General features: G+C 59.6%; 9 protein-coding genes, 1 non-coding gene and 2 pseudogenes across 19 annotated transcripts in view; 4 read left to right on the top strand and 8 right to left on the bottom strand.

Moving 5' to 3' along the window:
• Positions 1-6,429: 6,429 nt before the first annotated feature.
• KISS1R (KISS1 receptor) lies at positions 6,430-10,088 on the bottom strand. Its single transcript, XM_012503416.2, has 5 exons — positions 9,680-10,088; positions 8,765-8,889; positions 7,811-7,946; positions 7,320-7,552; positions 6,430-7,137 (listed from the first exon to the last, which is right to left on the bottom strand). Exons 1-5 carry the CDS (start codon positions 9,921-9,923, stop codon positions 6,694-6,696), a joined length of 1,182 nt encoding a protein of 393 aa, XP_012358870.2. The 5' UTR covers positions 9,924-10,088; the 3' UTR covers positions 6,430-6,693.
• A 3,243-nt stretch (positions 10,089-13,331) lies between these two features.
• On the top strand, positions 13,332-30,372 carry R3HDM4 (R3H domain containing 4). Its single transcript, XM_030798101.1, has 8 exons — positions 13,332-13,458; positions 24,717-24,871; positions 25,300-25,424; positions 25,907-26,030; positions 26,678-26,763; positions 27,135-27,220; positions 27,376-27,431; positions 29,330-30,372. Exons 1-8 carry the CDS (start codon positions 13,388-13,390, stop codon positions 29,431-29,433), a joined length of 807 nt encoding a protein of 268 aa, XP_030653961.1. The 5' UTR covers positions 13,332-13,387; the 3' UTR covers positions 29,434-30,372.
• A 3,050-nt stretch (positions 30,373-33,422) lies between these two features.
• LOC115831406 lies at positions 33,423-33,529 on the bottom strand. Its single transcript, XR_004026905.1, has one exon. It is a non-coding gene; the product is annotated as a U6 spliceosomal RNA (small nuclear RNA).
• Positions 33,530-33,777: 248 nt separating this feature from the next.
• Positions 33,778-57,910, top strand: MED16 (mediator complex subunit 16). 5 transcript variants are annotated; one of them, XM_030798107.1, is made up of 16 exons: positions 33,778-33,927; positions 35,663-35,849; positions 36,583-36,690; positions 37,015-37,184; positions 42,282-42,713; positions 43,492-43,597; positions 46,606-46,761; positions 47,922-48,133; positions 48,760-48,966; positions 50,379-50,589; positions 52,259-52,392; positions 53,492-53,684; positions 54,469-54,685; positions 56,964-57,047; positions 57,359-57,442; positions 57,619-57,910. In XM_030798107.1, the coding sequence occupies exons 2-16, from the start codon at positions 35,681-35,683 to the stop codon at positions 57,767-57,769; spliced, it is 2,634 nt and encodes an 877-aa protein (XP_030653967.1). In that variant the 5' UTR covers positions 33,778-33,927; positions 35,663-35,680; the 3' UTR covers positions 57,770-57,910. The 5 variants fall into 5 exon arrangements, with proteins under 5 accessions (XP_030653967.1, XP_030653963.1, XP_030653965.1 ...); XM_030798103.1 differs by having other exon boundaries at positions 53,489-53,684; positions 57,359-57,910; XM_030798105.1 differs by having other exon boundaries at positions 33,803-33,927; positions 57,359-57,909.
• Positions 41,055-41,679, bottom strand: LOC101178632 (annotated as a pseudogene).
• A 5,808-nt stretch (positions 57,911-63,718) lies between the features above and the next one.
• CFD (complement factor D) lies at positions 63,719-67,487 on the bottom strand. Its single transcript, XM_030798108.1, has 6 exons — positions 67,360-67,487; positions 67,117-67,195; positions 66,115-66,271; positions 65,883-66,027; positions 65,200-65,457; positions 63,719-64,080 (listed from the first exon to the last, which is right to left on the bottom strand). Exons 2-6 carry the CDS (start codon positions 67,169-67,171, stop codon positions 63,934-63,936), a joined length of 762 nt encoding a protein of 253 aa, XP_030653968.1. The 5' UTR covers positions 67,172-67,195; positions 67,360-67,487; the 3' UTR covers positions 63,719-63,933.
• A 3,404-nt stretch (positions 67,488-70,891) lies between these two features.
• Positions 70,892-73,113, top strand: LOC100596259 (annotated as a pseudogene). The gene is made up of 2 exons (XR_004026787.1): positions 70,892-72,533; positions 73,093-73,113. The product of XR_004026787.1 is annotated as a pyruvate kinase PKM pseudogene (transcript).
• Positions 73,114-74,904: 1,791 nt separating this feature from the next.
• On the bottom strand, positions 74,905-78,895 carry ELANE (elastase, neutrophil expressed). Its single transcript, XM_030798109.1, has 5 exons — positions 78,797-78,895; positions 78,134-78,290; positions 77,784-77,925; positions 75,355-75,585; positions 74,905-75,191 (listed from the first exon to the last, which is right to left on the bottom strand). The coding sequence occupies exons 1-5, from the start codon at positions 78,861-78,863 to the stop codon at positions 74,985-74,987; spliced, it is 804 nt and encodes a 267-aa protein (XP_030653969.1). The 5' UTR covers positions 78,864-78,895; the 3' UTR covers positions 74,905-74,984.
• A 4,504-nt stretch (positions 78,896-83,399) lies between these two features.
• On the bottom strand, positions 83,400-91,583 carry PRTN3 (proteinase 3). Its single transcript, XM_030798110.1, has 5 exons — positions 91,480-91,583; positions 89,088-89,253; positions 88,680-88,821; positions 85,272-85,502; positions 83,400-83,781 (listed from the first exon to the last, which is right to left on the bottom strand). Exons 1-5 carry the CDS (start codon positions 91,538-91,540, stop codon positions 83,611-83,613), a joined length of 771 nt encoding a protein of 256 aa, XP_030653970.1. The 5' UTR covers positions 91,541-91,583; the 3' UTR covers positions 83,400-83,610.
• Positions 91,584-100,329: 8,746 nt separating this feature from the next.
• AZU1 (azurocidin 1) lies at positions 100,330-106,877 on the bottom strand. Of its 3 annotated transcripts, none has more exons than XM_030798112.1 (5): positions 104,788-105,276; positions 104,306-104,462; positions 102,725-102,869; positions 101,410-101,643; positions 100,330-100,631 (listed from the first exon to the last, which is right to left on the bottom strand). In XM_030798112.1, the coding sequence occupies exons 1-5, from the start codon at positions 104,843-104,845 to the stop codon at positions 100,470-100,472; spliced, it is 756 nt and encodes a 251-aa protein (XP_030653972.1). In that variant the 5' UTR covers positions 104,846-105,276; the 3' UTR covers positions 100,330-100,469. The 3 variants fall into 3 exon arrangements, with proteins under 3 accessions (XP_030653972.1, XP_030653973.1, XP_030653971.1); XM_030798113.1 differs by lacking the exon at positions 104,788-105,276 and adding an exon at positions 106,698-106,877 and having other exon boundaries at positions 100,332-100,631; XM_030798111.1 differs by having other exon boundaries at positions 100,332-100,631; positions 104,306-104,870.
• Positions 106,878-109,758: 2,881 nt separating this feature from the next.
• PLPPR3 (phospholipid phosphatase related 3) lies at positions 109,759-120,800 on the top strand. Of its 2 annotated transcripts, none has more exons than XM_030798115.1 (8): positions 109,759-110,350; positions 110,695-110,795; positions 117,484-117,669; positions 117,941-118,046; positions 118,151-118,346; positions 118,482-118,539; positions 118,625-118,798; positions 119,393-120,800. In XM_030798115.1, the coding sequence occupies exons 2-8, from the start codon at positions 110,721-110,723 to the stop codon at positions 120,716-120,718; spliced, it is 2,121 nt and encodes a 706-aa protein (XP_030653975.1). In that variant the 5' UTR covers positions 109,759-110,350; positions 110,695-110,720; the 3' UTR covers positions 120,719-120,800. The 2 variants fall into 2 exon arrangements, with proteins under 2 accessions (XP_030653975.1, XP_030653974.1); XM_030798114.1 differs by having other exon boundaries at positions 109,760-110,350; positions 117,905-118,046.
• A 171-nt stretch (positions 120,801-120,971) lies between these two features.
• PTBP1 (polypyrimidine tract binding protein 1) overlaps positions 120,972-133,627 on the bottom strand; it is a 14,644-nt gene continuing 1,988 nt past the window's right edge. The window contains exons 2-15 of one of the 2 annotated variants that reach the window (XM_030798116.1): positions 133,554-133,584; positions 129,325-129,400; positions 128,770-128,942; positions 128,540-128,686; positions 128,276-128,446; positions 128,028-128,138; positions 127,780-127,954; positions 127,398-127,475; positions 126,419-126,567; positions 125,054-125,087; positions 124,504-124,596; positions 124,199-124,415; positions 122,664-122,741; positions 120,972-122,590 (exon numbers count right to left, since the gene is read on the bottom strand). In XM_030798116.1, the coding sequence (XP_030653976.1) occupies positions 122,458-122,590; positions 122,664-122,741; positions 124,199-124,415; positions 124,504-124,596; positions 125,054-125,087; positions 126,419-126,567; positions 127,398-127,475; positions 127,780-127,954; positions 128,028-128,138; positions 128,276-128,446; positions 128,540-128,686; positions 128,770-128,942; positions 129,325-129,400; positions 133,554-133,584 (1,666 nt within the window). In that variant the 3' untranslated portion in view covers positions 120,972-122,457. The remainder of the gene's footprint in view (positions 122,591-122,663; positions 122,742-124,198; positions 124,416-124,503; positions 124,597-125,053; positions 125,088-126,418; positions 126,568-127,397; positions 127,476-127,779; positions 127,955-128,027; positions 128,139-128,275; positions 128,447-128,539; positions 128,687-128,769; positions 128,943-129,324; positions 129,401-133,553; positions 133,585-133,627) is intronic. The other variant, XM_030798117.1, reaches the window with a different exon arrangement.

The raw sequence follows: 133,627 nt of genomic DNA on the forward strand, positions 1-133,627 counted from the left end.
AGGCCTCCGGGGAGAGGTCACCCGCTCGGCCCGGGCCTTGCAAAACATGGTTATTTAAAGAGTTGTGCAAGGCCCTGGGCCCGCGGGTGGCGAAAGGGGCCCCTCACTCCACGAAGGGAAGAGGAGGGGGAGGGGCGGGGCAGAAAGCTGGGGAGGGGGCTAAGAAAGTCCTGGGTTGGGGGGGCCTGGAGGAAGTGAGAAAAAAACTCAAGAAGGAGAAGAAACAAGAAGACAGAAACCCTGGTCCGGATTTCAAAGGCTTCTTGGAAAGCGGCCGATTTGCATGGGGGGGGAACCCCTCCAGCCTGAGCGCCTAAAAACGGAAGATAATTGAACCCGCCGCCTGGGGTCGACGCCGAACGTTGGAGTTGACAAACGCGCGCTCCCAGCGCTTCCTGCGCCCGCTTTTGTGTCTGGGGGGCCCTGAAACGGGTCAGGGGGCTCTTCCTAGGTATACCCGCCGAGGAACCGGGCGCCCGGGCCCAACCCACCCCGGCGCGCGGGGGCCGCGGTGTCTCCCCCGGGGGCCCCTCTCTGCGCTGGAGCGGACACTTTATAAATAAACCAGCCCGGCTGGGGAGGCTCGCCGGGAACTACCCTCCCTCCTCTCTGGGCTCCCGAATAAACCCCTGATTTCGGGGAGAAAGAATAAAAAATGAAATAAAATATCGGGGTGTAGCCCCCCGCGCGCGCGGAGACCATTTCCTTCCGCTGGGGACGGGGGGGCGAGCACTCGCGACCCCCGATCGCCCCTGCTCGCCCCTGAGCGATTGATCCAGTGGGGAGTGAAGTCTCCAAGCGGGGCGCAGAGAAAACTCCCCGAACCCCGGCCCGCCAGAGCCGCCTTCCCAGCCCGGGACCCCCACCAACATCTCCGCCCAACTTTGGGGATCCCCTTGTTTGGCTTCCAGGACGCACTGCGCCCACCCCGGCACCGGAACCCGCGCTGGGAACGGCCAGCGCGCCCCCCAGCCTTACCACGCAGGGCGGCTCGTAGGGGGGCGCGCGCCCCGCGCCTGGGGTCGGCCTGCCCGGGCCCGCCTGGCCTCCAGCCGCCGGTGCGCGCCGCTGGCTCCCGGCCCCCGACCCACGGGGTTGTGCCGCGCGCCGACTCACCGAGCCGCCAGCCGCGTCCGCGTCTACACCCCTCCGCCCGATTGGTAAGAGGCGCCCCGCGCGCGGCCGGCCCCCGCCCCGCCCCTCCCCCACCCCCAGACAAATCACCAGGGGACGAGTCGCTCTCGGATGCAAATACCTGGCCGGTGATTCAGCGCCGCGGCCCGGGCGCGGGAGGGGCTCGCCAGGGCTCCCCACTTTTCCCCGGACGCCCCCTCGCCCCCCTCCCGCGGTCTGACGACGCGCCACCAACCCGGGGGCGCTGGGGAGCCGGGCAGAGTGAACGGAAATTTTCAGGTCGCGGCCCCTTTAAAGGATAATAAATAATAAACGGGAAGGGGAACAGCGCCGCGGGAGGCCCCGCCCCCGGCCTAGGGACGGTGGGCAAAGTGCGTGACGCAGCCCCAGGCGCAGAGGGTGCCGAGGGGCAGGGGCTGGGGCGGGAGCGCCCCGGGGGAGGAAGAGGGGACTGACTGTGGCTCCGCCCGGACAGGCTGCGGGGGACATCGGAGCCGGAGCCGGGACCAAGACTCTTCCCTTCTTACGGAGCACCTAGGAAGGGCCTCGTGGACTCGGAGTTTCACCTTCGCCCCTTAGATGGAGCGACCCTGAGAGTGACTTCACTCTCCGGAGCCGCCGTTTCCAAGTCTGTGAAATGGGCTTGAAAGACCCGGTGCAGAGCTCGGCGGGCGGCGTCGGAGGGAGGGAGCCAGGGTCCCGCCGGCCTCCCTCTTGGAAGGGACGGGCTGCAGGTGGGGAGGTGCGCGCAAGGACCCGGAGCCCCTTTGTGAAACCAGGACGACCCTGCCCGGCCCGGCTGTCACCAGCGTCGGGAGCTCGGCTGCCCCCCCGCCCCCGTGAAGGTGGTGATGACTTCCACGGTCTGAACGTTCGCTTGCCCAACCACGTGCCCCGCGCCTCCCTCCAGGGAGGTCCCTGCACGTCCCCAGCCCTCACTCCTCTCTGTAGTGGGCAACCTTCTTGTCGCCACTGCGCAGAGCAGGAAACTGAGGCACCGAGCGGGGTGCAAGGAAGGCGGTCGGGAGGGGGACGCGTGCTCTGCAGGGAGCTGTGTGCGCGGGAAGCGACCCCAGGGGGCTAAGCGCAGAGGCCCGGGCTCCAGCCCGGATGTGAGCCCCGGGGGAGCCTGGAGGGGGGGCAGGGGCCACCCGGGGGGACCCTCACTTGTGGAGGGTCTCTGGCGGGCTCGGGTCCCCGGTCCTGAGTGTTGGGGGCGGGGTCGTAGGCGTCTCCCTCCCCTTCCCCTAAACTAGCACACGGCATTGCAACTTTCTGTGCTTCCCCTTAGTTGCACCTCCTGCGTCCACGAAACTGCAACTGGGGCCGGCGCGGTGGCTCACGCCTGTAATCTTAACACTTTGGGAGGTGGAGGCGGGCGGATCATCAGAGGTCAGGAGTTCGAGACCAGCCTGGCCAACAAGGTGAAACCCCATCTGTACTAAAAATACAGAAATCAGCCGGGCATGGTGGTGCGTGCCTGTAGTCCCAGCTACTTGGGAGGCTGAGGCAGGAGAATCGCTTGAATCCGGGAGGTGGAAGTCGCAGTGAGCCGAGATCACGCCACTGCACTCCAGCCTGGGCGACACAGTGAGACTCCATCTCAAAAACAAAACAAAACAAAAAACTGCCGGCAGGAGAGCTGCCCCCGACTCCAACGCCTGAATCCAGCCTTACAGCCCAAGGGCCACGTGTAGCCTAATGGCAGCAGGTGTCTGAAAGGCCTCCACCATAAGGCTATTAAACACCCAAACCCAGCTGCCACCTCTCTCTCCGATGGAGACACCTGCCCCAGGTCGGGGGTGCTTTGGAGAGACGCTCCCTGCACCGGGATGAAGGGGTGTGAGAGTACGCCCTTCTAGGGCCAGGACCCAGCTCAGGTCTGAAGGTGCAGGAAGTCCTTCCCACCTAAGGTGGAGCACCTGGAGGCCAGCAGACCCGAAAGGCACCTGGAGGGCAGGTGCGTGGGCCTGTCTGTGCCTCAGTTTACCCCTCTGTAAAATGGGCCAATGTTAATTCAACCCTTTCACCATCCTGTTCTGGATTAGGCTGCCCTTTGTTCAAAGGGAAGGGCACAGGGTGGGGGCATAATTACCCCCAGGGCAGGAAGGGTAGAGCCCCTACCCGTTTCCCAGGAGGAAGCTGTGATCCGGGTAGCTGGCTGCAGCTTCCCCTGAAGGGGCCGCGCGCAGGGGGGTGAGGGGATGCAGGACGGCAGCTGCCTGCAGTGAGGGGGCTCCTATTTTTAGCCCAGAGAGGGAGCCGGGAATGTCTACGCAGACTAGCTGGCTCCACCATATTCCAGATGCCCTCATGCCCCGCGGGGGTAGGCAGCAGTGTGGATTTAGATCAGTGCACACCTCTCCCAGTCTCTTTCTCAAGCTGTGCATTGGGCACAGAGCCCCAGCTTTAAACATTTCCTAACCAGACCATCTACCGGAGGCACAGCAGCCCCAGCTCTGAAGGTTTCCCAGCCAGACCATCTCCTGGGGGCGCAGCAGCCCCAGCTCTGAAGGTTTCCCAGCCAGACCATCTCCTGGGGGCGCAGCAGCCCCAGCTCTGAAGGTTTCCCAGCCAGACCATCTCCTGGGGGCGCAGCAGCCCCAGCTCTGAAGGTTTCCCAGCCAGACCATCTCCTGGGGGCGCAGCAGCCCCAGCTCTGAAGGTTTCCCAGCCAGACCATCTCCTGGGGGCGCAGCAGCCCCAGCTCTGAAGGTTTCCCAGCCAGACCATCTCCTGGGGGCGCAGCAGCCCCAGCTCTGAAGGTTTCCCAGCCAGACCATCTCCTGGGGGCGCAGCAGCCCCAGCTCTGAAGGTTTCCCAGCCAGACCATCTCCTGGGGGCGCAGCAGCCCCAGCTGTGTAGGTTTCCCAGCCAGACCATCTCCTGGAGGCGCCTGGGGCTTTGGGAACCTCCCCGACACAAAAACAGCCTGTTCCTTCCCCAACCCCTGCTGGTCACTGGACTGGTTCTCTACTCTGCAGGTGGGGGACATCCTCATAAAACCCCCCAGATCCGCTGCCACAGCTCTGCAGGTTAAAAAGCCCAAACTAGGGCTGGGCCTGGTGGCTCACACGTGTAATCCCAGCACTTTGGGAGGCCAAGGCAGGCGGATCACTTGAGGTCAGGAGTTCAAAACCAGCCTGGCCAACATGATGAAACCCTGTCTCTATTAAAAATACAAAAAAATTAGCCGGACGTGGTGGCAGGCATCTGTAATCCCAGCTACTCGGGAGGCTGAGGCAGGAGAATCGCTTGAACCTGGGAGGTGGAGGTTGCAATGAGCCAAGATCACAGCACTGCACACCAGCCTGGGAGACAGAAGGAGACTCTGTCTCAAAAAAAAAAAAAAAAAGAGAGAGCTCAGCACAGTGGCTCATGCCTGTAATCCCAGACTTTGGGAGGCTTAGGCGGAGGATGGCCTAAGGCTAGGTATTCAAGACGAGCCTGGACAACACAGACCCTGTCTCCACAAAAAATTCATAAAATAAAAAAATTAAGGCTGAGCACCGTGGCTCAAGACTGCAATCTTAGCACTTTGGGAAGCTGAGGAAGGAGGATCGCTTGAGCGCAGGAGTTTGAGACCAGCCTGGGTAACATAACAAGACGCCATCTCTACAAAAAATACAAAAATTAGCCGATTGTGGTGGCACACACCTGTAGTCCCAGCTACTCAGGAGGCTGAGGCAAGAGGATTGCTTGAGCCCAGGAGGTCGAGGCTGCAGTGAGCCATGATCACACCACTGCACTCTAGTCTGGGCCACAGAGCAAGACTGCCTCAAAAAGTAAAATACAGTGGCTCACATCTGTAATCCCAACACTTTGGGAGGTGGAGGCCGGTAGATCACTTGAGGCTGGGAGTTTTGAGATCAGCCTGGCCAACGAGGCAAAACCCTGTCTCTAGTAAAAATACAAAAATCAGCCCGGTGTGGTGGCACAGGCTTGTAATCCTAGCTACTCAGGAGGCTGAGGCAGGAGAATCCCTTGAACCTGGGAAGTGGAGGTTGCAGTGAGCCAAGATCGTGCCACTGCACTCCAGCCTGGGCAACAAGAGCAAAACTCCATCTCAAAAAAAAAATCATATATAATGAATCCATCCTGTTATATCTATCTTTATACTGATGCAGATATAAAATATCATTTTTACCCCTCTTCCAGGATATGAAGCAGAAGAAAATATCTTTTTTTCTTTGACGGTGAGTATTGTAGAATAAATTACCATTTTGAATAATGTTTTCATACAAGGGGCCCTCAAAAGCAAAGTGCCTAAGACCTGGATAATTCATAATGTGCCTCCGATTTCCCCACTTCACAGCGGGGACACCTCCAACCAGGGGTCCAGGTTGGAGCCGAATGAGCGACACCGCCCCTGGGCACCGGGCACCTCTGGGACTTCTCGAGGCGAGAAAAGAAGGCGCGAAACCTCCGCGGGCCGCGCGTGCCATCTGCCGGGCACCTGCGGGACTGCGGTCGGGGGACGGGCTCTTAGGGGCGGGGCCAGTGCCGGCGGCCGCTAGGTGGCGCCGTCTCACCTGAAAATGAGTTTTGTTCACGCTTGTAATCCCAGCACTTTGGGAGGCCGAGGCGGGCGGATCACGAGGTCAGGAGATCGAGACCATCCTGGCTAACACGGTGAAATCCCGTCTCTACTAAATGTACAAAAAAGTAGCCGGGCGTGATGGCGGGCGCCTGTAGTCCCAGCTACTCGGGAGGCTGAGAACATAGAATGTTTGGTTTCCCATTCCAGTTTCTTCACTTAGAGTAGTGGTCTCCAACTCCATCCAGGTTGTGCGAATGCCATTTCATTCCTCTTTATGGCTGAGTAGTAGTCTTCTGTGTGTGTGTGTGTGTGTGTGTGTGTGCCCGCGCACGCGCGCCACATTTTCTTTATCTGTTCGTTGATTGATGGGCATTTGCGCTGTCTGTTTTCACATTTTAGTATCTCTAAAAGTGGGATGAGACCCCGGGCGCGGTGGCTCACGCCTGTAATCCCAGCACTTTGGGAGACAGAGGCATGGGGATCACTTAAGGTCAGGAAAATCGAGACCAGCCTGGCCAACATGGAGAAACCCCGTCTGTATTAAAATACAAAAATTAGCCGGGCGTGGTGGCGGGCGCCTGTAATCCCAGCTACTCGGGAGGCTGAGGCAGGAGAATCACTTGAACCCGGGAGGCAGAGGTTGCAGTGAGCGGAGATCGCGTCACTGCACTCCAGCCTGGGTGACAGAATGAGACCCTGTCTCAAAAAAAAAAAAAAAAAAAAAGTGGAATGAATCGTACACAGTGACAGTCAACTACAAGACAATGAGAAAACGTCTGACACTTTCTGGAATGATCCAGAAAGTCCTGTGTTTACACATGTTTAATTTCAGGAAACACAGAAATCGTAATTTCAATATCAATAGCAAACTTCACAATGAAACTGCACCGAACGTCACAACAGACCAAAATATTTGCACGGTTGATATCGGACAGTAAGAAAAATATCAATAACAGAATAGCCGCTGTTCCAGCAGTCCCCGCTCCAGAGGGAGCCGCTCGGATTCCCACCGGGTCCGCTCAGAAAGGGGCGGCGTCCTCCCCCAGGACGCACAGCGCACTGCTCCCTGGCTTCTGCGCCCTGGTAGGGGCCAGGTGGGACCCCAGGCGGTGCAGCTCCGTGTGCGGGGCTGCGGGGTCCGAGGGTCCGGGCCGGCGGGGGCGGCGGGGGCGGCGCGGCGCGCAGGGACAGACGCGGCGGAAGGCCTGTCGGAAGTGCGAGCCCAGGAAGGCGTAGAGCAGCGGGTTCAGCGCGGAGTTGCTGTAGGACATGCAGTGAGCCCAGGTCTTAAGCGCGTAGGCGGCGTAGCTGCGCGGGTGCCAGGAGCCCGCGGGGCCCAGCGCCTGCAGCACCAGGAACAGCTGGATGGGGCCCCAGCAGGCGGCGAAGAGCAGGACCACGGCCGCCACCAGCCGCGAGACCTTGGCCCGCACGGCGCCCGCGCGCTCAGCCAGCACCTGCCCCTGGGGGGTGCGATGAAGGTGGTTAGACGAAAGGCTGGGGCCCGGCTGGGCTCATCCCCTCGCACCGCCCCTCCTGGACCCCTTGGGCTGTCCCTGCCCGCGCAGATGCCCCCACGGGCGCCTCCCACCACGGTGCCTCCCAGCCCGCCCAGCCTTGCTGTCCTCCCACCCACGCCGTGCACCTGCAGGGCGCTATCGGCGGGCGCGGGGCGCACGGCGACCCGGCCCAGGTGGCGCAGCATGGCCCCATAGCAGGCGCAGGTGGCGAGCAGCGGCAGCAGGTACAGCGCCAGCAGGTTGTACAGTGCGAAGGCGCGCTCCAGGGCGCGGCTGGGGAAGGCCTCACTACAGTAGACGCGCGGCCCCGGTGACAGGCGGTGCAGGGCGAGCACCGGCGCAGACACCGCCGCAGAGCCTGCGCCACAAGCCGGGATGAAGACCCCGCTCGGGGAACCAGCGGCCCCCCAGCGGTCCCCCACGTGCCTCCCCGGGAGGCGTTCACCCAGCCACCCTGCAAAGGCCCGGGCGCCCCGTCTGCAGCCTCGCTGGCCCTAGGCAGGCAGAGCTATTGCGCCCATTTTCCAGATGCTGGACCGAGGCGGCAGGTGGCTCCGGGCGCCCAGGGCACTAGGACGTGTCCGCCTTCTCCCGTGAGGCCCCGAGCTGTACTCACCTACCCAGATGCTGAGGCTGACAGCCAGCGCGAGGCGGGGCGTGCGGCGGTGCAGGGCGCGCAACGGGTACACCGTCACGTACCAGCGGTCCACGCTCATAGCGGTCAGAGTGGCGCACGTGGCCTGCACCGAGACCTGCGGGAGCCGCCAGCCGGGCGTGTGGCCACCTGCGCGGATGGGAGCCTGCCCTGTTCGCCCGCCCTGCCGATCCCCCTACGTGTGCGAACACTCAGGCACATACACGGGATGTGTCCTGGGAGGAGTGTCCAGTGCGGGTTGAGGGGACAGAAGGTGGGGAGACTGGGAGAGGAGGGCAGGAGGATTGGGGAAGTGAGGGAGCCCTTGGGGGGCGGCTGATACCCCGAGTCTGAGACAGGGGGCTGCGTGGGACGGAGCGACAGGCGGGGCAAGAAGCCTCAGGGCCTCGGTCGCCCTTCCTTACCAGTGACCCGGGTCCCCGTCTGCATCCCTCCCCCATTCCCGCTCCCCACTCCAGGTCTAGGCTGCACCACCGCCCAGCCCTGTCCCACAAGCTGGGCCCCCAGCCCCTGGTTCTCCTATGCGTTGACTCGCGCACCGCCCAAGGTCCGCCCCCCCTTCCCACGTGGGCTCCCGCTCCCCACATGCGACCCCCGCCCCGCTCCGGAGCGCATCCCCTCTCCTCGTCCCCACGTGCGCCTCCTCCCCTCCGGCTCCAGAGTGCACCCCTCCCCAGCCCCACCATGCGCCCCCTCCCCTCCTGCTTCGGAGAGCATCTCCCTCCGTCCCCACGTGCGCCCACTCCCCTCCTCTCCGCAGCACACCCCCCTTCCCGTCCCCACGTACGATCCCCTCCCCTCCCACTGCGGAGCGCACTCCCGCCTGTCCCCAAGTGCGCCTCCTCCCCTCCCACTGCGGAGCGCATCCCCGCCCGTCCCCAAGTGCGCCCTCTCCCCTCCTGCTCCGGAGCGCACCTGCTGGATGTAGTTGACGAACTTGCACATGAAGTCGCCCAGCACCCAGGCGGGCAGCGGGTACAGCAGGGCCGTGAAGGGGACGCAGCACAGGAGGAAGGTTACGTCCGTGGCCGCCAGGTTGGCTGCGGTGGGGACGCGCGGGCGCTGGGCGTGGGCGCCACTGGCTGCGGGAACCGCCCAGCGCTCCTGGCCCTGCCCCCTGGCCCCCACCTTGGTCCAAGTGACCAGCAGGATGGCTCAGGGAGGCCCCCCCAGCGCCCCCGGCCTCCTCGGGCAGAGAAGTTGGGTCGCCTCCTAGTAATTCCCCCTTACATCTCAAACATTACGCCTCCAGCTCGGGTTTCCTGGCCATTCCGGCAGAAATCGGTTCTGCTGGGCCCTGTCCGGGCTGGGGGAGCCTGAGCAGGCCCCTGACCCTCTAAGCCTCAGTTTCCACAACTGCGAACTGGAGACAATGGTGCCGGCCCAGCAGCCACCGATTGGGCTCACAGCTGTGTGGGGTAGGAGACCCCAGGACACAAATGCATAAACAGGCTCAGTGAGCCACCGGAGCAGGGGTCGCAAACTAAGGCCCGCGGGCCAAGCCAGCCCCTCCCCCAGCTCTTTGTTCAGCTGACACCGAGCCATTGGCCCGCGCCGCACCGGAGCGAGCCCCGCGAGTGGCCAGGTCGAGGTTTCCATGTGCCACACTCCCCACCCTCCGGCCCGCCCGGGCCCGCCCGCGCTGGAGTTTGCGACCTCCAGCCTCAGGTGCAGGGACCACAGGGAAAAGATTCCAGGTGGGGGGGACCCCTGCGGGGGACAGAGCCAGGTCTGAGAGGGCCCCGATGCGCCGCGAGAGGGCGCCCCAGTCCGCTCGGCCCTCGGAGCCCCCCCGGACGGCAGCAGGTGCGGCGCAGCGCCCGCACTCACCGATGTAGAAGTTGGTCACGGTCCGCATAGGCTTGTGGCGGCAGATGACGTAGATGACCAGCGAGTTCCCCACCAGGCCCAGCAGCATCAGCGCCGCAAAGAAGAGCGGCACGAGCCAGGCGTCCACGGCCCACGGCGCAGGGACTGGGCCGTCCGACACGTTGGCGCCGCAGCCCGGGCAGCCCGAGGCGTTGGCCGGCGCCCCCCAGGACGCGTTGGGCCCGGACGTGGCCACAGTGTGCATGGCCGCGCGCCTCTCCTCCTCCCGGCCGCCCTCCAGGATTGCGCCCTGGCACCGCCCCGGGGACCCCTCCGCCCGACCGTCCCGGGGGCTGCGCCTGTGGAACTGAGGAAGGGGCTGGGCTGGAGTCCGCAGGGTCCAGAGGGCAGCTGTGCTGGGCTCGGCGGCTCCTCTGCCGGCGCCGCTGCAGCCCAGCGTTTATAGCCCGTGCGCACCCCCCCGCTTGTCCTTGCCTTCCCGCCTCTCCAGCAGCCGCTCGCCACTCCCTCCCCTGCCCACGCGCCCTCTATTCACCCAGCGGCAACCCCCCTATTCCCTCCTCCCGGTGCAAGGTCGGAGTGAGAGCGCGGGAGGGGGCTGAGGGGGGCGGAGCAGGCAGGGGGTGGGCCGCGTGGAGGCTGCTGTGGACCTGGAAGGGCGGACCCTAACTAGCGGGTAGACGCGCAGCCCGGACTAGGAGCCCAGCCAAGGCGCGAACTGTAAGGCCTGTGAATATGGGAAGGACTTTGACCCTCCTAGGGGCTGGGGCTCCAGTGGGTGGGCCCAGCCTGGCCGGGAGGCCAGCCCTCAGCGGAGACCCTGAGTGAGGATAGCTTGGGTTTGTCCCCAGGGCCCTGGAGAGCCATGGAAAGTTCAGGGCAGGTGAGGGACGTCCCTGATCTGGCGGTTTGGGACTGAATGTGTCCCATATGACTGACAAGGGGTGTCTGATACCCACAGGGACACTAGCAGCGGGAACCAGGTGGAGGGCACCTTGCGAAGGCCACAGCCTTATTATTATTATTATTACTGATTTATGTATTTATTTATTTTTTGAGAGAGTTTCACTCAGGTTGCCCAGGCTGGAATGCAGTGGCTCCATCTTGGCTCACTGCAAGCTCCGCCTCCCGGATTCACGCCATTCTCCTGCCTCAGCCTCCCCAGTAGCTGGGACTACAGGCGCCCGTCACCTCACCTGGCTAATTTTTTGTACTTTTAGTAGAGTTGGGGTTTCACTGTGTTAGCCAGGATGGTCTCGATCTCCTGACCTCGTGATCCACCCGCCTCGGCCTCCCAAAGTGGTGGGATTACAGGCGTGAGCCACTGCGCCCGGCCTTTTATTATCATTATTGAGACAGGGTGTCACTCAGTTGCCAGGCTGGAGTGCACGATCTCGGCTCAAAGCAACCTCTGCCTCCCAGGTTCAAGCAATTCTCCTGCCTCAACCTCCCAAGTAGCTGGGATTACAGGTGCCTGCCACCATGCCCGGATAATTTTTGTATTTTTAGTAGAGACCAGGTTTCACCACATTGGCGAGGCTGGTCTCGAACTCCTGACCTCAGGTGATCCACCCGCCTCGGCCTCCCATGCTGGGATTACAGGCGTGAGCCACCGCTCCTGGCCTGGCTAATTTATTTTTAAATTTTTTTGTAGAGACGACATCTCACCAGGTTGCCCAGGCTTGTCTTGAACTCCTGAGCTCAAGCAGTCCTCCTGCCTCAGCCTCCCAAAGTGCTGGGATGACAAGCATGAGCCACCCAGCTCGGTCAGCACAACCATGACCCCATAATCCCACAGCTGGATGTGTACCCCAGGATGACATCCAGGAGGTTCCCCCGAAGTCCATCCTGCAACAGAGTTCCAAGATGTTTGGTCATCATGGAGTAATATGCAGCGAAGAAAAAGGTGCTGCCATTTGCATAAAAAAGACAAAAAAGAGAGGGAAAAAAAATGAATAGGCCGGGCACAGTGGCTCATGCCTGTAATCCCAGCACATTGGGAGGCCGAGGCAGGTGGATCACTTGAAGTCAGGAGTTTCAGACCAGCCTGGCCAACGTGGTGAAACCTGGTCTCTACTAAAAACACAAAAAATTAGCCAGGCCTGGTGGAGGGCGCCTGTAATCCCAGCTACTTGGGAGGCTGAGGCAGGAGAATCACCTGAGCCCAGGAGGTGGAGGTTGCAGTGACCTGAGATTGCATCACTGCAGGCTGGGTGACAGAGCGAGACTCTCTCCAAAAAAAAAGAAGAAGAAGAAAAAGAAGGTACAGACAGGACAGGCCCATGGAGGGAACTCCTGGAACCCAGAATGGGAGGAAGGCCCAGGAAGGTCTCTGGAGTTGCCTCCCTCTCTCACGAATAAATGTTCAGGTCCATTCTTTGAGCATCTACCCTTACCCTGTGCCTGATGGTTGGGGAAACCACTCATTCCCGATGCCCAGCTCCTCTGCCAGTCACTCCTGTTACATCTCCCTGTTGTCCTTTTTCACCTCTTTGTATATTTATCTACAGGAATCTCACAGTGCGCCCTTTTTTGAGTCCATCCACAGTTTCTCATCATTTTCTTTTTCCTCCTTACTCTTTTTTGTTTTTTTGAGACGGAGTCTCGCTCTGTCGCCCAGGCTGGAGTGCAGTGGCGGGATCTCGGCTCACTGCAAGCTCCGCCTCCCGGGTTCACGCCTTTCTCCTGCCTCAGCCTCCCGATTAGCTGGGACTACAGGCGCCCGCCACCATGCCCGGCTAATTTTTTGTATTTTTGGTACAGACGGGGTTTCACCGTGCTAACCAGGATGGTTTCGATCTCCTGACCTCGTGATCCGCCCGCCTCGGCCTCTTAAAGTGCTGGGATTACAGGTGTGAGCCACCACGCCCAGCCCTTATTTTTTATTTTAGAGATGGGTTTTCATCATGTTGCCCAAGCTGGTCTCAGACACCTGGACTCAAGTGATCCACTGGCCTTGGCCTCCCAAAGTGCTGGGATTACAGGCATGAGCCGCCACGTTGGCCACCAGGCCTAATTTTAGAGAAGAGGAAACTGAGGCTAAGCAGGGGAAGGGGTTGCCTAGCCGAGGCTCCAGGGCTGGGAGGGGCAGGTGGAAGGAAGGCTCGGGCAGTTTTAATTTCCGCCATCCTCTGCCTCCAAAAAGGACGTCCCCTCCCTCGCCGATACCCAGGCCTCAGTTTCCCTGTCCGTGTCTCCTCGCCTCCCTGGGCTGGATTCCTGGCTCAGTCCGCAGCCCGGATCGGGACGCAGGGTTGTGGTTGAGTTTTCGACCCCTCGCCTAGGTGCCCCTCCTTCCCGGAGCTAGATTTCTGGGTTTAGGGATCGTGGCCCGGCCCCGCCTCCCGCCTCAGTCTCCCCGTTCGTCCCCCCAGGTGCTGGATCCCGGCCCCGCCTGCCTCGGTTTCCCCGTTCGTTCCCTGTTGGCTGGATCCCCGCCCCGCGCGCCTCGGTTTCCCCGTTCGTCCCCCCCAGGGGCTGAATTCCCGCCCCTCCTGCCTCGGTTTCCCCGTTCGTCCCCCCAGGAGCTGGATCTCCTCCCCGCGCTCCTGGGTTTCCGCGTTCGTTCCCGGCAGCCGGGAGGTGGGTGCCCCCGCCCCGCCGAGCAGCCCCAGGCCCCGCCCCTGCCCGCCTCCGGGCGCCCGTCACTTCCTGCCCGGCCCGGTGAAGGCCCTGCCGGGCGGCGGCGGCGGCGACGGCGTACGTGCCATGGTCGCGCTGGAGAACCCTGAGTGCGGCCCGGAGGCGGTGGAGGGCAGCCCGGGCGGGCGGCGGCTGCTGTGAGCGCGGGCGGGCGGGGCGCGGCGGGCGCCGTGGGGCTGGGCTCCCTCCCCTGAGATCCTCTCCCCGCCTCCCCTCCCCTCCTTTCCCTTCCCTCCCCTCGTTCCCTTCCTTCCCCTCGCTCCCCTTGCTCCTCTTCCGGGGCTTCAGCCTGTCCCACCTTCCCTTCTCGCCCGCTGTGGACCCCCAGGCTGGGTGGGGGGTCCTCATTGTTACTCAGCGGGGACACCCTCCTGGCGCTCCGGGAGCTCGCTGGGGGAGGGTACCCGGGTCCGCGTTCCCACTTACCTGTTCCGACCCCCACTCCCCGGTCCGCACCCTAATCTCCGGTCCGCCCCCCACTCTCCGGTTCGCCCCCCACTCCCGGGTCCGCCCCCCACTCCCCTGGTTCGCCCCCCAACTGCCCTGGTCCGCGCCTCCAGTCCCGGGTCCGCCCCCCAACTCCTCGGTCCGTGCCCCCACTCCCCGGTCCGCGCCCCCACTTCCCGGGTCCGCCTCCTCCCACTCCCCGGTCCACCCCCCCCCCACTGCCCTGATCCACGCCCCCACTCCTGTGTCCGTCCCCCCACTCCCCGGTCCGCCCCCCCACTCCCGGGTCCGCGCCCCCACTTCCCGGGTCCGCCTCCTCCCACTCCCCGGTCCACCCCCCCCCACTGCCCTGATCCACGCCCCCACTCCTGTGTCCGTCCCCCCACTCCCCGGTCCGCCCCCCCACTCCCCGCGTCCGTCCCCCCACTCCCCTGGTCCGCGCCCGCATTCTCGGGTCCGCCCCCCAACTCCCTGGTCCATGCCCCCACTCCCTGGTTTTCGCCTCCACTCCCCGGGTCCGCCTCCCCTACTCCCCGGGTCTGCGCCCCCACTCCCGGGTCCGACCCCCCAACTCCTCGGTCCGTCCCCCCACTGCCCTGGACCACGCCCCCACTCCCGGGTCCGCGCCCCCACTCCCGGGTCCGCGCCCCCACTCCCAGGTCCGCCCCCCCACTCCCCGGGCCCCGAGGTGCCAGCCATGGAGCCTCCCGCCAGAGGGTCCTGGGCCCCTGTCCGCGGGTCGGGGTTCACCCACGCGGCCATGCGCTCCAGCCTGGTCCCTGCCACACGCCCGGCCCCACTCGCCCTCTGGGCTTGTCTGCGCCCCCGCCTTTCCGGGCAGACCCGGCCCCTTACTCTCCGTCGGGTAAATCCCCACAACCGTTGTGGGTTAAAACCCGGCAAGCAGGAGCCCGCGCATCCTTCCCGGGGGACCCGGAAGCGGGGCGGTCTGTGTGGGGGTCACCCATGTGTCACCCCTGCCCGCACAGGGACCCGGGGACCCAGGGTGCGCCCCTGGGGTCCGTGTTGGTGGTGGGCGAGGAGGTGGCGCGTGTTCCGTTCCTGCCTCCTCCGCGTGTGGACGGCGCCACCTGGGCAGGTTGTTTCATGCTCCCATACCTCAGTTTCCCCTTCTGTAAAATGGGATAGTAAGTGTGGCCTCTTCTCCCAGTGATGGGGGTTACCGAGCCAGCACTGGGGCGGGCCTAGCAAACGGGAGTGTCCATTGTGTCATTACTAATTATCGTTAATGTTTTATTGGTTATTTTAGTAGTAGTAATATTTTGAGACAGAGTCTCTCTCTGTCGCCCAGGCTGGAGTGCAGTGGTGCAATCTTGGTTCACTGCAACCTCCACCTCCCGGGTTCAAGTGATTCTCGTGCGGCAGCCTCCCCAGTAGCTGGGATTACGGGCCCCGGCCACCACACTCAGCTAATTGTTATATTTTTAGTAGAGATGGGGTTTCAAGATGTTGGCCAGGATGGTCTTGATTTCCTGACCTCATGATCTGCCTGCCTCGGCCTCCCAAAGTGCTGGGATTAGAGGCGTGAGCCACCGCACCCGGCCTTTAGTATTATTTGTATTTATTTATTTATTTGTTTATTTTTTCGAGACGGAGTCTCACTCTGTCGCCCAGGCTGGAGTGCAGTGGTGCGATCTAGGCTCACTGCAAGCTCCGCCTCCTGGGTTCACACAATTCTCCTGCCTCAGCCTCCCGAGTAGCTGGGACTACAGGCGCCTGCCACCGCGCCCGGCTAATTTTTTGTATTTTTAGTAGAGATGGGGTTTCATCGTGTTAGCCAGGATGGTCTTGATCTCTTGACCTTGTGATCCTCCCACCTTGGCCTCCCAAAGTGCTGAGAATACAGGTGTGAGCCACGGTGCCTGCTAGTATTATTTTTAAATGATGATTTATTACTATCATCATTATTATGTGTATTATATCATCACTATTATCTCCACCCAGAGGCCATACCCATCTCTACAGAGGTGATCTATATCTGAAGGAGAAAGGGTGCCTCTTTGATTGGTTGATTGGCTAATTGATTGGAGACAGAGTCTCGGACTATTGGCCAGGCTGGAGCAGAGGAAGCCTTTTTTTTTTTTTTTTTTTCATATTAGAGACGGGGTCTTGCTAACTTGTCCAAGCTGGTCTCAAACTTCTGGGGCCATCCTCCCTCCTCTGCTTCCCAAAGTGTTGGGATTACAGGTGTGAGCCACCGCACCCCGCCTAGTAGTAGTGTTTTTTTTGTTCTGTTTTTTGTTTTTTTTTTGAGACGGAGTCTCACTGTGTCGCCCAGGCTGGAGTGCAGTGTTGCGATCTCAGCTCGCTGCAAGCTCCACCTCCCGGGCTCACGCCATTCTGCTGCCTCAGGCTCCGGAGTAGCTGGGACTACAGGCGCCCACCACCACGCCCGGAGAATTTTTGGTATTTTTAGTAGAGACGGGGTTTCACCGTGTTAGCCAGGATGGTCTCGATCTCCTGACCTGGTGATCCACCCACCTCGGCCTTCCAAAGTGTTGGGATTACAGGCGTGAGCCACTGCGCCTGGCCGTAGTATTGTTATTAATACAGGGTCTCACTCTATCACCCAGGTTGGAGTGCAGTGGTTTGATCGCAGCTCACTGCATCCTCCACCTGCGGGCTCAGGTGATCCTCCTGCCCCAGCCTCCCGAGTAGCTAGGACCACAGGTGTGCACCACGCCTGGCTAATTTTTTTTTTTTTTTTTTTTTTTTTTGGATGGAGTTTTGCTCCTGTTGCCCAGGCTGGAGTGCAATAGTGCGATTTTGGCTCACTGCAACCTCCGCCTCCCAGGTTCAAGTGATTCTCCTCCCTCAGCCTCCTGAGTAGCTGGGATTACAGGCATGTGCCACCACACCCAGCTAATTTTGTATTTTTAGTAGAGACGGAGTTTCTCCATGTTGGTCAGGCTGGTCTCGAACTCCCAACCTCAGGTGATCCGCCCACCTCGGCCTCCCAAAGTGCTGGGATTACAGGCATGAGCCACTGTGCCCGGCCTGGCTAATTTTTTAATTTGTTGTAGAGACGAGGGTCTTACTATGTTGCCTAGGCTGGTCTCGAACTCCTGGACTCAAGGGATCCACCTGCCTTGGGCTCACAAAGTGCCGGGATTACAGGCGTGAGCCAGTGCACCCACGTAACGTCTCCTCTAAGGGGGGCCTTCAACCACCTGGAGTGGGCATTTACCCTCAAAATGGGCTCTTCTTCCTGGGTCTTCTGTTTTGTTGTTTTTTTTTTTTTTTTTGATGGGGGTTGGGGGGACGGGGTCTTGCTCTGTCACCCAGGCTGGAGTGCAGTGGCGTGATCTCAGCTCACGGTAACCTTCGCCTCCCAGGTTCAAGTGATTCTCCTGCCTCAGCCTCCTGAGTAGCTGGGATTACAGGCACGTGCCACCACGCCTGGCTAATTTTTGTAATTTTAGTAGAGACAAGGTTTCACCATGTTGGCCAGGCTGGTCTCGAACTCGTGACCTCAGGTGATCCACCTGCCTCGGCCTCCCAAAGTGCTGGGATTGCAGGAGTGAACCACCACGCCTGCCACCCTGGGTCTTCTTGAAGCCCAGGTGTAGTGACTCCTGTGTAACTATGTAAATACACTCATGTTTCCGCTTTCAGCCCTCAGTCGCTGGGTGTTTACCTGGCAGCTATGTCCTGGCGGGGGGGTTGGGGACTGCTGGGAGCCGCCGCAGTCTGCCCCACCCCAGGCTGAGTCACCTCTGCCCTGAGCCCTGGCTTCCTGATGCACAAGTGGGTTCCTCTCTTGCTGTCTCTTGTGGGTTACTGGGGGTGGGGCCAGTGCTGGGAAAGGTGTGGTTTTGCTCAAGGGACTGAGGGTTCACAGTTCCCCTCTCAAAATCTGCAAGGAGTAGAATTGGGAGTGGCCAGGAGGCCTGTTCCCCCAAACCCCAGCAGCTCCCCAGCTTGGGCTGCCCCCCGCTCTGTGGACACACGTCCTTGAGCCTTCAGGGTCCAGGAAGCCTCAGATACCCCCGCTGGGTCCTCAGTTTCCTGGTCTGTAAAGTGGTCTTGTTGAGTGGTGTGGAAAACAGATGAACCAGCCCTTAGGAAGTGTGTCAACAGAAGTTTAGTTATTCATTCAACAGGCAGTGAGCGCCACTGTGGGCTGGTCACAGGCTGGGACCGGGGGTGGTGGTGGGCGGGGGGTGGACCCTGTCTTGTTGTGTGGGCCTAGTGAGCTAGTGATTAAGGAGCAAAGAAGTAAACAGGCTGGCTGGGGCCGGTTGGTTTCCAGAGCTTCCTGGTAAGGCTGACTGGGCTAAGTGGGGGGTGGGGCCGTTCATGGGGGAGGTGAACACAGAGCTGGAATGAGCAGGTGCATCAGGCAGAGACCGGGGCTCCCTGAGTTTGGAGCACTGTATGGAGGGGCCTGTGGCTGGGTGTGGGACTTTTTTTTTTTTTTGAGACAGTCTCATTCTGTGACCCAGGCTGGAGTGCAGTGGTGCGATCTCGGCTCACTGCAGACTTCACCTCCCGGGTTCAAGTGATTCTCCTGCCTCAGCCTCCTGAGCAGCTGGGACCACAGGCGCCCACCACTATGCCCGGATAATTTTTTTGTGTTTTTAGTAGAGACGGGGGTTTCACCATGTTGGCCAGGCTGGTCTCGAACTCTTGGCCTCAAGTGATCCACCTGCCTCAGCTTCTCAAAGTGCTGGGGTTAGAAGCGTGAAGCACCGCGCCTGGCTGGGCATGGGGATTTTGATGGGGTCTTCCTGTTCCTTCCATTTCTGGAGAGGAGTGTCGGTGACTCCCAGGCCCTACTGTCTACCCCAGAGGCCAGATGTTTTTTTGTTTTTGTTTTTTTTCGGAGACAGAGTTTCGCTCTGTCGCCCAGGCTGGAGTGCAATGGTGCGACCTCAGCTCACTGCAACCTCCACCTCCCAGGTTCAAGCAATTCTCCTGCCTCAGCCTCCCAAGTAGCTGGGACTACAGGCGTGCGCCACCACTCCTGGCTAATTTTTGTATTTTTGTAGAGACGGGGTTTTACCATGTTGGCCAGGATGGTCTCCATCTCTTGACCTCATGATCCACCCGCCTCGGCCTCCCAAAGTGCTGGGATGACAAGCTTAAAGATGTTTCTTAATTTCCTGCTGGAAACTGGTTGAAGTCAGCCGGGCGCGGTGGCTCACGCTTGTAATCCCAGCACTTTGGGAGGCCGAGGCGGGCGGATCACGAGGTCAGGAGATCGACACCACGGTGAAACCCCGTCTCTACAAAAAATAAAAAAAATCAGCCGGGCGTGGTGGCAGGCGCCTGTAGTCCCAGCTACTCGGAGAGGCTGAGGCAGGAGAATGGCGTGAACCCGGGAGGCGGAGCTTGCAGTGAGCCGAGATTGCGCCACTGCACTCCAGCCTGGGCGACAGAGCGAGACTCCGTCTCAGGTAAAAAAAAAAAAAAAAAAAAAAGAAACTGGTTGAAGTCAGCCAGCTCCATCTGATGGCGGGACTTGATTTCCAGTGCTCAGCTCAGCACTAGAGGCCCAGGGGAGGGTGGCGAGCCCTCAGATACCAACCGAAACAGGCGCAGGCCCTTGTGTTGCGATGCTAGGCCAAGGGGGAGCCAGGCCTGGTCCTGGGATGCTGGGGAGCCATGAGCTGTGCTGGAGCGGGGGAAGGACCAGGCAGGTCCTTGTGGGCCGGGAAGAGAGGCCTGTGGGGCTTTGATATGAGGCACGGTGAGGGAAGCAGGGTAGCTCTGGGGTTCTGGGTCAGACCTAGGTTCATATCCGGCTCCTTTCATTGTCTGGGTGGTGATGGGGGACGGCCCTGCCTCTCCAAGCCTCGGGTCCTTCATCTGTAAAATGGGGTGATACCAGGCCTTTGCTGGGATGGCTTGAGCTGTGTCACCGAGCCCCGCCCCCTCTGACTTCCCTGAGGGCTCCCCTCGGATGTCACTTCTGTTATCGGCCCTGTCCAGCTGCTGGGGTGGAGAAGTAGGCCCTGGGGCCTCGGGGGGGTGGCTGTGGGTGAATCTGGGGCATGGGACGGAGTGCTCCCGCCTCAGGGAGGCAGCTTCAGGCTGATCCAGCTTCAGAGACGCTGGCTTAACATGACCCTGCGTTCCCACTGAGTGCCCGTCGGTTGCTGTGCTCTGTGCTGAAGGCATGGTCCACCACCTCCTTCTCCAGCTGCCCTCTTTGCAGCAATGGGAGCTTGGGCGGTGACTTTGTGCCTTGGTTTACAAATCTGTATAATGGGGGCCGGGCGTGGTGGCGCGTGCCTGTAATCCCAGCTACTCGGGAGACTGAGGCAGAAGAATCACTTGAACCTGGGAGGCAGAGGTTGCGGTGAGCTGAGATCGCACCACTGCACTCCAGCCTGAGCGACAGAGGGAGACTGTCTCAAAAAAAAAAAAAAAAAGGCCGGGCACGCTGGCTCACACCTGTAATCTCAGCACTTTGGGAGGCCGAGGCGGGCAGATCACGAGGTCAGGAGATCGAGACCATCCTGGCTAACACGGTGAAACCTCGTCTCTACTAAAAAAACAAAAAATTAGCCGGGCGTGGTGGCGGGCGCCTGTAGTCCCAGCTACTCGGGAGGCTGAGGCAGGAGAATGGCGTGAACCAGGGAGGTGGAGCTTGCAGTGAGCCGAGATCGAGCCAGTACACTCCAGCCTGGGCAACAGAGCCAGACTCTGTCTCAAAATAAATAAATAAATAAAATTCCCATCTCTACTAAAAATAAATAAATTAGCCAGGCGTGGTGGTGTGCACTTGTAATCCCAGCTACTCGGGAGGCCGAGGCAGGAGAATCACTTCAACCTGGGAGGCAGAGGTTGCAGTGAGCTGAGATCGCACCACTGCGTTCCAGCCTGGGTGACAGAGCGAGACTCTGTCTCAAAAAAAAAAAAAAGCGGGGGCGGGGGGGTTTCAGGGTGAAGCTTCATAGCTGGGGTTCACACCCCGGGCTGAGATTCCAGGACCTGCCCTGCTAACGCCGCGGCCTGGCGAGGAGGCGGTTTGGGAGTTTCCAGGCTTGCCTGGGCCATTGAGTTCCGAGCACCTGGTCCAGGGTCGAAGCTTGACCCGTGCCTCTGCCTGCAGGTCCCTGTTGGTGGGTACTTGTGCACATGTGAGGTTTTTGTTCTGATGACTTTTCACAGATTTTTGCCGCAGTCTGTGGAGACTGTACTGTTTACCTGCCTGTCGTCTCCCCACTTCAGACAGCCCTGGGTCTCCTCAGCTTGCTTCCTGTTTTTTTTTTTTTGAGACAGAGTCTTGCTCTGTCGCCCAGGCTGGAGTGCAGTGGTGCGATCTCGGCTCACTGCAACCTCCACTTCCCAGGTTCAAGTGATTCTCCTGCCTCAGCCTCCTGAGTAGCTGGGATTACAGGTACCTGCCACCACGCCCGGCTAATTTTTTTTTTTTTTTTTGAGACAGAGTTTCACTCTTGTTGCCCAGGCTGGAGTGCAACAGCATGATCTTGGCTCACCGCAGCCTCCGTCTCCTGGGTTCAAGCAATTCTCCTGCCTCAGCCTCTCGAATAGCTGGGATTATAGGCATGTGCCACCGTGCCCGGCTAATTTTTGTATTTTTGGTAGAGATGGGGGTTTCTCCATGTTGGTCAGGATGGTCTCGAACTCCTGACCTCAGGAGATCCGCCCCCCCCACCCCCCCAGCTTCCCAAAGTGTTGGGATTACAGGCATGAGCCACCGCGCCCAGCGTACTTTTATTTTTTTTTTTGAGACCAAGTCTCACTCTGTTCACCAGGCTGGAGTGCAGTGGCACAATCTTGGCTCACTGCAACCGCTGCTTCCCAGGTTCAAGCAATTCTCCTGCCTCAGCCTCCTGTGTAACTGGAATTACAGGTGCATGCCACCACGCCCGGCTCATTTTTTTGTATTTTTAGTAGACATGGGGTTTCACCATGTTGGCCAGGGTGGTCTTGAACTCCTGACCTCAAGTGATCCGCCTACCTCGGCCTCCCAAAGTGCTGGGAACATGGGCGTGAGCCACCACGCCCGGCCAATCAGCTTCTTTACTTTTGATTGAGATGTAACAGCTGGTCTGTAAAATGCACAGACTTAAGGCTTGAGGACTCTTTACATATGTGTGGACCCTGACGAGCACTGCCCTCATTTCTGACCCCCTTGACTGCATTTTTTTTTCTTTTCTAAGACAGAGTCTTGGTCTGTCACCCAGGCTGGAGTGCAGTGGTACGATCTCAGCTCACTGCAGCCTCCACCTTCTGGGCTCAAGTGATCCTCCCGCCTCAGCCTCCTGAGTAGCGGGGACCATGATGTTGCCCAGGCTGGTCTCGAACTCCTGGCCTCAAGCTGTCCTTCCTCCTCAGCTTCCCAAAGCTCTGGGATTACAGGCATGAGCCACTGCGCCTGGCTTCCCTTGACTGAATCTTGTCTCAACTGACCTAGAGTTTCCAAGCGTTTTCCAAAGTCTTTTGGGGGTTGCAGGGGTGGGTGGGTCGCTTTTAATTTTTGTTTTGAGAACTCTGGATGCTATTAGGGATTTTGGACTGTGGGCTCTCTTGGAATTTTTATTGAGGATTGATTTGGTGGTTATTTTTTTGAGTGTCTCCTGTGTACCAGGCATGGCTGTGAGTGCCGGGGGTGGGGGTTACAGCCAGCCAGCAAACCCGGGCCGCCTGTGCAAAGGTCGGAGGCAGGACTGGAAATCGTGACTTGGAAGCAGCAGCAGCCAGGAGGTGCCACTGTGGGGTTGGAGCAGAATGTGTTTCAGGTGGGGTGGAGTTAGGAGATAAGGGTGGAGCCGATCCTGGTACCCCCAGACCCTGGAGTCCATGTCAGCCCTGTGGTGTGGGGGTTTCTGAGCCCAGTGGAGCTCTGCAGCCTATGGTCTGGGGCTGACCAAGCAAGCGTTACGGTTTTTTGTTTGTTTTTTGAGACGGAGTCTCGCTCTGTCACCCAGGCTGGAGTGCAGTGGCGTGATCTCAGAGGTTCACTGCAAGCTCCGCCTCCCGGGTTCACGCCATTCTCCTGCCTCAGCCTCCCGGGTAGCTGGGACTACAGGCGCCCGCCACCACGCCCGGCTAATTTTTTGTATTTTTAGTAGAGACGGGGTTTCACCGTGTTAGCCAGGATGTTCTCGATCTCTTGACCTCGTGATCCACCCGCCTCGGCCTCCCAAAGTGCTGGGATTACAGGCGTGAGCCACCGCGCCCGGCCTGTTTGTTTTGAGGCACGGTCTTGCTCTGTCGTCCAGGCTGGAGTGCGCAGTATTGCAGTCACAGCTAACTGCAGCCTCAAACTCCCCAGGCTCAAGGGATCCACCCACCTTGGGCTCCCAAAGTGCTGGGATTACATGAGCCCCCACGCCCCGCTTGTGTGGCTTTTCTTTGCCAGAAAAGTCCCCATCCAAGGGGCTCCCCCACCAGCCTGCTTCCCGGGTGCCGGGTGGCTGCCATGCGCGCCTACGCATGGCCTACCTCCCCGCAAACGCCGCCTGCTTCCAGGGTGCCTGGTGGCTGCTGTGCGCGCCTATCCCCCCATCTCCCCCGAAACGCCGCCTGTTTCCCGGGTGCCGGGTGGCTGCTGTGCGCGCCTATCCCCCCATCTCCCCCCGAACGCCGCCTGTTTCCCGGGTGCCTGGTGGCTGCTGTGCGCGCTTACCCCCCTCCCACCACCCGCTTCCCGGGTGGCTGCCTATTCCCCTCCACTGAGTGGCTTGGCCCTTGGATTCTCAGTGGGAGGCACAGATGTGACAGCTAATCCATCTCCACAATTAATGCCATTTGCTCCGGCTAGGCCGATTAGCTCTGGGGGGGCTGCTGCAGCCCCACTCTCATCCTGGCCCCGGGGACGGGGGACATTAAGGGCGGCTTGGGGGAGGCTGAGGCATCACCTTGAGCTTCTGCGGCTGTTTTCTGGCTCCTCTGCTGCTGGGGGTGGGGGATGTGGATCAAATCAAGTTTCTTGACTCTCCGTTTCTGAAGGAAGCCATTCACATCCCAAAGACTGTGGGCCTTGCTGGCTTACAGCTAACACCCTGAACACTGGGGTTGGGAGTGGGCGGCAGCTTTTCTCGGTCATTCACCTGCTGTGTGACTTTGGGCAAGTGTGTTCACTTCTCTGAGCCTCAGTTTACTAATCTGACATCACAGTTTTTTGGTTTTTTTTGAGACAGGGTCTCACTCCGTCACCCAGGCTGGAGTGCGGTGGCACAATCTCAGCTCACTGCAGCCTCCGCCTCCAGGGTTCAAGCCATTCTCTCACCTCAGCCTCCTGAGTAAGCTGAGATTACAGGCGCCCGCCACCACGCCTGATTAATTTTTGTAATTTTTTGGTAGAGACAGGGTTTCACCATGTTGGCCAGGCTGGTCTTCAACCCCTGACCTCAAGTGATCCACCCACCTTGGCCTCCCAACGTGCTGGGATTATAGGCATGAACCAATGTGCCTGACCTAATTTATTTATTTATTTTTTTGGACAGAGTCTTGCTCTGTTGCCTAGGTTGGAGTGCAGTGGTGCCATCATGCCAACCTCGACCTCCTGGACTTAAGTGATCCTCCTGCCTCAGGCCCCTGAGTACATGGGACTACAGGCAGGTACAAGCACACCGGTTAATTTTTTAATTATTTTTTTTTTGTAGAGACAGAAAAATATAATAGTCTTATTTTTTTTTTTCATAGTCTTGCTATGTTGCTCAGGCTGGTCTTGAACTGCTGAGCTCAAGTGAACCGCCGGCCTCAGCCTCCCACAGTGCTGGGATCACAGGCATGAGCCACCACACCTGGCCCGTCTTCGCAATTGTCTCTGCTTCCTGGGTGATGTCAGGATGAAACAAAATAGGATTTTAAGGGCCCAGGACTCCACACACCGTAGGGGTGAGCTCTCCATTGCTGGGAGAAACCAAGCAGGCCATGACTGGTAGGGCTCTTCTCGGAGATGCTGGCCAGCCTTGGCCCTGAGGACCACCCCTGCCCCGGCCCACAGGCCCCTTTCCGGCTGCCTGCCTGCCCTAGCCAGCTCCCAGGTGAAGAGACTCTCGGCCTCCAGGCGGAAACAGCACTTCATCAACCAGGCAGTGCGGAACTCAGACCTTGTGCCCAAGGCCAAGGGGCGGAAGAGCCTCCAGCGCCTGGAGAACAGTGAGCAGGGGTTGGGAGGTGCCTCCTGGGGGCTCCTGGGCCTTGTAGAATGGCGTGCATGTTGGTGTTATCTGTTACCCCTCCCATAGCTGTGCCTGGGTGGGGCTGGGGACCCAAAGAGGTGTCAGCTGTAGGCTGGGGGACCATACAAATAGAGCCAGACACAGGCGCCCCCTGGACTCTTGGATCAGGGCTGGGTGGGAGGGCACCCTGGGCATGGGAGCTGGGGCTTTAAAGGATATGTAGGAGTTTGACAAGCCAGAACCTGGAGTCTACGTGGTTTCTGTACCTTCTGGGGAAGACAGCTGGAGCATGGAGGTGGGGAGGCTAAGATGATAAAAAAGGAGGAAGGCTAGTTCTTGGGTCCCCATGGTGCCTGGGGGTCCTCAAATGCCACCCTGGTCCAGAGAGCATCTGTTTCCACCTAGCCCAGTACCTCCTGACCCTGCTGGAGACAGATGGGGGCCCGCCTGGCCTGGAGGACGGAGACTTGGCACCCCATGCATCACCAGGCATCTTTGCCGAGGCCTGCAACAACGCCACCTACGTGGAGGTGCGGCCCCTGACCCCCTCACTCCCTCCACGCGGGGACCCCCAGCAGCCCCTCATCGGTTCTCTTATGGCCAGGCTATCTCCTGTGCCCGTCCCCCCGCCAGGGGCACCCGCCCACTTCTGGTCTCCTAATGAAGGCCCCTCAGTCTCCTTTGGGGTCCCCAGACCAGGCCAGAATCCCCACCCCACCCCTGGAACCTTCGAGCTCCTGGATTCACCTGCCCAATACGTTTGGGAACCCTCCAACGATTGCGAGAGTGTTTCACCTCAATCCCCCCCACCCCAAGACAGCTGTGGGCTCATCCCGGTTCCCCGCGTCCCTGCGCTCAGCTCAGGGCCCGACACAAGCAGCGGCCCCTCAGTGGACAGAGGTGACCGCCGGAGCGCGTCCATGTCCTTGGCGGCCTTCCCTGCCCATTTGCCCGGGGATGTCAGCCCAGCCGGGCGTCTCATGGCAAGCCTGCCTCCCTGCCTCTCTTCCAGGTCTGGAACGATTTCATGAACCGCTCCGGGGAGGAGCAGGAGCGGGTTCTTCGCTACCTGGAAGATGAGGGCAGGAGCAAGGCGCGGAGGAGGGGCCCTGGCCGAGGGGAGGACCGAAGGAGAGGTGCGGGCCGGGCTGGGGTGGGTGTGGGTGGGGCCAGGGCATGGATGGGGGCGGGGCATGGGGTGGGTGGGGCCGGGATGGGGGCAGGATATGGATGGGGTGTGGGCGGGGCCTGGAGTGGGTTGGACCTACTGTGTGGGTGAGGCCAGGGTATGGATGGGACAGGGCAGTGGGGTGTGTGGGACCAGGAAGGGGTGGGTAGGATATGGATGGGGCTGGACATGGAGTGGGTGTGGCCAGGATGTGGGGGCAGGATCTGGATGGCAGTGGGTAGGGGTGGGGCCTGGAGATGGATGGGGCTGGGGCTAGCTGGGTTGTGTGGGCCTGGAGTGGGTGGGGCCTCATGTGTAGCTGGGGCCAACATACAGGTGAGGGTAGGGTCAGCTGGATGGGTTGTGGTCAGAGCCCTGTGTGGGTAGGGTCTGCTGGCTGTCTGGGTGGGGCCACAGCATCGGTGAAGTTGTGGTTTGGTGGGTAGGCGAGGCCAAGGCACAGATGGGCGTGGTTTTCCCCGGGCAGGCGTGGTCTTCCCCGGGCAGGCGTGGTCTTCCCCGAGTGGGCGTGGTCTTCAGGTGGGCGTGGTCTGGCAGGTGGGCAGGGCCAGGACGAGCGCCCCAAGACTGCCCCCTGTTCCCCCACTCATGCAGAGGACCCCGCCTATACACCCCGCGAGTGCTTCCAGCGCATCAGCCGGCGTCTGCGAGCCGTCCTCAAGCGCAGCCGCATCCCCATGGTGAGTGCCCGAGTGCCGGCCTCGCCTTTCTACCCGCCTGGTCTGTTTCGAAGGCCCGTTTCCCAGGCACAGGTTCTCATCCGGTGCAGGTCATGTCAGGAGACACAGGGCAGGATACAGACAGCGGGACCAGGGCCCTGAGTAGGAGGGCGGGGGCAACGAAGGCGGGCACTGCAGGGTGTAGGAGTTCCCTCCGTGGAAGGCACAGGCAGGAGGTGGCATGGTGGCCTCAGAGACAGTTAAGCAGCCTCATGTGGTGGGTCGGACGTCATGTTTGAGCCCAGCGCTGTGGGCTCCTGGGGGCCCTGGACCTCCCTGGCCCCCCACCCGCAAGTCCTGCAGTTCCCTGACCACTGGGCCGCCCTCCCCAGGAAACGCTGGAGACCTGGGAGGAGCGGCTGCTTCGGTTCTTCTCCGTGTCCCCCCAGGCCGTGTACACAGCCATGCTGGACAACAGGTAAGGGGGGGCGGCCAGGTGGGTGGACCCCCCAGTCTGCAGCCAGGTGGGCAGACACTCCCGGCCAGGTGGGCGGACCCTACCAGGCTGTGGCCAGGTGGGCGGACACCTCACGCTGCGGCCCCTGCACGGCGCTCACTGCCCGTTCCCCACAGCTTCGAGAGGCTCCTGCTGCACGCCGTCTGCCAGTACATGGACCTCATCTCGGCCAGTAAGTGCTGGTGGCCGCCAAGACCCCAAGTTGGCCAGCTCAACGTGGGAAAGTGGCCAGGGTCCCAGGGGCCTGGTTCCTCAGAGTGGGGCTTGGTGGGGAGGTGGGGAAGGGGGCTGGAGTGGGGACGCTACGAACTCAGGGGTGGCAGTGGGACCCTGGCTTGAAGTCACCAGAAGCTCCCTGCCTATCCGGCCCCACGCGGGGTGACCACAGACACAACCAGGCTACTGGACACAGACACTCCTCCATCTACATCTTCGGGGCCTGGAGTGGGGGTAATGAAGCCTGGATTTGAGGGACCTCCCAGAGCCAGAGATAAGATGGGGGCACGCAGTGTCTGGAAGGTTCGCATTTAACTCGTAAGGCCTCCTACATACCACACATGGGACCTCAGGCGAGACCCCCTACTGGCCCCTGGGTTCCACTTTTACAACGGGGCGTGGTCTCAGAACTCACCCCCCTAGTGAAGGTCTGTGCAGGCGCCTGCTGGCCCCAGGCATCCCATCTGGTCCTGAGCCTCTCACACCTGTCTCTGCCGCCCGCCTGGAGTTGCCGAGGCGATGGTTTCCATGGCAACCTGACCATGCCTCTCTCTGTTCCCTCTGTGGGAGACGCAGCCCCCATGCCTGCCTCTGCTCAGAACATCGGGCCTTGGCTGGGGGTGCGGGGCTTGGAGCTTGGTGGGTATGGAGCTGTGGTCCTGACGCAGAAGACGAGGGGTCCCAGCAAGATGGGGAGTAGAGGATGGGGGTCCCAGGCAGAGGGGACTGCTGAGGCACGGAGCTCACATGGGACATGGCTAGTTTTTTTTGTTTTGGTTGGTTAGGTTTGGTTTTTTGGAGACAGAGTCTCATTCTGCCGCCCAGGCTGGAGTGCAGTGGTGTAATCTTTGCTCATTGCTCATTGCAACCTCCACCTCCGGGTTCAAGCGATTCTCCTGCCTCAGCCTCCTGAGTAGCTGGGATCACAAGTGCCCGCCACCGCGCCCGGCTAATTTTGTATTTTTAGTAGAGACGGGTTTCTTTTTTTTTTTTTTTGAGACCAAGTCTCGCTCTGTCACCCAGGCTGGGGTGCAGTGGCGCTATCTCGGCTCACTTCAAGCTCCACCTCTCGGGTTCACGCCATTCTCCTGCCTCAGCTTCCCGAGTAGCTGGGACTACAGGCGCCCGCCACCACACCCGGCTTTTTTTTTTTTTTTTTTTTTTTTTTTTTTTAGTAGAGATGAGGTTTCACCGTGTTAGCCAGGATGGTCTCGATCTGACCTCATGATCCGCCCGCCTCGGCCTCCCAAAGTGCTGGGATTACAGGCTTGAGCCACCGCGCCTGGCCCTAGAGACAGGGTTTCACCATGTTGGTCAGGCCGGTCTCGACCTCCTGACCTCAGATGATCCTCCTGCTTTGGCCTCCCAGAGTGCTGGGATTACAGGCGTGAGCCACTGCTCCTGGCCAGGTCATTCATTTTTTTTGCAGTGAGGGGGAGATGGGGAAGGGGAGGCTGGTGGGAGCTGGACCACTCATGGCCTAGGTGCCTCAGAACCACCTCTGCAAGGCAGGGAACCTGAGGGGAGGCCGGACAGTCCGCCAGGCAGGCATGTTGAGTGGCCATGCGGCCTCAGGCTCGGTGCATTTCAGGGTCCCCATCTGCACAGTGGAATGAGTGCCAGTGGGGAGTGAGATGGGCCTGCAGAGAGTGCTCCTGTAGGGAGCCTTAGGTGTTCTTGTGAGCCAGGCTCCCGGACCCGGGAACTTAGGGTCAGCCAGGCCGCCGTGACCAGCACACACCAGCTGGCGGTGACCTCCCTGGGAAGAAGCGAGGGCAGTGCGGGTCTGAGGCACTTCTACCTGCCGCGGCTCCCAGATTCCTCCCATTCTTGCCCCGCTGGTCCCTTCTGCAGGTGCCGACCTGGAGGGGAAGCGGCAGATGAAGGTCAGTAATCGGCACCTGGATTTCCTGCCGCCGGGGCTGCTCCTGTCCGCCTACCTGGAGCAGCACAGCTGATGGCGGCCCCGCGGAGACCCCGCCGCTGCCTCGCCCAGCCGCCAAGCCCTCTGATAACTTCGGCTAAAATATTTTCCATATTTTTAGAATTTGTCCTTGGAAACCTTTTTCGCTTGGGGTGGTCTCTCTCACTCTGCCCCCTCCTCACGCAGCTCTTGACAGTTAACAGACGCTGGCGGCTAGGGCTGCCCATGCCATCCCAGCTCCAAGCTTCCCACTCCGGGACTTGTATTTGGGTGGGGAGACCTGACCTGGGCATGTTCCTGTTTCTTCATCATTGAGCTTTTCTGGCCCGGTCTGAAGCTCAAGTGAGGAGGGGGAGGCCGGGTTTTTATCACTTTTAATGAATTTGATGTGATTTGTTGTAGATTTTTAAATTTCCCTTTTGGAGAGAAAAACCAAAAAAACTCGCCCCGCTGGTAAAGCATGGGTCTTGGTGCCAGCCCCTGCTCAGTCCCTCCCAGTTTTTAGCTTGAACGAGGGTGGGGTCTCTGGGACCCTGCCCCTCATGCCAGAAGCATCTTGTGTTGTGTGTGTGTGTGTGTGTGTGTGTGCCCTGAGACCCAGGACAGAAGCCACGGTCCTAAGAGCTGGTTTTATCCTCGTCATCCTGCGTGTCCTCCCCCACACCACCTGTGTCAGGGCTCAGGGTCGCCTGCTTTATACGAGCCAGCCTCCTTTCCTCCCCTCCTTTATGCTGGGGGTCCAGGACTTCCAGCCAGAAGCCTCTGCCCTTGCACTACCTTGTCTGTCCTCCCTGTCCCGTGTCCCCCTGTCCCCCAGCCTGACTCCTGCCTGATAGCTCCTGTGTCCCCATGCTGGTCCTCCTGGCCCAGGCTGCAGGAGCCAGGCTGGGGGGCCTCCCCACCCCCTCACTGCGTGTGGGTAATTGTGTTTTGGGGGAAAGTGGGGAATTTAATAAATTTCTGGTGCTCTGGCCTCAGGCTGTGTGGGTTTTTCTTTGGGGCAGGGCCGGGGGCATAGTAGGTCCTGGCCACCAAGGGCTGCAGGTGCCCCCCTGGCTCCTCCGCCCTTGGATGCCTGGGTTTAAACCCTGGCTCTGCCACACGCCTGCTGTGTGACCTTGGGTGAGTGGCTTGTATGAGTGCCTTGGGGCCCCTGTAGACCTTGGGTGAGTGGCTTGTACGAGTGCCTTGGTGCCCCTGTAATGGAGGGTCTCTCTGTAATGGAGGGGGCTTGAGACGACAGAAGGCCAGCGCAGTAGCTCACGCCTGTGATCCCAGCACCTTGGGAGGCCAAGGCAGGAGGATCGCTTGAGCCCAGGAGTTTGAAACCAACCAGGGCAACATAGCAAGACCCTGTCTCTAAAAACCATGAGAGAAATTAGCAGGGTTGGCCAGGCATGGTGGCTGCTCACACCTGTAATCCCAGCACTTTGGGGATGCCGAGGCGGGTGGATCATGAGATCAGGAGTTCAAGACTAGCCTGACCAACATGGAGAAACCCCGTCTCTATTAAAAATACAAAATTAACCGGGTGTGGTGGTGCATGCCTGTAATGCCAGCTACTCAGGAGGCTGAGGCAGGAGAATTGCTTGGACCCAGGTGGTAGAGGCTGCAGTGAGCTGAGATCGCACCATTGCACTCCAGCCTGGGCAACAAGAGCAAAACTCTGTCACACAAAAAAAAAAAAAAAAAAAATCAGCAGGGTGTGGTGTGCGCCTGTAGTCCCAGCTACTTGGGAGGCTGAGGTGGGAGGATCACTTGAGCCTGGGAGGCTGAGGCTGCAGTGAGCTGAGACCGTGCCGCTGCACTTCAGCCTGGGTACGGAGGAAGACCCTGTGTCAAAGAGAAGCAAAAAGGAAATCTGTCCTCTCACAATGCTGGAGGTAGAAGTCTGAGGTCAAGCTGTCTGCAGGGCAGTGCTCCCTCCAGCGTCTCTAGGGGAGGAGTTTTCCCGCCTTTCCTGGTTTCTGGGGACTTCGTGTGTCCATGGCTTGTGGCCACATTGCTGTGGTCTCATCACAGGGCAGTTTTCCCTGCGTGTTGTCTTGTCTTGACATTGTCCTCTCCTCACGTGTCTGTGCCCAAATATCCATCTCTATGACGCCTGTCATTGGGTTAGGCCCATGCTAATCACCTCCTTTTAACCTGATTACCTCTGCAAAGACCCTGTTTCCAAATAAGGTCACATTCTGAGGTAGTGGGAGTTAGGAATTCAACCTCTTTTTTTTTTTTTTTTTTTTGAGACGGAGTCTCGCTGTCACCCAGGCTGGAGTTCCGGGGGCCGCGATCTCGGCTCACTGCAAGCTCCGCCTCTCGGGTTCACGCCATTCTCCTGCCTCAGCCTCCTGAGTAGCTGGGACTACAGGAGCCCACCACCATGCCTGGCTAATTTTTTGTATTTTTAGTACAGACGGGGTTTCACTGTATTAGCCAGGATGGTCTCCATCTCCTGACATCGTGATCCTCCCACCTTGGCCTCCCAAAGTGCTGGGATTACAGGCGTGAGCCACTGCGCCTGGCCTTTTTTTTTTTTTTTTTTTAGACAGGGTCTGGCTCTGTTGCCCTGGCTGGAGTGCAGTGGCACAATCTCAGCTCACTGCAACCTCCACCTCCTGGGTTCAAGTGATTCTCCTGCCTCAACCTCCCGAGTAGCTGGGACTACAGGCATGTGTCACCATGCCCAGCTAATATTTTTGTATTTTTAGTAGAGATGTGGTTTCAACATGTTGGCCAGGCTAGTCTTGAACTCTTGTTCTCAGGTGATCTGCCTGCCTCAGCCTCCCAAAGTTCAGGGATTACAGGCCTGAGCCACCTTGCCCAGCGCCCCCCCTCCCCAACCCGGCTAATTTTTAATTTTTTTGGTAGAGACGGGGTCTGGCTATGTTTCCCAGGCTGGTCTCAAACTCAAGCTGTCCTCCAACCTTGGCCTCCCAAAGTGCTGGGATTACAGGTGTGTGCCACCACACCCGGGCCCCTGAGAACGTTAAACCCCTACCTGCTGCCTGGGAATGGGGATTTTCTGTAAGGTCACTGAGTGGCCCTCTTGGAGAACCCAACCCTGATCCAGAAAAAACACTCTGATATTTGGGCCATTGTTAACTTGTAATTTTGGAACAGTTTTATATTTGCAGAATTCTTGCAAAAATCATGCAGTGAGGCCGAGGTGGCTCACGCCTATAATCCCAGCACTTTGGGAGGCCGGGGTGGGAGAAGGGCTTGAGGCCTGGAGTTTTAAATCAGCCTGGGCAACATAGTGAGACTCCATCGCTATTAAAATGTTAAAAAATAGGCTGGGCGCGGTGGCTCACGCCTGTAATCCCAGCACTTTGGGAGGCTGAGGCAGGCAGATCACCAGGTCAAGAGACTGAGACCATTCTGGCCAACGTGGTGAAACTCCATCTCTACCAAAAATACAAGAATTTGTTGGGCGTGGTGGCGGGGGCCTGTAGTCCCAGCTACTCGGGAGGCTGAGGCAGGAGAGTCGCTTGAGCCTGGAAGGCTGGGGTTGCGGTGAGCCGAGGTCGCGCCACTGCACTCCAGCCTGGGCCACAGAGCGAGACCCTGTTTCAAACAAAAATAAAAATAAAAATAGAAGAGCACAACATCCATTGCATTAAACTGGCTTTTGGAGGAGGAGGTGGGAATGGGGTTGGAAGTAGGAATACTCAACAGGGTCCGTGACTTTGCTTACAGTTTCCCCACTGTTGGACATTAGAAAATGGAAGAAAGGCTGGGCGCGGTGGCTCACGCCTATAATCCCAGCACTCTGGGAGGCCGAGGCGGGCGGATCAGGAGGTCAGGAGATCGAGACCACCCTGGCCAACATGGTGAAACCCCGTCTCTACCAAAAATACAAAAATTAGCCGGGCGTGGTGGCACATGCTTATAATCCCAGCTACTTGGGAGGCTGAGGCAGGAGAATCGCTTCAACCCGGGAGGCAGAGGTTGCAAAGGGCTAAGATCGCGCCATTGCATTCCAGCCTGGGCAATAGAGCAAGACTCCGTATGGAAAAAAGAAAAAAAAAAAATATGGAACGCTTCACGAATTTGCGTGTCATCCTTGCGCAGGGGCCATGCTAATCTTCTCTGTATCGTTCCAATTTTAGTATATGTGCTGCCGAAGCGAGCACGAACGTACAACCCCATCACCAGCTATTTAAAGCCCATAGAACGAATTTCTGTACGTATAGGGCGACTTTTCTTAACTGACCTAGAGGTCTAATCTTTATTTATATTAGTCCAATGTGTAATGCAACTAACGTAGTTATTAACTGGAGTTGAGAAAGTGCTCGTTGTTCTACCAAATATAGCTACGGTGGCTGCTGGGAATTACTGGAAATCCTCGTATGCAAATAGCCCCAGAGGCGGGGCGGAGCCTGAGCCCCACCGCCCTCCCAGAAGTCTTTGGGAGGCGGCCCCGCGGCTCAGGCGACTGGTTGGTACCGGGGAAGATGGCGGCGCCGGAGCTGATGCGCTAGGGAAGTTCGCATCGCGGACGCCCGTTGGGCTTGGCGCACGGGCCGGCCAGGTGAGCGCGGGGCTTCGGGGGCCCGGCGAGGGCGGACGGACCTCTGACCGCGGCCGCGGACCCCAGAGAACGCGGAGCGGCTGTGGCGGGGCCTGCGGGGTCAGGGGGCGTGGCCGGGAGCAAAGGCTGCTGGGTAGGCGGCCTGGGGCGCGGGGTCGGGGCTCCGGGTTTGCGGCGGAAACTCGGGGGAGGCCTGAGGCCCGCGGGGCTGGGTTCGGGGCGGGGCCTAAGGAGAGTTTGGGGCGGGGCTGAAGGTGCTTGGTGGGACCTAGGGGGCGGGGCCTGGAGTGGGTTTGGGGTCGCCGGGGTGGAGCCTGGGGACTGGGGGGCTGTAGAGGCAGGGCTTGGAGACTGCGGGGGGTTATCGGTGCGGGGCCTGGAGAGGGAATAGGGTCCCTAGGGTGGAGACTGGGGACTGCGGAGCTATAGGGGTCTGGAGAGGGTATGGGGTCCCTGGGATGGACCCTGGAGATTGGGGGTTATAGGGGCGGGGCCTGGAGAGGCTATGGGGTGCCTGGGATGAAGCCTCGTGTTTGGGGGCGATGGGGGAAGGGCCTGGAGAGGACATGGGGTCCCCGGGGTGGAGTCTGGGGACTGGGGAGTTTTAGAAGTTGGGCCTGCAGAGCTAAGGGCGTTGGAGGCTGGACCTGGAGAGTACATGGGACCCCTACGGTGTAGCCTGAGAATTTAGGGTGAGGCCATGGGCTCAAAGGGTGAAATGAAGTGTGGGAAGCAAAGGGGGCCAGGGGCGGGGCTGAAAGACTTTTAGAGGCTTGTGGTGGAGCCTTGGGGCCCTGGGGCAGGCCCTGAAGAAGTAGGGAGCTGGGGTTAGGGTTTGAGAACCGTGTTGGGGATCATTCCAGGCTCGCTGGGCTTTTGCCTCTGTGAAGCGAAACAGCCCGTCCGGATGCCAGGCGCTTAGAAAGCCTCGAGGAGGCGCTCCCTCTGTTCCCTGTCACACTCAGCCCCGGCTGGGCCACAGGTGTTCCCTGTCACACTCAGCCCCAGCGCGTCTGCCCCGCCTCAGCCACAGGTGTTCCCTGTCACACTCAGCCCCAGCTGGGCCACAGGTGTTCCCTGTCACACTCAGCCCCACCGCGTCTGCCCCGCCTCGGCCACAGGTGTTCCCTGTCACACTCAGCCCCGGCTGGGCCACAGGTGTTCCCTGTCACACTCAGCCCCACCGCGTCTGCCCCGCCTCGGCCACAGGTGTTCCCTGTCACTCTCAGCCCCAGCGCGTCTGCCCCGCCTCGGCCACAGGTGTTCCCTGTCACACTCAGCCCCAGTGCGCCTGCCCCGCCTCGGCCACAGGGAGCCACCCCACCGCTTGCCTGTCTGCGAGCTCTTCTTTTGGGAGAGACCTAGCGTCCACCCGCCGCCCCCATCATTGCCCACCTGGGCCAGCGCAGACCCTCCGCCGCGCCTCCCGGCTGTGCCTTTGGCCCCCATGGTCTGTTCCCCACACAGCCAGAGGGGTCCTGGTGAAACCCAAATAGGTCCCAGCCCTCCCGGGCTCCCACCTTACTGAGAGTAGAAACGCACAGGCCCAGGACTGGCCCTGACCTCTCCATGATCCCCCTCAGCCCCAGCCCCAGACTCTGTCTGGCCTCCGGGCCTTTGTATCAGCCGTTCCCTCCACCTCGGTCCTCCATCGTTTTCCCACTTCTGGCCTGGCACTCCACATGCCCTGGGTGCTCAGCCAACATAGACGACCCGCCACACCTCCCTCCCGCAGGAGCTGGTGACTGCCCTCATGTGTGACTTGCGGCGGCCAGCGGCAGGTGGGATGATGGACTTGGCCTACGTCTGTGAGTGGGAGAAATGGTCCAAGAGCAGCCACTGCCCGTCGGTGCCCCTGGCCTGCGCCTGGTCCTGCCGAAATCTCATCGCCTTCACCATGGACCTGCGCAGTGATGACCAGGGTGCGTCCCCTCTCCCACCTGCTTCCCCTCCCGGCCGCATGGTGTCCCGCCCTGTTCCCCAGGTGCCCGGCACACTGCCTTGCGGGGACTCCGTCTCTCAGGCCACCCCTCACTCTCCCCGGCCCTCCTCTGTAACTTGGGTGAGAGCCTCAGTCTCCTGGGGGTACAGAGGGTGGATTCAGTGCCCCCCAAACCTGGTGCCGGGAGACATGAGATCGCCCCATGTGCGGGATCGAATCGGGCTGGGGCCTTGGTTGACGGAGGTTCGTTGGAGACACGTGCCCCAGATTTCCAGACGGTGTGTGTCACTGTTTGGTTTTTGAAAGGTACGTGGTGGCTGTGCCTGTCTTCTCTCCATTGTTCGAGTAATAGGCACTCATAATACATGATCATTAGAGAAAATTAGAAAACCACAGAAAATTGGAATCAAATCAGGGTAAAAAAAAAAAAAAAAGCCACCTATTACCTGCTGTGGAGAGGCTCCTCCCACTGTTCACATTTTGGAGTCATTTTCTTCTAATCTGGTTTAAAGACATGGTTGTGGCACCTCACGGGCCTGCTGTGTTCGTGTGGGGGGACAGCCTGTTTCCTGAGCTGTCGACTCCGCTGACAGCAGCTCCGTGACCTCCCTGGGGTGGGACACGCACTGGCTTCCCTGGAGCCTGCCCGGGGTCGTCGTCATCACCTCCAGGCCATGGTGCCAGGCGGTGCTGACTATACCCCGTCCCCACAGACCTGACCCGCATGATCCACATCCTGGACACGGAGCACCCCTGGGACCTGCACTCCATCCCCTCAGAGCACCACGAGGCCATCACCTGCCTGGAGTGGGACCAGTCAGGTGAGGCGCTGGGTCCACGTGGCCGGGGGTGGCGACCCCGGAGCGGGGGGCCCCACGTTTCTCTGGTCAGTCTGGAGTCCGGCGCTGGGTCTGGAGCCCCTGGTCTGCAGCTTTGCGCTTGCTGCTCTTTGCACAGTGGCCTGAATCGTTCTTGTTCAGGGTGTCTCAAGGCGTCTCTGGAGCGCGCCTCGTGCCACCTGCTGCTCTGCCCTACCTGGGCCGAGACCACTTCACCGGGCTGGCTCCCCCAGGTGCTGTGCTGTCCTGCAGCGCAGCACCCTGCCCATCCCTGGAAGGTTCGCAATGATGGCTTCTTGCCCTCAGGCTCCCGGCTCCTGTCAGCAGACGCCGACGGGCAGATCAAGTGCTGGAGCATGGCGGACCACCTGGCTAATAGCTGGGAGAGCTCGGTGGGCAGCCTAGTGGAGGGGGACCCCATCGTGGCCCTGTCCTGGCTGCACAACGGTGTGAAGCTGGCCCTGCACGTGGAGAAGGTGAGTGTCCTGCCCGAGTGAGCGGGTGAGGTGGATGAGATGTCACCCCACCCAGCTACCTGCCAGCCCCTCTCCTCCTCTCCATCACCAGCATCCCCTGGTTTTTTGAACCTTGCACTTGGCCCCCACCTGCAGTCCAGCTGTCATTAGCACCTGCGTGTTCAGTGGCCCTTCATTTAACTGAGGGTGGCTGTTCACTTGGCCCCCACCTGCAGTCCGGCTGTCATTGGCACCTGCGTGTTCAGTGGCCCTTCATTTAACTGAGGGTGGATGTTCACTTGGCCCCCACCTGCAGTCCGGCTGTCATTGGCACCTGCGTGTTCAGTGGCCCTTCATTTAACTGAGGGTGGATGTTCACTTGGCCCCCACCTGCAGTCCGGCTGTCATTGGCACCTGCGTGTTCAGTGGCCCCTCATTTAACTGAGGGTGGCTATTCGCTTGGCCCCCACCTGCAGTCCGGCTGTCATTAGCACCTGCATTCTCAGTGGCCCCTCATTTAACTGAGGGTGGCTGTTCACTTGGCCCCACCTGCAGTCCGGCTGTCATTAGCACCTGCATGTTCAGTGGCCCCTCATTTAACTGAGGGTGGCTGTTCACTTGGCCCCTACCTGCAGTCCGGCTGTCATTAGCACCTGCATGTTCAGTGGCCCCTCATTTAACTGAGGGTGGCTGTTCACTTGGCCCCCACCTGCAGTCCGGCTGTCATTGGCACCTGCGTTCTCAGTGGCCCTTCTTTTAACTGAGGGTGGCTGTTCGCTTGGCCCCCACCTGCAGTCCGGCTGTCATTAGCACCTGCATGTTCAGTGGCCCCTCATTTAACTGAGGGTGGCTGTTCGCTTGGCCCCCACCTGCAGTCCGGCTGTCATTGGCACCTGCGTTCTCAGTGGCCCTTCTTTTAACTGAGGGTGGCTGTTCGCTTGGCCCCCACCTGCAGTCCGGCTGTCATTGGCACCTGCATTTTCAGTGGCCCCTCTTTTAACTGAGGGTGGCTGTTCGCTTGGCCCCCACCTGCAGTCCGGCTGTCATTGGCACCTGCGTTTTCAGTGGCCCCTCATTTAACTGAGGGTGGCTGTTCTCAGTGAGTCATCTCTTTCACTGGAGGCTACTGTCCTTAGCTAGCTGCTTGTATAACTGGTGGCTGCTGTCTTCCGAATGTAGGCCACCCTCTGATTTAGTAACATCCCAGAGCCGCTCTCTACGCTCCCTGTGATTCAGCCCCACAGTTAGGAGTAGACGTGGCCAGGGTTGGTGGGGGCACCTGGGTTCAGGCTGTGACTCCACACCTCTGTGTGTCGGTTTCCTCACTGCTGGCGGGGTCTCGGTGATGTTCCCGGCAAAGGCCCCACAGCCACCCCAGCTTTGTGCCTCTGTGCATCTGCATGTGCTGGGGCTCTCGCAGGAACTAGGAGGCCCTCCTGGAGGGGTGCAGCGGACAAGACCTTTTCTCTCGTCCCTTCCTGAGTCACTCCCCAGGGACTGCCATTGTCAGCGCATGGCCGCAGTGCACGCAGCACGGGCTCCACGGTGCACGCAGCCCCGGCTTCATGCCACGCGGGCCCTCTGGTGTGTACTCCCCACCTTGCGGTCCCAGTTTGTCTGTGTTTCCTGTTTTTGGTAACAGTTTTATCGGGATGGAGTTCACAGACCTTAGAACTCTCCCATTGAGAGTGCGCAGCCCACACGGTCTGGAGGTTGCGTGTACACTCGTCATGTTGTGCAGGCACCAGCGCAGCTAACCTCGGACCTTTATCTCTTTTTTTTTTTTGGACACAGTCTCGCTCTATCCCCCAGGCTGGAGTGCAGTGCTGCGATCTTGGCTCACAGCAACCTCTGCCTCCTGGGTTCAAGCGATTCCCCTGCCTCAGCTTCCTGAGTAGCTGGGATTACAGGCACCCAGCAGGCCTGGCTAATTTTTGTACTTTTTTAGTAGAGATGGGGGTTTCACCATGTTGGCCAGGCTGGTCTCGAACTTCTGACCTCAGGTGATCCGTCTGCCTCAGCCTCCCAAAGTGCTGGGATTAGAGCTGTGAGCCTCTTGGCCAGACCTTTATCTTGTTTGTTTGTTTTTTGAGACAGAGTCTTGCTCTGTTGCTCAGGCTGGAGTGTAGTGGTGCGATCTCGGCTCACTGCAGCCTCTCCCTCCCGGGCTCAAGCGATTCTCCTGCCTCAGCCTCCTTAGCTGGGATTACAGGCGCCCGCCACCACGCCTGGCTGCTTTTTTGTATTTTTAGTAGGGACCGGGTTTCTCCATGTTGGTCAGGGTGGTCTCGAACTCCTAACCTCAGGTGATCTGCCTGCCTCGACCTCCCACAGTGCTGGGATGACAGGCGTGAGTCACTGCGCCCAGCTTCAGACCATTCTCATCACCCCAAAAGGAAACCTGGTCCCCATCCTGTGTCACCCCGATCCATCCCCCACCCCGGGACCCAGCTGTCTCTGTGGATCTGCCTGTCCTGGACATTTCATAGAAACAGGATCACACACTGCGTAGCCTTCTGTGTCTGGCATCTCTCACTGGGCGTGACGTCCTCAAGGTGCATCCCAGCTGTGGCCTGAGTCAGAGCCTCGCTTTTTCAAATAACCAAATACATTTTTTTTGAGACAGAGTCTTGTTATGTCACCCAGGCTAGAGTGCAGTGGTGTGATCTCGGCTCACTACAACCCCCACCTCCCAGGTTCAAGTGATTCTTCTACCTCAGCCTCCCGAGTAGGTGGAATTACAGGCACCCACCACCGTGCCTGGCTAATTTTTGTATTTTTAGTACAGACGGGGTTTCACTATCTTGGCCAGGCTGGTCTCGAACTCCTGACCTTGTGATCCACCCGCCTCGGCCTCCCAAAGTGCTGAGATTACAGGCGTGAGCCACCGCGCCGGGCCAGATTTTTGTTTTTAAATTATATTAATAAAAGGCATATGTGCTCCTTTAACATACCCTCAGACATGCCGGCCTGCGACGCACACAGACGTGTGGTATGGACACCAGGTGAGTCGTCGCCATGGCAGCCCCTCACCACCAGGCCTGGCTTGCCGCTGGACTTCTGGACCTGCTTCTTGCTATAAGAAGTGTTTGTTTTTAGCTTGTAACTTAGAATGGAGCCGTACGATACATATGATACACACTTTTCTCTTCCTCGCATTTTTTCACAACATAGAGACGTTTTTCTTGTTTTTGTTTTGTTTTGTTTTTTGTTTTTGAGACAAAGTTTTGCTCTTGTTCCCCAGGCCAGAGTGCAATGGTGGGATCTCGGCTCACTGCAATCTCCACCTCCTGGATTCAAGCAATTCTCCTGACTCAGCCTCCTGAGTAGCTGGGATTATAGGCACCCGCCACCGTGCCCGGCTAATTTTTTTTTTTTTTTTTTTTTTTTGAGACGGAGTCTCGCTGTGTTGCCCAGGCTGGAGTGCAGTGGTGCGATCTCGGGTCACTGCAAGCTCTGCTTCCCGGGTTCACGCCATTCTCCTGCCTCAGCCTCTCTGAGTAGCTGGGACTACAGGTGCCTGCCACCACACCCGGCTAATTTTTTGTATTTTTAGTAGAGACGGGGTTTCACCGTGTTAGCCAGGATGGTCTCAGTCCCCTGACCTCGTGATCCGCCCACCTCGGCCTCCCAAAGTGCTGGGATTACAAGCGTGAGCCACCGTGCCCAGCCTTTTTTTGTATTTTTTATTAGCGACAGGCTTTCACTATGTTGGCTAGCTGGTCTTGAACTCCTGACCTCAGGGGATCCACCTGCCTCAGCCCCCCCAAAGTGCTGGGATTATAGGAGTGAGCCACCGCGCCCAGCCAAGACCCCATCTCTCTTTTTTTTTTTTTTTTTGAGGTTCGTATTTATTGATATTTGACCTAGAGTGGCACAGACCTGGGCCAGACCTGGGCCACGGGTAGGAAAATCAGCATCCTACTCTCTCCTCAATTCCATCTGTTAATCCACCAACCCAAATCCCTCCCACCCCACCTGTAGTCCAAAGAAGATAAAATGATAAAATGATGTGCTGCTCTCTCAACAGTCAGCTGAGTCTCAATTGGAGGGTAGGAAGTATTTGAAGTTCTGTTCATTTAGTTCCAGAGCAAGAAATAAGCAGAGGCAGGAGGTGGAGAGCAAAGATGCTGGCAGCCCTGCATCTTGCTAGGTCTTTATAGCTGTGTCTCTGGATTTGTAGGCCACTCCTCGACTTTTCAGCTCCCGCACGATTCCTTGGGGCAGGCGACCAGTGACTGACACCACATATACACCTGGCTTAAAGTTACTGACTTGCTGCCACTTGGAGACCCAGCTGTCCTCTGGACTCCTCATCACAATGATTCCATCAAAGGAAGAGCTGGTGCAGTCATATACCATCTCTCGGTTACCCTTCATTTGTAGATGTGCATCACAATTGTCACAGCCATCATATTCAAACTGGTCTATAGTACCTTGACCAGCAAACACAGCAAACAGGCCCACAGATGCCGCAGGTCCTTCGGCACCGTCTCCAGGGCCATCTTCGCCGATGGGAAGAGCCGACCCCATCTCTTAAAAGACTCATGTTGAAAGAAGGGTGGATGTTTCTGTATGTAAATAATGACTTGACAAATTTGATTTGAAATCAAATAGTGCCCGCAGCAGCCGCTGGTGCTTACACAGCACTTCCTGAGTGCTGCAGCTCAGGTCTGCACGGTGCGGCCCAGGGCCCGACGGCCCCCGCCTGGGTTTGTGAGTGGGGCTCATTGGTACCAGCCGCCCGGCTGCCTGTGTGCTGCATGGCAGAGCTAGAGCCAAGTCGTTGCAACAGGGACCACCTGGCTCCCAGACCGAGCATGCTGGTGTCTGTCCCTTTACAGAAAGAGGAGGTGACTCCTGTTGCACACACGTTCACCCATTTAATCCTCCCCACTGTCCTCCAAAGCAAAGGTGCCATTCCTTCCACCTTACAGATGAGACGGAGGGTCAGAGGGGACCACATCCCACACGGCTCAGGTGGCCAGGTCAGGATCTGAACCCAAGTGCACACTCTCCTGGCTTCTGCGTGGTTCTGTGTGTTTGTGGGGGTCACAGGGGGGCAGCCCCCGTGAGCCTGAGCGGCCCCTCCCTCCTCCCTCCCTCCCTTCTCCACAGTCAGGCGCCTCCAGCTTCGGGGAGAAGTTCTCCCGGGTCAAGTTCTCACCGTCGCTCACGCTGTTCGGCGGCAAGCCCATGGAGGGCTGGATCGCGGTGACGGTCAGCGGCCTGGTCACCGTGTCCTTGCTGAAGCCCAGCGGGCAAGTGCTGACGTCCACCGAGAGCCTGTGCCGGCTGCGCGGCCGTGTGGCCCTGGCCGACATCGCCTTCACGGGCGGCGGCAACATCGTGGTGGCCACGGCGGACGGCAGCAGCACGTCGCCCGTGCAGTTCTACAAGGTGTGCGTGAGCGTGGTGAGCGAGAAGTGCCGTATCGACACGGAGATCCTGCCCTCCCTGTTCATGCGCTGCACCACCGACCTCAACCGCAAGGACAAGTTCCCCGCCATCACCCACCTCAAGTTCCTGGCCCGGGACATGTCGGAGCAGGTGAGTGGGCGCAGGCGAGCGGGCGCAGGCGAGCGGGCGTGGGCCATCACGTGGGCTTGGAATGAAGCGCTGCTTCTCAGGGTCCTGGGGGTGGAGACCCATGTGGGCCTCCATGGGCTAAACCAAGGTGTGGGCAGGGCCGGTCCCTCCCGGGGGCTCCAGGGGAGAACCTATTTTCTGCCTTTCCCAGCATCTGGAGGCACCCAATCCCTCGGTTCGGGGCCCCTTCCTCCCGCTTCATGGCCACAGCACAGCCTCTTCCTGTCTCTGAATCTCAACCTCCCACATCCTCTCCTGAGGACCGTGTGAGGACACTGGGGCCTCCGGACCCCCAACATGCTCTCCCGTCTCAGTGTCCTGAACCGAATCCCATCCACAGGTCCCTTCTGTGTGAGAGGCGCCCCAGCCACAGGTCCTAGGGCTGAGGATGGGATGTCCTGGGGGCCGCTGTTGAGCCGACCATACCAGGTCGCCTGGATTCCCGTTGTAATTAGGAATCAGTAACGCCCCAAACTCCTCGAAGCCCCTAACTTGGTTCCCTCTGTCCCTTTGCTCTCCCTGTGGGAGGGCGCCATCCGGGGACATTTGCGTTCCTGTGAGTGGATGTTGGGCTCTGGGGACAGGCAGGCCTGGGCTGGAATCCAGGAGGGCCCGAGGGGCAGGCGTGGCCGAGGAGACAGGCCCAGCAGTGCATGGCCCCAGGGTCCCACGGCTCAGGCTCCGGTTGCGTGACCAGCACAGCAGTGCGGGTCTGCCCTCACCCCCACCTCCCCCGCAGGTGCTTTTGTGCGCATCCAGCCAGACCAGCAGCATCGTGGAGTGCTGGTCCCTGCGCAAGGAGGGCCTCCCCGTGAACAACATCTTCCAGCAGATCTCCCCCGTGGGTGAGTCTCCCGCCGGCTGCGGAGGCACTGGGCCTGCCCTCAGGGGCAGCTGGTTTTTATTTTGGAGGCGGGTCTTGCTGTGTCACCCAGGCTGGTCCTGAACCCCGGCCCTGAGCGATCCTCTCGCCTCGACCGCCAGTAGTGCTAGGATCTCGGCCGCGACCCCGCGCCTGCCGCATTCTGAGTGTGTTAGGCTTGTAGACTCCTCCGTCCTTACGCTGCCGCCGCGGCGGCTGCCACCATCCTATGCGAGGCCGAGGGCAGAGAGGTGCCGTTGCTCACCCGAGCTCACCCAGCAGGGACACGGTGAGGGGCTGCAGGCGTGTGGGCGGCTGTGGAGCATGGGTCTGTGGGTGGGGCCGTCGGGCAGCAGGGGACAGGCCAGACCGGGCAAGGGCAGTGCACGGAATCCTCCGGAACCTGGTTCAGGGAGAGGAAGCCAAGGCTCAGCGGGTCAGCTGAGGCTGCTGCAAATAGGCCCCCCACCCCACCCCCACCCCCACCCCCCTCCCCAGCAGCCTCTTCTGGGGCCCCCATTCCCATCTCTATCTGCCTGATGGGCCCCCCGCACCCACGGAGCCAAGCCTGTCACCCCCACCTTCAGCACAAAATCCTGGGGCTGGAGCGAAGCAGGGACCCCCACCTGCCATGACCGGGGCCCAGAACAGCTGCTTGGTTTTCAGAGCCTCGGAGGCTGCGGGCCGGTTTCCAGGCTGGCCTCCGCCCTGGAGAAGGGAGATGTTTTCCCGGCAGATGAGAGCGCAAGCAGGCATTTGCCGATTAGCGCTAATGGACCCTGGAGTGGCCGGACGGGCAGGGCTAATGGACCCTGGAGTGGCCGGATGGGCAGGTGGGGCAGGTGGGGCAGGCGCTCCTCAGAAGCCACCAATGAGCACGTCAAGAGGCTCCGAAGGCTCCTGGGGCCTGCAGGTGGTTACGTCAACTGCCCATTGTGGCCTCTGAGGCAGTAAAGGTGAAGAGGGCCGCTGCATTCCTTCCCCGGGGGGCTTGTAGTGAGTCACCAGGCAGGTGAAGAGGGCCGCTGCCATTCCTTCCCCCCTCCAATCCCCCATACCCCCCCCACACCCCGCCCCGGGCTCGTTCCTTCCCCTCTGGGCTCATGGTGAGTCACAGGCAGTTTGGGCTGCGCTGGCTCCTGCGGCAGCACCTGGCGCCACCCCTTGTGGCAGGTGGGGCTACACGGACCTGCAGCTTCACTGGCCGGTACCCCCGCCAGGCACGTCTGTGTCCACCATCCGCCCACAGCCAGGCCACTGGACACTCCTGGGCTCCGACGCTCCTCCTCATCTCCTGCAGCCATCCTCACCTGCTGGCCCAGCTGTTACTCGGCCCTGAGAGCCACGTCTCACATGTACGCCACAGCCTTTCTCGGGTCTCACATCCCCAGCAGCTGGGCGTCACTTTGACACAGTCCCCGCTGCACCCATCTCTCCCCCCACCTCCCCATGTGCCCACTATGCCAGGCTTCGGTCCCCGCCATGCCCAGCTCTTCACCCACTGCCCCACGTCCCCACTTAGCAGCTTAGCCTCTCCCTGCCTCGAGTCCCCCATCATTTAGGAATGCTGACCGCAGCCGTCGGTTGGATGGAGGGGATGTAAATCGGGCTGTGAGGGCGCCCTGGGCACCAGCTGGGGGGGTGGTTGTCACGGCAGCTGCTTCACCTGGCACTGGGGTGCTGAGTTTCCTGTCTTTCCTATGAGAGGCTCAATTCCACGAGGGCCAACCACCCCTGACCACTGTGTGCCCTCCGGGCGTCTCAGCCACTCTCTGGGCCTCAGTTTCCCCCCCGGGGAATGCTGCTCACGGGACCCCTATAGAGGTTTGCAGGAGGTCAAGGCTCTGTGACCATGATGGCCCGTCCAGGGCAGAGACCTCATGCTGCGGGTAGCACAGAGCAGCTGTGTGGCAGTCAGCTTCAGCTGAGTAACAAGCCAGCCCCAAACTGAGCGGCTCAGACCAGCAGCCCTGCGCTGTTTGTTTCTTTGGCTGCCTCAGCTGTGCTCTCCTGGTTCCCATGTGTCTGTGGTTAGCAGCCGAGGTGGCGTGGCCTGTCCACTGGCTGCACATGCTCCAGCAGGCCGGCTGTGGCTGCCCTCCGTGTCCCACGTGCAGCAAGAGCAGGTCCCCTCACACACACTCTCTGGGCCTCCGTTTTTTTTTTGTTTGTTTTTTGTTTTTGAGCTAGATTCTTGCTGTGTTGCCCAGGCTGGAGTGCAGTGGTGTGACCTTGGCTCACCACAGCCTCATCTTCCTGGGCTCGAGCAGTCCTCCTACCTCAGCCTCCTGAGTAGCTGGGACTACAGGCGTGTGCAGGCTTGCACCACCACACCTAGCTAATGTTTATTGTGTTTTTTGTAGAGATGGGGTCTTGCTGTGTTGTTCAGGTCAGTGTTGAACTCCTGGGCTCAAGCCATCCTCTGGCGTTGGCTTCCCAAAGTCCTGAGATGGCAGGCGTGAGCTGCTGTGCCTGGCCGTGTCACATTTGCTAACACTTGGCCCAAGATTCCCAGAAGTCTCTGCCCTGTTGGGAGGAGCTGCGTCTTCACATAGGGGCTGCCAGGCAGCAGATCTGTGGGTGCAACCGTCCCGCATGGCTTTATTGGAATTGTAGATGAGGAGGGATAGAAATCCCGGCTCAGCTGGCTAAGGCCGAGCAAGTGTTAGGGTTTGCATGGCTGCAGGTCTGAGGTGGCGCCGTCTCCCCACTGTCCGCTCCATCAAGGGGGCGAGATGGCGCCGCCCCACAGGTTTCCGTGAAATCCCAGGGCCCACCTTGGGTCACGTGCCCGTCCTGGAACCAATGAGTGGCCGAGGCACAGAGTGCTCGGATTGGCCAGGCCTGGTCCTCCGGGCATGGGAGCAGGGCGGCATGAGACCTGGAAAGGGCACTGGGCGGGTTACACGCCAGGCCATGCTGGGCTCCTGCGGCTGTCTGAGCCTGTCTTCACTCCACTGCCTTCCTGTTTTCCTGTCCCTCATTTTTCAGTTGGCGACAAACAGCCCACGATTCTCAAATGGCGGATCCTGTCGGCCACCAACGATCTGGACCGTGTGTCGGCCGTGGCACTGCCCAAGCTGCCCATCTCGCTCACCAACACCGACCTCAAGGTGGCCAGCGACACACAGTTCTACCCTGGCCTCGGTACGGTGGAGCCAGTGACAGCCACCCGGGGTCTCAGCTCACACCAAGGGAGGTGGGCCCTGAGCATAGGCCACGGGGCCGTGGGAGCTCACACCAGGGGAGGTGGACCCTGAGCACAGGCCCCGGGGCCATGGGAGCTCACACCAGGGGACGTGGACCCTGAGCACAGGCCCTGGGGCCATGGGAGCTCACACCAGGGGAGGTGGATCCTGAGCACAGGCCATGGGGCCATGGGAGCTCAGCCTCCTGGGTTCTGATGGGTTCCCAATTAGGAGGCAGATCCCATCTTTCAGGATCTGTGAAGCTGGCAGACAGATCCAGTGCTCTTTAATATGTAAAGAGTCCTTGTAAATCAACAAGGTAGCATGGGGGAACTTGGCAGAACTCCTCTCTGGGTAGGCAGCACCTCTCCTTTCTGTGCTGCAGCAGCTGTAATGTGGGTCCTGAGATCAAACCATGGCATCAGTGCCCCTGAGTGAGTCTGTGCACTCTGTGGTGCTGACCTTGTTTGCTCAGCTGTAAAGTGGGGACAAGTCCACCCTAGCTCAGGCCCTTCCTTCCCCCAGCTCCCGTTCTTCCCTGGTTCCCTGGAAAGAGCATTTATCAAAACCCGCTCAGGGCTCAGGGCTGTTCCTCGGAGCCTGCAGAGAGGTTGAGGGGATGCGGTTCCCTTCTCCAAAACCCCAGGTTTATGCTCCATTTTCCAGTCTCTCTACTGCAGGGACTCCTTTCATATCCTCTTTTCCATGAGCTTTGGGCTCTGGACCCCACCTCCCCCCGGCCTTCGTACAGAGGCAGACCCCAGTGTGACTGACAGCCCCAGCCCACCACCCTAAGATGCTTCTCTTTGGGATGCCAGGAGCCCCAACCCTTGGTCCCCCACCTGTAGCGCCCTCCTCCCCTGTGCTCCTTGAGGGGTGCGTCAGCCAGGACATGGCCCCAGCTGGGAGCAGTGTGGCCAAGGCTGCTGGCTCCTGCTCCCCTGGGGCTCAGGGACTTTGTAACTAACGGCTGGGGGCACGGGCACTGGAGGCCGGTTGGCAGGGGCTGACCCCTAGATGGGCAGCCTCGGCTCTCCACACCCTGCAGAGCAGGCGGCCCCTCCCTGGTGGGCGTGTCCTGGGCCCTGCCCGTGTGTAAGCAGTGCCCGTGCCCCGCAGGGCTGGCCTTGGCCTTCCATGACGGCAGCGTCCACATCGTGCACCGGCTCTCACTGCAGACCATGGCCGTCTTCTACAGCTCCGCGGCCCCGAGGCCCGTGGACGAGCCGGCCGTCAAGCGCCTCCGCAGCGCGGGCCCCGCCGTCCACTTTAAGGCCATGCAGCTCTCCTGGACCTCCCTGGCTCTGGTGGGCATTGACAGCCAGGGGAAGGTGAGCTGCTGGGGCACGTGGGGCTGGGGCTGGTGGGTGCCAGAGGGAGGTGTCCCCCTGCGGAAGGCACCGCAGGCGCAAGCCCCTCGCCAGCCCCTGCCTGCGCTGCCTCGTCTGTGTGATGGCTTCGTCTCGTTGAGCGAGGTCCCTGGGGTGGCCCACAGCACATGTTAGGAGCTTCGTAACTAGGAGCTGCTGGGAGGACCGCCTTTCACGGGGTAGACTCCTCAGGTAAAGGAGACGAGTGTAAGCCCGGCTCGGCATCCAGTGTAGTCGGGGCTCAGGGAGGGTTCCTTCCCTGTTCGCAGACGCATTGTCCAGGACCCTGACAGAAAGGTACAGGCACAGGCACACAAACACAGACCCACACTTGGGCCTGCACCCACAGGCCTGCACACCCACAGTCATGGGCCGCTTGCTGGCCCACGGGTCGGTCTGGAGCCTCTGGAGTAGACTCGGTAAAGAACTACCCCTCCCTCATGGCCTGGGCCCAGAGCCACCCTGGAGAGAAGCCGCCGGGTAGGTCCCTTCTCTACCCCCAACGACATGCGCCTCAGCCCCAGGGCCTCATGCCCCTCCCGGCTGAGGTCGCAGCCCCACGTCTCATCTGGCTCTCCCTCTGGCAGCTGAGCATGCTCCGCCTCTCACCCTCCATGGGCCACCCGCTGGAGGTAGGGCTGGCGCTGCGGCACCTGCTCTTCCTGCTGGAGTACTGCATGGTGACTGGTTACGATTGGTGGGACATCCTGCTGCACGTGCAGCCCAGCATGGTGCAGAGCCTGGTGGAGAAGCTGCACGAGGAGTACACGCGCCAGACCGCCGCCCTGCAGCAGGTGGGGGCCCGTGGCAGGTGGGGTCCTGCGGCAGGCAGGGGCCCCGTAGTGAGGGGCCAGCAGCAGGGAGGGGGGTCCGTTGGAGGGTGGGGGAGGTCTCTGCAGCAGTTGTAGAGGTCCCCATGGCAGATGTGGGGGTTGTGGTAGCAGCTGGGGGGGTTTCCCTGTGGCAGGTCGGGGGCTCTATGGCAGGCGGAGGGCAGGAGAGGCAGGTAGCCTGCGGCAGGTGAGGCTGCACATGGGGTGTACTCCCAGAGGCCCGTCCAGTAAAGCTGCACCTCATAGAAGCATTTTCTTTCCCTCCTTACCCGGGAAGTTTTCTCTGTAACACATTAAGCCCCACAGGTAAGGCCTGTTCCCCCCGGACAGCTCCCCTCTTCAGTGTTCCCAGTCTGGAGGTATCTTTCTAAGCCATTCTCTCAGAATGTGACGGGTTCCAGGGTGCACACCCAGTGGCCCTGTGGTGTGAGGCCTCAGGCAACACGGTCAGAAGATGAACACATAGAGGCCTGCCTGTCAGGAGGAGAGGAGAGAGCAGATACGGAGGCCCGCGCGCCAGAAGGGTCCCTTGCAGTGATGTGGTCATGTGTCTGCAATCCCAGAGTGTCTGCGAAGGACCTCAGATCTAATGAGCTCAGCTGGCAGCTGCCTGTGGGACCAGCCCTCTAAACTTCAGTTGTTTTCCTCTGTGCCACCAAGAACCAATATGAAGATAAAATGGGAAAAAAATCCCATTCACGGCACAGCCTGCCAAGAAACACGTGAGACCCAGGCAGGGGCTGCGACGCTAAAGCCCCGCGTGGCTGGGATCTGTAGCCGGTGACAGTGCTAGTGATGGCGAGACCTCGCCCTCTCCCTCCTTGGGCCGTCCCTGTGTGCCAAGCGTTTCATTTTTGTTTTTAGTTATTTATATTTTTGGTAGAGATGGGGTGTCCTATGTCACACAGGCTCTCCAACTCCCAGCCTCCAGGAATCCTCCAACCTCAGCCTCCCAAAATGCTTCAGCTCATTCATTCTTTCTCTCTAGACCAGGGTCTCTCCCCGCAGGCACCGCGGACATCGGGGGCTGGAGCAGCCTCTGGGATGGGGGTGTCCTGTTGAGCAGCCTCCACCTGTTGCTTGGCAGGGGCACCCCCAGTGGTGACAACTAAAAATGTCTCCAGACATCACCAGCCCCCGCCGCCCCCGCCACGGAGGCAGAGCCGCTCCCAGCTGAGAACCCAGCACCTGGTCCTTTGCGCCTGGTCTTCCACACCTATTTCGCCATGAGGTTGCTGAGGTGCAGAGGTGAAGCAGCTTGCCCAGCTGACCGAGTGCCTGGTGTCAGAGTCGAGCTGCTCTTCTCCCCGGCTGGAGCCTTGGCGGGCGCCTCTGCTCTGACCCCTTGGGGTGACCCGGCTTCCTGCCCCCAGGTCCTCTCCACCCGGATCCTGGCCATGAAGGCCTCGCTCTGCAAGCTGTCACCTTGCACGGTCACCCGCGTGTGCGACTACCACACCAAGCTCTTCCTCATCGCCATCAGCTCCACCCTGAAGTCGCTGCTGCGCCCGCACTTCCTCAACACGCCCGACAAGAGCCCCGGCGACCGGCTGACCGAGATCTGCGCCAAGATCACCGACGTCGGTGGGTCCCGTTCCGCGCCTGGGGCCTCGAGGCTGCTTTCATTGATTTATTTTTATTTATTCTTTTTACTCTTTTGAGATAGGGTCTTACTCTCTCCCCCAGGCTGGAGTGCAGTGGTGCGATCTCAGCTCACTGCAGCCTCTGCGTCTCTGGTTCAAGCGATTCTCCTGCCTCAGCCTCCCAAGTAGCTGGGACTACAGGCACGAGCCACCATGCCCGGCTGATTTTTGTATTTTTAGTAGAGACGGGGTTTCACCATGTTGGCCAGGCTGGTCTCGAACTCCTGACCTCAAATGATGCGCCCGCCTTGGCCTCCTACAGTGCTGGCATACAGCCTAAAGGCTGGGATTACACTACACCCAGCCTTTTAGAGACAGGGTCTCACTGTGTCATCCAGGTTGCAGCGCGGTGGCGCAATCCCAGCTCAGCGCAGCCTCTGCCTTCTGGGCTCAAGCAATCTTGCCTCAGCCTCTGGAGTAGCTGGGATTACAGGCATGCACCACCACACCCGGTTTTTAATTTTTTGTGGCAACAGGGTCTCACTGTTGCCCAGGCTGGTCTTGACTTCCTGCGCTCAAGCGATCTTTCCACCTCTCTCTACCCCTGGGGGCTGAGATGCTGCTCCCAGGCCGAGACCCGGCACCCAGGTCCTGTGCGACAGGTCCACTCCTTCTTCCATTTTGCCATAAGGAGACTGAGGCAGAGAGGCTAAGCAGCTTGCCCAGGCTCACCCAACACATGGTGTCCCACTCGCCTCGGCCTCCCAAAGCACTGGGATTACAGGCGTGAGCCGCTGTGCCTGGCAGGATGTTTCTTTTAAAAATTAGGGTTGCTGGGCATGGTGGCTCACGCTTGTAATCCCAGCACTTTGGGAGGCCGAGGCGGGAGGATCACGAGGTCAGGAGATCGAGACCATCCTGGCTAACACGGTGAAACCCCACTCTACTAAAAATACAAAAATCAGCCGGGCATATTGGCAGGTGCCTGTAGTCCCAGCTACTCGGGAGGCTGAGGCAGGAGAATGGCGTGAACCCGGGAGGCGGAGGTTGCAATGAGCTGAGATTGTGCCACTGCACTCCAGCCTGGGGGACAGAGCGAGACTCTATCTCAAAAAAAAAAAAAAAAAAGAAAAATTAGGGTTATCGTTTGTCTGGAGTACCCAGTTCACTGTGGGCACGTGGCACTCCTGGTAGCTGGGAGCCACGTGCACAGTCGTGGTTATCTCTGTGGGACCACCCTAGTGGCCATCCGAGAGGCATCTGTTGGGTGTGTAACCGGCGCCAGCTGCCGGGCGGTGGTGGCTGCAGCTGCACAGTGTGGACACGCCCCTGTGTTCACAGAGTTCACCTCGGAGCAGGGGGCAGATGTGCACCAGCGGGCCAGGCCTGAGCACTGGTGGCCCTGGCATGGGGACCTGCCCGCGCCAAGGCCTGCAGGCCAAGAGAAGCTGGTTGGTGCTGAGCACAGCGGCCCCCGGGTGGGCAGGCAGTGGGCTCCCGGTTCCTCTCTGTCCGGCAACGCCATCGCCCCCTTCTCGTTCCCGGTGTGGGTCCCCTTGTGTCCTGGCACTGGGTGGGCACTCGGTGCAGGTCGAAGGACTGAGGGGTGCAGTTAGATCACCCTGTGTGTACAAGAGGCCCAAGCTGACCCAACCCACGTCTCCTTGCAGACATTGACAAGGTCATGATCAACCTCAAGACGGAGGAATTTGTCCTGGACATGAACACACTGCAGGCGCTGCAGCAACTCTTGCAGTGGGTGGGCGACTTCGTGCTGTACCTGCTGGCCAGCCTACCCAACCAGGTGCGCTGCGCTCTCCCCTGAGGTCCCGCCCCTCGCCTGGGTCCCGCCCCTCATCCGGGCCCTGCCTCCTTGGCTCTGCACCAGCCCATCCGCGGGCCCCGCCCGGCCCCGCCTCCCCGGCCCCAGCCCCGCCCCTCGTCAGGGCCCTGCCTCCCAGGCCCCGCCCCTCAAAACCACTTCGGCCCCGCCCCTACTTGGAGCCCCACCTCTACTTGGAGCCGCATCTCTTGACTCTGTCTCTTTTCAAAGCCCCACTTCCTAGCCCACCCTTCTCGAAGCCCTGCCCCACCTCGGAGCCCCTCTTCTCCACGAAGCTCCTCCCCTCCATGAAGCTGCTTCTGCAAGAAACCCTTCCTTGGCCACACCCTTCCTGCCCATTCTCAAAGCCCCGCCTCCCAGGCCCTGCTCCTTCTCAACCCCACCCCTACACGAAGCCCGGTTCGCCCTGCTCCTGCTGCCGCCCCCACCCCTTACCCTCCCCAGCTCTCTGCGCCTGGGGTGGGCGGCTTTGAAATCAAGTTTCCATCCACACCCCCACCTTCAGGTCTACAGCCTGTGTGCCCCTGACCAGGGCTCCAACCTCTCCCCCCCACCCCCTGCCCCCACACTTGTCCTGCCCCAGCTGTGATTTCTTTTCCCCAGCTTCATCCTGCTGGGGAAGCACAGATGGTTTGAAGTCCCTCTGTGCTTTCTGTGGGGTATTAGGCTGCCAGGGGCCACCCCCGGGGCCTCCCTTCCCTGGTCCTCTCGTGTCCCAGTACAGCCCCCAGGGGCACTCACCTGTGGGAGGGGGTGGCTGCTCCACATGCAGGTGGGGACGTTGGCCTCAGCCAGAGCCTTGTCTGAGTCTTGTTAGTCTTGAAGACTCTCAGGGATGGGACGACTCTCCAAATGGGGCTGTCCTGGATCCTGCAGGGTGCTGAGCAGCATCCCCGGCATCCACCCACTCCGTGCCAGGAGCACCCCAGTCCTGACCACCACAAACATCCCAGACCCTGCCCGTCGCCCCCAGGTCGGGGTTCCACCGACCCCGAGAGACTTCATCCCATCACCGTCCGCCCTCCACTGCCCCAGCCACACCGATGCCTCTTTCCAGCAGGGCTCCCTGCTGAGGCCGGGCCACAGCTTCCTGCGGGACGGCACCTCGCTGGGCATGCTTCGGGAATTGATGGTGGTCATCCGCATCTGGGGCCTTCTGAAGCCCAGCTGCCTGCCCGTGTACACGGCCACCTCAGATACCCAGGACAGCATGTCCCTGCTCTTCCGCCTGCTCACCAAGCTCTGGATCTGCTGTGAGGCCCCCCTCCCTACCAAAACACAAGCCCTGCCTGAGTCCCCCGCCAGAACATAAGCTCCTGCAGGTGGCAATGGCTCTGCCTTGATCTCTGCCATTTCCCCAGTTCCCAGCACAGGTCCATGCTCGGTGTGGGTGCTTTTGGGATGGCAGCCACTCTAGGCACCCGTTTGCTGTCTCTCCTTGTTGGGTTGTGTGTATGTGAGGAGGGCGGGGGTGGGCTGCGTCATTCTTACATCCCAGTGTCTGGAAAAGGCACAGTACTTTTTATTTATTTTTTTTGAGACAGTCTCCCTCTGTCTCCCAGGCTGGAGTGCAGTGGCGTGATCTCGGCTCACTGCAAGCTCCGCCTCCTGAGTAGCTGGGACTACAGGTGCCCGCCACCACGCCTGGCTAATTTTTTGTATTTTTGGTAGAGATGGGGTTTCACCGTGTTAGCCAGGATGGTCTTGATCTCCTGACCTCATGATCCTCCCGCCTCGGCCTCCCAAAGTGCTGGATTACAGGCGTGAGCCACGACGCCCGGCAAGGCACAGTACTTATTAAGTGAATGAGGGAATCTCTTGACTGAGGCCAGAAAGGGGGAGAGAACCCCGGGGTCACCCAGGTAGGCAGGCAGAGCTGGGGCCCCGACCTGGTGAGAGAACCCTGGGGTTACCCAGGCAGGCAGAGCCGGGGCCCTGACCTGGTGCTCTTGAGCTGGAGGGGCTCCCAGCATGTCCTGGGTGGCTGGGCGGTGCCCCAGGCAGGGGTGCTGAGACCTCGGCCACCCGTCTCTGCAGGTCGCGATGAGGGCCCAGCGAGCGAGCCAGACGAGGCGCTGGTGGACGAGTGCTGCCTGCTGCCCAGCCAGCTGCTTATCCCCAGCCTGGACTGGCTGCCCGCCAGCGACGGCCTGGTCAGCCGCCTGCAGCCCAAGCAGCCCCTTCGTCTGCAATTCGGCCGGGCGCCCACACTGCCTGGCAGTGCTGCCACCCTGCAGCTCGACGGCCTCGCCAGGTGCGTTTGTCCCTGCATTAGTCCCCAAACACACAGGGCTCCTTCCTCTGTGTCCTGCCCCAAGACCCCCCGAATCCACACGGCTCCCTCCCTCCCTGTCCTGCCCCAGGACCCCCCGAATCCACACGGCTCCCTCCCTCCCTGTCCTGCCCCAGGGCCCCCCGAATCCGCACGGCTCCCTCCCTCCCTGTCCTGCCCCAGGGCCCCCCGAATCCACACGGCTCCCTCCCTCCCTGTCCTGCCCCAGGGCCCCCCGAATCCACACGGCTCCCTCCCTCCCTGTCCTGCCCCAGGGCCCCCCGAATCCACACGGCTCCCTCCCTCCCTGTCCTGCCCCAGGGCCCCCCGAATCCACACAGCTCCCTCCATGTCCTGCCCCAGGTTCCCCCAAATCCACATGGCTCCCTCCCTCCATGTCCTGCCCCAGATTCCCCCAAATCCACACGGCTCCCTCCCTCCATGTCCTGCCCCAGGACCCCCCCAAATCCACACAGCTCCCTCCATGTCCTGCCCCAGGCCTCCAGAATCCACACCGCTCCCTCCCTCCATGTTCTGCCCTGGGGCCCCCCGAATCCACACGGCTCCCTCCATGTCCTGCCCCAGAGCCCCCCAAATCCACACTGCTCCCTCCCTCCATGTCCTACCTCAGGCCTCCAGAATCCACACGGCCATGACTGCTGCTTCCTTCCAGGTGCCCCTAACTCCATCCCCTAGTGGTGTCCTCTGCTGTGTCATGAACCACCCCCAACAAGGGCACCTGGCCCCTTCCATTCACCCTCTCGCCTTTTTTTTTTTTTTTTTTTCTCTCCCCGACCTGGTCTCACTCTGTTGCCCAGGCTGGAGTGCAGTAGTGCCATCTTGGCTCACCGCAACCTCTGCCTCCCAGGTTCAAATGATTCTCCTACCTCAGCTTGCCCAGTAGCTGGGATTACAGGCCTCAGCCACCACACCGAGGTATTTTTTGTATTTTTGGTACAGATGGGGTTTTGCCATGTTGGCCAGGCTGGTCTTGAACTCCTGACCTCAGGCGATCCACCCGCCTTGGCCTCCCAAAGTGATGGGATTACAGGTGTGAGCCACCGCGCCGGCCTTGCTGTACAGGGCGCCCTGCCTTAGTCTCTGGCCCCTCTTGATGTCAGGCCTCGCCATAAATCCCTCTATTGATGGAGTGACGCTGTAGCATGGCCTGGGGCCCCGCTGAGCACAGACACCTCCTCTGGAGGATCTCCCCGGGGTAAGAGGTCACCTGCAGGGCCCGGGGCTGGCCTTTCTCTGGAATATGCAGGGTTTGGGCAACCCAAGCCTGCTGAGCTGACCGGACCCTGGCCACCCAGCAGCCCTGTGAGGTGGGACCTTGTCACCCCATTTCACGGTGAGGAAACCCAGCCAGGGAAGGGCGGGACCTTGTCACCACCACTCGTCTCGGGTCACGTGGTCAGGAAGTGGCCGAGTCAGGATTTGAACCCAGGCCCGTCAGACCTCCAGCCTGTTTGAGACACACGTTTGACAAGGAGCACATGCAAACCCTCTGGGCCGCCGATCGCTCATAGCTGGAATTTTAGAAAACACAGATGAGCAGAAGGAAGAAAATGAAGTGAACCTCCAGCAGCCCTGCCCTCAGGGAAGGCCCCGGCTTGGCTCCGGGACCTCCGGGGAAGGCGCCCTGGCTTGGCTGTGGGACCTCCGGGGAAGGCGCCCTGGCTTGGCTGTGGGACCGCTAGCATTTTCTTGCTCGTGTTCACCATGGGAGTCACGCACGAGGGTTTGGGTTTCAGGAAAAGACTTGATGGAAAGAGAGGACGGTTACATCAGAGGCTTGTAAACTGGGAAAATTTCAAATATTTAAGGAGAGCAGAATAAGCCCGCCCACCCCCACCCAGAGCCAGGTCCCCCACCCGCCACCGAGGGCAGCTTTTGCCACCAGAATCTTGTTGTACAGAGGTCCCAGCGCCTCCAGGCCAGGTGTCTGGGCAGAGGTGGTGTGGAAGTCCCCACGTCCCCGCTTCTGTCCAGCCTCAATGGGAGCGTCGCAGGCACCTTCTCTGCACCTCAGGCGCCCCGGGCACCTGGGAGACCAACCCTCCTCCTGTGTGGGGGGTCCCGCCCCCTTTACTGGGCCCTTCTCGGTCCCGCACCTCCCACCTCACTGTTCACAGACACCTGGGCCCACCTGGCAGATGGTGTGAGGCCGGCCATCCCCGCCTGTGGACAGACGCTCCTGCCGGAACCTGGCCTCATGGTGCCCAGGCCTCCCTCACGCTCTCCCGTCTCCCGCCAGGGCCCCAGGCCAGCCCAAGATCGACCACCTGCGGAGGCTGCACCTTGGCGCCTGCCCCACGGAGGAATGCAAGGCCTGCACCAGGTGAGGGGCCCCCGGAACCGCTGACTCCCAGAGCTGTGCTGCTGAGGATGGCCCAGCTGATTCCAGCCCCCAGCTAACGCTCCAGACAGTCAAGGGTGGTGGAGGGAGTGTGTCCCAGAGGGAGTGTGGGAGCCGGGATCCCAGGATGTGGAGCAGTTAACCTGGTGTGGCGGGGCTAGTCCAGGGAGCAGCATTCCTGGTGGGCAGAGGCCCTGTGGCAGGTGGGGACGTGGGAAGCAGGCGTGAGGGATGGCGGGCAGAGGGAGGCCTGCCCAGAAGTGGGAGCCCGCTCAGTGCCTGCCTCCCCACAGGTGCGGCTGTGTCACCATGCTCAAGTCGCCCAACAGGACCACGGCGGTGAAGCAGTGGGAGCAGCGCTGGATCAAGAACTGCCTGTGCGGTGGGCTCTGGTGGCGGGTGCCCCTCAGCTACCCTTGAGCCCCCCGTGAGCCCCCCTGAGCCCGGCTGCTGCGCTGGATCAACCCTCAGCCGCCCCTGAGCCCGGCTGCCGCGAGAGCCACTGCTTGCCCTGGACGCTCCTCGGCACGGTTAACCTCAGCCCGCCCTGCAGGGCTGTTGAAGGCCGTGGGCCGGACGCCTGCATGACCAACAGAGCTGCTGAAGAAGTCCCTGCCTTTGTCCAGCTGGGCCCGCGGTCCACACACCGCCCTCCCACGACCCCCAGATCCCTGGACCATCCGCATCCAGAGGACCGTCCATGACGGCCGGGGGTCCAGGCGGACCTTGCAGTGACCCGGCTCGGGCGTCTGCCTCGGTTTCCTTGCCTCACCCGTAGAAAGCGCTGAACCTGGACAAGCTGTGGCTGGGAAGGGCAGGTCCAATAAACGCCCTCTGCGCCCAGGCCTGTGTCCTTGCCATCAGTGCCCCCCGACCCCACCCACAACCTTGATGTGGTGCCCGGGAGCCTCTGTCCTCTTGGCCTGTCTTTAAATCATTCAGCATTTATGGGACACCTAGTGGATGCCAGGTCCAGGGGCGTCCAAAGTGAGCAGTGCGGACAGGACATAGCAGGTCGGGGGTGGGACGGGGCGGCCATCCTCAGGGTGGCTTCTGTGCAGGCATCTGCCTCTCAGTGTGGTGTCTGCCTGTGTATATACTGTCTCTACGTGTCTCTGGATGTCTCTGTCATCTCTGTCTCAGTGTGGTGTCTCTGCATGTCTATATACTGTCTCTACCATCTGTGTCAGTGTGGCGTCTCTGTGTAGCTCTGTACTGTCTGCGTGTCTGTATCTCTGTACTGTCTCTGTGTGTCTCTGTGTATCTCTGTACTGTCTCTGCGTGCTGTCCTTGTCTCTGCATGTCTCTCGTATCTCTGCACTTCTGTGTATGGTCTGTGTGCCTCTGCATGCTGTTTGTGTCTCTGCCTGGCTCTGTCCCTGTCGTGTTTCTCCAACCGCTCTCTGCTGGAGGCTGCTTAGCCCCTGGGCCAAGTTTCTGCCATTTCTGCTGCTGACCCCAGGGGTCCTGCCTGCCTCCTCCAGCAAGTGCTTCTTCCAATTAGGCTGCGTCCCCGTGGCAGGAGGCCTTCCCAGCACAGTGGCGCCCCTGCTGTGTGCCCATGGACTCTTCCTTTCTGCAGCTCTGGGGAGGGCAGCGAGGGTGGGGTGAGTGCCCAGTGCTAGCTCAAGCGGCAGGAGCTCAGGCACCCTGGCACCTCCACTTTAAGGCCCTCCCGCCCACGGCTGCAGACTCCCCACTTTAAGGCCCTCCCGCCCACGGCTGCAGACTCCCCACTTTAAGGCCCTCCTGCCCACGGTCGCAGACTCCGCACTTTAAGGCCCTCCTGCCCACGGTCGCAGACTCCGCACTTTAAGGCCCGCCTGCCCACGGTCGCAGACTCCCCACTTTAAGGCCCGCCTGCCCACAAACGCAGACTCCCCACTTTAAGGCCCCCTGCCCACGGCCGCAGACTCCCCACTTTAAGGCCCTCCTGCCCACGGTCGCAGACTCCCCACTTTAAGGCCCGCCTGCCCACGGCCGCAGACTCCCCACTTTAAGGCCCGCCTGCCCACGGCCGCAGACTCCCACTTTAAGGCCCGCCTGCCCAGAACACAGACTCCCCACTTTAAGGCCCTCCTGCCCACGGTCACAGACTCCCCACTTTAAGGCCCTCCTGCCCACAGTCACAGACTCCCCACTTTAAGGCCCGCCTGCCCACGGCCGCAGACTCCCCACTTTAAGGCCCGCCTGCCCACGACGCAGACTCCCCACTTTAAGCCCCCGCCCACGGTCACAGACTCCCCACTTTAAGGCCCGCCTGCCCACGGTCACAGACTCCCCACTTTAAGGCCCGCCTGCCCACGGCCACAGACTCCCCACTTTAAGGCCCGCCTGCCCACGGCCGCAGACTCCCCACTTTAAGGCCCGCCTGCCCATGAACAGACTCCCCACTTTAAGGCCCGCCTGCCCACGGCCGCAGACTCCCCACTTTAAGGCCCGCCTGCCCATGAACACAGACTTCCCCACTTTAAGGCCCTCCTGCCCACGTCACAGACTCCCCACTTTAAGGCCCTCCTGCCCACCGTCACAGACTCCCCACTTTAAGGCCCTCCTGCCCACGGTCACAGACTCCCCACTTTAAGGCCCGCCCGCCCACGACCGCAGACTCCCCACTTTAAGGCCCGCCCGCCCACGAACGCAGACTCCCCACTTTAAGGCCCGCCCGCCCACGAACGCAGACTCCCCACTTTAAGGCCGCCCGCCCACGGTCACAGACTCCCCACTTTAAGGCCCGCCCGCCCACGGTCACAGACTCCCCACTTTAAGGCCCGCCCGCCCACGGCCGCAGACTCCCCACTTTAAGGCCCCCCGCCCACGGCCGCAGACTCCCCACTTTAAGGCCCTCCGCCCACGGCCGCAGACTCCCCACTTTAAGGCCCTCCGCCCACGGCCGCAGACTCCCCACTTTAAGGCCCTCCCGCCCACGGCCGCAGACTCCCCACTTTAAGGCCCTCCCGCCCACGGCCGCAGACTCCCCACTTTAAGGCCCTCCGCCCACGGCCGCAGACTCCCCACTTTAAGGCCCTCCGCCCACGGCCGCAGACTCCCCACTTTAAGGCCCTCCGCCCACGGCCGCAGACTCCCCAGTTTAAGGCCCTCCTGCCCACGGCCGCAGACTCCCCACTTTAAGGCCCCCGCCCACCGCCCAGACTCCCCACTTTAAGGCCCCGCCCACGCCGCAGACTCCCCACTTTAAGGCCCCCCCCACGCGCAGACTCCCCACTTTAAGGCCCCCCGCCCACGCGCAGACTCCCCACTTTAAGGCCCCCGCCCACGCGCAGACTCCCCACTTTAAGGCCCTCCTGCCCACGGCCGCAGACTCCCCACTTTAAGGCCCTCCTGCCCACGGCCGCAGACTCCCCACTTTAAGGCCCTCCTGCCCACGGTCGCAGACTCCCCACTTTAAGGCCCGCCTGCCCATGGCCGCAGACTCCAAGCTCTGCTGGGACACAGAGCCCCGTGTCACCGCCCCCTGGCCACCCTCTGAGGAAAATGGCAGACCCTAGGGCAGCCCCAGCCCCACTCCTGCAACCTCCTCTCGTGCTCGGGAGGGGTCCTCGTGGGCCTCCATCTCCTCGAGTCCCTCAGCATGTAGGGGGCGCCTAGTGGATGCCAGGGGTGTCCAAAGCGAGTGACGGACAGAACACAGTGGGCCCTGGCAGGTGGTTGGGGGCCCGGCCACACGGGGGTGGCTTTTGTCCGGGTGTCTGTGCTGTTTCCATGTGGCTCTGCAGAGACCGGAGTGCAGGAGTGCTGGCAAGGGGTGCGGGCCTGCGGCGGGTGGGTGGGGAGGAAACGGGAGCGCTGGCGAGGGGGGCGGGCCTGCGGCCGGTGGAGGGAGAGGAAACCAGAGTGCTGGCGAGAGGGTACCCACAGATTTTGGGACGCAGGCTCGCGGGCAGCTTCAGGAGCCAGGAGATCAGAGTCACCCAGCACCCGATTACGAGGGAAGATGCCTCTAGGTGACTCCAGCCCCCCATGGTTCTGGTGACCCAGCTGAGGCCTGGACACGTGGAGTGGGGGCAGCCCGCCTGTTGGTCCCATCAGTTCCTGACCATGTGAGCCGGGGTGGGCTTTGCGTCACTAGGTTTGGGGGGGTCTATCCCTCAGACCACTGTCACAAGCTGGCTGTCACGAGCTCCTACCTCACGCAGGTATAGTGGGGTGGGCAAGGCAGGTAGGGCATGGGGGTGCTGAGAGGAGACCTGTGGCCCTGAAGCTCTGCTGTCCCCGCCCCCGGCTTCCCAAGGTCCTCGTCGCCACGCAGTTCCCCCAGGGGTCCTCAAAATCTCCCTAAGAGCCAGGGACTTTGGGGCCCCAAGATACAGATGAGGAAACGGAGGCCACATGGCAGCGCGGAGACTGGACCTCATCTCAACTCAGAGGACTACGTGGTGCCCAGATGTTCCCGGCCTGCGTCCTCCCCACCACTCCTCCTCCAGAACTCTCTGTAGCTCCTGCTGACCAAAGGATGCAAAGATGCCCAGGCAGGTCAGACGCAGCAGCTCACGTCCCAGCACCATGGGAGACCCAGGCAGGAGGATCACTTGAGCCCAGGAGTTCAAGACCAGCCTGGGCAACATAGAGAAACACCGTTTCTACTAAAAATACAAAATTAGCCAGGTGTGGTGGCACATGCCTGTAATCCCAGCTACTCGGGAGGCTGAGGCACGAGAATCGCTTGAACCTGGGAGGCGGAGTATGCAGTGAGCCGAGATCGTGCCATTGCACTCCAGCCTGAGCAACAAGAGCGAAACTCCGTCTCAAAAAAAAAAAAAAAAAAAAAATTCTGGGCGTGGTGGCTCATACCTGTGGTCCCACCTACTCAGGAGGCTGAAGCAGGAGGATCACTTGAGCCCAAGAGGTTGAAACTTCAGTGAGCCGTGATGGCACCACTGCACCCGAGCCTGGGGCAACAGAGTGAAACTGTGTCTCAAAAAAAAAAAAAAAGCATTTGTTGTTTATTTGAAATTCCTGTTTTTAATTTCTTTGTTTGAGATGGAGTCTCACTCTGTCGCCCAGGCTGGAGGGCAGTGGCGCAATCGGCTCACTGCAGGCTCCGCCTCCTGGGTTCACGCCATTCTCCTGCCTCAGCCTCCCGAGTAGCTGGGACTACAGGTGCCCACCACCACGCCTGGCTAATTTTTTTGTAATTTTAGTAGAGATGGAGTTTCACCGTGTTAACCAGGATGGTCTCAATCTCCTGACCTTGTAATCTGCCCGCCTTGGCCTCCCAAAGTGCTGGGATTACAGGCATGAGGCACCACGCCCGGCCCATCAGTCTTTTTTTTTTTTTTTTGAGACGGAGTCTGGTTCTGTCACCCAGGTTGGAGTGTAGTGGTACTATCTCGGCTCACTGCAAGCTTCACCTCCTGGATTCAAGCTATTCTCCTTCCTCAGCCTCCTGAGTAGCTGGGACTACAGGCATCCGCTACCACGCCCAGCTAATTTTTTTGTATTTTTAGTAGAGACGGGGTTTCACCGTATTAGCGAGGATGGTCTCGATCTCCTGACCTCGTGATCCACCCGCCTCGGCCTCCCAAAGTGCTGGGATTACAGGCGTGAGCCACCGCGCCTGGCCCATCAGTCTCTTTTTCTACGATAGCGCCTGGCTGGCCCCTCCTCCAGGTGGGAGAAAGGGCACAGGGCCTCAGGTGCCGCTCATCGTCCTGGTGTGGGTCTGGCTGCACCCAGGGTGGTTTCTGAAGGCAGGCTCCATGGCTCTGGGCTTGAGTCCAGGCTGTGTCCTGGAGCTTCTGTGTGACGTCAGGGGAGTCGCACAGCCCCTGTGAGCCTCAGTTTCCCCTTATGGCACATGGATCATAGGAGCACGGCCTCGCAGGGTCTCTGTGCACCCGAGTCTCAATCCACAGCCTTGCACACAATAGACACTCACGTTCCCCTTGGTAAGCAAAGGGAAATGATATGAGCCAGACCAGGAGGGGACACCCATGCCTGGTGGGCCTTCCCGCGTGTGTGTGTGTGTGTGTGTGTGTGTGTGTGTGTTTGGGGGTGGGGGTGACCCTTTTCCGACTTCCAGGGAAGAGCAAGGGCGCTGCTGTGTGGCCGCGTCAGCCCCGCGGAAGCGCCGGATCCCCGAACTTCGCTGTATTTTCAGTTCTCGCGCTTTTATCTGTAGCTTTCCGCCTTCCTCTCTTTAATGTTTCTGTTTTTGTTTTTGTTTTGAGACAGAGTCTCGCTCTGTCACCCAGGTCGGAGTGCAGTGGTGCGATCTCAGCTCACTGCAACCTCCACCTCTCAGGTTCAAGCGATTCTCCTGCCTCAGCCTCCCGAGTAGCTGGGATTACAGGTGCCCACCACCACACCCGGTTAATTTTTGTATTTTTAGTAGAGACGGGGTTTCACCATGTTGGTCAGGCTGGTCAGGAACTCCTGACCTCAAATGATCCGCCTGCGTCGGCCTCCCAAAGTGCTGGGATTACAGGCGTGAGCCACCACGCAGAATTTTTTTTTTTTTTTTTTTTTTGGAGAGAGAGAGAGAGAGACCAGGTTTCGCTCTGTTGCCCAGGCTGGAGGGCAGTGGTGCAATCACAACTCACTGCAGCCTCAACCTCTGGGGTTCAAGTCATCCTCCCACCTCAGCTTTCTGAGTAGCTGGAACCACAAGCGCCCACCTCCATGCCCGCCAATTGCCCAGCTAATTTTTTAATTTTTTGTAGAGATGGAGTCACGCTATGTGGCTCAGGCTGATCTCGAACTCCTGAGATCCAGTGATCCTCCCACCTCGGCCTCCCCCTCTGCATACAGTAGGTGCTCAATAAAGACCAACCAGATGCAGGAGTGGATGACTCTATTGCTCGGGAGTTTGTTGCTTGGGTGACCCCGACCTTCGGGCCCTGGCACCCTAGGCCAGGACGCTGTCGATCCAGGCCGCATAGCTCGCCACGCGCGTGTATATCCCAGGCTTCTTGCGGTTGCCGCAAACGCGCGAGCCCGAGGTGACCACGCCCTCGAGCACGCCCCCGCACACCAGCGGGCCCCCGGAGTCGCCCTGCGGGAACAGGACGGGGCCGTGAGAGGCGGCCCCCGTCCACCCCGGCCGCACATGTCCGACCCCCTCACCGGGCTGCAGCTCCCGCCCCACAATTCTCGCTCCTCCCTCCCGTCTTAATCTCGTCTTCACTGGTCAATATCCCCGCGCCACGCCTATCGCCGAGGCCAAAACCACAAGCCACGCCCCTCTAGGCCCGCCCCCAGCACCTGGCCACACCCCCTCTGGCCTCAATCTCACCACGTGTTCCCCCAACCCCACCCCACCCCAGACCCTTTCCAGCATGGGGTCGCACACCTCTTCCCTGCTCTTCCAAGCTTTGACTTGCCCTAGATCCCACTTCTGCCCTAACCCGTCTCAGCGGCCACCTGCTCTGCTCAATCCCCACTCACCTCAGGCCACGCCCCTCCCTTAGAGCCCCACCCAATCTTGGCCCTGGCTACCACGCAAGCCTCGACGGTCCTAGACCTCGGCCTTGTTCAGGACCCCTCCTCGTCCCCGCCACAGCAGGGATCCCACTCCGCACCAGCCCTGCCCCTTCAGAGATTCCCGCCCCTTCCACCTGCCGCGCCCTGTCCTCGTGCCCCACCCCTTCCACCTGCCCCGCCCCTTCCTCCACATGCCCACCCCCTATACTTCCCACCCTTTCTCTGCGACCTGCCCTTTTGCCCGCCCTGACCCTTCTTCAGCCCCACCCTCCCCACCGGTACCGCCCTTTCCTCCAGACCCTGCCCCTCATGCCCCACCCCCTTCCTAGCCTCGTCCCCTTGCAGTCCCGCTGTTACTGGACTCCGCCCCCTCCTCGAGCCCCGCCCCCATCCCCACCCTAACCCACAGGTCCTTTCACATCCCACCCGTTCCTGCCCTTTTTGCCCGCCCTGACCCTTCTTCAGCCCCACCCTCCCCAGAGGCCCCGCCCCTTCTCCAGGCCCCGCCCCCATGGCCCCACCCTACCCACAGGCCCCGCCCATGGGCCACCATCATGCTCCGCCCCATTCCAGGTCCCGCCCCCTATGCGCCCCGCCCCTTCCCGGGGACCTGTTCCTGTTTGCCGCCCCCTCCCCCGCCGCGTGCCGCCGCTTCCCGCCCCCTCTGGAGGCCCCGCGTCTCCTCGCTCACCTTGCAGCTATCCCGGCGGTTGCTTTCCGCGCACATCATGCGCTCGGTGATGGCGCCGTCGTGGTGCGTGCGCCGGTTGCAGGTGGCGCGGTCCAGCACTGGCAAGAGCACGTGCTGCAGGCGGTCCGGGCGGCTGCCCGCGTGGTTGACTGTGCCCCAGCCGGCCACGTCGCAGAGAGTTCCCGGCGCCACGTCGCGGTCCACGCGCTGCCAGGGCAGGGGGCGCACAGCAGGGCCCAGCGTGGCCTTCTCCGACAGCTGGGGGTGGAGGCGGACGTCAGGGTTGGGGTGCGAGGGTGCGAGGCTGGGGAGAATGCCGCTAGGCTCGGGGAGACGGGACGGGGGAAGTGGGCATCAGGGCAGGGGCGGGGGTCTCAGTGCAGCCGCAGAGGTCGAGGCTAGACCCGGGGTGAGGGTGCGGGGGTTGTAGGGTGGGGTCCCCATGCAGCAGGAGAGGTCGAGGCTGGACCCGGGGTGAGGGTGCAGGGGGTGGGGGGGGGAATCCCAGCGCAGCAAGAGAGGTCGAGGCTAGACCCAGGGTGAGGGTGTGGGGGTTGTGGGGCGGGGTCCACATGCAGCAGGAGAGGTCGAGGCTGGACCCAGGGCGCGGTGCAGGCGTGGTGGAGTGAGGGTGGGCCGAGGATCCCAGCGCCGCAGGAGGGACTGCGCTGCAAGGGGCCGACCTGTAGCAGCAGGAGGTCGTGGTCGATGGTGTCCGGCTGGCTGTCCGGATGGTGCACTGCGCGGAGCACGTCGTACAGGCGCTTGGAGGACTCCGGCTGCGACAGGGAGTGCGCGCCCAGGAGAACCTGCACCTTCCCGTCGGCCCTGGGGACGGGGCGGAGTCCGCGGTCGGTGCTAGCCGAGTCCCCCCACCCCACTCGGGCTCTTCCCCCGCGCGGCGCGGGCACTCACGCGTTCTCCAGGCAGTGCGCCGCGCTCAGCACCCACTGCTCTGCCACCAGGACGCCGCCGCACAGGTGCGCGCCGTTCACCTGCACCGACGCCATGTAGGGCCGCGCGTGCGCCTCGGCCTCTCTGCCGCCCAGGATCCGACCACGGGGCTGCGCAGCTGTGGGTGGGCGGGTGCGTGAGGGCCGCGGGGTGGACTCCTCCCCTGGGCGAGGGGGAGGGATCCCAGCTCTCACCCTGCAGGCCGCTCCCCGCAAGAATCCCATCTCGGCGCGGTGGCTCACGCCTGTAATCCCAGCACTTTGGGAAGCCGCGCGGGGGCAGATCACGAGGTCAGGAGTTCGAGACCAGCCTGGCCAATATGGTGAAACCCCGTCTCTACATAAAAAAAAACAAAAAAATACAAAATTTAGCCGGCGTGGCCTATAATCTCAGCTACTCAGGAGGCTGAGGCAGGAGAATCGCTTGAACCCGGGAGTCAGAGTTTGCAGTGAGCCGAGATTGCACCACTGCACTCCAGCCTGGGTGACAGATGAGACTCCCTATCAAAAAAAAAAAAGAAAAAATATAATCCCATTTCCGTCTTGGGGCCCCTCAGCGTTGCAAACTCGATACCCTCGGGCCGGAATGCCCCAGAATACAGAACCCACAGTGGGCTGGGGACCAGGGGCAGATCCCAGCGCCCCACCCTGGGCGCAGTGCCTTCCAGTTGGACATAAGAGAGATGGGTCTGAGCCAACCAATGCCTGAGCCAGCCCAGTCAGCCACGCAGAAGAAGTTTTCCACGCAGACATTCAGACTCTGTCTGCAAGAAAAGCTGACTCCAGAAAGTGCAATCTGAATTTTCTAGAATTTCTCAGCGTTCAGAGCCTTCCATTGGTGAGGAGAGACACCCCCTTCCTGCCCACCTGGAGGGGCTGGAGGACCGTCCGTGTGACCGAGGGGAGCACCTGACCCACGCCCCTACAGAGCCCTGCCCCTCACCCCAGGCCCGGGCCCCCTCACCGCAGGCGGCCGCTCCTAGGAGGACCAGAACTGCCAGGCGCTCCCAGCTGTGCATGGTGAAGCCGCTGTGGCTGAGACACTGACCCAGGCAGGGCCCTGGGGGTGCTTTTATGAGGGTGGAGGGGGCGGGAGGCTCCCAGGGGCGCTGTCCGCTGGGTGGGCAGCGGCCCAGCTGGGGAAAGGGGAACGTGCCCTCCCGGCCTCCGCCCTCCCCGGGACTGGGTTATCTCCTGCCAGACTCACACCAGAGTCGCTGGGAGACCCTCGGGCTTCTGTGAGCCTGACGGCCTGCTGGCCCCGCTGGGGGGCTGTCCCTCAGATGGGCAGGAGGCAGACAGGGGGGCTGCACCCACCCCAGCCCCCACCCCGGCCCCAACTTCACCAGACCCAGAGTCCCCAGGCGTGTTTCGCAATCCGAGCTGGAGGCCACAGCGTGTAAACAACCCACTTCCTTGTCCTGCTCCCGCCCTTTTTCTTCTCCGCCTCTAAATTAGAGAGAAGGTCTGATGGGGGTAGGAGGGTCGCTTGACACCCTTGTCTCTGTCCCTGTGGCCGCTGGGGCTTGACGCCCTGACGAATAGAATGTTGGAAAGGCCAAGGCAGAGGCAGCTAGGAAGACTGGCTACAAGGTACAGGAAAACCAAGGCGAACTGGGTGGAACCTGAATCATGAAAGTTATATGGAAAGTTCGGGGATGGACGCTTTCAGGTGTGGCTTGATCCAGGTGCCTGAACAATGTCGAGTGTCTGCCTCTGACTTCTCTTTTCTTCTCTGATGGCTTCTCTCCTCACCAACCTCCCCTGGTGTGTTTCCAGGGACCCCACACTCAACCCAGTGGCTCAGTGGGCCCCTCCTAAAATTCTTCATCACTCCAGCCAAGTCTCAAGGTTGCCTTGGGTTGGTGGAGCCTGGATCACACGCCCCCTCCCAAACTGTTCACTGTGGGCAGGTTCTGATGAACAGAGTCAGGGCTGGCCAGGCACAGTGGCTCCCACTTACCATCCTGGCACATTGGGAGACCCAGATAGGAGGATCTCTTGAGCCCAGGAATTCGAGGCCAGCTTGGGGAACGTGGCAAGACCCCATCTCTACAAAAAAATTAAAATAAAATACTTCTCAGAATCTGGGCCATAGGGCCTTCTGTGAGGTGGGGATTTGTGTGTGTTGTTTTTGTTTTATTACAGAGAGGGTCTTGCTCTTTCATCCAGGTTCGAGTGCAGTGGTGCAATCGTAGCTCACTGCAGCCTCCTTGACCTCCTGGGCTCAAGGGATCCTCCCACCTCGGCCTCCAGAAGTGCTGGGACTGCAGGCCTGCTCATGGTGTAGCTCCATTTTTCACATCTGCCTCGCAGGTGCCAGTGGGATTCACGTTGCATTAATCCATGGTGCGGGGGCCAGAAGGATGGGGGCACCTTGTGGGGAGGACCTCGGACATCGTCCCCAGGGGGAGCAGCACACGGGATTCCCCTGGCTTTTCTCTTCACCATGGGTCGTTTCTTTCTTTTCTTTCCTTTTTTTTTTTTGAGACGGAGTCTCACTCTGTCGCCCACGCTGGAATGCAGTGGCGCAATCTCGGCTCACTGCAAGCTCCGCCTCCCGGGTTCACGCCATTCTCCTGCGTCAGCCTCCCCAGTAGCTGGGACTACAGGCGCCCGCCACCACGCCCGGCTAATTTTTTGTATTTTTAGTGGAGACGGGGTTTCACCATGTTAGCCAGGATGGTCTCGATCTCCTGAGCTCGTGATCCACCGGCCTCAGCCTCCTAAAGTTATGGGATTACAGGCGTGAGCCACTGCGCCTGGCTTCATTTCCTTCCTTCCTTCCTTCCTTCCTCTCTCTCTTTCTTTCTTTCTGTCTCTCTCTTTCTCTTTCCTTTTTTTTTCTTTCTTTCTTTGGTTTTTTTTTTTTTTTTTTTTTTTTTGAAACGGAGTCTTGCTCTGTCACCCAGGCTGGAATGCAGTAGCGCAATCTTGGTGGCTCACTGCGACCTCCGCCTCCAGGGATCAAGCGATTCTCCTGCCTCAACTTCCTGAGTAGCTGGGATTACACGCATGCGCAACCACACTGGGCTAAGTTTTTGTATTTTTAGTAGAGACAGGGTTTCGCCATGTTGGCCAGGCTGGTCTCGAACTCCTGACCTCAGGTGATCTGCCCGCCTCAGCCTCCCAAAGTGCTGGGATTACAGGCGTGAGCCACCACGCCTGGCCCCCTGTAGGTTATTTCATACGCACAGAGAATAGAAAATATTCTATAGATATAACAACAAGGCCAGGCGCGGTGGCTGCCGCCTGTAATCCCAGCACTTTGGGAGGCCGAGGTGGGCGGATCACGAGGTCAGGAGATCGAGACCACGGTGAAACCCCGTCTCTACTAAAAATACAAAAAAAAAATTAGCCGGGCGCGGTGGCGGGTGCCTGTAGTCCCAGCTACTCGGGAGGCTGAGGCAGGAGAAATGGGTGAACCCGGGAGGCGGAGCTTCCAGTGAGGCGAGATCGCGCCACTGCACTCCAGCCTGGGCAACAGAGCGAGACTCTGTCAAGAAAGAAAGAAAGAGAGAGAGAGAAAGAAAGAAAATGATGTAACAAACACGATTGATGAGACCCTAATGTGTCTCCTTGAGAAAGAAATTCTGAACAATGCCTGGAGGACAGAGTCCAGAATGCTGGAATTGCAACAGCAAGATGTGACCACAGGCCAGGGCCCAGCACGAAGGGATGGTTCAGTGAATAATGTGAACTCTCCAGATGCTGACGTGGAAAGCTCTCTGAGTGTGTTGTTGAGAGGAAAATAAAATCACAAGGCAGAGGGTCACCACGGTGAGCAGCTGGCACCCGGAGGGGAGATGGGAAAAATGGAGCTAAACCATGGCCAGGTCTGCAGTCCCCCCACTTCCGGAGGCCGAGGTGGGAGGATCCCTTGAGCCCGGGAGGTCAAGGAGGCTGCAGTGAGCTATGATTGCACCACTGCACTCCAGCCTGGATGAAGGAGAAAGACCCTGTCTGTAATAAAACAAAAACAAAGGGACCGGGCACGGTGGCTCACGCCTGTAATCCCAGCACTTTGGGAGGCCGAGGCGGGCGGATCACCTGAGGTCAGGGGTTCGAGACCAGCCTGGCCAACATGGCGAAACCCCGTCTCTACTAAAAATACAAAAATTAGCTGGGCGTGGTGGCGCGTGCCTGTAATCTTAGCTACTCCAGAGTCTGAGACAGGAGAATTGCTTGAAACTGGGAGGTAGAGGTTGCAATGAGCGGAGATCGCGCCACTGCACTCCAGCCTGGGCGACAGAGTGAGACTCTGTCTCAAAAAAAAAAAAAAGAAAGAAAAGAAAGAAAGGCATGGGCGCGGTGGCTCATGCCTGTAATCCCAGCAGTTTGGGAGGCTGAGGCGGGTGGATCACTTGAGCCCTGGAGTTCAAGACCAGCCTGTGCAACATGTCAAAACCCGTCTCTACTAAAAATACAAAAAAACTAGCTGGGCGTGGTGTGCATGCGTGTAGTCCCAGCTACTCGGGAGGCTGAGGTGGGAGGATGGCTTGAGCCCAGGAGGGGAAGGTTGCAGTGAGCCGAGATTGTGCCACCTCACTCCAGCCTGGGCAATACAGCGAGACCCTGTCTCAAAAAACAAAACCAAAATAAGCCAGGCACGGTAGCTCACGCCTGTAATCTCAGCACTTTGGGAGGCCGAGGCGGGTGGATCACGAGGTCAGGAGATCGAGACCATCCTGGCTAACACGGTGAAACCCCGTCTCTACTAAAAATACAAAAAGGCACAGCAGCTGCACGCCCCGTGGCTCCAGATCTCTTCGTCTTTGCAGCATATCCCGAGTCGCTCAGCGCCGAAGGACCTCAGCAGCCATGTCGAAGCCCGATAGTGAAGCCGGGACTGCCTTCATTCAGACCCAGCAGCTGCACGCAGCCATGGCTGACGCATTCCTGGAGCACCTGTACCGCCTGGACGTTGATTCACCGCCCATCACAGCCCGGAACACTGGCATCCTCTGTACCATTGGCCCAGCTTCCCGATCAGTGGAGACGTTGAAGGAGATGATTAAGTCTGGAATGAATGTGGCTCGTCTGAACTTCTCTCATGGAACTCACGAGTACCACGCGGAGACCATCAGGAATGTGCGCACAGCCACGGAAAGCTTTGCTTCTGACCAGCCCGTTGCTGTGGCTGTAGACACTAAAGGACCTGAGATCCGAACTGGGCTCATCAAGGGTGGCGGCACTGCAGAGGTGGAGCCGAAGAAGGGAGCCACTCTCAAAATCACGCTGATAACGCCTACGTGGAAACGTGTGACGAGAACACCCTGTGGCTGGACTACAAGAACATCTGCAAGGTGGCGGAAGTGGGCAGCAAGATCTACGTGGGTGACGGGCTTATTTCTCTCCAGGTGAAGCAGAAAGGTGCCGACTTCCTGGTGACGGAGGTGGAAAATGGTGGCTCCTTGGGCAGCAAGAAGGGCGTGAACCTTCCTGGGGCTGCTGCGGACTTGCCTGCTGTGTCGGAGAAGGACATCCAGGATCTGTAAGTTTGGGGTCGAGCAGGATGTTGACACGGTGTTTGCGTCGTTCATCCGCAAGGCATCTGATGTCCGTGAAGTGAGGAAGGTCCTGGGAGAGAAGGGAAAGAACATCAAGATAATCGGCAAAATCGAGAATCGTGAGCGGGTTCGGAGGTTTCGTGAAATCCTGGAGGCCAGTGATGGGATCACGGTGGCTCGTGGTGATCTAGGCATTGAGACTCCTGCAGAGAAGGTCTTCCTTGCTCAGAAGATGGTGATTGGACGGCGCAACCGAGCTGGGAAGCCTGTCATCTGTGCTCCTCAGATGCTGGAGAGCGTGATCAAGAAGGCCCGCCCCACTCGGGCTGAAGGCAGTGATGTGGCCAGTGCAGTCCTGGATGGAGCCGACTGCATCATGCTGTCTGGAGAAACAGCCAAAGGGGAAGGTCCTCTGGAGGCTGTCCGCATGCAGCACGTGACTGCCCGGGAGGCAGAGGCCGCCATCTACCGCTTGCATCATCTGAGGAACTCCGCCGCCTGGCGCCCATTACCAGCGACCCCACAGAAGCCACCGCCGTGGATGCCTCCTTCGAGTGCTGCAGTGGGGCCATAATCGTCCTCACCAAGTCTGGCAGGTCTGCTCACCAGGTGGCCAGATACCGCCCACGTGCCCCCGTCATGGCCGTGACCCGGAATCCCCAGACAGCTCGTCAGGCCCACCTGTACCGTGTCATCTTCCCTGTGCTGTGCAAGGACCCAGTCTAGGAGGCCTGAGGCTGTGGACCTCGGGGTGAACTTTGCCATGAATGTTGGCAACGCCGGAGGCTTCTGCAAGAAGGGAGACGTGGTCATTGTGCTGACCGGATGGCGCCCTGGCTCCGGCTTCGCCAACACCACGCGTGTCATTCCTGTGCCGTGCTGGACCCCAGAGCCCCTCCTCCAGCCCCTTCCCCCACCCCCTTCCCCCAACCCATCCATTAGGCCAGCAACGCTTGTAGAACTCACTCTGGGCTGTAATGTGGCACTGGCGGGCTGGGACACCAGGGAAGAAGATCGGCGCCTCACTGAAACATGGCTGTGTTTGCAGCCTGCTCTAGTGGGACAGCCCAGAGCCTGGCTGCCCATCATGTGGCCCCACCCAATCAAGGGAAGGAGGAGGAATGCTGGACTGGAGGCTCCTGGAGCCAGATGGCTAGAGGGTGACAGCTTCCTTTCCTGTGTGTGCTCTGTCCGGTTCCTTTAGAAAAAAATGGATGCCCAGAGGACTCCCAACCCTGGCCTGGGGTCAAGAAACAGCCAGCGAGAGTTAGGGGACTTAGGGCACCGGGCTGTTGTTCCATTGAAGCCGACCCTGGCCCTGGCCCTTACTTGCTTCTCCAACTCCGATTCGCACCTGTCCCCGCCCTCCACTCAGCTGTCCTGCAGCAAACACTCCACCCTCCACCTTCCGTTTTCCCCCACTACTGCAGCACCTCCAGGCCTGTTGCTAAAGAGCCCACCTGTATGTCAATAAACAACAGCTGAAGCAAAAAAAAAAAAAAAAATTAGCGGGGCGTGGTGGCGGGCGCCTGTAATCCGAGCGCTTTGGGAGGCTGAGGCAGGCAGATCCCGAGGTCAGGAGATCGAGACCATCCTGGCTAATACAGTGAAACCCCGTCTCTACTAAAAATACAAAAAATTAGCCGGGCGTGGTGGCGGGCGCCTGTAGTCCCAGCTACTCGGGAGGCTGAGGCAGGAGAATGGTGAGAACCCGGGAGGCGGAGCTTGCAGTGAGCCGAGATTGCGCCACTGCACTCCAGCCTGGGCGACAGAGCAAGACTCCGTCTCAAAAAACAAAACGGAAACACTGAACTTGCACTGAGGGCTGGAGAGGGGGCCAGAGGAGTAAACGCTCGCAAAGACTGCGGACGCTGCCTGCACCAGGAAGTGCTCAGGAATCACCTATGCGCCGCTGAGCGCCGTCGCGCCTGCCACATTAACTTAATTATGTGAAACTAGGTTTTACAGGCCAGAAACCAGAAAGGACATGTGGGATCCCTTTGTAGAAAGTGGGGAAGGGGGCTGGGCGCGGTGGCTCACGCCTGTCATCCCAGCACTTTGGGAGGCCGAGGTGGGCGGATCACCTGAGGTCAGGAGTTCAAGACCAGCCTGGCCAATATGGTAAAACCCCATCTCTACTAAAAATACAAAAATTAGCCGGGCGTGGTGGTGCATGCCTGTAATGCCAGCTACTTGGGAGGCTGAGGCGGTAGAATCACTTGAACCCGGGAGGCGGAGGTTGCAGTGAGCCGATATCCCGCCACTGCACTCCAGCCTGGCAACAGAGCAAGGCTCCATCTGAAAACAAAAAAGAAAAAAAATGCAATGTGGGGAAGTCACTTCTCCTCCATTGCCCTGGCTCTGCTGCCCCCTGGTGGTGGCTTACTCCAGAGATGCCCGAGAGACTCTATGGACCATTCTAGTTTATTATTATTATTATTTATTTATTCATTTATTTCTTTTTGAGATGGAGTTTCGCTCTTGTTGCCCAGGCTGGAGTGCAATGGAGTGATCTTGGCTCACTGCAACCTCCGCCTCCCAGAATTCAGGCGATTCTCCTGCCTCAGCCTCCCGAGTAGCTGGGATTACAGGCGCCCGCCATCACACCTGGCTAATTTTGTATTTTTAGTATAGACGGGGTTTCTCCATGTTGGTCAGGCTGGTCTCAAACTTTAGACCTCAGATGATCCGCCTGCCTTGGCCTCCCAAAGTGCTGGGATTACAGGCGCGAGCCACCGCACCGGCATATTTTTTTTTTTTTTGAGACAGAGTCTCGCTCTGTTGCCCAGGATGGAGTGCAGTGGCGTGATCTCGGCTCACTACAGCCTCCGCCTCCCAGGTTCAAGCGATTCTCCTGCCTCAGCCTCCCACGCGCCATGACGCCAAGCTAATTTTTTTTGCATTTATAGTAGAGATGGGGTTTCACCACATTGCCAGAGTAGTCTTGAACTCCCGACCTCAGGTGATCTGCCGGCCTCGGCCTCCCAAAGTGCTGGGATTACAGGCGTAAGCCACCGTGCCAAGCTTGGACCATTCTATTCTATTTTATTTTATTTATTATTATTTTTTAATAGGGGGGGGGTCTTGCTATGTTGCCCAGGCTGGTCTTGAACTCCTGAGCTCAAGTGATCCGCCTGCCTCAACCTCCCAAAGTGCTGAGATTACAGGTGTGAGCCACCACGCCCGACCTACTGACCATTTTCGACACCCAATCACACAGCCAAGGAACATCAAACACATTCTAAAAAATAGAGGAATGTTTATTGTGCCAGATGCTGGAGAATGTGGCTTTGGGCAGCTGAGGTGACCCGGGCAGCCCTTCTCAGTGGGTCCTGCTGGCCGGGTCCGGGTCCCGGGGGTGGGGATAGGGGTGGTCCTCAGAGCGTTGGATGATGGAGTTGATCCAGTTTACAAACTGTGCCACCGGGGCAAAGGCGTCGGGGTAGAGCCCTGAGGCACATCCTCCCCGGACGAAGGAGGCGATTCCGTGGATTAGCCCATTGCAGACCAAGGGGCTGCCGGAGTCTCCCTGTGGAGGCAGACGAGGTGGGGAAGCTGGACTGGGAGGCCCTGCCCACCTGCCCGCCGCCTGTCAGGGTTGGGAAGTCCCTCCTAGGGTCTAGCCACAGTGCCTGTTGCTGCAATCCGGGCTGGGAGCAGGTGGGGAGCAGAGGGACACCCAGGGCACGTACAAAGCAGACGCCGGCCCGCCGGCCCCTCACGAGAGTGCAGACATTGCTGCGGCGGCAGAGGGACGTCACCACCGTCACGTTGAGCTCCTGCAGGACGCTGGCGATCCCACGGTCCCTGCCCAGAAGGCCCCAGCCCATCGCCAGGCACTGCACCCCGTTGCCCACGCGGCGGCCCTGGGCCGGCAGCTGGGCCACCTGCACGTTGGTGTTGATGGTGGCTGACCCGTTGAGCTGTGGCGGTGGGGACAGATCATCAGCGTGTCACACGGGGCAGTGATGATGACCCTCCCCTCTCCGGGCCTCAGTTTCGCCATCTCAGGTTCCACTGTGGTTCTGGGATCTTGCAGAGCAGGACACCCACCCCGCACTCTGCTTCCCAAGGCGAGCCTCAGTTTCCCCATCTGTAGAGTGGGAGCCATCACCAAGGCTCAGGGCGCTGGAGGTTGTCCCTGGATGTGGCTTGAGTGCAGGAAGCAGTAGGTGCTCAATTAACAAAAAAAACTACAGCTGGGTGCGGTGGCTCACACTTGTAAGCCCAGCATTTTGGGAGGGCGAGGCAGGAGGATCACTTGAGGCCAGGTGTTCAAGACCAGCCTGGGCAACGTGGCAAAGCCCCACGTCTACAAAAATTAAAAAAAAAAATTGCCAGGTGCCGTGGCTCTCGCCTATAATCCCAGCATTTTGGGAGGCTGAGGTGGGCCAATCAATAGGTCAGGAGATCAAGACCATCCTGGCTAACATGGTTAAACCCTGTCTCTACTAAAAATACCAAAAATTAGCCAGGTGTGGTGGCGCACGCCTGTAATCCCAGCTACCTGGGAGGCTGAGGCAGGAGAATCACTTGAACCTGGGAGATGGAGGTTGCAGTGAGCCGAGATTGTGCCACTGCACTCCAGCCTGGGCGACAGAGCGAGACTGTCTCAAAAAAAAAAAAAAGAAAAAAAAATTAGCCGAATGTTGCCGGGCACGATGGCTCACACCTGTAATCCCAGCACGTTGGGAGGCTGAGGTGGGCGGATCACCTGAGGTCAAGAGTTCAAGACCAGCCAGGCCAATATGGTGAAACCTTGTCTCTACTAAAAATACCAAAAATTAGCCTGGCATGGTGGCGGGCACCTGTAATCCCAGCTACCTGGAGGCTGAGGCAAGAGAATCACTTGAACCTGGGAGGCAGAAGTTGCAGTGAGCTGAGATCATACTGCTGTACTCCAGCCAGGATGACAGAGCGAGACTCCATCTTAAAAATATATATATATATATGGCCGGGCGTGGTGGCTCATGCCTGTCATCCCAGCACTTTGGGAGGCCAAGGCGGGCGGATCACGAGGTCAAGAGTTTGAGACCAGCCTGACCAACATGGTGAAACCCCTTCTCTACTAAAAATACAAAAATTAGCTGGGCGTGGTGGTGTGTGCCTATAATCCCACCTACTCGGGAGGCTGAGGCAGGAGAATGGCGTGAACCCGGGAGGCGGAGGTTGCAGTGAGCAGAGGTTGCGCCACTGCACTCCAGCCTGGGCAACAGAGCGAGACTCCGTCTCAAACAAATAAACAATTTATATATCAGCCGGACGTGGTAGACGTCGTGGACGTGGTGGTGGCACTTGTGGTTCCAATCAACCCCCATTCCAAGCTGAGAGGATGGCTTGAGCCCAGGAGATGGAGGCAGTAGTGAGCTGTGATCGCGCCACTGCACTGGGTGACAGCTATGAGAAAACTTAGTGACAAGGAAACTCTCCTTCTAACCCTTCCTAGGGAGGAATCTTTTTTTTTTTTTTTTTTTGAGACCCAGGCTGGAGTGCAGTGGTGTGATGTCATCTCACTGCAATCTCTGCCTCCAGGGTTCAAGCAATTCTCATACCTCAGCCTCCTGAGTAGTTGGGATTACAGGCACCTGCCAGTATACTTGGCTAATTTTTTTTTTGTATTTTAGTGGAAACAGGGTTTCACCATGTTGGTCAGGCTGGTCTCGAACACCTGACCTCGTGATCCACCCGCCTCAGCCTCCCAAAGTGCTGGGATGACAGGCGTGAGCCACCGCGCCCAGCGCCCAGGGAGTAACCAGAACTGCAAGCCGCTGACAGGGGTGGAAAGGTGGGGACTTTTGCCCCTTCTCCCAAAGACAGAGGCGGCCCCTGCCCTCGGCCACAGGGCTGGTGAATGGACAGACACAAAGAATCTCAGTAAGTTTGTTGATTGACAGCAGATCGGGGCTTCCCTGCACGATCTCATTTAATCCGTCAACAGCCCAATGGCGGGTATTTTCCCGTTTCACAGAGGTGCAGCCCGAGGCACAGAGCGGGGATCACCCAGCCGGCGATTGCACCCCAGGTCCCCACGAGCGTCCCCGACGCGCCCCTCCGTCGCCGCCTCCACCCTCCCCAGGCCTCTGGCCTCGGCCCCCGCGCCCCCCGCCCCGCCCGGCGGCACCTGGAGAATCACGATGTCGTTGAGGAAGTTGACGGGGTCGTAGCCGTTTTCGAAGATGCGCTGCACCGCGAACACCTGCCGGGTGGGCTCCCGCCGCCGGAGGTTGTGGGCTCCCAGGACCGCCCGCACCGTGCGGAAGTTTCTGCCCGGGAGCGAGAGGCGGAGGTGAGGGGCGGCCTTGGGGTCAGGGCTCGGCCGCGCCTTGTGGTCCCCACCCCGCGACGGGCCCGAGGGGGAGGTGCTTGAGGACCGACCCCCTGGAGCAGCCCCCCGGGCCCGGCCTCCCCCGACCCACCTCGCAGACCTGGACGCGGGGTCCGAGCCGGGCGTGCGCGCTCCTGGCTACTCACACGTTCCCCACGCAGTGCGCGGCCGACATGACGAAGTTGGGCGCAATCAGGGTGGCGCCGCAGAAGTGGCCTCCACGCCGCTGCAGGGACACCATGAAGGGCCACGCGTGGGGCCGCGCTCGCCGGCCCCCCACAATCTCCGAGGCCAGCGCGGTGCCTGGGGACACAACGGTGGCAGGTGCTGAGTGCCTGCCAAGGAGCCTGTCCCTTCCCGGCCACGGGGCCTCTGGATCCCCCACCAGGAACCCACGGGATCCCCCACCAGGAACCCACGGGATCCCCCACCAGGAACCCACGGGATCCCCCACCAGGAACCCACGGGATCGGGGCTGTTCGCACCCCAGCTGTTCAGATGAGGAAACTGAGGCACGGAGAGGCAAAGGGACCTCCCCACAGTGCCCCTCCAAGGCACAGCCAGACCTGGACTTGAATCCAGAGAGCGCCCTGCAACCCCCCCCGCCCCCCGCCGGTTTTCAAACCCCAACTCTGGGCTCCTGGTGGTGGCTTCACCACTCAGAACCTCAGTCTCTTCTGGTCCCCTTGTCCCAGCTGGCACCTCCCCTCTGAGGATGAGGGACCCACACTGGTGGGGCCCACCACGGAGAGGTGGGAACAGAACCCGGGGACAGAAGCAGCAGCGGGAGGATGGACGCAAAAACTCACCCCCCAGCAGCAAGGCCGGCAGGACACAGGCGAGGAAAAGACAGGCGGGTCGTCGGCTGAGGGTCATGGTGGGGCTGGGGCTCCGGGGTCTCTGCCCCTCCGTGCCCGCCCGGCTCCTCTTATAGGCCTGTGCTGGGAGGCCGTTGTATTGCCCCATGGCCGGCCGGTGCCCCCCACTTCCTCTCCCCTGGCACAAGGCGTTGATGAAAAGGGGGAGAAGGGGGACAAGAGGCTGGAGTTGGCTCCAGTGGGGCCTCCAGACAAAATTCAGGATGCACAATCGCATTAGAGTGTCAGATAATCAACGTGGGTTTTTTAATTTATTTTTTTGGAGACAGAGTCTTGCTCTATTGCCCAGGCTGGAGTGCGGTGGCGCCATCCCGGCTCACGGCAACCTCCGCCTCCCAGGTTCAAGTGATTCTCCTGCCTCAGCCTCCTGAATAGCTGAGATTACAGGCATGCACCACCACACCTGGCTAATTTTTGTATTTTTAGTAGAGAAAGGGTTTCACCATGTTGGCCAGGCTGGTCTTGAACTCCTGACCTTAGTTGATCTGCCTGCCTTGGCCTCCCAGAGTGCTGGGATCACAGGCGTGAGCCAGCGCGCCTGGCTAATTTTTTGTATTTTTAGTAGAGACGGGGTTTCACCGTGTTGGCCGGGCTGGTCTCGACGTTTTTTTTTTTTATCTAAGTCTGTTCCAAATGAGGCCCAGGATATACTTACCCGAAATTCAGATTTAACTGAGCATCGCTGTGTTTTTGCCAAACCTGCCAAACCTAGACCTGAGGGGCTTGATGGGGGTGGCCTCGCCTGCCTCAGTTTACCCAGGGCCCTGTGATACCGGCCACATGCAGCGGTGTCACCTGCCTCAGTTTACCCAGGGCCCTGTGATACCGGCCACATGCAGCGGTGTCACCTGCCTCAGTTTACCCAGGGCCCTGTGATACCGGCCACATGCAGCGGTGTCACCTGCCTCAGTTTACCCAGGACCCTGTGATACCGGCCACATGCAGCGGTGTCACCTGCCTCAGTTTACCCAGGGCCCTGTGATACCGGCCACATGCAGCGGTGTCACCTGCCTCAGTTTACCCAGGGCCCTGTGATACCGGCCACATGCAGCGGTGTCACCTGCCTCAGTTTACCCAGGCCCTGTGATACCGGCCACATGCAGCGGTGTCACCTGCCTCAGTTTACCCAGGGCCCTGTGATACCGGCCACATGCAGCGGTGTCACCTGCCTCAGTTTACCCAGGGCCCTGTGATACCGGCCACATGCAGCGGTGTCACCTGCCTCAGTTTACCCAGGGCCCTGTGATACCGGCCACATGCAGCGGTGTCACCTGCCTCAGTTTACCCAGGGCCCTGTGATACCGGCCACATGCAGCTGTGTCACCTGCCTCAGTTTACCCAGGGCCCTGTGATACCGGCCACATGCAGCGGTGTCACCTGCCTCAGTTTACCCAGGGCCCTGTGATACCGGCCACATGCAGCGGTGTCACCTGCCTCAGTTTACCCAGGGCCCTGTGATACCGGCCACATGCAGCGGTGTCGGGCACTCACTGCGCAACAGGCACTTCTCTGGTCCTTCCCAGGGTTCCTGTTTGGGAACTGAGGCACGTCAAGGGCCTCTCCCAGGAGCTGCGAGTGTAACCCAGGCCTCTGGGACCCGCAGCTGGACGGAGATCTGGGGCTGGCTCACTCCAGCCCCTCCCCGAACCTCAGGGCTCATTCTTGGGGCCCGGCCTTCCATCCTCTCCTCGGCTGTTGCCTCCAACGGGGAACTCACTCTCACCCAGGCTCACGGTCAGTCCCTGGACACCAGCTGAGGCTCTGACAATCTCTCCCACCCTACTGCCTTGGTGAGCTTCCCTGCAGCCCTCCCCGCCTGACGCAGGGGCCGGGCGGGCATGTGGCAGGGCTGCTGGAGAGAGAATTCCTGCCCAGGCCAGGAGGCCGGAGTGAGGTTGTCCATTCAAGCCTGAGGGCTTCCGCCTGGAGGAACTGGCAGGGGAGCTGGAGCCCCAGCCGCGGGAATGGGATTCCCAGGACCCAGCCCCGGGCTGCAGGCACCGTTCCTCTTCCCATCTCCCCCACGATGTTCCAGCTGCAACGGCCAGGCCAAGGCTGTCGCAAGAACCAACGTCCTCCTGGCTCCAGGATAAGGGGAGGGGAAGGGAACCAACGGGCCTGTCTCCAGGAACAGGCAGGGCGAGGGCACCCGGGGACACGCAGAGCCTGGGCCGGCCTGGAGTCCTGACGTGACCACATGCAAGTGGACCCCCATGGCTCTCAGGGTAGGGGGGCAATGGCCCTGCCCTCCCAGAGCCTGGCACACAGCAGGTGCTCAGTCCATGTCTGCCCTGTCTTCAGCTTAACCAGACACACACTACCCTGCCTTCTCCCCTCCCCTTTTGGCAGGGTTCCCACTTTGCTGCCTTAACATCACCATAGTGCATTTAGTATGCGCCTGCTGTCTACACAGCCCTGTTTCAAGTCGGGGGTGGGGGGAGTTCGGGGGTGGGGGACGCCATATCTTTGGCGGGGGCTTGGCCTCCAGCACGGAAATCAGACTTGGCTTCAGCTGCATTTATTGAGCACCAGCTGTATACTACATTCGCACGTGCAGTCATTGTTAAGTGTGCCGACGCTGGGTTCATATCCTGGGTCTGGGGTGGCCATTTGGCTACTGTGTGACTTCAGACCCCTGAAATAAACTCTCCGTGACTCAGTTTCCTCCTCTGTAAAATTATAATCATAGGATCCATCACATAAACCTGTCACGAGGATGAAATATGTTCACGTTCGTGAAGTTCTCAGCTAACAAAGTGTTGTCTGGCCGGGCGAGGTGGCTCACGCCTGTCATCGCAGCACTTTCGGAGGCCGAGGTGGGCGGATCACCTGAGGTTGGGAATTCCAGCCTGACCAACATGGACAAACCCCGTCTCTACTAAAAATACAAAATTAGCCGGGCGTGGTGGTACCTGCCTGTAGTCCCGGCTACTCGGGAGACTGAAGCACGAGAATTGCTTGAACCTAGGAGGCGGAGGTTGCAGTGAGCGGAGATCACGCCACTGCACTCCAGCTTGGGCCACAAGAGCGAAACTCCGTCTCAAAGAAAAAAAAAAAAAAAAGAAAAAAGAAAGTGTTGATTTGAGAGCTGGTTCACCATGAACTGTGGCAGGGAAGGTAGGGTTATGGTCACCGCGGGTACAGACTCCAAGGGGGAGGTGGGGTCGTCTGGGAGGCCAGGAAATTGCTAAGACACAGTGACCCACAGGTGTTCACATGTAAAGAGTCACTGAGGACCCACCTGGGCAACACAGCCAGACCCCGTCTCTACAAAAAAAAACAAGAAAATAGCTGGGTGTGGTGGCACCTGTAGTCCCAGCTACTCGGGAGGCTGAGGTGGGAGGATCACTTGAGCCCAGGAGGTTGAGGCTACAGTGAGCCAGGATTGCACCACTGCACTCCAGCCTGGGCGACAGAGTGAGACCCTGTCTCAAAAATAAATAAGTAGGCCGGCTGCAGTGGCTCACACCTGTAATCCCAGCACTTTAGGAGGCTGAGGCGGGTAGACCACCTGAGGTCAGGAGTTCGAGACCAGCCTGGCCCACATGGTGAAACCCCATCTCTACTAAAAATATAAAAATTAGCCGGGCGTGGTGGTCTGTGCCTGTAATCCCAGCTACTCCAGAGGCTGAGGCAGGAGAATCGCTTGAACCCCGGAGGCGGAGGTTGCAATGAGCCAAGATCACACCACTGCACTCTAGCCTGGGTGACAGAGCAAGACTCTGTCTCAAAAAAATATTAAAAAGAAAAAAAAAAAAAAAAACACCAGCCAGGAGCTTCATTTCTTCTCTGCATGTGTCCTGGAGCGGGTCGTCCCCTCTCCGTGGCTAGTGCCTCCTTCTTGTGGTCACTTGCCCGTCTCTGAGCTGGACTGTGAGTCCCACCTCTTCCCCGCCTCGGACCTCCCCTCTGGCCACCCCCCCAGTTCATTCCTCATGCTTCCACCAGGGGACTCCTCCCTTGCCTACCCCTCCTACGAGAAATAGCACTCCAACCCCATCACCCCTCCCCTGCACGCACACCCCTCCCCTGCCTGCCCTCCTCCCCGTCCCCTGGCCTCTAGCCCTCAGGTCTCTGCCCGGACTGTGCCCCCTGCCTGGCAGCCCTTCAGATGTTTCTGTTCACACCTTGGTATGCAGCTCTGGCACTGCCACCTCCTCCAGGAAGCCCCCCAGGGTGCTTCCCCATCCCCATCCCCCTCCTCAAGGAGCCCTGAGCCGGCAGGGACACATCTGGAGCCCTGAGGGCCCACGTGGGCTTCTCGCCAGTTCTAGGAAACGTCTGGGGTGACTCCATTTTCCACATGAGGAAACCGAGGCGCGGAGATGAATAACAACCTGCCCAGGGCCACCCTGATGGGGCCGGGTTAGAACCCACAGCCACGAGCATCCAGGAGAGAGGACCCCCTGCGACCTGGGCCCCCATCCCCCGCTCCGACTCCCCCCATCCTGAGTTTGGGGTTCGGGGACTTGAGCCCAGGGGACCTCTGGGCAGTTCTCCCTCCCCTCCCTATGTGGGAAGGACGGACAGGAGCCAGGGGGAGTTTCAACGTTTATTGAGGTCACGGTGGGGTGAGGTGCAGGGCCGGCCTGTCTCCCGGAGCCCCGTGGGAGGGAGTTTGGGGGGACGGGTGGGGCCGTCCCGGACGCCACAGTGTTTGGGGAAGAGCTGCTTCTGTCCAAAGATCCCCCTCGAGGGTTTGAAGCCGGGCTCGGGGTCCCGGCCAGCGCTGTGGGAGGGGCAGCTCAGGGGCGGCCCTCGGCCTCCACGCGGCGCAACACGGAACGGATCCAGTCCACGTAGAGGGCTACCCGTGCGAAGAAGTCGGGGAAATGGCGGGTGGCACATGCCCCGATCACGAAGGAGTCTACTCCCTGGATGACGCCGTCACAGATCAGGGGGCCACCTGAGTCTCCCTGGAGGACAGGGACGGCCAGTCACCCATCAGGGGCCACCTGAGTCTCCCTGGAGGACGGGGACGGCCAGTCACCCGGGCTGGCCCCAGGCAGCCAGGAAGGGGGCTGGGGTGGCCACAAGCTGTTTCAGAAAAAAATGCTTCCAATCTGGAACTTTCTCTCTTTCTGTCTCTTTTTTTTTTTTCTTTTCTTTCTTTCTTTCTTTTCTTTCTTTCTTTCTTTTCTTTCTTTCTCTCTTTCTCTTTCTTTCTTTCTCTTTCTTCTCTCTCTCTCTCTTTCTTTCTCCTTTTGTTTTGTTTTGGTTTTTGTTTTGTTTGAAACAGAGTCTAGCTCTGTCACCCAGGCTGGCGTGCAGTGTGGTGATCTCGGCTCACTGCAACCTCTGCCTCCCGGGTTCAAGTGATTCTCCTGCCTCGGCCTCCCAGGTTCAAGCGATTCTCCTGCCTCGGCCTCCCAGGTTCAAGCGATTCTCCTGCCTCGGCCTCCTGAGTAGCTGGCTGTCTGTCTCGAGACAGGGTCTCGCTCTGTTCCCCAGGCTGGAGTGCAGTGGTACAATCATAGCTCACTGCAACCTCGAACTGCCCAGGCTCAAGCGATCCTCCTGCCTTAGCCTCCTGAGTAGCTGGGCCTACAGGCTCACATCACCACACCCAGCTAATATTTAAATTATTTGTAGAGATGCCATCCTGCTCTGTTGCCCATAGCAGGACTCCTGGACTCCTGGACTCAAGCGATCCTTCCGCTTCGGCCTCCCAAAGTGCTGAGATTACAGGCGTGAGCCACCATGGCTGGCCTGGAATTTTCTTTAAAATGTGTGAGCACCAGCCAGGCACAGAGGCTCACGTCTGTAATCCCAGCACTTTGGGAGGCCGAGATGGGTGGATCACTTGAGGCCAGGAGTTCAAGACCAGCCTGGTCAACATGGGGAAACCTCATCTCTACTAAATAAATATCAAAAAAATTAGCCAGGCACGGTGGCAGGTACCTGTGCACCCAGTTACTCAGGAAGCTGAGGCAGGAGAATACCCTGAACCTGGGAGGCGGAGGTTGCAGTGAGCTGAGATCTCACACTCCAGCCTGGACAACGGAGTGACACTCCATCTCAAAAACAAACAAACAAAAGGTGTGAGCAGGGAGGGGCTGAGGTCATTCGTAGGAACTGGGCATTTATGGGCCTCCCTTGGATACCTGGATTCCTGGACTCTGGAAGGGACTGCCGGGTGAGGGCGGATGGGTCTCCCACACCTTCCTGTGGTCCTGGAGGGGAGTCGGGGGCAGGGAACCCCCAGACCCACCCAGGCAGCCAGGTACAATGTGAGCACCCCCACCCCCCTGAGCCTGCCCGTTGGGTGTTGGGTGTGCCCGCCTTCCAGGTGGGGGACTGAGGCACAGCATGAAGCCACACAGCTAGGAGGTGGCGTGGAACCCTGACTGCCGCTCTCCTCCCCTCAAGGCAGCCCGGTGCCTGGGGTGGGGACAAGGTTACTTACGAAGCAGATGCCGGCGCCGCGGCGAGGGACGAAAGTGCAAATGTTATGTGACCGGCACAGGAAGGTGACCACGGTGACATTGAGCTCCTGCAGGACCTGGGCTGGGGGGTCATGGGTGCCCACGCGGCCCCAGCCCATGGCCAGGCACTGGGTGCCGTGGGGCACTGGCTGGTCCTGCTGTGGCAGCTGGACTGTGGCGACGGAGGCACTGAGGTTGGCCGGGCTGCTCAGCTGGGGCAGAAGGCAGGCGGCGGCAGTGAGACGCTGCTCCCAGGTCACGGTGGCCACCCGGGCCGCCCTCCCACCACACCCACCACCTCAAAACGCCGCCGCGCATGCCGCTCCCTCCGCCTGGGCCCCAGGACCCCCTTTGTCCCATTTGTCACTATTGTATTCATTCATTTTCTTTCTTTCTTTCTTTTGAGATAGAGTCTTGCTCTGCCACCCACGCTGGAATGCAGTGGTGTGATCTCGGCTCACTGGAACCTCCCAGAGCCTTCCCGTTGGGTGAGGTGGCCAGCCTGGTCTCAAACTCCCGACCTCAAGTGATCTGCCTTCCTCAGCCTCCCAAAGTGCTGGGATTACAAGTGTGAGCCATAGTGCCCGGCCATTCATTCATGTTTTTTTCCTTCCTTCCTTCCTTCCTTCCTTCCTTCCTTCCTTCCTTCCTTCCTTCCTTTTCTTTCTTTCTCTCTCTCTCTCTCTTTTTCTTTCTTTCTTTCTTTCTCTTTCTTTTTCTTTCTTTCTTTCTCTTTCTTTCTCTCTCTCTCTCTCTCTTTCTTTCTTCTTTCTTTCTTATTTTTTTATTTTATTTTTTTAGATGGACTTTCGCTCTTGTTGCCCAGGCTACAGTGCAATGGCTCGATCTCGGCTCATTGCAACCTCTGCCTCCTGGGTTCAAGCAATTCTCCTGCCTCAGCCTCCCAAGTAGCTGGGATTATAGGCACACGCCACCACGCCCAGCTAATTTTTGTATTTTTAGTAGAGACGGGGTTTCCCATATTGATCAGGCTGGTCTCAAACTCCTGACCTCAGGTGATCCGCCCACCTCAGCCTCCCAAAGTGCTGGGATTACAGCCACCGCCCCTGGCCCATTCATCCATCTTCAAAGCACTTTTTTTTTGAGATGGGGTCTTGCTCTGTCGCCTAGGCTGGAGTGTGGTGGCATGATCACAGTTCACTGTAGCCTTAACCTTCTGTGCTCAAGTGATCCTCCCATCTCAGCTCATGAGTAGCTGGGCGTGTGCTACCATGCCTGGTTGATTTTTAAATTTTTCTTTTTTTTTTTTTTTTTTTTTTTTTGAGACGGAGTCTTGCTCTGTCGCCCAGGCTGGAGTGCAGTGGTGCAATATCGGCTCACTGCAAGCTCTGCCTCCCGGGTTCACGCCATTCTCCTGCCTCAGCCTCTCCGAGTAGCTGGGACTACAGGCGCCCGCCACCACGCCCGGCTAATTTTTTTGTATTTTTAGTAGAGACGGGGTTTCACTGTGGTCTCGATCTCCTGACCTCGTGATCCGCCCGCCTCAGCCTCCCAAAGTGCTGGGATTACAAGCGTGAGCCACCGCGCCCGGCCTAAATTTTTCTTTTGTAGGCTGGGTGCGGTGGCTCTCTCCTATAATTCCAGCACTTTGGGAGGCTGAGGAGAGCAGATCACTTGAGGTCAGGAGTTCGAGACCAGCCTGGCCAAAGCGGCAGAACACCGTGTCTAGTAAAAATACAAAAATTAGCCAAGCATGTTGGTGCATGCCTGTAATCCCAGCTACTCAGGAGCCTGAGGCAGGAGAATTACTTGAACCCGGAAGGCAGAGGTGGCAGTGAGCCGAGATTGCACCACTGCACTCCAGCCTGGGTGACTGAGTGAGACTGTCTAAAAAAAAAAAAAAAAAAAGTCTTTTATAGAGATGGGGTCTCACTAGGTTGGTCAGGCTGCTCTCAAACTCCTGGCCTCAAGTGATCCTCCCATTCCAGCCTCCCAAAGTACTGGGATTACAGGCGTGAGCCACAGTGCCCAGCCCCAAGCACTTACTGAGCACCACCTGTATACCCAGTCCCGTTCTAAGCCACATGAGTCCAGTAATGAACAACGCAGACAAAAATCCTCTGCCTGGGGAGCTGATCTTTCGGGGCGGGAGGAGGCCAGGAGGGCCCCATGAATGAGAGGGGCATGCGGTTCAGTGGAGAACAGTGAATCGGGGAGGGCTGTGGCTGTGCTCGCCACTTCCCGTGGGGTCAGAGGAGGCGCCGGAGGAAGCGAGGGCACCTGGCTTTCTGGGGGAACAGCACACCGGGCGGAGGCGCAGGCAGGGGAGAGGCGAGGGCAGGGGAGAGGCGCGGGCAGGGGAGAGGCGCGGCCAGGGGAGAAGGAGCAGGCAGGCGAGAGGCGAGGGCAGGGGAGAGGCGAGGGCAGGGGAGAGGCGCGGGCAGGCGAGAGGTGCGGGCAGGGGAGAGGCGTGGGCAGGGGAGAGGCGTGGCCAGGGGAGGAGCAGGCAGGCGAGAGGTGCGGGCAGGGGAGAGGCGCAGGGCAGGGGAGAGGCGCAGGCGGGGGAGAGGCGCAGGGCAGCGGATAGACGCGGGCGGGGGAGAGGCGCGGGTGGGGGAGAGGCGCGGGCGGGGAGAGGCGGGGCGGGGGGGGCGGGGGGGGAGAGGCGCGGGCGGGGAGAGGCGCGGGGGGGGGAGAGGCAGGCGGAGGGCGGGCGGGGAGAGGCGCGGGCAGGGAGAGGCGCAGGCAGGGGAGAGGCGGGCAGGGGGGGGCAGGGAGAGGCGCGGGCGGGGAGAGGCCAGGGCAGGGGAGAGGCGCAGGGCAGGGGAGAGCGCGGGCAGGGGAGAGGCGCGGGCGGGGAGAGGCGCGGGGGGGGGGGGGGGGGGGAGAGGCGCGGGCAGGGGAGAGGCGCGGCAGGGGAGGAGCAGGCAGGCGAGAGGGGGGCGGGGAGAGGCGCAGGGCAGGGAGAGGCGCAGGCAGGGGAGAGGCGCGGCGGGGGAGCGGGCAGGGAGAGGCGCGGGCGGGGGAGAGGCGCAGGGCAGGGGAGAGGCGCAGGGCAGGGGAGAGACGCGGGCAGGGGAGAGGCGCAGGGCAGGGGAGAGGCGCAGGGCAGGGGAGAGGCGCAGGGCAGGGGAGAGGCGCGGGCGGGGAGAGGCGCAGGGCAGGGAGAGGCGCAGGGCAGGGGAGAGACGCGGGCAGGGGAGAGGCGCGGGCGGGGGAGAGGCGCGGGCGGGGCAGAGGCGGGGAGGAGGAGTGGCCTGGTGTCCAAAGAGCGGTCTCCCCCGGCCAATGTCACCAGACCCAGGCTTCAGCGGCCTCGGTGGTGGCCCGGTATACAGTGGGTGCTCAATGAATGCTTGCTGAAGGAACGGGGGTCCCGGAGCCCGCTGGCCGTGCCCCTCCGAGCCCTCGCGGCCCTGCCCGCCCACCTGGATGAGGAGAACGTCGTTGAGTTTGTTCTCAGCGTCGTAGTTGTTCTGAAACACTTGAGCCACCGAGAAGCGCTGCTGGGTGGGCTCCTGCGTCTGCACGCTGTGTGCTCCGAGCACCACGTTCACCAGGCGGTGGGGTCTGCGGGGGCGGGGTGGTCAGTCCTCGGCGCCCTGGACACTCGCCGCCCCCCACAACAGGCCCTTCCGGAGGCCGGCGGTGCAGCCGCAGACCCCTCCCTCGGCGACCCTGCCCCGGCTCTCCCCCCAGAACTGCCCACACGCGCGGGGCCTGGGGTCGGCAGACGGGGCTTAGCTGGGTCCTCCCCGGGCAGAGGGACAGTGGCCGGGCCAGGGCTGGAGGAAGAGGGCGGGGCGGGTGGACAGGGGTGTGGAGGCGGCGCTCACATATCCTGCAGGCAGTGCGCGGCCGTCAGCACGAAGCTAGGGTGGATCAAGGTGCCTCCGCAGAAGTGGCTGCCCAGGCTCCCCCGCACCTGCAGGGAGGCCATGTAGGGCCGGGAGTGTGGCTGCGCCTCGTGCCCGCCCACGATCTCCGCAGCTCGGGCAGCACCTGCAGCAGGGGAGTCCAGGCGTCAGGGAGCCCCCAGGCTGCAGGGAAAGGGGGGAAGGCAGAGCAGCCCCTGGGCCTCTCTGAGCCTCCGTCTCCCCATCTGCAACCCCGTCAGTGCCTGCCGGCTGGTGGGAAGGATGCAGCAGCGCCCAGGCCGGGGGGTTATAATTATGACGGTTTCCAAAGGCGACCTGGTGGCAGCTTTCAGTCCTGAGGGTCGAGAAGGCTTTTAAAACGCAGAACGGGCGGCCGGGCGCAGTGGCTCACGCCTGTAATCCCAACACTTTGGGATGCAGAGGCAGGAGGATCACTTGAGCTCAGGAGTTCAAGACCAACCTGGGCAAAATGTTGAGGACCCCATCTCTACAAAAAATTTTAAAATTAGCCAGGCATGGTGGTGTGCACCTGTAGTCCCAGCTACTTGGGAGGCTGAGGAGGGAGGATCGCTTGGGCCCAGGAGGTCAAGGCTACAGTGAGCCGAGATCACACCACTGCTCTCCAGGCTGGGCAACAGAGCAAGACTCTGTCTCTAAAACAAAACAAAAAAAATTTTTTTAAAGAAGCAGAAAAATTGGCCAGGCGTGGTGGCCCACGCCTATAATCCCAACACTTTGGGAGGCCGAGGTGGGTGGATCACCTGAGGTCAAGAGGTGGAGACCATCCTGACCAACATGGTGAAACCCCGTCTCTACTAAAAATACAAAAATTAGCTGGGCGTGGTGGCTTGCACCCATAGTCCCAGCTACTGGGGAGGTTGAGGCAGGAGAATTGCTTGAACCCAGGAGGCAGAGGTTGTGGTGAGCCAGGATCACCCCACTGCACTGCCTGGCAACAGAATGACACTCCATCTCAAAAAAAAAAAAAAAAAAATTAGCCAGGTGTGGTGGTTCGCACCTGTAATCTCAGCTGCCTGGGAGGCTGAGGCAGGAGAATCACTTCAACCCAGGAGACAGGGGTTGCAGTGATCCGAGACTGCACCACTGCACTCCAGCCTGGGCAACAGAGTGAGATTCTGTCTCAAAAAAACAAAACAAAGCAAAATTAAAAAAGAAGAAGTAAAAAAAAAAAATCAGCCGACAAAGAGACCCATTTTGCAGATGAACAAACAGGTATTGCAAAAATCCTCCTCAAGTCAGGAGTTCGAGACCAGCCTGACCAACGTGGTGAAACCCCATCTCTACTAAGAATACAAAAACTAGCCAGGGATGGTGGTGTGTGCCTGTAATCCCAGCTGCTCCAGAGGCAGAGGCAGGAGAATCACTTGAGCCCAGGAGGCTGAGACTGCAGTGAGCTGAGATTGCACCACTGCACTCCAGCCTGGGAGACAGAGCAAGATTCCGTCTCAAAAAAGAAAAAAAAGGCCAGATATGGTGGCTCACGCCTGTAATCCCAGCACTTTGGGAGGCTGAGGCGGGCGGATCACGAGGAAAGATCAAGACCATCCTGGCTAACACGGTGAAACCCCGTCTCTACTAAAAATACAAAAAATTAGCCGGGCGTGGTGGCAGGTGCCTGTAGTCCCAGCTACTCGGGAGGCTGAGGCAGGAGAATGGCGTGAACCCGGGAGGCGGAGCTTGCAGTGAGCGGAGATGACGCCACTGGATTCCAGCCTGGGTGACAGAGCGAGATTCCGTCTCGAAAAAAAAAAAAAGAAAGAAAAAGAAAATCGCCCTCAGGATAGGGACCTGAGGGGGCCCATGCTCTCTTCTTCCTCTGATTCCGGCATTACTAACTCCTGGACCCTTTCACTCACTCACTCATTCATTCATTCACTCAGTCATTCATTCACTCATTCACTCACTCACTCGCTCATTCATTCATTCATTCACTCATTCACTCGTTCACTCAGTCATTCATTCATTCGCTCACTCATTCATTCCCTCATTCATTCGTTCGTGCATACTCACTGAGCGTTTGCTGAAGGCTGGGTGCTGTCCAGGAATTCGCCTGTTATAGGTAATTCCCAAAACAGCTCCTTGGGAGGGAAGGACTGGGTTTTGCCCATTTTACAGATGGGCAACTGAGTCAAACGGCCAGGGCTCCCCCTTGCCCTTGTCCTCCCCACCCCTGCAAGCGTTGGCCCCGAGCAGCGAGTGGAGTCTCCCCTGACCCTGCCTCAGTTTCCCCAGCTATGCCAGGAGGGCTTTGGATGGACCTCGTGGTGGATATTTCCCCAGAATCCACCGGGGCCCGGAGGCTGGATGGACAGGCACGTGGCTCACTCACCACTCAGCAGCAAGGCCAGTAGGACGGACGCCAGGGCAGGGCTGGGGGGCCAGTGAGCCATGGTGGGTCCAGGCTGCACCCACGGTCAAGCTCCCCTTATAACCCAATGCCAGAGGCCGTTGAGTTGCCCAATGCCCAGGCTGAGTCCCCACTTCCTCCTTTTGCCTTGAGAGCCTGGGAGTCAGAACGGACTCTGGGGAGGAGGCGGGGACTTTGGGCTCAAGGTCCCGACCTTTGTGGGGGCGGGGAGGCTGGCTCTCACCCACCCAAGTCAGGGGTCCCTGTCCAGGTGGGCAACATGGCCACAGCCCTCAGAGCAACACATGCCCACGTGCCACCCACAAGGAGAGGCCTCCCTGACGAGGTCCTTGTGGCCCCAGCAACGCCGGCCATGGCAGGTGTGTCCCATGGGTGGGTGAGCTGGAAACCGACAGACAGCAGGACGTAGCAGGGAACAGGAGGAGGAGCTGGGGAAGGCAGGGCCCCACCACGAGTGCCCTCAGTGCCTCACCTGAGGCCCCAGTGAACATCCCCCTGCCAGCTTTTGTCTGGGGGTTTTCTTCCCCCTTTAAGGCCGGGATTCTCAATCAAGGGGTGATTCTGCCCCCAGGGGACCCTGGGCGAGGTCTGGGAACACCTGTGATTGTCACGATGTGGGGGTCTCTTGGCATGGAGTGGGTGGAGGCCAAGGATGATGCCTAGCACCCCGCAGTGCCCAGGATGGGCCTGCCCCAGAGAGGGATCCGGCCCCGACGTCCACAGGGCCCCAGAGAAGGATCCGGCCCCGACATCCGCAGGGCCCCAGAGAGGGATCCGGCCCCGACGTCCGCAGGGCCCCAGAGAGGGATCCGGCCCCGAAGTCCGCAGGGCCCCAGAGAGGGATCCGGCCCCGACGTCCGCAGGGCCCCAGAGAGGGATCCGGCCCCGACGTCCGCAGGGGCCCAGAGAGGGATCCGGCCCCGACGTCCACAGGGCCCAGGGGAGAGACCCTGTGTTCATTATTTGGGGAAAAAAAATGGCCAGGCGCGGTGGCGCACACCTGTAATCAGAGCACTTTGGGAGGCCGAGGCGGGTGGATCGCCTGAGGTCAGGAGTTCAAGACCAGCCTGGCCAACATGGCAAAACCCCATCTCTACTAAAAACACAAAAATTAGCCGAGCGTCGTGGCGGGTGCCTGTAGTCCCAGCTACTCGGGAGGCTGAGGCAGGAGAATCACTTGAACCTGGGAGGCGAAGGTTGCAGGGAGCCAAGATCGGGCCACTGCACTCCAGCCTGGGCGACAGAGCAAGACTCGATCTCAAAACATAAATAAATAAAAATAAAAAATGGAGCATGCCCCCTGCTCACACCGGACACCAGAATAAACTCCCGATGGGGCGTACGGCATAAACCCGGGGGACCCCAGCTCCTGGGACTCGCCTCCTCTCTCCCTCCCACTCAGGGCATGGATTTCAGTGTGTGCAGCCTCCTGGTACCTCAGCAGGGCAGAGGATCATGGGACGCGGAGTCTCTTGGGGATCTGTGGAATCCTTGAACCCTGGGGTGATTCTGCCCCCAGGGGTCGCTGGGTGAGGTCTGGAAACATCCGTGGTTGTCACGACCTGGAGGGAGCTCCTGGCAGGGCCCGGCAGTGCCCAGGATGGCCCCGCCACAGAGACAAATCCAGCCCGTGTCTGCAGTGCCGGGAACGGGGGAAAGCCCAGGACAGAGGATAAAATTGTTTATTTATAACTGAACAGTTTAAACCTACAGTGAAATGGAGAGAAGCACTGAATGAACCTGGAGACCAAAAAAAAAAAAAAAAAGCTTTTTAACGTTTCATTTGGAAACGATTTCACGCTTACGGAAGTCCAAAGGGTCCAGACTCCCTCCCCGACCCCCAAACTCCCTCCCCCAGCCTCCCTCCCCCAGCTTCCCTAAATTCTGTCCTCTTGCTCAACCCTCCAGGCCGTGATCGATGCCAGGGCGCGAACGTTGATTCCAAATGGCCCCCTCTGCCCCAGCCCCCTGAGTATCACCAGCCACCCTTCGCCGGGTCCTGGGTATACAAGCCACCCATCTTCAGATGCCAGGGTCTCCTCCAGCGGGCGCAGTCCCTCTGCCCTCCCTCAGCCCTTGGGGCCATTGAGGAGAGCTGGTGGTTGCTCTGCAGAGCGTCCCTCCGTGGGGATGATCCTGGGTTGCCTTAGGGCTCAATGGAGGGAGTCCCGGGCGTGGCGTGTGTCTGTCTCAGGCCCCCACATCGGAGCCCATGGCTTCGGCCTGTCTCGTGCTGACGGTGATAATCTTGACCACGTGGTCAGGGCATCTGCCGGTTCCTGCGCTGTCCAGTTACTATTTTCCCCTTTGGATTTTTTTTTTTTTTCCTGAGGCAGAGTCTCGCTCTGTCACCAGGCTGGAGTGCAATGGCACGATCTCAGCTCACTGCAACCTCTGCCTCCCGGGTTCAAACAATTCTCCCGTCTCAGCCTCCTGTATAGCTGGGATTATAGGCGCCCGCCACCACGCCTGGCTAATTTTTTTTTTTTTTTGTATTTTTAGTAAACACAGGGTTTCACTATATTGGCCAGGCTGGTCTCGAACTCCTGACCTCAGGTGACGCACCCGTAATCCCGCCAAAGTGCTGGGAACACAGGTGTGAGCCACTGCACCTGGCTATAATATTCATGTATATATTATAACATGTATATAACATATATGTATACATAAAATATATAACATGTATATTATTTATATCATATAATATATAATATTTTAAAATATACATATATATTTTTTGACACAGGGTCTGGCTGTGTCACCCAGGCTGGAGTGCAGTGGTGTAATCATGGCTCAAGCAATTCTCCTGCCTCAACCCCCCAAGTAGCTGAGACTGCAGGCACACGGCCACCATATCCAGCTGAAGTTTTTCTTTTTTTTTTTTTTTTGGTCAGCTGTTTAATTTTTCGTAGAAATGGGGTCTTGCTACATTGCCCTGGCTGGTCTTGAACTGCCAGCCTTGAGGGACTCTCCTGCCTCAGCCTCCCCAAATGCTGGGATCACAGGCATGAGCCACCGTGACCAACCTGATGCGTATTAAAGAAGTAGAGCTCTGGCCAGGCGCAGTGGCTCATGCCTGTAATCCCAGCACTTTGGGAGGCTGAGGCAGATGGATCACGAGGTCAAGAGTTCAAGACCAGCCTGGACAACATGGTGAAACCCCGACACTACTAAAAATATAAAAATTAGCCAGATGTGGTGGCAGGCGCCTGTAATCCCAGCTACTTGGGAGGCTGAGGCAGGAGAATTGCTTGAACCCAGGAGGCGGAGGTGGCAGTGAGCTGAGATCACGTCACTGCACTCCAGCCTGGGCAACAGAGTGAGACACTGTCTGAAAATAAAAGGGTTATTCTCATTCAACAAAAGTGCTGTTGGTTTCCCCCATGAGTCCATGCTGAGGCAAGCTGTTTGGCTTGGAGTCCTCAGTTTCCCCACCTGTAAAGGCGGGTGAGGACGGCAACAGGTCCTTCTGCAGGGCAGCAGTGGGGGTCGACGGATTTGAGGTTTCTTGTTTTTTTTTTACGTGGAGTTTTGTTCTTGTCACCCAGGCTGGAGTGCAGTGGCGTGACCTTGGCTCACTGCAACCTCTGCTTCCTGGGTTCAAGCCATTCTCCTGCTTCAGCCTCCTAAGTAGCTGGGATTACAGGCGCCCACCACCACGCCCGAATAATTTGTTTTTTGTATTCGTAGTACAGAAGGGATTTCACCATGTTAGCCAGGCTGGTCTCGAACTCCTGACCTCAAGTGATCCGCCGGCCTCAGCCTCTCAGAGTGCTGGGATTACAGGCGTGAGCCATCGTGCCCGGCCTTTTTTTTTTTTTTTTAATAGAGAGGGGTCTTGCTATGCTGCCCAGGCTGGTCTGGAACTCCTGGGCTCCAGCGATCCTCCCCCACCATCTGGCCACCACCGAATTGCTAAGTGGGTGAATTGTTTGGTGTGTGTGAAGGACATCTCAATAAAGCTGTCAGCCAAAAAAAAGAAAAGAAAGACACGTGCACACACTGCTGGATCTAGCACAGGCGAGAGCCGCCCAGGGGGCTGCCCCCGTCCTCCCTGTACGTGTGCTTCCCCGTCAGGATCTGTTTCCACGCAAGGCTGATGCAGCCGGGTCCTGACCGGCACGTCCCAGCACCGTCCTGCGGCTCTGGGTCCTCCAGGCTCCCTGTGCGTCCTGGGGGGAATCACGTGCCAAGGCGCAGAGACGGGCCGGGAAGGCACGGGCCAGGGCGACAGGAGCGCTGGGAGCGGGTAGCAGGGAGGGTTCCGTGGAACACACTGGGGGCTTTGCAGGGGTCGGCCTGGGGGCGGAGGTAGTGGGGGCCCCTTCCTGTACCAACCGTAGGTGGTGCAACTGGTAACGGCTTCAGGGATCGCAGGTGGGGCCGCCCGGGGCCCAGGGGAGACCCAAGGGAGGGAGGGGATGTGGGGCTCAGGCCTGTGTCTCTCTGTTTCTCTCCCCGCCCTCTTTCTGTCTCCCTCTCTGTCTCTGTCTCTCTGTCTTGCTCTGTCTCTGTCTCCCTATATCTGTCTCTTTGTCTCTGTGTCTGTGTCTCTCTGTGTCTGTCTCTATCTCTGTCTCCCCTTTTTAAATATATCTCTCTCAGTCTCTCTGGCTCTGTCCCGCTTTTTCCGTCTCTCTCTGTCTTTGTCTCTGTCTATCTCTGTGTCTCTGTCTGTCTCTGTCTCTCCATCTTTCTTTTCTCTTTCTTCTCTACTTTCTTTTTCTTTCTTCTCTCCTCTCCTTTTTCTTTCTTTCTTTTCTTTTTTTTTTTTTTTGAGATGGATGGAGTCTTGCTCTGTTGCCCAGGCTGGAGTGCAATGGCATGATCTCAGCTCACTGCAACCTCCACCTCCTGGGTTCAAGCGATTCTCCTGCCTCAGCCTCCTGAATAGCTGGGATTATGGGCACCCAACACCATGCCCGGTTAATTTTTGTATTTTTAGTAGAGACGAGGTTTCACCATGTTGTCCAGGCTGGTCTTGAACTCCTGACCTCAGGTGATCCACCGGCCTGGGCCTCCCAAAGTGCTGGGATGACAGGTGTGAGCCACTGTGCCCGGCCTCCTTTCCTCTCCTCTTTATAAAGGAAAACCTTCTCTCTCTCTGAGTGATGGGAAGATGTGGCTCAGCCTCGCAGCGGTTGTGTTTTGTGTGTGTGTTGTGTGTTTTGTGCCGACTGTTGACCTTCCCGTGTGCTTGGGGCCCCGACACCCGGCCGCCTTCCACACCCCCAGGCCCATGCACCCACCTGTCCCCTGATGCACCGTCTCACAGGGTTTCTAAGCCAAACGCAGACATTTCACAATCTGTACTGAGAATTCCGAAAATTTAAATATCTCAAGATACCAGTGAGTGGGGCAGGGTAGGGGACGCTGAGAAGAAACAACCGCTGGTTTTAGCCTGAGCACAGCTGGCTCTGCCGGGGGGCTGCCCGCGGTGGGCCTGGACAGGGCTGTGGCGTGGGGGGCTGCGGGCGGTGGGGCCTGGACAGGGCTGCAGGGTGGGGGCTGCGGGCCGTGGGGCCTGGACAGGGCTGCGGGTTGGGGGGCTACGGACAACGGGGCCTGGACAAGGCTGCGGGGTGGGGGGGCTGCGGGCGGAGCCTGGACAGGGCTGCGGGGTTGGGGGGCTACGGACAACGGGGCCTGGACAGGGCTGCGGGGTTGGGGGGCTGCGGGCGGAGCCTGGACAGGGCTGTGGGGTCGGTGGTGGGTCTGCGGATGGGACCCCATTTTATGTCCCTGAAATCTGAGGCCCGGAGAGGGCTCGGGCTCCCCACAGTCACACCCAGCCCCGTTCTGAGGGCCCTCGAGCCGGGCTGATCCCTGCCAGGGAAACCTGAGACCAGCACCCTTGGGCCCAGGTTGGGAGAGCAGCAGGGGCTGGGGGGAGGAGGGCAGAAACTGCCTCTGGCAGGACAGGAATCCCACCCCAGCGGGGGGACCCTCATGACCGAACGTGGCCCTGAGCCGTGGGCACCAGAAGCCCTTGAACCTCAATCCTGCCTTGGGCCTCAGTTTCCCCATCTGAACAATGATCAGGCAGTGGCTTTGCCTCTCCAAACCTGGGCAGGGCCCCCCACCAGCTGGGCTCCTGAGCCATTGGCACCCCTCTCTAGGCCTCAGTTTCCCCCTCTGTAAAGAGGACCCGTTGGCCGGGCACGGTGGCTGACGCCTGTAACCCCAGCACCAGCACTCTGGAAGGCCGAGGCGGGCAGATCACGAGGTCAGGAGATGGAGACCACCCTGGCTAACACGGTGAAACCCTGTCTCTACGACTCTACTAAAAATAAAAAAAAATTAGCCGGGCGCGGTGGCGGGCGCCTGTAGTCCCAGCTACTCAGGAGGCTGAGGCAGGAGAATGGCATGAACCTGGGAGGCGGAGCTTGCAGTGAGCTGAGATCGCACCACTGCACTCCAGCCTCGGTGACAGAGCGAGACTCTGTCTCAAAAAAAAAAAAAAAAAGAGGACCCGTTATGCCCACAAAAGAAAGAAAACCAGAAGTTCCAACAAAAACCTGCACATGAGTGTCCACAGCAGTGACGGTCACAGCAGCCGGAAGTGGAGAGGCTCAGATGTCCATCCACGGGGGCGTCGAGCAGCACAGCACGGCCCTCCACGCGCGGCACCACCACGCAGCCGTGAAAAGGAGCCAGCTCTGACCCGACCACAGCATGGAGGCAATGTGAGGATGTCACGCTCCGTGAGGGACGCTGAACACGAAAGACCACACAGCGTGTGATCCCATTGCTATGAAATGTCCAGGACAGGCCCATCCACAGAGACAAGAGGACACGTGGGTGCCGCAGACAGGGGAGGGGACAGGGAGTGACGGCTGATGGGGACAGGGATTCCTTTGGGGGCGATGAAATATTCTGGAACTCAACAGAGGTCATGACCACACAACACCATGAGTGTACCAAACACCATTGAATTGCACTATTTTATTTTATTGTATTTTTTTTTTTTTAATATATTTTATTTTATTTCATTTCATTTCATTTCATTTCATTTCATTTCATTATTTCATTTCATTTCATTTCATTTTATTTTATTTTATTCTATTCTATTCTATTCTATTCTATTCTATTCTATTATTTATTTTACTTCATTGAGACAGAGTCTCACTCTATCCCCCAGGCTGGAGTGCAGTGGCTCAGTCTTGGCTCACTGCAACCTCTGCCTCCCAGGTTCAAGTGATTCTCCTGCCTCAGCCTCCCCAGTAGCTGGGATTACAGGTGTGCGCCACCACACCCGGCTAATTTTTTTGTATTTTTAGTACAGACAGGGTTTCACCATGTTGGGCAGGTCTTGAACTCCTGACCTCAGGTGATTTGCCCACCTCGGCCTCCCAAAGTGCTGGGATTATAGGTGTGGGCCACCACGCCTGGCTGTACACACTTTAAAAGAGTGAATTCTAAGGCCAGGCATGGTTGCTGAAGCCTGGGAGGCCGAGGCTACAGTGAGCCTTGATCATGCCACTGCACTCCAGCCCGGGCATCAGAGAGAAAGACCCGGTCTCAAAAATAAATGAAATAAGGTCAGGCTCGGCGGCTCACGTCTGTAATCCAAGCACTTTGGGAGGCTGAGGCGGGCAGATCACCTGAAGTCAAGAGTTCAAGACCAGCCTGGTCAACATAATGAAACCCCATCTCTACTAAAAAATATATATATATAAATTGGCTGGGCATGGTGGCTCACACCTGTAGTCCCAGCTACTCAGGAGGCTGAGGCAGGAGAATTGCTTGAACTGGGCGTGTGGAGGTTGCAGTGAGCTGAGATCGTGCCACTGCACTCCAGCCTGGACGACAGAGGGAGACTCCACCTCAAATAAATAAATAAATGAGATAAAAATAGCTCACTGCATCCTCAACCTCTTGGGCTAAAGTGATCTTCCCACTTTAGCCTCCTCAATAGCTGAGACTACAGGTTCTTCTTCTCCTTCTCCTTCTCCTTCTCCTCCTCCTCCTCCTCCTCCTCCTCTTCTTCTTCTTCCTATTATTATTATTATTATTATTTTTAGACACAGGGTCTTGCTCTGTTGCCCAGGCTGGAGTGCAGTGGTGCGATCTCGGCTCACTGCAACCTCCACCTCCTGGACTCAAGCAATTCTCCTGCCTCAGCCTCCCGAGTATCTGGGATGACAGGTGCCACTTACCCGGCTGTTTTTTTTTTTTTTTGAGACGGAGTTATGCTCTGTCACCCAGGCTGGAGTGCAGTGGCGCGATCTCGGCTCACTGCAAGCTCCGCCTCCCGGGTTCACGCCATTCTCCTGCCTCGGCCTCCCGAGTAGCTGGGACTACAGGCGCCCGCCATCACGCCCGGCTAATTTTTGTATTTTTGTAGAGATGGGGTTTCACCAGGTTGGCCAGGCTGGTCTTGAACTCATGACCTCAGGTGATCCACCCGCCTCGGCCTACCAAAGTGCTGGGATAACAGGTGTGAGCCACCGCGCCCGGCCTCTCCTGTGTTTTCTGACGTTGCCCACGGAGCTGCGTGGTATGTTCTCCAGCACAGTGAGAGGTGGGAAGGGGGAGGAGACTCACAGATTCGAGTTCAAAGCCGGCATTCGCTGTGTGACCTCTGGGCAGCCACCCAACCTCTCTGAACCTGGGCCTCCCCCCAGCACCCCGCTGTTCGGTGGAGGTAACACCAGCCCCTGCTTCCCGGGCTTTGAGGGAATCCCTGAACATCTGACATCTGCACAGGCAGCGCCCCTGCGGTGGGTGCCCCTAAGGCCGGTGAAGGTGCCACTCACGCCTCCCCACAGCCCTCCTCCCCCCGCCACACCGATGAACAGAAACCAGGAGCAGAGGCGAGATCGACTTCTTTATTACAGCCAGGACCCCGCCGGCCGGAGCGGGGACAGGGGCGGGGCTGCGAGAGGTGGGTGTGGAGCGCGGGAGGTGTGGAGGGCGGGGCTGGGCTCCGTGGGAGGTCACAGGCCCCCCTAGGCTGGCCCTGGTCCCGGGTTGTTGAGAACACCATCGATCCAGTCTCGGAAGACCGCCACTCGGGTGAAGAAGTCGGGGCCTCGGCCACAGGGCCCCACGGAGAAGGAGGCCACGCCGTGTGCCAGGCCATCGCAGACGAGTGGGGTGCCCCCATCCCCCTGGGCAGGCGGCAGCTGTGTCAGGGCGTCCCAGGGCCTGGCTCCCGAGCCATCCCAGAACTGCAGAGGCCTCTTGCTGCCCCTGGAACCTACAAGTCCTGATCCAGCCCCAGGGCCTTTGCAGGGCTGTTCTCTTTCTCTGCCCTGGTTAACTGCTAGTGGAACTTGGGATCTGTTGCTTTCTGGAGCTACCTGGCACCTCCAGGCTGGGCCAGGTGCCCCTCCCCTGGCAGTCACACACCTGAGTCCCTCAGTGACCGGCTCTACCATGCCTGCTGGGTCCCCAACCCCCAGCACAGATGTGGCTCACAGCCGGCGTTTGATAGATGCTGTTTCTCGGCCAGGCACGGTGGCTCACGCCTGTTATCCTAACATTTTGGGAGGCTGAGGCGGGCGGATCATGAGGTCAGGAGTTCGAGACCAGCCTGACCCACATGGAGAAACCGCGTCTCTACTAAAAATACAAAATTAGCCGGGCGTGCTGGCGATGCCTGTATTCCCAGCTACTCAGGAGGCCGAGGCAGGAGAATCGCTTGAACCCGGGAGGCGGAGGTTGCAGTGAGCCGCCAAGATCGCGCCACTGCACTCCAGCCTGGGTGACAGAGCAAGGCTCTGTCTCAAAAAAAAAAAAAAAAAAAAGATACTGTTTCTCATGCTGTTAAAATGCTCCATCCTGGGGCCCCCCTGCTGTGCCACCCTCAGCCTGAACTTGCTTTCTCCTGACACGGAGAGCTCATTACCTCTCAAGACCCCTCCTCCCGCCACGGGGAGCACTCACATTGCAGATGCCGCCGCGGCGGGTGAGCACACCGGTGCACACATTGTTGGGGCGACACTGGTCCTCGGGGGTCACAGTCACGTTGACGAACCTGGGAAAACGGGAGAGACGTCTCCCGCTGCCCCGGCTTCCCCAGCCGGCCACCTGGCATCTGGTGCCAGCTTCCACCATGGCGTTCTGTGGAGGCAGTGGCAGTATCGCCACGCTGCTGGTGAGGTTGGCCTCGCGGTCCAGCTGGGGAAGGAAACGGAGTCAGGGGAGGGTGGCCCTGGGGACTGCAGCCTCATGGGGCCCCCTGGGAGCAGAAGTGTCAGCGACATGAATTGTAGTCTGTAAGTGGTTTGCGTTTAATTCCCAGCAGGGGCCAGGTGTGGTGGCTCATGCCTGTATTCCCAGCATGTTGGGAGGCCAACGTGGGTGGATCACTTGAGGCCAGGAGTTCAAGACCAGCCTGGCCAACAAGGTGCAACCCCGTCTCTACTTTTTTTATTTTTTTATATTATTTTTGAGATAACTTTATCATTTTCTCAAAGAAAAAAACAATAATGAAAAACGTTCACTTGGTTTTATCACAATAAAAGCGTCTGAAAACAGCGTCAGTCTCCACCAACAGGAGGCTCCATACGTGAACTGTGGTACATCTGCGTGTTTTGCTGTATTGTTTTTGGAAGTTTTTTTTGAGACAGGGTCTGGCTCTGTTGCCCAGGCTGGAGTGCAGGGGCACGATCTCGGCTCACTGTGAGCTCCACCTCCCGGGTTCCAGCAATTCCCCTGCCTCAGCCTCCCGAGTAGCTGGGGCTACAGGCACCGGCTGCCACGCCCAGCTAATTTTTGTATTTTTAGTAGAGATGGGGTTTCACCATGTTGGCCAGGCTGGTCTCGATCTCCTGACCTCGTGACCCACCCACTTCGGCCTCCCAAAATGCTGGGATTACAGGCATGAGCCACCTCGCCCTGCAAGATACACACACACACACACACACACACACACACACACACACATTTTTTTTTCTTTTTTTTTTTTTTTGTAGAGACTGAGTTTGGCCATGTTGCCCAGGCTAAGTACAAGCTCCTGTGTTCAAGTGATCCTCCCAACAGGGTTTCACCATGTTGCCCAGGCTGGTCTCGAACTCGTGGCCTCAAGCCATCCTCCCACCTCGGCCTCCTGAAGCACAAGGGCCACAGGTGCGCGCCACCACTCCCGGCTAATTTTTGTATTTTTTTGTAGAGACCGAGTTTGGACGTGTTTCCCTGGCTAACGTCGGCCTCCCAAGGTGCTGGGACCACAGGCGTGAGCCCCGCGCCGTCCTCTCACCTGAAGCAGCATCAGGTCGTTGAGGTTCTGCTGGGGGTCGTAGCCGTTCTCGCTCATGCTGCTGATGGAAAACGTCTGGCGGGACTGCCTCTCCCGCCGCCTCAGGTCATAGGCGCCCAGCACCACGGTGCCAACCCCAGGGTTCCTGAGAGCAGCGGAGGAAAGGGCAGAGGGAGGACACCAGGCTGGGGCCTGGGCACAGAGCAAGCCGGCTTGCAAATCAGGGGGGATCCCGGCCTGCAGACTGCAATCCTTCACCCTGAAAACTCCCCTCCTTTTACAGAAGCAGAGCCGAGACCCTCCAGGGCCCCCTCCCCATCTCAAGCCCCTTCCCTTCTCTGCGCCTCTTCCTCCCTCTGAGTCCCTTCCCTTCTCTGCACCTCCTCCATCTGAGCCCCTTCCCTTCTCTGAGCCTCCTCCATCTGACCCCTTCCCTTCTCTGCACCTCTTCCTCCGTCTGAGTCCCTTCTCTTCTCTGAGCCTCCTCCATCTGACCCCTTCCCTTCTCTGCGCCTCTTCCTCTGTCTGAGTCCCTTCCCTTCTCTGCACCTCCTCCGTCTGAGTCCCTTCCCTTCTCTGCACCTCCTCCATCTGAGCCCCTTCCCTTCTCTGAGCCTCCTCCATCTGACCCCCTTCCCTTCTCTGCATTTCCTCCATCTGACCCCCTTCCCTTCTCTGGGCCCCCTCCTCCGTCTGACCCCCTTCCCTTCTCTGCACCTCCTCCATCTGACCCCCTTCCCTTCTCTGGGCCTCCTCCATGTGACCCCCTTCCCTTCTCTGGGCCTCCTCCATCTGACCCCCTTCCCTTCTCTGGGCCCCCTCCTCCATCTGACCCCCTTCCCTTCTCTGGGCCCCCTCCTCCATCCGACCCCCTTCCCTTCTCTGGGTCCCCTCCTCCATCTGACCCCCTTCCCTTCTCTGGGTCCCCTCCTCCATCTGACCCCCTTCCCTTCTCTGGGCCTCCTCCATCTGAGCCCCTTCCCTTCTCTGCACCTCCTCCATCTGACCCCCTTCCCTTCTCTGGGCCTCCTCCATGTGACCCCCTTCCCTTCTCTGGGCCCCTCCTCCATCTGACCCCCTTCCCTTCTCTGGGCCCCCTCCTCCATCTGACCCCCTTCCCTTCTCTGGGCCCCCTCCTCCATCTGACCCCCTTCCCTTCTCTGGGCCCCCTCCTCCATCTGACCCCCTTCCCTTCTCTGGGTCCCCTCCTCCATCTGACCCCCTTCCCTTCTCTGGGCCTCCTCCATCTGAGCCCCTTCCCTTCTCTGCACCTCCTCCATCTGACCCCCTTCCCTTCTCTGGGCCTCCTCCATCTGACCCCCTTCCCTTCTCTGGGCCCCCTCCTCCATCTGACCCCCTTCCCTTCTCTGGGCCTCCTCCATCTGAGTCCCCCAATATCCTTGGGTCCCTCCTCAACTCAGTCCCCATTTCCCTCTCCAAGTCCCCTCCTTTCCCTGAGCCCCTCCTTCTGCAATCCCCTCCCCTTCTCACCTACCAAGCACCCCCACTGAATCCCTAAGCCCCCCAAGCCCCTTCTCTAAGCCCCAATGCCCCCTAGGCCCCCTCCCTGGGACCCCTCACTGGCTTCGGAAGCAGCTGGCCGCGGTCATCACGAAGCGGGCATGGATCAGGGCACCCCCGCAGAAGTGCCTGCCTTGATTCTGAATGGAGGCCAGGAACGGGAACTGGCGGGGCCTCGCCTTCCGGCCGCCCACGATGTCCACGAGGGGGCCGGAGCCTGCGTGGGGGGAGACAGCTCTGAGATCCCCGAGAATCCACACAGTGGCTGAGAGGGTGCGTGAAGCTCCAGCCTCAGCTCCATCCACCCAGTGGGGCTGCGGGGGGACCCACCCTCCCGCATTGTCCCAATCCCCAAGAGGACAGGTGGCCCCTGAGTCCCGCACGCCGTCCGCCCTCATGCCTTTCCCAGGACTGTCCAGGCCGGGCTGGCTGAGTGACCCAGGCCAAGCCGCTTGTCTTCTCTGTGCTTTGAGTCCGAGCTCTGCCCTGTCAGCCGGGCCCTAGCACAGATGGGGGACCACCCGGCACAGAGAGGCACTCACCGGCCCTCGAGGACGCCAGCAGACCAGCCAGCAGGGCCAGGACTGTCAGCCACGACATGGCGGGGCAGCTCTGTGGCTAAGGTGGTGGCCACCCTTATACACAGGCCTTGGCAGTTGGCGGCGTCCCCGCCCAGGCCCAGGGACAGCCCCACTCAGTGGGAACACGGGAAGTTGCCCAAGGCCTCCACCGCCAACTGCTCCCCGGGCCAGCCTGGGCTCCCCCCACATTCCGCGCTGACCCTCAGTTTCCCCCTCTAGAAGACGGCCGCACCCCCAGGGGCAGGTGAGGGTGTCAGGAACCAGTGGATCCCGGCGCCCAGCACATGGCGGGCATGCAGCCAGCACCCAACAACACTAGCCAGCTCAGAGTCCCGGTCTCCCCATCCCAAGCCACTGGGGCTCCAGCACTGCCCACTGGGCCTCGCACCAGGGGAGCTCAGGGCAGTGGAGCTGGCAGGCCTGCGTTGAGTCCTGCGGGTCTGTATGGGTGATGATGATGATGATGATGATTATTATTATTATTTTTTTTTTTTTGAGACGGAGTTTCACTCTTGTTGCCCAGGCTGGAGTGCAATGGTGTGATCTCAACTCATTGCAACCTCCACCTCCCAGGCTCAAGTGATTTTCCTGTCTCAGCCTCCTGAGTAGCTGGGATTACAGGTGCCTGCCGCCACACCCGGCTAATTTTTTGTATTTTTAGTAGAGATGGGGTTTCACTATATTGGCCAGGCTGGTCTCAAACTCCCGACCTCAGCTGATCCACCCACCTCGGTCTCTCAAAATGCTGGGATTACAGGTGTGAACCACTGTGGCCAACTGGGTGATTATTTTTTTAACTTTTTCAACAGCTTTATTGAGATATAATTGACAAGCTGGGTGCGGTGGCTCACGCCTGTAATCCCAGCATTTTGGGAGGCCGAGGCAGGCAGATCACCTGAGGCTGGGAGTTCAAGACCAGCCTGACCAACATGGAGAAGCCCCATCTCTACTAAAAATACAAAATTAACTGGGCGTGGTGGCACATGCTTGTAATCCCAGGTACTCAGGAGGCTGAGGCAGGAGAATCACTTGAACCCGGGAGGCGGAGGTTGCAGTGAGCCGAGATTGCACCACTGCACTCCAGCCTGGGCGACAGAGAGAGACCCCGTCTCAAAAAAAAATAAATAAATAAAAACAAATTAAAAACCATATAAAAATAAACAGACCAAATGTCCAGAACAAGCAAATCTGCAGAGGCAGGAAGTGGCTCTGTGGTTGCCAGGGGCCGGGGGAGGGCACGGGGTGATGGCTGATGGATGGAGATGGGGCTGCCTTCTTTGGGGTGATGGAATGTTCCAGGACGGGACAGCGGTGATGGTTGCACAACTCGGTGAATGCACCAAAAACCACTTAACTGTACCGTTCAAAATGGCTAATTTTAAGTTATGTAAATTTCATCTCCTTTTTTTTGTTTTTTTTTAGAGTCAAGGTCTCGCTGTCGCCCAGGCTGGAGGGCAGTGGCACGATCTTGGTTCACTGTAGCCTCAATCTCTGGGTTCAAGTGATCCTCCTGCCTCAGCCTCCCAAATAGCTGGGACCACAGGTGCCCGCCACCACGCCCGGCTAATTTTTGTGTATTTTGTAGAGATGGGATCTCACTATGTTGACCAGGGTGGAGTGCAGTGGCATGATCTCAGCTCGCTGCAGCCTCCGATTCCTGGGTTCCAGCAATCCTCCTGCCTCAGCCTCCAGAGTAGCTGGGACCACAGGCACATGCCACCATGCCTGGCTAATTTTTGTATTTTTTTGTAGAAGCGGAGTCTCACTATGTTGCTCAGGCTGGTTTGGAACTCCTAACCTCAAGGAATCCACCTGCCTCGGCCTCCCAAAGTGCTGGGAGCACAGGTGTGAGCTACTGCGTCCAAACTTACCTCCATTTTTTACGACGGGGCTCATTTCCAAGGTGAAACTGAGGTTTGGGGCTTACTGCGTCCCCCACACCTTTGGGGACACCAGTTTGTGTCTGGGCCTGTGGGGGCCCTCTGAGGGCAGTTTGCCCCTCCAAGGGGCGGATATGGGGAGAGTCCAGGGAGGCGGGGCCAGTGTGCCTTGAAGTCTGCTGCCCATCAGGAATGTAGGGTGCCAGGGCTCAAATCTGGTCTCCAGGCCGGGCACGGTGGGTCATGCCTGTAATCCCAGCACTTTGGGAGGCCGAGGCGGGCGGATCACGAGGTCAGGAGATCCAGACCATCCTGGCTAACACGGTGAAACCCCGTCTCTACTAAAAATACAAAAAATTAGCCGGGCGTGGTGGCGGGTGCCTGTAGTCCCAGCTACTCAGGAGGCTGAGGCAGGAGAATGGCATGAACCCAGGAGGCGGAGTTTGCAGTGAGCCGAGATCGCGCCATTGCACTCCAGCCTGGGAGACAGTGAGACTCTGTCACATAAAAAAAAAAAAAAAAAATCCTGTCTCCACTGAGCCTCACAGCCACCGCACAGGGTCCATGGCACAGCCCCCAGATGCCTGCCTCCGTCCAAGCCAGCTCTCCCTCTCTGCCCACCCCGGATCCTACCTGTCCATCTTCCCTGCAGAGGCCCCAGTCTCCATCCACCCTGTCCTGGCCAAACGTGGGCCTCAGCTCTCCCGTGGGCCAGGCCCCATTTCCCCTTGGCCTGGAGCTGGAAGCTCTGTCCCTCCCAGTCGCGTGACGTCAGGGCGAGCCCCCTGTCTGCACATCAGTGTGCCCTGCGACACAGACAGACTCTGCCTTCTAGACAGAACAGTGCTGAGCATGGAGTGGGGTTCATATTCTTAAAAGTTTTTGAGGCCTGGCATGGTGGCTCATGCCTGTAATCCCAGCGCCTTGGGAGGCCGAGGTGGGAGGATCACTTGAGCCCAGGAGTTTGAGACCAGCCTTGGCAACATGGTGAGACCCTATCTCTATTAAAAAAAAAAAAAAAAAAAAAAAAAGCTGGGCGCGGTGGCTCACGCCTGTAATCCCAGCACTTTGGGAAGCCAAAACGGAAGGATCACGAGGTCAGGAGATCAAGACCATCCTGGCTAACATGGTGAAACGCCATCTCTACTAAAAATACAAAAGAATGACCTGGGCGTAGTCGTGGGCGCCTGTGGTCCTGGCTACTCGGGAGGCTAAGGAGGGAGAATCACTTGAACCCAGGAGGTGGGAGGTGGCAGTGAGCTGAAATCGCACCACTGCACTCCAGCCTGGGCGACAGAGCAAGAGTCCATCTCAAAATAATAGTAATAATAATAATAATAATAATAATAATAATAATAATTTTTAAATGAAGGTTTTGAGCAGCATCTGGTATGCTCAACTCCTCCGGCCTGCTCTGAACTCTCCCATGGCTCCCTAGTGCCCCACAGTCAAGCCCAGGCCCCTCAGCCAAGCAATGTGCCCTCCATGGCCAGGCCTGCCCCATCTCCACCACTGGTGATCCTAGGGGGAGAAGACTCTGAAACTTCCCCAGATCTTCTGTTGGACCCCCGAGCTGCCAGGAGGGTCTCCCCGCACACTCTCCCACTCCTGACCTCAGAAGGCTCCTGAAAATCAATTGCATTTCCTCCTCCTCCCCCAGAGAGCTGTTTGTGGTCACCTTGCAACACCCAGATTCCCAACGGCCACCCTGGCCCCACCTCTCACAGGCCAGGAAAACAGCCAGAGCCACAGCAGGCAACGTCCCCCTTCTCCAGGGCTGTTGGGGAGAAACAGGATGTCATCGAATGGGACCCACCTGTGATCAACTGCTCACAGGGACTCCCCGAGCCTCCCTGCAGAAATTGGGGGGCCAAAGACCCCTCCCCAGGCAGTCTGTGCAGTCCTGTCCCAGGAAGTGGGGCCGCCTCCAAGTCCACCCAAAGGTAGCAACACCATTAAGTTCCCATCCCATTCCCATCGTCATTTAACTGTTCCCGCATTTACGGCGGGCGACCCTCTTCCCAGGGGGCGGCAGTGCCTGTTATGAGCAACTAAGGCATCTGGCAGGGCTCCAACCCTCTGGAGTCACTGTTTTGTTTTGTTTTGTTTTGTTTTGTTTTGTTTTTGAGATAAAGTCTCCTTCTGTTGCCCAGGCTGGAGTGCAATGGTGCCATCTCGGCTCACTGCAACCTCCGCCTCCCAGGTTCAAGCAATTCTCCTGCCTCAGCCTCCCATGTAGCTGGGATTACAAGCGCCTGCCACCATGTCCGGCTAATTTTTATATTTTTAGTAGAGATGGGGTTTCACCATGTTGGCCAGGCTGGTCTCGAACTCCTGGCCTCAAGGGATCCTCCCGCCTCTGCTTCCCAAAGTGCTGGGATTACAGGCCTGAGGCACCGCACCCAGCCTGGAAGTCACTCTTTTTTTTCTTTTCTTTTTTTTTTTTTGAGAGAGTCTTGCTCTTGTTGCCCAGGCTAGAGTGCAGTGGCAGGATCTCAGCTCACCTGCAACCTCTGCCTCCCAGGTTCAAGCGATTCTCCTGCCTCAGCCTCCTGAGTATCTGGGATTACAGGCATGAGCCACCACGCCCAGCTATTTTTTGTATTTTTAGTAGAGACGGGGTTTCACCATGTTGGCCAGGCTGGTCTGGAACTCCTGACCTCGTGATCCGCCCGCCTCGGCCTCCCAAAGTGCTGGGATGACAGGCCTGAGCCGCCGCCCACGGCCCAAAAATCGATTTTTGTAAATCCTGACGTTTGGGGCCCCGGAGACCTCGGATTGCTACCCAGGGTGCCCAAGCCTCAGTTTCCCCATCCCTACAACGGGGATCAACCAGCGCCTACCCCGCAGGGCTACGCATATGGAGGAGGAAGTGCCCGCAGACAGCAGGCACTGCCCGAGTGGCGTCCCGAGGGCCCTGCCCGCACCCCCGCATCCCGCAGCCCCCAGCCCTGCACCCCGCAATCCCGCCGTGCGCCCCAAGCGGCTGCGGCCAGGCGGAGGGTGGACCCCGGGGCGGCGGAGGGGGCGAGGGTGAGTGCGGGGGGAAGGGAGGGAGGCACCGGGAGACCCCCCCAATCCCCCTCCCCCAGCTCTTTTGTCTCCGATGCTCCGGGCGCCCTGGGAGCCTCGCCATGGAAACGCGCACCAGCGAGCGGCGGGCTCCGCGGAGGGGCGGACGGAGGCGCGGGGCGGGGGCAGTCGGAGCCGCCGAGAGACCGTGAGAGACACAGAGACAGTCAGAGACCCCGAAACCCCAACCCCCGCCCCCGCCTCCGCCCCCGCCTCGATGGGGCCCCCCGGGCCGACCGCAGCCACCCGGGAGGGGAGGACGGGACCGTCACCGCCGCAGGCCCGAAGGGAGGAGGACGCGACCCCCGAGCCCCGCCGGCCGCTCGCGCAGACCTGAGGCCCCCGAGACCCCCGGCGGGGGGAGGCGGCGCCCGGGAGGCGGGGACGGTGCGCGGGGCCTGCGGAGGACGCGCCCGGACAAAGAGCCCCCGCCCCTGGCGCGGCGTCTGGGCGCGCGCGGGGGTCTCCGGGCCGGACCCTCCCCCTCCCTTCCCCCCTCCCCTTCCCCTTCCCGGCTCCCGGCCCCGCCCCACGGAGGAGACGCGCATTGTGCTGGGCGCCGGCCGCGCCAGGTGAGGGGCTGCGGGGCTGGGGGCGCGGACCCAGCCTCCTCCGCCGCCCGGACCCCCCGTTCTCCCGGATGCCCCCCACCACCACGCGGGGACTGGCTCCCTCCCGGAGACCCCCCGGCCAGGCCGGCCCCGCCCTCCTCGCCGATCCCGGCCCTGACCCCCCGATCCCGGGTGTGGGGGCGCCCGGAAGCCGCGTCCTGGGCCGGGGCGCGGGGAGGCCGCGCGGACGCCGCTCTCTCCAGCCTCAGTTTCCCCGGCCGCCCCTCCCCCGCCGGCGCCGGCCACTGTGTCCCCCCCGGGCTCCGCCTGCGCGCCCCCCTCCAGCGCCGCTTTCTCCCCTCCAGCCAGGGCCTGCGGCGCCCGCGGCAGCATGATCTCCAGCAAGGAGAGGAACAAGACCCCGAAGGACAGCATGACGCTTCTGCCCTGCTTCTACTTCGTGGAGGTGGGTGGGGGTCGCGCTGGGGCCCGGGGGACACGCCTCGGTTCCGCCCGCCCGCACAGAACCCCGCGCTGGGGGACCGGAGCCGGCGCAGCTGCCCCCGCAGTGGCCTCGGGGCGGGGCAGGACCGGGGTGCCCGGCGGATGGGGGGTGGGGCAGAGGACTTGGGCTCTGCGGGTCGAGTAGGAGCTCCAGAGGCACCGAGGGGGGTCCGGGCCGTGGGAACTGTGGGCAGGTGCTAGAAGGGGAGCCCTTCTGACCGAGGTGTGGTCAGAGCTCACCGGAGAGGCTGGGGGCCAGGGGGCCAGGGGGCCTAGAGGGGACGGGGCTGGGTGCAGGTGCCGCGTGGGCTCCGAAGCCCCAGGATCTGAGTTCATCTCTGCTAATGGTGAGGCTGGTGCCCTGCCCCTAACCTCTCTGGGCCTCCGCTTTTCCACCGATGGAGCTGATAGGAATTAATATTTACAGAATACGGAAAACTTAGGCACATAGTGAGGAGTTTATGACAATAAACGGAACCCCCTGCCCTGAGCGGTGGCTCACGCCTGTAATCCCAGCACTTTGGGAGGCCAAGGCGGGTGGATCACCTTAAGTCAGGAGTTCGAGACCAGCCTAGCCAACATGATGAAACCCGTCTCCATTAAAAATACAAAAATTAGGCTGGGCACTGTGGCTCACGCCTGTAATCCCAGCACTTTGGAAGGCCGAGGTGGGCAGATCACCTGAGGGCAGGAGTTCAAGACAAGCCTGGCCAACATGGTGAAACCCCGTCTCTACTAAAAATACAAAAAATTAGCCGGCTATGGTGGCTTATGCCTGTGAGCCCAGCTACTCGAGAGGCTGGGGCAGGAGAATCGCTTGAACCCAGGAGGTGGAGCTTGCAGTGAGCGGAGCTCATGCCACTGCACTCCAGCCTGGGCAACAGCACAAGGCCCTGTCTTAGAAAAAAAAAAAAGAAGACATTAAATGCAATAGATGGTGCCCCCTGCCCTGTGCGGTGGCTCACGTTTGTAGTCCCAGCACTTTGGGAGACCGAGGTGGGAGGATTGCTTGAGGCCAGGAGTTTGAGACCAGCCTAGGCAACACAGCAAGATCCCATCTCTACAAAAAAAAATCAAAATATTAGTTGGGCGTGTGGTGCGTGCCTTTATTTTCAGCTACTTAGGAGGCCGAGGTGGGAGGACTGCTTGAGCCCAGGAGGTTGAGGCTGTAGTGAGTTGTGATCGCATTACTGCGCTCCAGCCTGGATGACAGAGACCCTGTCTCTAAAACAAAAAAAGCTACCATTTTGGCACACACCTGGCTCAGGATGGTTGAGTAACTTAAGGCCGGGGTGGTGGCTCACGCCTGCGATCTCAACACAGGGGGAGGCCCAGGCAGATGGATTGCTTGAGCCCAAGAGTTCAAGACTAGCCTGGGCAACATGGCAAAAACCCGTCTCTACAAAATTTTAAAAACAGAAAAAATAGCTGGGCATGGTGGTGTGCAGCTGAGGTCTCAGTTACGTAGGAGCCTGAGATGGAGGATGACTCCAGCCTAGGTGGCAGAGGTTGCAGTGAGCCAAGATCACACCACTGCACTTCAGCCTGGATGACAGAGCCAGACCCCATCTCAAAAAATAAAATAACTTTAATCCATCCTTTCACGTCAGGCCAGGAAAACCGGCTGTAGTGATGGGCCTTCCAGAGCCTCGATGGAAGACGGGACCCGAGTCTCAAGGAAGCAGTGACCCATGCAGGTCACACGGCCGGCAGCTGGCCTGTAATCCGTTACCTCACACCCGGGCAAGTGGGTCCCTCCCAAACACAGTATCATTGAGTTGCCCACATCACTTCGTAGAAAATCTGTTTATTTTTCGAAATTGCATTTAAATTCCTGTTGCAGGACGGGCGTGGTGGCTCACGCCTATAATCTCAGCACTTTGGGAGGCCAAGGTGGGCGGATCACCTAAAGTCAGGAGTTTGAGACCAGCCTGGTCAATATGGTGAAACCCCATCTCTACTAAAAATACAAAAATTAGCTGGGTGTGGTGGTGGTAGTGGTGGGCGCCTGTAATCCCATCTACTTGGGAGGCTGAGGCAGGAGAATCGCTCGAACCCAGGAGGTGGAGGTTGCAGTGAGCTGAGATTGCGCCACTGCACTCCAGCCTGGGCAACAGAGCGAGACTCTGTCTCAAAAAAAAAAAAAAAAATAGGCTAGGCACAGTGGCTCACGCTTGTAATCCCAGCACTTTGGAAGGCCGAGGCGGGCGGATCACGAGGTCATGAGATCGAGACCATCCTGGCTAACACGGTGAAACCCCGTCTCTACTAAAAATACAAAAAAATTAGCCGGGCACGGTGGCGGGTGCCTGTAGTCCCAGCTACTCGGGAGGCTGAGGCAGGAGAATGGCGTGAACCCGGGAGGCGGAGCTTGCAGTGAGCCGAGATCGCGCCACTGCACTCCAGCCTGGGAGGCAGAGCAAGACTCCGTCTCAAAAAAAAAGTATATATTTAGTAGAGACAAGGTCTTACTATGTTGCTAGGCTAGTCTTCAACTCCAGGCCTCAAGTGATCTTCCTGCCTCGGCCTCCCAAAGCACTGGAATTACAGGTGTGAGCCACTGCACTCGGCCTTAATTATTATTATTATTTTATTTATTATTGTTATTTTTTGAGATGGAGTCTTGCTCTCTTGCCCAAGCTGGAGTGCGGTGGAACAATCTCAGCTCACTGCAACTTCTACCTCCCGGCATCAAGCGATTCTCCCACCTCAGCCTCCGGAGTAACTGGGATTACAGGCACGCACCACCATGCTGGGCTAATTTTTGTATTTTTAGTAGAGGTGTGATTTCCCCATGTTGGCCAGGCTAGTCTCAAACTCCTGACCTCAGATGATCTGCCCGCCTTGACCTCCCAAAGTGCTGGGATGACAGGCGTGAGGCACCACGCCAGGCCCACGGTTAGATGTTTTTAAGGCTGTGCCCAGGCCCCACCTCAAACCCTCCCCAGGCTTGATGCTGTCTGCCCGTCCCAGCAAAATCCTGCTGATAATGAGAGTGGAGAGAACTAGTGGATAGTTGCCAGGGGCCACCTCCCACGTTGACTCATCTCCACCTGAGCCCTTGGAGGCGGCTACTTTATCATTCCCATTTTGCAGCTGGTAAGACTGAGGCACAGGGGGTCTGCTGGCCACCCACAGGTTAAAGTGGGTGGTTTTCTTTTTCTTTTTTTTTTTTTTTGAGATGGATTCTCGCTCTGTCGCCCAGGCTGGAGTGCAGTGGTGCAATCTTGGCTTACTGCAAGGTCCGCCTCCCGGGTTCATGCCATTCTCCTGCCTCAGCCTCCCGAGTAGCTGGGACTACAGGTGCCCGCCACTACACCCAGCTGATTTATGTATTTTCAGTAGTGATGGGGTCTCACGGTGTTAGCCAGGATGGTCTCCATCTCCTGACCTTGTGATCCGCCCGCCTCGGCCTCCCAAAGTGCTGGGATTACAGGCGTGAGCCACCGCGCCTGGTCGTAAAGTGGGTGGTTTTTTGTTTTGTTTTGTTTTGTTTTTGAGACAGAGTCTCACTGTCGCCCAGGCTGGAGTGCAGTGGTGCGATCTCGGCTCACTGCAGGCTCCGCCCCCCGGGGTTCACGCCATTCTCTTGCCTCAGCCTCCCGAGTAGCTGGGACTACAGGTGCCCTCCATCTCGCCCAGCTAACTTTTTTTTGTATTTTTAGTAGAGACAGGGTTTCACCGTGTTAGCCAGGATGGCCTCGATCTCCTGACCTCGTGATCCTCCCGCCTCAGCCTCCCAAAGTGCTGGGATTACAGGCGTGAGCCACCGCGCCCTGCCAAGTGGGTGGTTTTCAAACCGGGTGTCAGGTGCAAACGCTGCTACCCACTTTCCACGTCTGCCCCGGGCCTCGTGCCTGCATGCAACAGGCGCTCAATGAATGCTCACTGGACATGAACTCAGCTCCCTCAATCCAATTCCACCGTGGGATGTTCAGTGATGGCTTTTCCCTTCCTGGAGCCCCCAGCCCTGACCTGTGCCCTCCCCAGGACTGGACTGAGGGCTGAACCCCTGCTAAGATGCCATAACAAGGCAAGAATTACGACTGGGGCCATGCCCGAGTGAGGTCACTCACGTCTGTAATCTCGGCACTTCAGGAGGCCGAGGCGGGTGGATTACTTGAGGTCAGAAGTTCGAGGCCAGCCTGGGGAACATGGTGAAACCCCGCCTCTACTAAAAATACAAAAAATTAGCCAGGCATGGTAGTGCACGCTAGTAATCCCAGCTACTTGGAAGGCTGAGGTGGGAGGTTCTCTTGAACCCGGAGGCAGAGTTTGCAGTGAGCCGAGATCATGCCACTGCACTCCAGGCTGCGTGACAGAGTGGGGGAAAAAAAAAAAGGATTGAGGCCATGGCTGGGTGCGTGGCTCACGCCTCTAATCCCAGCACTTTGGGAGGCCAAGGCAGGTGTGTATCACTTGAGCCCAGGAGTTCGAGACCAGCTTGGGCAACATGACAATACCCTGTCTCTACTAAAAATACAAGAACCCAGGAGGCAGAGGCTGCAGTGAGCTGAGATGGCACCACTGCACTGCAGCCTGGGCAACAGAGCGAGACTGTTGTGGATGGACAGATGGGTGGATGGATGAGTAGGTGGATAGATGGATAGGCTGGTAGACAGGTGGGTGGGTGGAAGATGGTGGGTGACAATGGATGGATGGGTAGGTGGATGGATGGAAAGTTGGGTGGGTGGATGGATGGGTACAGTTGGGTGCGTGGGTGGGTGATGGGTGGATGGATGGATGAATGGCTGGGTAGTGACGGAGGGATGGGTAGGTGGGTAGGTGGGCGGGTGGATGGATGGATGGATGGACAGTTGGATGGATGGATGGGTGCGTGGATAGATGGGTGGGTGGATGGATGGGTGGACGGATGGATGGATGGATGGATGGATGGATGGATGGATGGATGGGTAGGTGGATAGATGGGTGGGTATGGTTGGGTGCATGGGTGGGTGATGGGTGGATGCGATGGATGGATGAATGGATGGATGGATGGATGGATGGGTAGGTGGGTAGGTGGGCGGGTGGATGGATGGATGGATGGATGGATGGATGGATGGGTAGGTGGGTAGGTGGGCGGGTGGATGGATGGATGGATGGATGGATGGATGGATGGATGGGTAGGTGGGTAGGTGGGCGGGTGGATGGATGGATGGATGGATGGATGGATGGATGGATGGGTAGGTGGGTAGGTGGGCGGGTGGATGGATGGATGGATGGACAGTTGGATGGATGGATGGGTGGGTGGATAGATGGGTGGGTGGATGGATGGGTGGATGGATGGATGGATGGATGGATGGATGGATGGATGGGTAGGTGGATAGATGGGTGGGTGGATAGATGGGTGGTTGGATGGATGGGTGGATGGATGGATGGATGGATGGATGGATGAGTAGGTGGATAGATGGGTGGGTGGATAGATGGATGGAAAGTTGGGTGGGTGGATAGATGGATGGGTACGGTTGGGTGCGTGGGTGGGTGATGGGTGGATGGATGGATGGATGAATGGCTGGGTAATGATGGATGGATGGATGGATGGATGGATGGATGGATGGATGGGTAGGTGGATAGATGGGTGGGTATGGTTGGGTGCATGGGTGGGTGATGGGTGGATGTGATGGATGGATGAATGGCTGGGTAATGATGGATGGATGGATGGATGGGTAGGTGGGTGGATGGGTGGAAAGTTGGGTGGGTGGATAGATGGATGGGTACGGTTGGGTGCGTGGGTGGGTGATGGATGGATGGATGGATGGATGGACGGATGGATGGATGGATGGGTAGGTGGGTAGGTGGGCGGGTGGATGGATGGATGGATGGATGGATGGATGGACAGTTGGACGGATGGATGGGTAGGTGGATAGATGGGTGGGTGGATAGATGGATGGAAAGTTGGGTGGGTGGATAGATGGATGGGTACGGTTGGGTGCGTGGGTGGGTGATGGGTGGATGGATGGATGGATGAATGGCTGGGTAATGATGGATGGATGGATGGATGGATGGATGGATGGATGGATGGGTAGGTGGATAGATGGGTGGGTGGATGGATGGACAGTTGGGTGGGTGGATAGATGGATGGGTACCGTTGGGTGCATGGGTGGATGATGGATAGATGAATGAATGGCTGGGTGGGTGATGAATGGATGGATGGATGGATGGACAGTTGGATGGGTGGGTGGGTGGGTGGATGGATGGACAGTTGGGTGGGTGGATAGATGGATGGGTACTGTTGGGTGCATGGGTGGGTGATGGATAGATAGATGAATGAGTGGCTGGGTGATGAATGGATGGATGGGTACCATTGGGTGCATGGGTGGAGGATGGGTGGGTGGATGATGGGTGGATGAATGAATGGATGGATGGTTCCCAGTGGGTGGATGGGTGGGTGATGGGTCGGTGAGTGGGTGGATGTTGGGGGCATAGGTGTTTGGGTAGATGGAGGATGGGTGAGTGGGTGTGTGATACATAGATGGATGGAGCATCTGTGGATGGATGAATAACTCATGGAGGAAAGAGTGGCTGGGAGTGGGTTGGATCTGTGGATGGGTGAGTGAATCCATCTGTGGATGGCCCTGAGTTCACGGAGGGCTGGACAGATGCTTCTGCGAGGGAGAGCAGGGTGAACCTGGTGCACCTTGTCTCCACAGCTGCCTATAGTGGCTTCCTCCATCGTATCCCTGTACTTCCTGGAGCTGACCGACCTCTTCAAGCCGGCCAAGGTGGGCTTCCAGTGCTATGACCGCACTCTCTCCATGCCCTACGTGGAGACCAACGAGGAGCTCATCCCGCTACTGATGCTGCTCAGCTTGGCCTTCGCGGCCCCTGCCGCCTCGGTGAGCATCCACACTGGGGCCTGTGCCAGCCTGTGGGCACCGCGGCCACTGCCACCTCAGTGAGCACCCACCCCGGGGCCTGTGCCAGCCTGTGGGCACCGTGGCCCCTGCCACCTCGGTGAGCACCCACACCGGGGCCTGTGCCAGCCTGTGGGCACTGCAGATGGGAGCCCGCCTGAGCGCCCCCTCCCTGTGGGCACCGAGGCCTGAGCGCCCCCCCCCCCCTTGTTGGCAGATCATGGTGGCTGAGGGCGTGCTGTACTGTCTGCAGTCCCGGCTGTGGGGCCGTGCTGGGGGGCCCGCCGGGGCGGAGGGCAGCATCAACGCCGGCGGCTGCAACTTCAACTCCTTCCTGCGACGCACCGTGCGGTTTGTGGGTGAGTTGCGGGACGCGCCCCAACCCTGAGCTACGCCCACGTGCAGGGGGTAGGGCTGTCCCAGGGCCCCAGCTCCCCGCCTGGCCGAGCCTTCCGCCCCACAGGTGTCCACGTGTTCGGCCTGTGCGCCACAGCCCTGGTGACGGACGTGATCCAGCTAGCCACGGGTTACCACACCCCCTTCTTCCTCACCGTCTGCAAGCCCAACTATACTCTCCTCGGCACGTCCTGCGAGGTCAACCCCTACATCACGCAGGACATCTGCTCTGGCCAGGACACCCACGCCATCCTGTCTGCACGGTGAGCTGGAGCCCCAACTCCCCTGGCTGGGAGCCTCCTTCCCACCCAGTGAACATGGGGGAAACAGAGACACACAGAGGCCACTGGAGCTGGGGTCCCCAGGCGGGCGGGGCTCACGCTGGACGCCTCTTACAGGAAGACCTTCCCGTCCCAGCACGCCACGCTGTCAGCCTTCGCCGCCGTCTACGTGTCGGTGAGTCCAGCCCCTCACTGCCCTGCCCAGGGCCTCTTGCTGGCCCGCGGGGTGCCCTCCCTGACCCCGACCCCCATGCCCCCAGATGTACTTCAACTCGGTCATCTCAGACACCACCAAGCTGCTGAAGCCCATCCTGGTCTTCGCCTTTGCCATCGCTGCGGGCGTGTGTGGGCTCACGCAGATCACGCAGTACCGCAGCCACCCAGTGGACGTGTACGCCGGCTTCCTCATCGGGGCGGGCATCGCTGCCTACCTGGTGAGTGGCAGGTTCTGAGGGGGGTTGGCATGGTTCCCAGGGGGTCTGAGGGGGGAGGCAGGCCCAGGGGGTCTGAGTGGGGAGGCCGGTGGCCTGAGGGGGAGGCATAGGTGCCCAGGGGTTCTGAGGGGGGAGACATGGGTGCCCGGGGGGTTCTAGGGGGGAGGCACAGGTGCCCAGGGGTTCTAGTGGGGATGGGGAGGCCGAGGGGGTTCTGGGGGGCAGGTACGGGTGCCCGGTGGTTCTGGGGGGCAGGTATGGGTGTCCAGGGATTCTGAGGAGGGAGGCATGGGTGCACGGGGGTTCTGTGGGGGGGAAGCACGGGTGTCCAGGTGGTCTTAGGGGGTAGGCATGGGTGCCGAGGGGGTCTTAGGGGGAAGGCATGGGTGCTGAAGTGTCTCACCCTTGGAATGCTAGAGTCAGAATCCTGTGGGCTCAGACCTGCCCGATGTGCTGGGTCAGCAACCTTGAAGCAGGAACTGGTCCCACTGGACAAGAGCTTGCCACCCCCCCCACCCCACCCCCAGTCCAATGATGAGAGGGGAGGAGCCTTCTGAGCCCCAGGCCTCACCCCCAGACCCCTCTCCCCGCCAGGCCTGGCACGCGGTGGGCAACTTCCAGGCCCCACCTGCAGAGAAGCCCGCGGCCCCGGCCCCTGCCAAGGACGCGCTGCGGGCCCTGACGCAGCGGGGCCACGACTCGGTTTATCAGCAGAATAAGTCCGTGAGCACCGACGAGCTGGGGCCCCCAGGGCGGCTGGAGGGCGCGCCCCGGCCCGTGGCCCGCGAGAAGACCTCGCTGGGCAGCCTGAAGCGCGCCAGCGTGGACGTGGACCTGCTGGCCCCGCGCAGCCCCATGGCCAAGGAGAACATGGTGACCTTCAGCCACACGCTGCCCAGGGCCAGTGCGCCCTCGCTGGACGACCCCGCGCGCCGCCACATGACCATCCACGTGCCGCTGGACGCCTCGCGCTCCAAGCAGCTCATCAGCGAGTGGAAGCAGAAGAGCCTGGAGGGCCGCGGCCTGGGGCTGCCCGACGACGCCAGCCCCGGGCACCTGCGCGCGCCCGCGGAGCCCATGGCGGAGGAGGAGGAAGAGGAGGAGGAGGAGGAGGAAGAGGAGGAGGAGGAAGAGGAGGAGGACGAGGGCCCGGCCCCGCCCTCGCTCTACCCCACCGTGCAGGCGCGGCCGGGGCTGGGGCCTCGGGTCATCCTCCCACCGCGCGCGGGGCCGCCGCCGCTGGTGCACATCCCGGAGGAGGGCGCGCAGGCGGGGGCCGGCCTGTCCCCCAAAAGCGGCGCTGGGGTGCGCGCCAAGTGGCTCATGATGGCCGAGAAGAGCGGGGCGGCCGTGGCCAATCCTCCGCGGCTGCTGCAGGTCATCGCCATGTCCAAGGCTCCGGGCGCGCCGTGCCCCAAGGCGGCCGAGACGGCGTCGTCGTCCAGCGCCAGCTCCGACTCCTCGCAGTACCGGTCGCCGTCGGACCGCGACTCCGCCAGCATCGTGACCATCGACGCGCACGCACCGCACCACCCCGTGGTGCACCTGTCGGCCGGCGGCACTCCCTGGGAGTGGAAGGCGGCCGGCGGCGGGGCCAAGGCGGAGGCCGACGGCGGCTACGAGCTGGGCGACCTGGCGCGCGGCTTCCGCGGCGGGGCCAAGCCCCCAGGCGTGTCCCCCGGTTCGTCGGTCAGCGACGTGGACCAGGAGGAGCCGCGGTTCGGGGCCGTGGCCACCGTCAACCTGGCCACGGGCGAGGGGCTGCCCCCGCTGGGCGCGACCGATGGGGCGCTGGGCCCGGGCAGCCGGGAGTCTACGCTGCGGCGCCACGCGGGCGGCCTGGGGCTGGCGGAGCGCGAGGCGGAGGCGGAGGCCGAGGGCTACTTCCGCAAGATGCAGGCGCGCCGCTTCCCCGACTAGCGCGGCGGGGCCGAGGGCGGGTGGGGGGCGGGCCGAGGGCGCGGGCGGCAGCGTGGATGCTCAATAAAGCGGCAGAAACCGAGTTCCGGCTCTTGGTCATTCGCTCTGGCCCGCACGCCCCACGCAGGGACCCTCCCTCTCAGGGCCAGGCCCACCCCGCCCGCGGCCCCACCTGGCGCTTCGGCGGACACCCGGGCGGGAGCCGGGGCCGCCCAAGACACAAAGAGGAAACCAGCAACGAAGGCGGAACGGAGCGAGGATACAGAAGATTTATTCGAAGTCCAGGTACAGACTGGCCAACCTGCCTCTACAGCGTCCACAGCGAACACAGAGCTAGACAAGGGAGGAGGTTCTCAAAAGGTTTTAATCGGTTCTCTCCGCGTCACAAGCCATCGGGTAAGGCAACGGAATGTGCGTGGGGTCCCTGTGGCTCCGCGGTCCCAATACTGAGCCTGGAATTGCTGTTAGCAAAATATACATTTGTGTCACCATAAAAAACCGCGCCGCTGCCCCTCGCGTCTCACAACAGGTATAAAAAATTATAAATATTTACACCCTTGTTACTCTCTCCTTTACGGAAAGGGGATCCTAGGAGCGCCCCCGGGACAGGACGCGGGGGCGGGAGAAAGAGCACAGTGAAGACAGGAGGAGCGGCCCGCCTTCGGGGTCCCAGCATCAGAGGCAGGCAAAACACAGAAATGAGACTTTGGTCCAAAATTTGAAGGAAAAAAAACCCTGAAGAAGTTTGAGAGCAAGTTTTCTAGGCGATTGCAGGTGAAAGCGTGGTGTAAGGCAACCGGAGGCGATGCCAGAGGCGGCGACACGCCCGCCCCCTCCCTGAAGCTCGGGGCTCTAAGATCGGACCGGGGCTCCCTGTGCCTGACCCGCTGGGCGGCCCCGCCTGCTCTCTGGAAACTGGGTCCTGCCTGTGACTTAATTGCAAGGAATAAAATAAAAGTAACAGCATACAAGGTAATACCACAAGGAAGTTTAGATTACTCATACCATTGTATCATCTTGCTATAAAAAGTTACTTAAAACTATTTCTTTTGCATATAAATGAAAAAAAGATTAGAATATTTGGTCAACTGGAAATATTGCTAGGCACAGACGTCTGCAACTGCAAAGTATATAATACAGAGATTATGACGACCAGCTCCGCAGCTGGAGCAGGGGGAGCCCGCCTGGGGGCAGAAAGGAAGGCCCTGGGGGCGGGGTGGAAAGAGAATCACGTGACTTGATTAGAGGGCTGGGGTTGGGGTGTCGCAGCCACTGCCGCCACGCCCCAGCTACATGATCCCGCAGGAGCCGGCCAGGCCCCCTGCCTTTCTCTGGTGTGACCTCCACCCCTTGGGTCCCCAGGACACCCCGGGTGGGTGTGTGGCTGCAGGAAGGCAGGTTTTTTAAGGCACAAGGAAGCCAAGTCGTGGTCAGGGCGCCCACCTGCAGGCCCCACGCCCGACAGGCCCCCACCAAGGCATGGCCCCGAGGGTCTGGCCCCGGGTGTGGAGGGCCGGGAACTCCCGCTGCCAGTCACCAAGAGCCTGAGCTGTCCCCGTCACCGCAGGGTTAGCAAGGTGAACTAGATTTAATTTTTTTAAAAACAGGTAAACTGATTTCTCTTTAAAAAAATAAAATCTCTGGTCTGTTAAGGTCACTTCAGCTGCTTTTTAAAGTGGCTTTTTTCTGGAATGATGGAAGTTGTCGCCAGGGGGCCCGGCCGTGGGGGGCCTGTGCCCCTAGATGGTGGACTTGGAGAAGGAGACCCGCAGGTGGTGGTTCTCCCCGAGGTCGTGGTTGTGCAGGTCAATGAGGGCCTGGACTGCCTCCTCCACGGAGCCCATCTGGATCAGCGCCATCTTGCGGTCCTTCCTGCAAGACATGGGGTCAGGGCCGGCCACAGGGCAGCCCGGGGAGAGCCAGGCACAGCTCGCCTCATACTCACTGGAAGAACTTGAATCCTTTGACGACGCCCCCATTGCTGGAAAACAGGACCTTGAGATCCTCCTCGGAGACTGAGGGCCTGTGGGAGGAGAAAGGCGTGAGCCTGGGGCTGCGTGGGGGGACGCCCAGTCAGGTCTGCGAGGCTTTCCCCAGACTATAGTTTTCAAAGTGGCCAGGGAAGCGTAGGGCCTTTTGGGAGCCCAGAAATGGGGTACCAAATCATGTCCACAATGGTCTGAAGCAGCTTCTAACGAAACCAGGCATCTACAGGTTTGCAGAAACAGAATACCATGCTCCTCCACTGTTTTTTTTCAGACAGAGTCTCACTCTGTCGCCCAGGCCGGAGCACAGTGGTGCGATCTCAGCTCACCACAACCTCCGCCTCCAGGTTCAAGTGATTCTCCTGCCTCAGCCTCCCAAGTAGCTGGGATTACAGGCGCACACCATGCCAGGCTGATTTTATTTTTAGTAAAGACGGGGTTTCACCAGGATGGCCAGGTTGGTCTCGAACTCCTGACCTCAGATGATCTGCCTGCCTCGGCCTCCTAAAGTGCTGGGATGACAGGCGTGAGCCACTCTGCCAGGCCCCTTGTTGATTTTCTGATAACATTTCACAAGTAACGTGTTAAATATCAAAGGGCTTACTAGAGGTTGACATGCTTGGGGCCAGATGTACCTGCATTTCCAAATACTTGCATTATATATTTTTTACAGACAGGGTCTCACTCTGTCACCCAGCCTGGACTGTGTCAGTACAGTCACAGCTCACTGCAGCCTCAACCTGCTGAGCTCGAAGTGAACCTCCCACCTCAGCGTCCCAATCTGAAGGAGCAGGACCTGAGGTGCACACCACCACTCCTGGCCAATTTTAACCACTTTTTCTTGTAGAGACAGAGGTCTCACTTTATTGCGCAGGCTGGTCTTAACTCTTGGGTTCAAGCGATTCCCTGCCTGGCCCCCCAATAGTACTGGGATTCTAAAGGTGTGCATGAGGCCGGGTGTGGTGGCTCCCGCCTGTCATCCCAGCACTTTGGGAGGCCAAGGCGGGTTGATCACGAAGTCAGGAGATCGAGACCAGCCTGGCCAATATGGTGAAACCGTCTCTACTAAAAATACAAAAATTAGCTGGGCGTGGTAGTGGGTGCCTATAGTCCCAGCTACTTGGGAAGCTGAGGTGGGACAATCGCTTGAACCCAAGAGGCGGAGGTTGCAGTGAACCAAGATCGTTCCACTGTCTAGCCTGGGTGACAGAGCAAGACCTCGTCTCAAAAAATAAAAATAAATAAATAAATGTGCACATTATACATTCTCACAGAGGAGCATCCCCTAAGCCAAAAACTCCAAAGTGTCCAATGATCCCCTCCCTTGAGCAGCCCTCGGCTCAAGCTTCAGGCCTTGCAGTACTTCAGGTCTGGGATAAGAGGTGCCCGACCTGCACTCTGGAAACGCCACAAGTCCACACACCGACGCAGCAGGACAGCCAAGCAGAGCCCTTGCCCGCCCCCAGCCCCGTGAGCCCCTCGGCCCAGCACTCACGGGATGTTGGAGAGGTGCAGCGTGGCAGAGGGCGGGAATATGTTCTGGAAGTTTTTGGAGCCCGGCTTCTTGAAGCGGTGCAGGGGTGAGTTGCCATAGTCCTTGGTCAGGCCCTGGTCCTCCTGGCCCTCGCGGGGCAGCTGCACGTTCTGATGCTTCGAGAGCGTGATGCGGATGGGCTTCCCGTGCAGCTTGTGCCCGTTCAGGTGGCTCATGGCTGGGGGAGCAGCACCCGCGTGACCAGGTGCCCGAAAGGGAACGCAGCCCCTGCCCCCGCCACCCCTGGGGCCGCCCCAGCCTCTTACCCAGCTGGGCCTGGTTGCCGTCCGCCATCTGCACCAGGGCATTCTCCTTCTTATTGAACAGGATCTTCACGCGCTGCACATCGCCGTAGACGCCTTCAAAAGCCCAGGGACGGGGCCTGAGTCGCCTGCTGCCTGCCCCGCCCATCTCCCCGTCAGCCCCGGCCCCGCGCACCCCCACAAGGCCCGGCTCAGCCCGGCCGGGTTTGCTTTATTGGCCACCGCGGAGCTGCGTCTTGCAGCCACAGGGCGCGCTAACAGGAGCAGCTCCGTTCAGCAAAGTCATAGCATCCAGGACAGGTAAGCTGCCAGCGGGTGGCCATGGTAGCATATGCCACCGACAGGTCTAACTCTGAAAAGCATGCAGGGCGATAAACCATGCGTACGTATCTACGGGACCAAATAAAATTCGCAAACCGAAAGCAAACCATAAAACGAGGCGGATGCCACGGAGCATCAGAGTGCCAAACCGCAAACTCATAATACGTCTCAGGGCATCAAAATCATCTCAATTAATGAAAACAAGGTAATAAAAGTGTGAACGATAACATACCGAAAAGAATAAAGAGGCTTTGGGGTGTGACTCTCTTTAGAGACAGCAGAGCAAGGCAGCGGAGGGACAGGGGAGAGGGAGAGGTCAAGGGGGGCGAGTTGCCAATCGTCCACACGAGGAAGACAGTCCCCGCAGGCGTGCAGTGGTTGATGGATGATGAAGTTGTCAGGATGTTAATATTCAAGGGCAGGTTGGTTTCCGGAGAGCAGGGTTTGAGGGGGAATTTTTGTTTTTTATTTGTTTATGTTTTTGTTTTGTTTCAAGCAACAACAGGAAGCAGAAGTACCGTGCAGTCAGTTGGCAAAGAAATTCCGGATCAGGGCAAGAAAAAAAATTGGGAAAGGGGAAGGGGAGAAAAGAAAAAAAGTAGCAAAAAAACACAGGTCAGTAAATACATAAGAAAATCAGGCAGTGTTCTATCAGTCACACTCCACACACATTCCAGTTACAGGTTTACCTCGAGGGGCACACGGTAAGAAAAGCACCTTCACTCACATGCCGGAAGAGACAGCGCTGCTGGAGGGGCTCCCAGAAGCCGATCCCAACCACGCCCCCCAGGAGTGCAGATGCGGCTCCGCTCCCGGCCACCTCAGCCAAGCCCTGCAGCAGCGCTGTCTCCCGCGGCTGTGGTACTACAAGTCAGTCTCTAAGGACGATTACACAGGCGTGAAGGGAGATTGAGTCTGTTAGTGCACGGCCTCGCTATGGGTCCCCTAGCTCAGGAGCTGGAGGGACAGCACCAGGCTCATGGTAAGAGGCAGAGGCAGGGGGTGCGTCCTGTGCCCCCAGGAGGGAGGGCCAGGCTGGGCACCACCTAGAGGAAGTCACAGGAGTTGCCGGGAAACAGAACAGCCTGAAATGCTGATTCCAGGGGATCCCATCCATCAAGAGTTACGTATTCTGAGCCTCTTGTTTCACCCAAGCTCTCCCCGAGGGGAATCTAACCATTCTGAGAAATAACAGATCCACCAGTTAAGTGACAGGCTCTCCTGACACAGGGGCCGCCCACACCCTGCCGCGCTAACCCTGTGTTTCCCACTGACCAGCAGGGCGGCCTGCTGGGGCTCTGAACTGCACGCCCTGCTCAGCTCCAAGTAACTTTTAGATTGCCTTTGGGTAACAAAAAAACAATTCATTCTGCATATCATGGAAGTGAAAACGCAAACCAAGATGTGAATTCAGGAAAACAGGAAAACTCAAGCCATCTTGGGAAAGGAGGGTCTCAGCGCTGCAGCAGAGGGGCTGCTGGGGCAGAGGCGCAAACACAGCGAGGGGCGGCGCTGCTCCGGGACCCAAGACCGAGCACAACATCCCCTGCTCGCTCTTCCGGGAAGAACGGCGCGGAGGAAAAGCCCACGCACGTACCTCTGGGTTGAGGTTGCTGACCAGCAGTACAGAATTTCCTGCCCCCGCCAGGCCCGGGATGGCGATCCGGCCTGCCGCTGCAGCTGCTGCCGCCGCCGAGGGGATGGCCAAGGGGGCCAGGGCTCCGTGGACGTTGGGAACGGAAAGGCCTGTAAAGGTAGAAGGTGAGATGAGCAGCGGCGCCCCCGCTCCACCGCAGAGTGGGAGAGGCCGACGCTCCCCGTCCTCATGCACCGAGGAGCCGAGCCGCACGGGGCCCTGGCTCTGGCCCTACCCCGGGTGCCTGTGGGGTCGCCCGACCCCCGCACAGCCACCCGCTGGCTCCTGCACCAGCGCCCGCCTCTCCTCACAGCACGGGCCGTGCCGGGCCTGGACTCATCTGCATGCGCCCACAGCACAGAAAAGCTCCGGCTCCGCCAGCACAGACACGGGGCCCTCGGCAAGCAGGGCCTGTCCCGGGACCACCGCGCATGCGTGCCCATGCCTCCATGCAGACAAGGCGGCCGCGGGGCGGCACGCGCTGCTCCGTCCACGGCCAGCACTCGGGCGGCCGGGTCCCGGTCCCAGAAGGGAAGCAGGAGGACGGCCACGCACACACGTCCCGCCGCCGGTCATGCTCCTCAGCCTCGGGCCACGCGCTTACCAGGCCACTCAAATTCAACTACTAGGGACACATCCCTCCAACCACTGGCGGTCCTCGCGCTCGCCCGGAGGTGCTTGAAGGGAACCAGACCACAAAGACTGTGCGGTTAGTGGCTTCTGGCTGGCGCCGTCCACACGTGGGGCCTCCACAGCCCTGTCCTACCACTGCCCTGGCCAAGCCTGCTCTGTGGACGTGGCGTCCCCTCTCCCGGGAAGGGCCCCTGACCTGGCACTCGAGTGCCCAGTCCGCCCAGGCTGCCGCCGTGGATGCGGAGCTGCCTGGGAAGGTGGTGTGGGCATGCAGTCGCTGGGGAACCAAGACCAAGCATTTGAATACCTGCAGCTTGAGGAATGGCAAAGGTGGGAGGGAAACCAGCTCCTGCATACGGAGAGGCTGAGATTATACCAGGTGCACCTAGAAATAAATGAGACACTAATCATCGCACCCACAACCTCCACCGCGAGCGGGCGCTGTGCTGCGGGATGGGCCCCAACCCGGCTGGCGGGCAGCCCCGGCAGAGCCTTCGCGGGCAGATCCGCTGCTCTAGGGGGGGCCATGGTCCCGACGTGGGGGGCACTGGACTGTGCTGTGCTGGCCGTGCAGAGAGCAGCAGGCGCATCACCCTGGTGCAGGGCCGGGCCCGTGCCGCTGGGGCTCCGGACTGAGCGGCTCTAACAGACCACTCTGCACACTGGCGCCGCGTCGGGCAGCCTCTTACCGAAGGCCGCAGCCATGGTCTGGTCCAGCGAGGGCTGGCTGTCCCCGGAGGGCAGGTCTGGGCGCGTGTAGTCGCGGCTCTTGTCATTGTTGTACTTGACGTTGAGGCTGGTGAGCTTGGAAAAGTCGATGCGCAGCGTGCAGCAGGCATTGTAGATGTTCTGCCCGTCCAGCGACTGAGGGGAGAGGGAACATGAGACGTGGCCGGGCCAGGGCCAGGGCGGGCGCCGTCCTGGGAGCCCCACTCACCAGCTTGGCGTGCTGGGCGCTCACGGGGTCCGCATACTGCAGCAGGGCCTGGAACTGGTTGTTCTTGGTGAAGGTGATGATCTTCAACACTGTGCCAAACTTGGAGAAAATCTGCAGGTCCCAGGCCACAGCGTGAGCTCCTGCTCGGCGCCCACCATCCCTGCCGGGCCCCTCCCGTGTGCCTGTGCCCACAGCAATAGCAGCCTGACCGAGCCCGAGCTGCCCCAGCAGTGATGGGACCACCTCACCTGGTGCAGCACATCCAGGGTCACAGGGTAGAAGAGGTTCTCCACAATGATCCTCAGCACAGGGCTCTGCCCAGCCATCGCCATTCCTGCGTCCACAGCCGCCGCCGAGGCAGCCAAGGCCAGGTTTCCCGACTGGACCGAGTTCACAGCCTGCAGGGCCGCCTGGGCCCGCTGTGGGAGGCATGGCCGTGAGTCGCTGGCCCCTGCAGCTGGGCCCACCCCCGAGGTCCCCGGGCTGCTGGGGTCCACCGCAGGGCCACGCACCGCCTGGTTTGGAGAGCTGTCGGTCTTCAGCTCCTTGTGGTTGGAGAACTGGATGTAGATGGGCTGGCCGCGCAGCACAGGTGTCACCGAGGTGTAGTAGTTCACCATGGTGTTGGCAGCCTCCTCCGTGTTCATCTCGATGAAGGCCTGTGGGGGAGGCAGTGAGCGCTGGGCCCTCCTCGTCCCTGCCTGCGCGGTACGAGTGCCCGGGAGAAACGTGGCTCAGGTACCTGGTTTTTCCCCTTTAGCATCAGGAGGTTGGTGACCTTCCCAAAGGGCAGCCCCAGCGAGATGACTTCCCCTTCTGTGACGTCGATGGGGAGCTTCCGGATGTGGATCACCCTAGAGGGGACGCCGGCGCTTCTGCTGTCACCTTTGAACTTCTTGCTGTCATTTCCGTTTGCTGAAAAGGGGGTGCCATGAGATGCAGGCACCAACTCGCAGAAGCCCACAGAGGAAAGTCCCTGCTATCCCCCTAGAGCCCTGCCTGCTAGAGACCAACCCTGAGCCCCAGGAGGGTGCATGTGAACCAGCAGTGCGCGAGGCCAAGACCTGCACGGTCAGGACCCCTGCTCCTGACAACCCGCCCACAGGTCCACGTGGAGCCTGGACCATCCATCCAGCCCCTCCCTGGAAATTCTCTGTAGCGAGAACTTGCACCTGGACCTGCAGCGTGGACCATGGGCCTCTGCACTTTGAGACGGAAGAGTCTCAGAACAAGAACGTAAGGTTGTTCCAGGGAAAAACACCCACGGGCCTTGCCCTGGGCCGAGTCTGGGCCTTACCTGCAGAGGCCGAGTTGCTGCTCATGATAAACGGTCCGTTAGTGACACAAGTAGAGAAAAGCTCGTCAGATCCCCGCTGCAAGAGAAGAGACGGCGCGGAGCTGCACTTCCCGCCAGGCCAGAGTCTCCCTTCCCCATCAACCAGCCCTGCTCCCGTCTGGGCTGCCTGGGGTCCCAGACCCCCAACCCACACCCACACTTCCACGGCACGGCAGCCCGAGCACAGACCCAGGCCCGTCTCCAGAAATACCCCCAGCCCACCGACACGTACAGCACCCCACAGCTCCACAACTGAGACACTGCTCCTTGTTCCAAATTCTGGAAGCCCTGGGTACTCAGCCAGTGTGGGGCTGGGAAGCTCTCAGCTACGGAGGGCACCGCGTACACTATCTCCACGGCCAACTCTGCTGTGGATGTGGCCTCACTGTGCTGCCGGCCGCCCTGGGCACAGGCCTCGGGCCTCAGCCACCAGCCAGCAGGGCAGGGGACCCACTCCATGGAGCCAGCCTCCCCAACAGCGCACGGCAGGGCCCAGGCAGCTGTCCTCACTTCTGGTGGCCTCGCAGGAGAACCAAATTATAGCGCCGTCTCCCTCACTCTCGCAGGAGCCCCTCCTCTCCTGTTTTCCAGCCCAGTAAGGAAACCCGACCTCCGTCTCTGCACACGCAAGACTGAGGACTAGAGACACGGCCTCCCCGCAGTTATCCAGTGTTATCGCGGCCGGGACTGGGGCCAGGGGGAGCTTCACTGCGGCTCCATCACTTCTGACCTGTCCGTTTTCTCTCCAGAAACAATCTATTCACTCGTTATTTCTATGTAACTGGATCAACTTCTAAGAATTGCACTGGACTGATCCTAGGCTCAGGATGGCAACTTCGCCCCCCTGCTGCAAGGACTGAAGACACACGTTTATTCAGAGTGAAATTGGAGGAGACGTTGGTTACGGCCCTTAGTTACACGGAAAACAAAGCTCGGGTCTGAGGACCTTGGAGCAAAGCCGGCCTCTGCAGGCACTGAGGGCAGCACCCAGGCCCCCCAGGACAGGGCCATCCCAGGGAACAAAGGAGCCTCCATCTCCTGTATCAGGAGTGAGGCCAAGAGCCTGCCCCCACCTGCTGAGGGGCCCAGGGCCATTGCATCAAAGGAACCAGTGGATGTCACGCCCTGTCCCCCCTCAGACAACCCCCAGCTCCACACACCCCCATGCCTGGTCAAGGAGCTGCCCCCACGCTGACCTCCCTGAGCCTGCTCCATGCGCCCCCACGCCTGGTCAAAGAGCCCCCACCAACGCTGGCCTCCCCAAGCCTGCGCTTGGATGGTCTTCTCTTAAGGCCTCCCCTCCATCCACGTTCAGCTCCACTCCTGCCCTGGAGGCCCTGGCTCAAGAGCTTCCTGGAAAGAAGGCTGCCCGAGCCTCCAAAGCCCCACAGCTGCCTCCTCCCGACGCGGGCGGCAAAAGCCTCCGGAGACTCCAGCACCTGCTCAAGGAGGACGGGGAACAGGGAACGGGCCCTGCCAATGAGACCTCTAACTGCAGCCCTGAGCCCCCCCGCCAATACCGCAAGCACCCAGGGCATCACCAAAGAAGCAATCAAGCAGCCACAAGGGCTGGAACCAGGAATCACTCAGGCTCCACAGGCCCGGCGCCCACCCAAATGGCACCTGTCAGTCCCCAAGAATTTAGGGTCAAAGAATGAACAGTGTCCAGTGTCAGGGCGGCCCTGAAGTTCCGGCCGGACACGAATGAAGCCAAACGCTGAAAACAGACCCTCGAGTCCTCTCCTCGCTTTCAGAGTCTGGGGCCCCCTGTGAGCACAAGGCGGGGCTGTGCAGGCCCAGAGGAAGGGGGTCAGAGCCAGCCGCCTCAGGTGGAAACCACACGATGGGAAAATACAGGCGTGCCAGGACGAGAGGACAGGAGGACAGGAGGCCGGGTGCACCTGAGACGCAGGGCCTCCAGCCTCCGCCCTCCATCCACCGCCCCCCACAGGAAGTCACTTCCTGTCTCCTCTCCCCTCCAGCTCAGAGGCTGGGGGAGCCCAGGAGCCGACCCAGACTAGAACACCAGGGCTGGTCCTCCCCCAAGCTGGACAGCGGCCAGGCGCCCATGCGGCTCCCATGTGCTGGCTGCACAAACCTTAAAAAGGGCATCTTGGACCCTGTCTTTGACTGGAGTGGTGGGTGGGGCAGCTTCCTCTGAGCGGTCTTCTTGGCCACCTGCCTGAACCCCTAATCTCATTCCCATGGGCAAGTGGCCTGGCATGCCCACAACTGTCTGTGGCAGCAAACTCCACGCCTGCCCAGACGGCACAGGCCGGCTTGGCTCAGCTCAGCGGTGCCCCAGCAGAACAGAAGGGACACCTGGAGGCTCCGAGGCTCCACAGGGCAGCAACCAGGAGACACGAGCTGGGCCTAGCACCTCCACTGCCTTCACAGCAGCTGCCAGGTACCCCAGGAGGGTCCCTTCAGGGCACCTGTCCTGAAGCACAGATTGACAGAAAACGCCCCAGGACTTCCCAGTCTGCAGTTGGGGCCCTGCAGCACGGGTCCTAGGTGTCTTTAACCCCACACTGAACAAGAGCTTGCTCTGTCCTGGGCTAAAGGACAGCGTGGCCAGGTGTGGGCCCAGGTCAGCTGAGGGCTCCCTGGTGGTGGGGGGGAGGGGGGGTGATCATCTGGGTCAGGGTGCTGCCCCACCCTCCTACCAGGGCCTGCACCAGCAGGAGCCCTAACCCTGCCCTGTGGCAAAATCTTTCCCGCAGGCTTCATGTCCTGGCTGGGCTTCAACGTCCCAGCCAAGGAGCCCCCTAGGAACTGCAGAGGGCTCCCGGACCACCCCATGGAAGCTGAGGGCCACTCCAGCTGGAAAGCAGGCCCACAGAAGCAGGGATGAGAGAACTGTCTGCAAGCCAGACACATCTAGGGATTGTTGCAAATGCTTCAGATGAAAGTACCTCTCCCTCCTCCCACACTGAACAAACAGGTTTTATCTCCAGGGAAGATCGGGGCAGGCAGCGTGTAAAGACAGCAGTCCACTTGGGAAAAACCGAAACCTGGCTCAGGCACCACCGCTGACTGACCAGAAACCAGCTGGCTGCTGGCTCAGGACGCCACCACCATGGGCTCACCCTGCAGGAGGCTCTTGGGGGACAAGCCCTGAAGTCGGGAGCCCCCTCAACCGACAATAACCAGCAGAATCATTAACCAACTACCCCAGCTAAGTGACGACTACAGCTCCCGCGAGAATCGCTGGCCTCCCCAGGACCTTATTCTTCTTCAGGTTTTGACCCCCTTTCCTTACACGCTTAGTCCTGGCCTCACCCTCCACGGGGCTGCAAGATTCACACACACCGGAGATGTGGCACATTCATTTTTCTCTTGCCCCAAACAACACCTTTGACAGTCTGCTGTTGTTCTGACCAGATACCATCAAAAGATACTTAATGTCAACCGGGTCTGGCGGCTCACAACTGTAATCCCAGCACTTTGGGAGGCCAAGTGGGGGTGCATCACCTGAGTTCCAGACCAGCCTGGCCAACAATGTTGAAACCCTATCTTTACTAAAAAAAAAAAAAAATACAAAAATTAGCTGGGCATGGCGGTGGGCACCTGTAATCCCAGCTACTCAGGAGGTTGAGGCAGGAGAATCGCTTGAACCCGAGAGGTGGAGGTTGCAGTGAGCCAAGATCGCACCACTGCACTCTGGCCTGGTGACAAAGCAAGACTCCATCTCAAAAAAAAACAAAAACAAAAAAAAACAAACCTTAACGTCAAAATGAACCAGTAAATGCCCATCCCAGCCAAACAGGCTGGAGTCTGCCCAGGTCCCTCCACAGCCAGGTGGCTCTTTTCCTATCAAAACCAGGAGTCTGCCTGGCAGCCACAACATGAGGTATCCCACTTAACAGCACCATTCCAGCCTCCAGAGGCAGAAGTTCCAAAGGCAGGCCTGGGGCACGCAGAGCCCTCGCTGCTGAGAGCAAGAACTGAAGAGCAGCTCAGATTCCAGACCTGAGGGGCGGCCAGCAAACCGAAGCCCCCAAAACTCACGGGCACCGGAGCCCGGGGCTCAAACCCTACCACCCAACTCCAGATTCCAGACCAAGGGTAGCGTGCCGCTCAGGAATGGAAAGGCGCTCTCCAGCCAACGCAGCAGCGCTGGGGGTGGCCCCCCGGGTCGGCACAAGGTCAGAGGAGCGTCACGGAGAAGCAAAGTGAGAAATGCCTACCTTTGTACCAACGGCTATATCTGGGACAATGCTGTGGAGAGAGAGAAAGGAGACAACGTTAGCCTGGTGGCCAC

This window comes from Nomascus leucogenys, chromosome 18 (assembly GCF_006542625.1).
Source record: "Nomascus leucogenys isolate Asia chromosome 18, Asia_NLE_v1, whole genome shotgun sequence".
Lineage (NCBI taxonomy): Eukaryota > Metazoa > Chordata > Mammalia > Primates > Hylobatidae > Nomascus > Nomascus leucogenys.

Excerpts from the sequence above, each read along its gene's own strand:
- R3HDM4 (XM_030798101.1), top strand. The coding sequence starts at position 13,388 with ATGGTCGCGCTGGAGAACCCTGAGTGCGGCCCGGAGGCGGTGGAGGGC. Across the intron at positions 13,459-24,716 it reads CCGGGCGGGCGGCGGCTGCT|GCCCCTTTCCGGCTGCCTGC; the intron begins GTGAGCGCGGGC and ends CCCGGCCCACAG. Across the intron at positions 27,432-29,329 it reads CATGGACCTCATCTCGGCCA|GTGCCGACCTGGAGGGGAAG; the intron begins GTAAGTGCTGGT and ends TCCCTTCTGCAG.
- PLPPR3 (XM_030798114.1), top strand. The coding sequence starts at position 110,721 with ATGATCTCCAGCAAGGAGAGGAACAAGACCCCGAAGGACAGCATGACG. Across the intron at positions 117,670-117,904 it reads TCGCGGCCCCTGCCGCCTCG|ATCATGGTGGCTGAGGGCGT; the intron begins GTGAGCATCCAC and ends CCTTGTTGGCAG. Across the intron at positions 118,799-119,392 it reads CGGGCATCGCTGCCTACCTG|GCCTGGCACGCGGTGGGCAA; the intron begins GTGAGTGGCAGG and ends TCTCCCCGCCAG.
- ELANE (XM_030798109.1), bottom strand. The coding sequence starts at position 78,863 with ATGACCCTCAGCCGACGACCCGCCTGTCTTTTCCTCGCCTGTGTCCTG. Across the intron at positions 77,926-78,133 it reads GCGCACTGCGTGGGGAACGT|AAACTTCCGCACGGTGCGGG; the intron begins GTGAGTAGCCAG and ends GCTCCCGGGCAG. Across the intron at positions 75,586-77,783 it reads ACGACATCGTGATTCTCCAG|CTCAACGGGTCAGCCACCAT; the intron begins GTGCCGCCGGGC and ends CCACCGCCACAG.
- KISS1R (XM_012503416.2), bottom strand. The coding sequence starts at position 9,923 with ATGCACACTGTGGCCACGTCCGGGCCCAACGCGTCCTGGGGGGCGCCG. Across the intron at positions 7,947-8,764 it reads TCGTCAACTACATCCAGCAG|GTCTCGGTGCAGGCCACGTG; the intron begins GTGCGCTCCGGA and ends CGGCTCCCGCAG. Across the intron at positions 7,553-7,810 it reads CAGCCTCAGCATCTGGGTAG|GCTCTGCGGCGGTGTCTGCG; the intron begins GTGAGTACAGCT and ends CTTGTGGCGCAG.
- MED16 (XM_030798107.1), top strand. The coding sequence starts at position 35,681 with ATGTGTGACTTGCGGCGGCCAGCGGCAGGTGGGATGATGGACTTGGCC. Across the intron at positions 54,686-56,963 it reads CAGCTCGACGGCCTCGCCAG|GGCCCCAGGCCAGCCCAAGA; the intron begins GTGCGTTTGTCC and ends GTCTCCCGCCAG. Across the intron at positions 57,443-57,618 it reads CGCTGGATCAAGAACTGCCT|GGCTGTTGAAGGCCGTGGGC; the intron begins GTGCGGTGGGCT and ends CCCGCCCTGCAG.
- AZU1 (XM_030798111.1), bottom strand. The coding sequence starts at position 104,643 with ATGAGGGCGGACGGCGTGCGGGACTCAGGGGCCACCTGTCCTCTTGGG. Across the intron at positions 102,870-104,305 it reads GCCAGCTGCTTCCGAAGCCA|GAACCCTGGGGTTGGCACCG; the intron begins GTGAGGGGTCCC and ends CGCTGCTCTCAG. Across the intron at positions 100,632-101,409 it reads GCCGCGGCGGCATCTGCAAT|GGGGATGGGGGCACCCCACT; the intron begins GTGAGTGCTCCC and ends CCGCCTGCCCAG.
- CFD (XM_030798108.1), bottom strand. The coding sequence starts at position 67,171 with ATGCACAGCTGGGAGCGCCTGGCAGTTCTGGTCCTCCTAGGAGCGGCC. Across the intron at positions 65,458-65,882 it reads ACGACCTCCTGCTGCTACAG|CTGTCGGAGAAGGCCACGCT; the intron begins GTCGGCCCCTTG and ends CTCCACCCCCAG. Across the intron at positions 64,081-65,199 it reads ACCGCCGGGATAGCTGCAAG|GGCGACTCCGGGGGCCCGCT; the intron begins GTGAGCGAGGAG and ends CTGTTCCCGCAG.
- PRTN3 (XM_030798110.1), bottom strand. The coding sequence starts at position 91,540 with ATGGCTCACTGGCCCCCCAGCCCTGCCCTGGCGTCCGTCCTACTGGCC. Across the intron at positions 88,822-89,087 it reads GCGCACTGCCTGCAGGATAT|ACCCCACCGCCTGGTGAACG; the intron begins GTGAGCGCCGCC and ends CCGCCCCCGCAG. Across the intron at positions 83,782-85,271 it reads GCGGCGCCGGCATCTGCTTC|GGAGACTCAGGTGGCCCCCT; the intron begins GTAAGTAACCTT and ends CCTGTCCTCCAG.